This window comes from Camelina sativa, chromosome 3 (assembly GCF_030686135.1).
Source record: "Camelina sativa cultivar CO46 ecotype springtype chromosome 3, ASM3068613v1".
Taxonomy (NCBI): Eukaryota; Viridiplantae; Streptophyta; class Magnoliopsida; order Brassicales; family Brassicaceae; genus Camelina; species Camelina sativa.
In genome coordinates, this window is record NC_141882.1 from 27,208,972 (window position 1) to 27,327,805 (window position 118,834).

The window sequence follows — 118,834 nt, forward strand, 5'->3', positions numbered from 1 at the left end:
GGAAAAGTATGGCCGTGGCCGTGGGAGAAGTGGACGTGGTAGTCCTGGTCGTGGTAGTTACCAAGGACAAGGCTGTGGAAACCGATTCGGCTTCGGCCATGGTCGGGGAAGAGACCGCAGTGTATTTAAACCGCAACATAAGGCCAAGTCCACTTGCCATAGATGTGGTATGGAGAACCACTAGCTCAAAACATGAAGAACTCCTAAGCACCTCGTTGATCTCTATCAAGAAAGTCTAAAGAAAAATCCAGAAGCTAACTTGGTTCATCTTGATGGTGAAGGGGATTTCGACTATGAGAATGATGACCAATTAGATTATGAAACCTCTGATTGTTTGAGAGAGGATAATTAAACTCAAATGTTGCTTTAATTTAATTTTATGGTTTATGTTTTGCATTTTGATTGGTTTGTTATTTTGGATAATTATTTTGGTTTAAATTCAAATTATTTATTTCCTTCAATATATTTGCTTGTTTTATTACTTTAAAGTTTAAAACATAAATTCTTGTCTATATTAGAAATGGTTGAGGACAAGAACATACTTGTGGTGGATAGTGGATCCAGCTACACAATTTTGAAGGATAAAAGATGTTTTATTAATCTCATTATGAAAAGTGCCAATGTTAATACAATTGCGGGTATAGCAAGCCTAATTGAAAGCTACGGCCAGACTAATATTTTGCTACCTAATGAAATAAGTGATGCCTTGTATTCACCCAGCTCAAGGAGAAATTTATTGAGCTTTAAGGACATTCGTTTGAATGGTTTCCATGTTGAGACAAAGGGTGAAGGAAACAAAGAGTTTCTATATATTACAGAAATCACCCAAGGACATAAGAAAGTCCTAGAGACTATACCTGCACTAGTCACTGGTATTTACCATGCTAAGATTGATATGATAGATGCTAACTTGGCAATGAACAAGATGTTCAATGAACAATTCACTTTATGGTATGACCAGCTTGGCCATCCGGGTTCTAACATGATGCGTAAGCTTATAATGAATTCAAATGGGCACACTCTTAAAGAGAGAAAAGTTATCCCTAAACATCTCACGTGTGTAGCATGTGCACAAGGGAAACTTATTATAAGGCCATCACCAGCAAAAGTAAATAAAGAAACTTTGCATTTTCTGGAAAGGATACAAGGAGATATATGTGGACCAATACACCCTCCTTGTGGGACAATTAGATATTTCATAGTCCTTATTGATGCATCGACCAGATGGTCGCATATTTGCTTATTGTTAACTAGAAACCTTGTGTTTGCTAGATTGCTGGCCCAAATTATACGTCTGCGAGCCCACTATCCAGATTTTCCACTTAAGACTATACGTCTAGATAATGCTGGTGAATTTACATCCCAAGCGTTTAATGAATACTGTATGTCCATGGGGGTGAGTGTGGAACATCCTGTGGCACATGTCCATACACAAAATGGATTAGCTGAATCCTTCATTAAACATATTCAATTGATTGCTCGGCCATTGCTTATGAGGTCGAAGCTTCATGTGTCGGCTTGGAGACCCGCAGTATTACATGCAGCTGAATTAATACGCATCAGGCCATCTAGTGAACATAAGTATTCACCATCCCAACTATTAACGGGTCATGAGCCAGACATATCCCATCTCAAAACAATCGGGTGTGCCGTTTATGTGCCGATTGCTCCACCACAGAGAACTAAGATGGGACCTCAAAGGAGGATGGGAATATATGTTGGATATGATTCTCCCACCATTATTAAGTATCTTGAGCCAACTATGGTGATTTATTTAAGGCCAGATACGCGGATTGTCAGTTTGCTGAATCCGAATTTCCTATGTTGGGTGGAGAGAATAACAAGCTGGTCAAAGAAATAACATAGAATCAAACATCCTTGAATTGGCAAGATCCTCGGACTATAGCCTGTGATGCAGAGGTCCAAAAGATTATACATTTGCAAAAGCTAGCTATACAATTGCCAGATTCCTTTGCTGACCCAAAGAGAGTAACTAAATCGTACATACCAGCTTGTAATGCACCAATATGTATTGATGTTCAGAAGATAAGAACCCTCGGAAATCTAAGAAATGTAATGCACCAATAGTAACTAAGACCCGTTTGAAACGAGGTAGACCATTAGGTTCCAAAGATAAGAACCCTCAGATATCTAAGAAATGTGCAAATCAAACCGAGGTTAAGGAAATAACAGACATGGCCGCGACAAATCCTATGGCACTGAATGAGGTTTGGGACGCTGAACCTCAAGGTCCTAAAGGTATTGATAATAATGAGATCTCAATCAATTATATCATGTCTGGAATACAATGGAACCGTAAGGATGTCGACATTGATGAATTATTTGCATATAAGGTAGCACTTGAGATAAATGAGGACCATGAACCCACGTCCATTTTAGAGTGCACTCAAAGTAAAGAATGGTTAAAATAGAAAGAAGCCATTGACGTGGAGTTCAACTCTTTAAAGAAGAGGAATGTGTTTGGTCTGATCTTAAGGACAACATTCGATATAAAGCCAGTAGGACATAAATGGGTCTTTGTAAGAAAGAGAAATGAGAATAATGAAATCGTGAGATATAAGGTACGACTTGTAGCACAAGGATTCTCTCAAAGACCAGAAATTGATTATGAGGAGACATACTCCCCTGTGATGGATGCAACGACATTTAGATATCAAATAAGTCTGGCTATAAGAGAAAAACTGGATTTGCGGTTAATGGATGTTGTAACCGCATACTTATATGGTCCACTGGATAATGAGATTTATATGAGATTACCAGAGGGTATTGAGCTCAAAGATAAGAGCTGTTCTCGAGAACAATACTGCATAAGGCTAATCAATTTTGTATTAATTTTGTACTAATTCGTATCTCATATTGTCAAAAAATTAAAATAATAATTTTCATAGATAATTTTTATTCACAAAATTTAATTAGATTATTAAATAACAACCAATCATACTTTTTTTTTTGACAACATCATACAAGATTGGCTCAAACGAGCCAATACGAAGGTAAATTGTTTACAAAGGTAACTAAATGCGGAAACGTACGAACACGTCGTGCTAAATTATCCGTTTTACCATTCTGAGAGTGAGGAACGTAAATTAAGGAAAATGAAGCAAACTCCTCTTTATCCGCCTGAATATCCTCCAGATAAGGCGTGAAAGCTGGCCACTCATTAGGCGAGTACACCATCTTCACCAAATCAGAGCAGTTGGTAAGAAAGACGACAGTCTGATAACAACCAATCATACTTAATCTAATATAACTAAATAATTTATTTTCATATACTATTTTTCTACAAGCTACTTAAAGACACCATTAATCTATGATCAAAACGTTTAATGTCAGTTGAGTTCTCTTTAAAGAGTTAAAGCTCATATTCCCATCAAATAAAACCAAAGTTTGAAGTAAAGTTCGTAGTTTTGAAACATACCGTCGTTGGACGCCATATCCTTGTGATTGGATTATACAGCACATGCAAATTCTGGCCATCGAGAGATTATGATTTAGAGTTTAGCTTATCATTTTATCATCAAAAAACCAAATTATACGAATTCAATTAATCAGGAACTAAAATATTAACCAGAAATTTTTAATCGATAAGAGAAGTTTATGTACGAGAAAGAGGTTCACCACATACTCTAACTCTTTCAACCTGACTGAACGAAGAACAAAATATGAAGTTTAATTAATCATTAATAATATAAAATTACAAAATTAAAATTAGACAAACATAAAAATTTAATTAGACTATAAACAACAAATCATATTTAATCTAATATAATGAAATAAGCTAATTTCATATTACTTTTCTACAAACTATAGTCAGGCAATTATGCATCACACTTTTATAGTGCTATATTTACTGTCGGATTGGAGTGAAAAAGTTAACTAGAGTCGCCTAGCATCAACAAGATACAAAATGAAATTATCTAAACTAATCCACCTCACGCTTACTGAAAGTAGAGAAACTAGAGGTTGTATTCTCTTCTTTCACAACACGTTATCATCACGACTTGTTTTAAAATCAGCTGAGAAAAATCCTAACCCTAAAACCCTAAAAACCGCCGCCGCTTTCACCCCTTGTTCATCCAAGCTTACAATCGGTCCCTGTTCTTGATCAAGGCGTGTTCGTGGTCAAGCTCTGTTCGTGATCGGTTTGTGTTCTTATCCTGTTCGAGGTTCGTGGTTCGTGGATCAACTTAAGGTACAACCGAGGTCTTTAGCTCCCGGTTCAATTCCGTTCAACCCCAAATCGGTGGAAGGTAAATAAAATCTAACCTTCTTAGAACCTATGAATCTAACCTAATCTTTTAAATCTATTGGAACCCTAAAACTACAAGTAAACAATCAACAAACAAGTTCTTATGCTTTGAAATCCTAAACCCTATAACTTTAAAACTTTAAAAATCAGTTGTTATAGGTTGTTTAGATTGATTGCAATTAAACTGTTTATGCTATGATTAAAATCCGATCATGATTGTTTAATTGTTTTGCTTGATGCATAAGAACCCTAGAACTAAACCATTAAATCCGAAATTCATATAGAAAATATAAAACTGTTTGTTCTAGGATTGTTAGAATCCGATCATGCTTAATTATCTACTAAAAACCAAAACCCTAAAATCCTAATTGAATTCGAAACCCTAGAGAAATTCTAGTTCCCTAAAATTAGAAAAGGAAATTTTAAAGAAAAGGAAATTTTTAGAAAAAGGAAAACTTTGCATACTAGATTATTTTTGTCTAGGATTGTTGTTTCATGCATATTGATCCACGAAAATTATGAGATAAAAACAAGACACAAACCACGAAAATTTGAGTATAAATTGAATGGCATGGTTCGGTCTCAAATACCGCATGACCTTAAGTGATTGGTATGGTTCGGTCTCAAATACCGCATGTCCTAAATTTGTTGCATGGTTCGGTATCAAATACCGCGTGCTAATGAACAGATGCATGTTCTGTTTTGTAGATGGCAAAACTTAACTATCTCTCCTATTCTGCCCTTAATGTTTCTGGAGATAATTACTTGCAATGGGCATTGGACACAAAGATCAATCTGAAATCAAATGATCTTTGTGAGTGCATTAAGGATGATATTGACTGTTCTGAAAAGAACAAGTACAAGGCAATAATGCATATTCGCCTTCACCTTGCTGAGAGTCTCAAAGACCAATAACTCACTATTGAAGATCCTATTGACCTTTGGATAAAGCTGAAAAGCAGATATGGACACCAAAAGACGGTGCTCCTACCAAAGGCTCAATTCGATTGGAAAAACCTAAGGATCCAGGATTTTAAATCCGTGGACGAGTATAATTCAGCACTATTTAAGATAGTGTTGGTTTTAAGGTTGTGTGGTACTGAGGTTACTGAGAAAGATTTGCTAGAGAAGACATTCTCTACCTTTCACTTCAATAACATACTGCTTCAACAACAATATCGTGAAAAGGGGTTTAAGACATATGCGAACCTCATCTCTTGTTTGCTGCTTGCTGAGCAGAACAATGAGCTATTGATGATGAATAATGCATTGAGACCTTCTGGTACTGCTCCACTACCAGAAGCTCACAAGGTTGACTTGGCAAAGAAAAACTCTCAAGAGCCTAAAGAGCCTAAAGAGCCGAAAGATACTAAGGAGTCTAACTATGTCCATAGGGAAAAGTATGGCCGTGGCCGTGGGAGAAGTGGACGTGGTAGTCCTGGTCGTGGTAGTTACCAAGGACAAGGCTGTGGAAACCGATTCGGCTTCGGCCATGGTCGGGGAAGAGACCGCAGTGTATTTAAACCGCAACATAAGGCCAAGTCCACTTGCCATAGATGTGGTATGGAGAACCACTAGCTCAAAACATGAAGAACTCCTAAGCACCTCGTTGATCTCTATCAAGAAAGTCTAAAGAAAAATCCAGAAGCTAACTTGGTTCATCTTGATGGTGAAGGGGATTTCGACTATGAGAATGATGACCAATTAGATTATGAAACCTCTGATTGTTTGAGAGAGGATAATTAAACTCAAATGTTGCTTTAATTTAATTTTATGGTTTATGTTTTGCATTTTGATTGGTTTGTTATTTTGGATAATTATTTTGGTTTAAATTCAAATTATTTATTTCCTTCAATATATTTGCTTGTTTTATTACTTTAAAGTTTAAAACATAAATTCTTGTCTATATTAGAAATGGTTGAGGACAAGAACATACTTGTGGTGGATAGTGGATCCAGCTACACAATTTTGAAGGATAAAAGATGTTTTATTAATCTCATTATGAAAAGTGCCAATGTTAATACAATTGCGGGTATAGCAAGCCTAATTGAAAGCTACGGCCAGACTAATATTTTGCTACCTAATGAAATAAGTGATGCCTTGTATTCACCCAGCTCAAGGAGAAATTTATTGAGCTTTAAGGACATTCGTTTGAATGGTTTCCATGTTGAGACAAAGGGTGAAGGAAACAAAGAGTTTCTATATATTACAGAAATCACCCAAGGACATAAGAAAGTCCTAGAGACTATACCTGCACTAGTCACTGGTATTTACCATGCTAAGATTGATATGATAGATGCTAACTTGGCAATGAACAAGATGTTCAATGAACAATTCACTTTATGGTATGACCAGCTTGGCCATCCGGGTTCTAACATGATGCGTAAGCTTATAATGAATTCAAATGGGCACACTCTTAAAGAGAGAAAAGTTATCCCTAAACATCTCACGTGTGTAGCATGTGCACAAGGGAAACTTATTATAAGGCCATCACCAGCAAAAGTAAATAAAGAAACTTTGCATTTTCTGGAAAGGATACAAGGAGATATATGTGGACCAATACACCCTCCTTGTGGGACAATTAGATATTTCATAGTCCTTATTGATGCATCGACCAGATGGTCGCATATTTGCTTATTGTTAACTAGAAACCTTGTGTTTGCTAGATTGCTGGCCCAAATTATACGTCTGCGAGCCCACTATCCAGATTTTCCACTTAAGACTATACGTCTAGATAATGCTGGTGAATTTACATCCCAAGCGTTTAATGAATACTGTATGTCCATGGGGGTGAGTGTGGAACATCCTGTGGCACATGTCCATACACAAAATGGATTAGCTGAATCCTTCATTAAACATATTCAATTGATTGCTCGGCCATTGCTTATGAGGTCGAAGCTTCATGTGTCGGCTTGGAGACCCGCAGTATTACATGCAGCTGAATTAATACGCATCAGGCCATCTAGTGAACATAAGTATTCACCATCCCAACTATTAACGGGTCATGAGCCAGACATATCCCATCTCAAAACAATCGGGTGTGCCGTTTATGTGCCGATTGCTCCACCACAGAGAACTAAGATGGGACCTCAAAGGAGGATGGGAATATATGTTGGATATGATTCTCCCACCATTATTAAGTATCTTGAGCCAACTATGGTGATTTATTTAAGGCCAGATACGCGGATTGTCAGTTTGCTGAATCCGAATTTCCTATGTTGGGTGGAGAGAATAACAAGCTGGTCAAAGAAATAACATAGAATCAAACATCCTTGAATTGGCAAGATCCTCGGACTATAGCCTGTGATGCAGAGGTCCAAAAGATTATACATTTGCAAAAGCTAGCTATACAATTGCCAGATTCCTTTGCTGACCCAAAGAGAGTAACTAAATCGTACATACCAGCTTGTAATGCACCAATATGTATTGATGTTCAGAAGATAAGAACCCTCGGAAATCTAAGAAATGTAATGCACCAATAGTAACTAAGACCCGTTTGAAACGAGGTAGACCATTAGGTTCCAAAGATAAGAACCCTCAGATATCTAAGAAATGTGCAAATCAAACCGAGGTTAAGGAAATAACAGACATGGCCGCGACAAATCCTATGGCACTGAATGAGGTTTGGGACGCTGAACCTCAAGGTCCTAAAGGTATTGATAATAATGAGATCTCAATCAATTATATCATGTCTGGAATACAATGGAACCGTAAGGATGTCGACATTGATGAATTATTTGCATATAAGGTAGCACTTGAGATAAATGAGGACCATGAACCCACGTCCATTTTAGAGTGCACTCAAAGTAAAGAATGGTTAAAATAGAAAGAAGCCATTGACGTGGAGTTCAACTCTTTAAAGAAGAGGAATGTGTTTGGTCTGATCTTAAGGACAACATTCGATATAAAGCCAGTAGGACATAAATGGGTCTTTGTAAGAAAGAGAAATGAGAATAATGAAATCGTGAGATATAAGGTACGACTTGTAGCACAAGGATTCTCTCAAAGACCAGGAATTGATTATGAGGAGACATACTCCCCTGTGATGGATGCAACGACATTTAGATATCAAATAAGTCTGGCTATAAGAGAAAAACTGGATTTGCGGTTAATGGATGTTGTAACCGCATACTTATATGGTCCACTGGATAATGAGATTTATATGAGATTACCAGAGGGTATTGAGCTCAAAGATAAGAGCTGTTCTCGAGAACAATACTGCATAAGGCTAAACAAATCCCTTTATGGATTGAAACAAAGTGGGCGAATGTGGTACAATAGACTAAGTGAGTACCTAGCCAAAGAGGGCTATAAGAATGATCCAATCAGTCCATGTATATTTATAAAGAAGTTTGCAAACAAAGGGTTCGTAATAATAGCATTATATGTGGATGATTTGAATATCCTATGAACCTCTGGGGAAATCGCCCAAACGGTCGAATATCTAAAGAAAGAATTCGAGATAAAAGACCTAGGCAAGACAAGATTCTGTTTGGGATTGCAGCTTGAGTACATAAATGATGGAATTCTTGTGCATCAAATGGCATATACTGAAAAGGTACTCAAGAGATTTAATATATACCAAGCTCACCCATTGACTAGCCCGATGGTTGTGAGGAGCCTTGATTTGGATAAAGATCCATTTGGGCCGAAGAAGGCCGATGAGGAAGTTCTCGGTCTGGAAGTGCCATACCTCAGTGCTATAGGAGCGTTGTTCTTAGCTAGCCACACTAGACCGGACATATGTTTTGCTGTGAACCTCCTAACAAGATTTTGTTCTTGTCTGACCCAAAGGCACTGGGACGGTATTAAACATGTACTACGTTACCTACAAGGGACGACATATTTGGGTTTATTTTATACTAACCATAACAAAGAAGGTTTAGTTGGTTTTGCTGATGCAGGTTATCTTTCCGATCCACATAATGCTAAGTCTCAAACCGGCTATGTATTTACACAAGGTGGTACAACAATTTCTTGGCGTTCTATGAAGCAAACTATTGCGGCCACATCATCTAACCATGTGCAGATCCTAGCAATGCATGAAGCCAGCCGAGAATGCGTATGGTTGAGGTTGATGACTCAACATATCAGGACGGACTGCAGTATGGTCGATGACAAGGAACCAACCGTGATCTATGAAGACAATACAGCCTGCATCGCACAACTTAAGGAAGGATACATTATGGGAGATCGGACGAAGCACATTTTACCCAAGTTCTTCTTCACACATGAACTACAGAAGGCCGGAGAAGTTCAAGTGGTACAAGTTCAATCCTGCGACAATTCAACCGATCTCTTCACAAAGTCATTACCGACATCAACGTTCAAGAAGCTCGCACACCAGATTGGAATGCGGAGGCTTAGAGATTTTTAATGATGCTTGGAACATGGGGAACAATGCGTGCTGTATTCTTTTACCTTCACCATGGTTTTGTCCCAATGGGTTTTCCTGGTAAGGTTTTAATGAGGCAGCACCTTCAAGCGTATTGTGCTGATCCCTTAGTATTGGCACGGTTATGTCATCTAAGGGGGAGTGTTGTAAAACACTTGGAGTGGACTTCCATAACCGGCATGTTATGTGTCTTGGTGTATACGGCCCATAGCCGAAGGCCCATTACCTATTTACTTTTCCTAGTCGGTTTTGTACTAAGGCTTTGCCTTGACTATATATATGTAACATTCGATCAAGTTATGAATAAGAATAAGAAGAGAATACAACCTCTAGTTTCTCTACTTTCACAACACTTACATATAGGCCTGGGCATTCGGGTACCCGTTTGGGGTTCGGGTCGGGTATTTCGGATTTTCGGGTATTTCGGTAAAGGGGTTCTAGATCCATTCGGGTATTTTTAGTATTCGGATTGGGTTCGGGTAAACACCCATCAGGTTCGGATAGGGTTCGGGTACCCGAATTCAATCCGAAATTAAGTAAACCAAACTCAATTTCATTCAATAATCAGAAATTAGTGGGTTGCTGAAAGTTGTACATATTAATATATAAATACTAGAGGTTTTAGAAATAATCAAAGATATTAAAGTGGCAAAATGATTAGAAAGCACCCTTAAAATGCTTAGGTCATGGGTTCAAATCTTACTAATGACTATTTTTGCACTATATTTATACATATTCGGGTTAATTCGGATACCCATTCGGATATCGGATAATACCCGATCTCAATAAATCCTAGACCCATTCAGGTATTTCAAAATTTCGGATACGGGTTCGGGTCGGATTTTTCTAATCGGGTTCATGTCGGATTTTTGGGTTCGGGTATTTTGCCCATGCCTACTTAAATACTTTTGATTTTGTTGGTATAATATGCGATCATTCTAATAGAAATTACATGCAAATTGTTTAGAAGATAATTTAATTTATAATTTTTAAGCTAAAGTTTAAACATATTTAAAGGTATTTAGTTGGATTTATAAAAACAAAAAAAGAATTATGAAAAACCGAAAAATTTGAACCAAAAAATCGAGATTGACACTTTTTTTAAGAGGAGAAACTATAAAATTATATGCAATGTTTTGAAACCCGAACCGGATTGTGAACCGGACTAGCTCCCGGGTCACCGGGTCATCGGGTCAACCGGATTCAACCACGGGTCAACTGAGTAAAATATGTTTAATGCATTTATATAAAATATAAAAAAAATTTAAAATATTGGAAAAAGAATATCATGTTTAACAAAGTATGAAGTTTAATAATAATAATAAATGATTAAAACTTTTAAATTCAAATAAAAAATTAAAAAACACTAATAAAACATCTCCAAAAACAATCAACTGTTCTTACGCAAAGCATGAGAGATGACAAAGAAGTTGAAAAAAAAATGTGTGTCGTGAGTCATGTGTGTTGCCGTCTAAGTTATAAAAGAATAAAAAGTTTTTAAAATAATTAAAATTGTGAATCCTTATATTTTTTTCAAAAATAAAGTAGATTTTTTGAACCGCTAACCAGCCGGATCAACCGGTTCACTGGATCGTAGGTTAATAGCGGGTTTTTTTTGGGTTTTACCGGATTTATTATTACCAGTTATTAACACTATACTCGAACCGGTAAAGTTTCCAGATTACGGATTAACCGGTCGGACTGGCCGATCTGGGCCGGACGTGAAAACATTGATTATATGCTAGTAGGGATCCTTTTGGAATATTTTAGACAAACTAAAATTTAAAGATATTATTAGAAAGCTGAAAATTGAGGCGTTCAATCGTAATAAAATCAATATTTCGGTTATTCAAATTAATAAAGTACCGGTTCGGGTCGGTTCGGATATGAATTGGGCGGGATTATTCCGATACACCTTCTGAATAAGAATATTCAGCGACCAGACTGTTTCAAGCTTCGTAGAGAAGGAAGAAGACTTATTAGGGAGGAGGAAGATGGATAATGGCGAATCATCATCATCCACCAACAATTCGTCGCGTCCATGGGAATCCTACAACACCGTCTTCACCAACGCCAAAGCCGGTTTGTTTCCCCCTCCCTATAGGGTTCTTCTTCTTCTTTCACTAATCTGTCGTCCTGAGTAGAATCACTCCTAAAAATCTGGAGAATTGATCAATTCGTGGGTCTTAGGGTTATATAATATAACTTTTATTCACTTGTCCTTAGAACATTTTTCTTCTGTTTTTTTTTTTTTTTTTTGGGGGGGGGGGGGGGGGGGTGGGGGTTCAGATGAGAAGATTCAATTGCTTTAATATTTTGCATCTTTAGTTAAATTGGTTGATGTTTTGAATGAAGTTTCTAAAACTCCTCAATGTGGTAGGAATGGAGGGAGTTGATAAGGAGAAAGTACAGAGGATTGTCTATGAAATGAGTAAAGGGTCTAAATATTTTCAGAATGAGGAACGTAAAGATGCTCTTATGAAACAAAAGATTGACCACATGCGTGATCGATGTGCAAAGCTCTCTTCTTCTGATTTATCTAATTATCAAAAGGTATGCAAAACCCATCTTTTTTTTGAGGAATAGTTGGCTATGATAGTGAATTACTGGTTTCTGTGATCTTTCATGTTTTGTGAGCCGTAAACTATATGTAAGGTTTTTACTATTTGAAGGTGGTTGATAGAAGGATCTTAGAGCTAGAAGCTACGCGTGACTTATCCAGGATTTGGCTGCATGTTGATATGGATGCTTTTTATGCTGCTGTTGAAACTTTGAGTGATCCTTCGCTCAAGGGAAAGCCTATGGCTGTTGGAGGCTTGTCCATGATCTCCACCGCTAATTATGAGGTATTTTTCTGTTGTTTTCAACTGGTGGATGATAAGTAGTTTGCTACAACTTATGCGTACGATTTTGTACTCATAGTAAAATTTCTACTATTTCTCTTAGGCTAGGAAGTTTGGTGTCCGTGCAGCAATGCCTGGCTTCATTGCTCGTAAATTGTGTCCAGATTTGATATTTGTTCCTGTTGATTTCACTAAGTATACTCACTACAGTGACTTAACAAGAAAGGGTTAGTTGTTCCTCTTTTGACATTTGTAGCTTTATTCTTGCTGTTCTTCTTTCTCTGCTCTTACTTGCATATATGTTTTTCATTTAGTTTTTGGGAACTATGATCCTAACTTCATTGCTGGAAGCTTGGATGAAGCCTACCTTGACATAACTGATGTTTGTCGAGAAAGAGGTCTTTCAGGTGCAGAAGTAAGTGTGAGCTCATGAGATGCATTCTAGTGTGATGGTGTATCTTTCTTTGAGAGAATGTTTGGCTTACGCTGCATACTTTATTTCTTCATTTGTTCAGATTGCAGAGGAGCTTAGATCTTCTGTTTATTCCGAGACTGGACTGACATGCAGTGCTGGAGTAGCGGCAAACCGCTTGCTAGCCAAGGTTCTCTTCATATGTGCATAACCTCCTATACTTCTTCCAAAATTTATCTTTTTTTCTTATTTTCCATGTTACATCTTCAGTGTGGTCTAAATTACTATTTACAAAAATTGTCTTCTTAATCTAGCGCTACTATATCTCAGGTTTGCTCAGACATTAACAAGCCTAATGGACAGTTTGTTCTACAAAATGACCGATCAACTGTCATGACATTCATATCTTCCCTTCCTGTGAGAAAGGTATTTGTTCCCGTATTGTTGGCTTAGCTGTCAAATCGTTGGAAGCTTTTTTTCTCTTCAAGTCTATAAAGATAAACTTCACTCCACTTATTTCCCAGATCCTTTAGTTTGCTACATAGAAGTCCTTTACGCTGGCGAGATTATATCCAATAGAAACTTTGAGTATTGGTTGTAGTAGAGATGCCATCCAGAACTTAGTTTCTGTTTGGTACAGGATAAAAAAAAACTCGCATTGTTTGTGACGACTGGGGGGGGGGGGGGGGGGGTTGGTTCTTTATGAGGTTCTAATATAATTAGTCTAGGTTTTTGAAAACTAAATTCGGTTAGAGTAGTTGAAATTTTTTGCTTGGAAAAGATACTGTGTTTCTATATCTATTAGTCTGATTAATTCAGTTGGAAATTGGTCAACAGATCGGTGGAATTGGTAAGGTTACTGAACATATTCTGAAGGATGCTTTGGGTATTAAAACATGTGAGGAGATGGTGCAGAAGGGATCTCTTCTCTATGCTCTGTTCTCTCAGTCTTCAGCAGGTTGTAGCATCTCCTGCTTCCTTTTTTTTACTGTTCCTTTCCAGCGAACAATATGTTTGTTTGTAGGCATTACTTATTAAGTCATGTTAACTTATCATTCTTTGTTGATTTGCTCGGCAAAATTTTGTAGACTTTTTTTTGTCGGTTGGACTGGGGCTTGGAGGAACAGACACCCCTCGGGTTAGGTCTCGTAAAAGTATTAGCAGTGAGAGGACATTTTCTGCGACAGGAGATGAAAGATTGGTATACTCAAAGCTGGGTGAGTAGATAGCGTATTCCTGTTTCTTTTTTCCTCTCATAAGACCTACATAACTCAGTAATCAAAGGCAAACCAATTATGAGTAATCTAGAGAAATTTAACAGAATAAAGGATTGCTTAACAAGACTACTTGAAATCAAAAGTATGTTTCTGGGGTAGTGACTAGTGAGCAATCTTACGTTAACCTGTTTGCGTTTACCGAATCTATATTTGGCGTAAAAGATTTGCTTTGACATAATTTCTATTGAATTGTGATCTCTTTTGTACTGGGCAGCTGAAATTGCAGAAATGCTATCTCAGGACATGAAAAAGGAGGGTCTAACAGCAAGGACATTGACACTCAAACTAAAAACTGCCTCCTTTGAGGTAGTCGTCTAAAATTTATATTATTTCTCCTATTTGAAATCTATCTTTGTGCTGAAAGCGTGTCAATTTGCTATCCTCAGATCAGGAGCAGAGCTGTTACCCTGCAGAGGTACACATGTTCAAGCGATGATATACTAAATCATGCTACAAAGCTGTTGAAGGCGGAACTTCCTGTTTCCGTAAGGTTGATAGGTGTGGCTCTATTGTGTGGGTTGTTCTAGAAACATAATATTAAATGTACTAGCCTATATACTAAATTCTAGAATTCGGTCTGCGTATATGCAGGGTTGCGCATGTCTCAGTTCCTTGACGAAATCCGCAATTCTGATCCTTCACAAGGAACTATTACAAAGTTCATCGTTCAAAAGGATTCCTCAAGGCAAGATCTGGATGATAATGAGTCATTTGACATAGATGCTAGTAACAACGAGGGTGGGAGTTTATCCTTTGGTTCCCATGAGACAAGCTATGCCCATCTGAAGGATGTTGTCGAGTATGAAGAACGATCCCATATAGATTCCGAAGAGGTAATTGCAAATCAAGAATGTATGGAAAAAGAAGAAAGGAGGCAGGTATTGGAAGGAGATGCTCTTCTCATAAAACACAAGGAGTGCAAACCAGATACGAGTCGGAGTCACTCAATGAATGCTAATCCTAATGCACAAAACACCGAAGCAGTTTCATTATTTCCCCAAACGGAGCCGTTATATTGGGTTGATGGCTACAAATGCATCTTGTGTGGTATAGAGTTACCACCATCTTTTGTTGAGGAACGACAAGAACACTCTGATTTTCATCTCGCTCAGAGACTTCAAAACGAAGAATCTGGCTCTAGTTCTTCCACAACACCTTCAAAACGAAGGTCAGTTCACAGTAACATTTTGAAGCCGACTCCATTAGTTTTTTGTCCTCACAAGTCTCTTGCTTAATCCCCCACTGAACCTTTCATAACCAAACCCTTATCAGGATTCTCGGAAAGGAAAAGGTAAATTCCAAGCCAAAGAAGCAGAAACCAGATCAAAAGGACAGTAGCAAATACATCCCAATACACACATTCTTCACAAAGAGCAATCAAAACTCGTAAGCCTTGTTCATGTTGTTCATAGTTGAGCTTTCCTTGTTAGTAAAAGTGTTCCCTTTTAGAAATGTTCGACTCTCTGAGTGAACGCCACGTGTCGTCTTTGTTACCTATATTATCCCCATCATTGGTATTTATCATCTGAACCTCATTCAGGAGCAACGAAACACAGAAGAAATGAAGATGGCTCTGAGCCCACCGAAACTTAATCTCTCACCGTACAATTCCCTAGGGGATCCCAAATCCATACCGTCGATGTCAGAGATCCTGACGTCATCAAGAGCTCGAAAGCTAGACTTAAAGATCCAGACTTTAGGACCGTTTTTCAGAGTGACGGGGAAGAACGCAGACACAGGCGGTGAGGTGGGAAGAGCAGAGGGAGTGGTGCGTCCATGGTTCGGACGCGGCTTGGTTCTGCATTTGGACACGATAAGACTGACGAAAGAGACGTTGGCTATGGATAAGTCTGTTCTTGGAGTTGGTTTATATGTCGGAGCTGTAGCTATTCGCCATGGTTACGACTGTGGTTGCAGCACTGCTCAGCTTCTCGCTATCTACGACTCCGATCTCTACCATTCCAAGGTCTCTCTCTCTCTACTCGTTCAATCAAAATTGAAATTGAGAATTTGGTTTGGTTATACCGAACCAAATCTAAGATGGAACCTTTCAATTCGGTTCCATTGTCAATTTGGTTTCTGTGGGTTAAGGGGTTTTACATTAAACTCGGTTCTGGTTGTATATTCCCTAGTGTCAACATACCCGGTTGGTTGTTTGATGGAACTAAACCCGAATTGATTTGGATTTCCATTCGGTTTAACTTATACCTAAATACTGAACCGAGCCGAATATTTCATTGTATCAGCTGGTTAGGTTTTACAGAAGAATTGGGTTCGAAGAGGTGAAAGAAGTGAGCGGGTCAGCGATGGGAGACATGGCTGACATGTTAGTGTGGGGTGGAGTTGGCACTCGCATGGATGCTAATATCCATCGTCTCCTTGTGAAATGGTCAAAAGTTTTCCTCAAATCACATTCTTAAATTATTTGTACATGTTTGTGCCTACACCATACGAATATCACCATATAAATTCTGACCAAAAATTTATATTTATATTCTATAAAGTCCAAGAAATCATATGTAATAAATAAATGTATATATGATGCAAATGCAAAATTAATAGTAATAGACAATGCAAAATTAAGAGCAATGCAAAATTAATACTAGACAATGCGAATAAATGTATATTATCACTCCTTTTGCAGGATATAAATGCAAAATCTATAATGTCTTCAAATCTATAAATGCAAAGAAATTTATATATTTATTTGAAAATATGTAAATAAAGTGAGAAGATATGTTTCATAATTTTTATTTTTTAACGGCTTCTTTATTACTGAAACTTAGTTGTTATTACATCTTAGAGGTTGCATAAGAAAAGAGGGAATACAGGAATAAACATTATACGAAATATTATCTGGTAAAGCTTGTTTTGCTAATAAATCCGCTGGTCGATTGTTTTCCCTTGGTGTCCAAATGAACTCAACTTCTTCAAATCTTGTTTTTCAATAGTTGATTTCCGTTGTCCAGTTGTAGCACTCGAAGTTAAGTGTTTTGCCATTGAAAATCTCTGAAATGCATTTGCAATCTCCGTCAAAAAATACTTTTCGTAAACCTTTACACCAATTGTGTTGCATTCATATGTTTCATAATTGGGTGATTTACTCAGTGTTATCCAAATTAGGTAATATTACCAGAATCCAAAAAATAAGATTTTATTACTAGAATATTTCAGATATTTTCAAAATACCCAGCGTGCCGTTGTTTTATGTTACCGGAAAAAACGTTATTACAAAAATGCCATTGCCACGTCAGACCCTACGTCAGAAATCGCTGACATGTAATCATAACTCAGCCGTAACGCGTTACAGATAAATGTTGCGGATGAGTTATGGAAAAAAACATTTGAGTAAGAGCGGACGGTTGAGTTATAGCATAACTTAACCAAGCGTTACGGTTGACTTATTAAAATCTGGTTGAGTTATGCTATAACTCAACCGTCCTTACGGTTGACTTATTAAAATCTGGTTGGGTTACGCTATAACTCAATCGTCCTTACGGCTGACTTATTAAAATCTGGTTGAGTTATGCTATAACTCAACCGTCCTTACGGCTGAATTTTCACCCAATGGTTGAGTTGTCAAAATTTTGGCTGAGTTATCATTACGACACGGCTGACTTATGAGCAACTGTTACGGTTGAGTTATCGTACAACTCAACCGTAATAGGCTGACTTATCGTACAGCTCAGTCGTGATAGGCTGACTTATCATACAACTCAACCATTTGACGGTTGACTTATTAACAAAAAATTAATTACTAGAATGTTATTCAGTTACGGCTGACTTATTAAACGATACGGCTGAATTTGGCAGCAATTTTTTTGCTTTTTAATTACTGTAATGTTTTTTTAATTACTGTAATATTTTTCATATTGTGGCTGAGTTTTATATAGGCTGAGTTATTAATTGTTTGATGGCTCACTTGCCACGTCAGACGCAACATCCATGTCAGCATTCCATGTCATCTTTTTTTTTTCTCCAGAAATACGAAACGTCGTTCGACTCTTGTTCTTATACTTCTTCTTCACTTTTCTTCTTCACGTAGTTCTTTCTACTTCTTCTTCACATTGTTCTTCACCTTGTTCTTTCTAGTTCTTCTTCACATTGTTCTTCACCTTGTTCTTCTACTTCTTCTTCACCTTGTTCTTCATTTTTCTTTCATGGATCCAGTTCCGGTTCTAGTTGTTTCCAGTAATTGGGTAAAGACACAGAGATATGTATTTAACATCGACGATAGAGGTTGTATATTTGTGCAGATAGATGGAGGCACAACACACGACAAACTTGTGAAGCTTGTTCTTGAAGACTACGGATTGGACGCATTTAGCCATGAGCTAAAGCTGAGCTACATGTTATCGAACAAGGCACTGAAACTAATAGCGCATGATACTCCACCAGATTTTGTCTCCAATGATCGACAATTGCAATATTTTTTGGGGCTATGGAAAACCGATCAGCTACGTCTCTGTGTAGAGTTTTCGGCGAAAGAGTCTACAGAAACTAGTGGAGTCGACGAGACCTTTCGTCTTCCCGTAAATATTATAACTCAGCCATAAAGTCATATATATCAGCCATTTACTTTCATATTGTTTCTCGTGATAACTCAGCCATAAAACACAATAACTCAGCCGTAAAATGAATCGACGAGACATTTTGTTTTCCTGTAAATATTATAACTCAGCCGTCAAGTCATATATATCATTCATTTACTTTCAAATTGTTTCTTGTGATAACTCAGCCATAACTCATTATAACTCAACCATCACATGATCTTTCGTTTTTCCGTAAATATTATAACTCAGCCGTAAAGTCATATATATAATCCATTTACTTTCACATTGTTACTTGTGATAACTCAACCATAACTCACTCTAACTCAGCTTTCAGATTGTTACTTGTGATAACTCAGCCATAACTCACTCTAACTCAGCCGTCACATGACCTTTCGTTTTTCCGTAATGATTATAACTAAGTTGTAAAGCGATATTTTGGCGGGAAACCATCAGTTAACCTAATAATAGACATATTTCCATTCTAAATTTAAATTTTGAGTTATAATAATTTTAATATTCAATTGTTGGAGAAATATTTTTAGAAAAATAAAATTCTAAATTCGAATAATAATTATTTAATTATTTGCAATAATATCTTGTGATAAAAAGCTCACTTTATGAATTTATTATGCGTGTGGATTTGAGCAGGCACATAATTAGTGATTTTTCGCGCTTCCCTAACAACACTTTTTGTGACATCGAGAGACGTTTTAATACTTATTAGGAATCTGACAGAACAAAAGACCCAGGAAAGAAAGAAGAATATGTTTTCATATTATTGAGAAGACCCTAAACGATAACTCAGCCATAACTTTACTATAACTCAGCCAACCCTCAAATTAGAATGACTAAATAACCGACCAAACCGAACCGAACCAGAAACTATTTTTTCCATTATTTTTCGGTTAATTACGGTTATATTCGGCTTGCTATTGGTTATATTAAGTTAATCTACCTAATTTGGATAACATTTGGGTTATCTATGGTTATATATTCATCTAACTGACCCATAACCGGAAATAACCGAAAAGCAATTTCAAAAATTTTTAAATTTTCAAATGGTTATCATATTAGTGTATCCAAATTACCACCTTAAACCAAACACAATATAACCAAAACCAAACTGTTATATTAAAACCCATAATGTTGGAAATATGAACCCTACACCTCAAACCCTAACCCTAACCCCTAAATGTCATGTTTTGAATGTTTTACACATTTTGATTAGACTGTGTAAAAATCATTCTTTTTCTATAATTATTACTTTTTATTGCTTATAATGATTGTAATATTCATTTTTTCATTCTATATTTTATTTTTGAGTTATAATAATTCTAATTTACACATATTTCATAAGTCAGCCGTTTATGTCGATAACTCAGCCATATCAGTCAATTGTTTGAGAAATACTTTTATTAAAATAAAAAAATTTAAAAATTCAAATTCAAATTTTGAATTCTTTTTAAATTAAAAATCGCTAAAATCTCATTTATTACGCGTGTGGTTCTTAACAATAAACATAATTATTGTTTGGTCTCCCCAACAACACTTTTTGTATTCTCGAGGGAGTATATAATAAATTAATATATATGTTGCATAACTCAGCCATAACTTTACCATAACTCAGCCAACCCTCAAATTAGAATTACTAAATAACCGACCAAACCGAACTGAACCGGAAACTATTTTTTTTCATTATTTTCGGTTAATTACGGTTATATTCGGCTTGCTATCGGTTATATTAAGTTAATCTATCTAATTTGGATAACATTTGGGTTATTTATGGTTATATATTCATCTAACCGACCCATAACCGGAAATAACCGAAAAGTAATTTCAAAAATTTTTAAATTTTCAAATGGTTATCATATTAGTGTATCTAAATTACCACCTTAAACCAAACACAATATAACCAAAACCAAACTGTTATATTAAAACCCATAATGTTGGAAATATGAACCCTACACCTCAAACCCTAACCCTAACCCCTAAATGTCATGTTTTGAATGTTTTACACATTTTGATTAGACTATGTAAAAATCATTCTTTTTCTATAATTATTACTTTTTATTGCTTATAATGATTGTAATATTCATTTTTTCATTCTATATTTTATTTTTGAGTTATAATAATTCTAATTTACACATATTTCATAAGTCAGCCGTTTATGTCGATAACTCAGCCATATCAGTCAATTGTTTGAGAAATACTTTTATTAAAATAAAAAATTTTAAAAATTCAAATTTTGAATTCTTTTTAAATTAAAAATCGCTAAAATCTCATTTATTACGCGTGTGGTTCTTAACAATAAACATAATTATTGTTTGCGTCTCCCCAACAACACTTTTTGTATTCTCGAGAGGGTATATAATAAATTAATATATCTGTTGCATAACTCAGCCATAACTTTACCATAACTCAGCCAACCCTCAAATTAGAATTACTAAGTAACCGATCAAACCGAACCGAACCGAAAACTATTTTTTCCATTATTTTCGGTTAATTACGGTTATATTCGGCTTGCTATCGGTTATATTAAGTTAATCTATCTAATTTGGATAACATTTGGGTTATTTATGGTTATATATTCATCTAACCGACCCATAACCGGAAATAACCGAAAAGTAATTTCAAAAATTTTTAAATTTTCAAATGGTTATCATATTAGTGTATCTAAATTACCACCTTAAACCAAATACAATATAACCAAAACCAAACTGTTATATTAAAACCCATAATGTTGGAAATATGAACCCTACACCTCAAACCCTAACCCTAACCCCTAAATGTCATGTTTTGAATGTTTTACACATTTTGATTAGACTGTGTTAAAATCAATCTTTTTCTATAATTATTACTTTTTATTGCTTATAATGATTATAATGATTGTAATATTCATTTTTTCATTCTATATTTTATTTTTGAGTTATAATAATTCTAATTTACACATATTTCATACGTCAGCCGTTTATGTCGATAACTCAGCCATATCAGTCAATTGTTTGAGAAATACTTTTATTAAAAAAAACAAAATTTCAAATTTCAAATTCAAATTTTGAATTCGTTTTAAATAAAAAATCGCTAAAATCTCATTTATTACGCGCGTGGTTCTTAACAATAAACATAATTATTGTTTGCGTCTCCCCAACAACACTTTTTGTATTCTCGAGAGAGTATATAATAAATTAATATATTTGTTGCATAACTCAGCCATAACTTTACCATAACTCAGCCAACCCTCAAATTAGAATTACTAAATAACCGATCAAACCGAACCGAACCGGAAACTATTTTTTTCCATTATTTTCGGTTAATTACGGTTATATTCAGCTTGCTATCGGTTATATTAAGTTAATCTATCTAATTTGGATAACATTTGGGTTATTTATGGTTATATATTCATCTAACCGACCCATAACCGGAAATAACCGAAAAGTAATTTCAAAAAATTTTAAATTTTCAAATGGTTATCATATTAGTGTATCCAAATTACCACCTTAAACCAAACACAATATAACCAAAACCAAACCGTTATATTAAAACCCATAATGTTGGAAATATGAACCCTACACCTCAAACCCTAACCCTAACCCTAACCCCTAAATATCTTGTTTTGAATGTTTTACACAAAATGATCAGAATGTGTAAAAATCAATCTTTGTCTATAATTATTACTTTTTATAGCTTATAATGATTGTAATATTCATTTTTCCATTCTATATTTTAATTTTGAGTTATAATAATTCTAATTTACACATATTTTATGTATATATAGATATAAAATGTTAAAGTTGTGATTGTTTACCGGAGTTGTAGCGAGTCTAGTGGTTTGTGGCTTAATGGAAACATTGTAAACCAGGGTTCGACTCTAGGCAGTGGGTTTTTTTGATTATTTTCTTAGAATTACACTCAACTAAAAATGAAATGTCGCATATACCCCTGTCTTCTTCCCTGGGTCTGCGACCTATAACCCTAATCAGCGCCGTTTTTTGTTTTTTTCTTTTTCTTTGCGGTTTTTGTTTGTTTTCTTGTAGATTTTGTCCCTGCATCATAGATCTATAAAGAAACACATATTTCCAACTTCAAAAACTTGAAAAATTGAATTATTTTAAAATTTCCGATTTTTTTGCCGTATAGAATGAAATCGCGGTGGTTGCCCTCCGCCAAGCTTATAATCGGCGATTAAACGGCCTCGGCGGCCGCGTTTTTGAACAGGATTATGACATAGAAATAGTAGATCCCCACATTTAACATCATATTTTAGTGAAAAATCAATCAAAATCGAGTTTTTTTTTCCCGATTTATCTTTCGATTATCGCGGCGGTGCTCACTGTCTAGCGATTCCACGCTGTATAATCGGTCAAATCGGCCGATTTTTAAAACAGGGGTTAAAACTGTTCACTTTCCTACTCATTGACATAAACAAAGAACTGTCGATTTTGGGTAAAAGACTGACTAGTGACATGAAAAATCGAAAATGATGTGTATTTTAATTTTCTGATGTGTATTTTAATTTGCTGATGTGTATTTTTTTTAATTTTTTTTATTCAAAAACTAAGAACTAAACTCAAAGAGTAAATTGTAATTACACAGAGGACACTAAACATTTGAGTAATTTTTTGGGTTTAATAACATTTGAGTAATAAACAACTTTTGGATAACATTTGAGTAATTGTTTCTTCATAATTTTATTTAAGAAAATAGTATTGTTTAGTGACATTAGTATATCTAATTAAAATGTATAGATAATTATATCTAATTATTGATATATATCTTTAAAACAGCAAAAACAGAAATAAGTAAAAGCCAAATGTGGAATCTGTTTGATTTAAAAGCAGGGCTGGTCCAACAATCTATATATAATAACCTCACTATATATGACTCAAATTAATCCAAGCCATTACTAATTCCATATTTTGTTGTCCATCTTCAGACTTGTACGAGCTTTAGCAAAATCCCAATGGAGACCGAAGTAAGAACAATCCCAGATGCCATATTGGTGGAGATATTCGTGATGTTCCCATTGAGAAGCATAGCGGGATTCAAACTGGTGTGCAAAAGCTGGAATCGTCCTACTTCCACCTCGTCTTCAATTCTTTGCATCGGAACTCCTCTTCGTCATGGTCGATCATGTTACCAAATATTCATCCCATTACAGAAGCCATAAGCTTTCATGGATGCATGAAATGGAATCTTACCAAACCCCTAGCTTCTTATATCACACATCCGAATCTCCCTACCACCACTAAATACTTCTACGTTGCTTCTTCCAACGGGTTGAGTTGGATTGACGTCACTGAGAGCACGACTCGCAGTTATAAATCCTTCGTTGGTAATCCAGTTTTACAAAAATGGGTTGAAATACCTCCGCCTCCATGTCCATGTGCCGCAACGGGTTTGGTAACGAGTGCGGACGAGGCCGGCATCGTTTCAAGCTTCAAAGTCGTTAGGACTTGTCAAAATGTTGAAGCTAGAGACCGGAGGATGTATGTACGGAGAGTGTATGTATATTTGTCCGAGACAGGGTTATGGACTTTGAAGAGACTTTTAAACTCTCGTCCCGTTAACCCCTCTCCCGTGAATCTCAACGGGACGCTTTACATGTGGGAACGAAGAGTTAGTTCTACTAAACATGAGGTCATTGTATCTTTTGACTTCTATGGCCCTGAAGATGATGATCAATGTCAAGTTATACCTCTCCCTGACCCTAGTGAATTTAACCAAAATGGTAAGAGGTGCTTGACTACTTCAGGAGGAGATGTTATCTACAGTGTACTACGATGTCAAAAATTGAAGCTTTGGAGGATGATCAATGACAACTCCGAGAACGGGTGGTGGCAACTTTCACGTGAAATCATCATGCCCTGGTCTTTTTCGTTTTGTATTCCTATTGCGATGAATCCATTTGATACTGATATCGTCTACCTATGGTGTAAAAGAGATCATTGTTTGGTAACGGGTAACTTGCGGACACAAGAGTTTATTGTTCATCAAGGATCAGAGAAGTGGACTAGTAGTGAAGGCTGTTGTTGCATAAACACCTGTGATTGTACTGGGTATATGGAAGCTACTCACGATGTATATCCCAATTTGTGCTTCCACAGTGGATGGACTCGGTGCCCCGTCCACCAAATTGATTGTCCTTTTCTTAGGGAGTTGCTAACTTTTCAAATTTCAATTGCTTATTGCAAAAGCTTGTTCGTTTTTTTTAAAATATGTATTTTGCATTTATAATCATGACATAATCGCTACCTCACTATCAGTATAAGGTCATCTCCAATGCAAATAGACTCTCATGGTCGCTCAACATTAATTTAGATATAAAATTTGGTTGTGTTTTTATTTATTTTTTCAACCATCCACCGCCTAAAGCTTTGAATGGTTCACAAATGATTTTTAGATTTAATTTTTCCAAAAATCTGTTTTAACCATTCAAGATTACTAGTGTGATTCTATGTGATTCAAAATTACTAGTGTCATTTAAAATGGGTGGTTATATAAGAGTCATATAAGACAATATGATTCAAAATTATCTAAAAATATGATTGATTCTAATGTCTCTCATTTGGTTAGAATATGTTTGTTTTGTTTCTTTGTACTTCTTGTGAATTCTGAGTGGTTATATTAAAAAGCCAACAAAAATAAAAAACTCACTATCAATACATTATCGTCTTATGACTCTTATATAGCCACCCATTTTAAACTGTTTGGTCTATTTTTTTTGTTCCCTTCTCGTTCACTAAAAAAAAAAAGAATTGCTTGATTCATGATGAGTTCATCAAGTTGATAAATGAAACAGCTGTTTACGTCAAACCATGTCCAAAAAAGAAAGGAAAAAGACAGAAACAGAGAGAGTGACCAATGATACTTTAATATCTTTCCGACGAGAATGGAAACTGGAAGAAGAACAATCCCTGAGGCGTTACTGGTTGAGATACTTGCAAGATTACCGGTGAGAAGCCTCGCAAGATTCAAATCAGTCTGCAAAAGATGGAAATCTGTTATAGAATCGGACTACTTCCGCCGTCTCTTTGTCTCCCTGCACCGACACTCCTCTTCCTCATGGTCTCTCATGTTCAGAACCGAGTATGGTCGTCACATCACACAACCCATAGGCTTCCACGGATGCAAAACATGGGATCTTCCAAAATCACTTGTTTCTTATATCATGCCTTTCCAACGCTATCCGAATCAACCTACGTCTGAATACTACTTTAAAGCTTCTTCAAACGGATTGATCTGGATCGATGTCTTTCTTTCCCGTAATCAGAACATGGTTTACAGTTATAAATCCTTCGTTGGTAATCCAGTTTTAGAGCAATGGGTTGAGATACCTCCAGCTCCTGATCCATGGGGTAAAAGTAAAATCCCTTGGTATCAGAATCCATTCTCTGCCGTCGGTATGGTGACCCGTGTTGAGCACGGCATCGTTTGCAGCTTCAAAATGGTTAGGACGATCCAAATGGAAATGATTGATCGTAAAGTTGAAGGAATGTATCTATGGAGAGTTTGTGTATAGTCGTCTGAGTCAGGTTTATGGACCATCAACAAACTTTTCTCCACCCGAGCCGTCGGCAACTATGGTTTTGATTCTCTCACCGGGGTTCTTTATATGTGGGATAGGTTTATGTTTTCTAATGGACCTGGTGTCCTTATAGCTCATGACTTTTATGGCCCTGAAGCTGATGATCAATGTCAGATTATACCTCTCCCTGGCGTGGATAACAAAAAAGCTCGGAGATGCTTGACTACTTCAGGAGAAGATGTTATCTTCATCGAAGCTATATATCGGAGATTGAGTGTATGGAGGCTGAATAACGAAGATATCAGTGAAAGGTGGCAGCTGATTTGGGAAATCAACATGCCGTCTGTTGTATCTGACGTCAACTGTTTCCCCCTGGCAATGAATCCGTTTGATTCTGGTATCGTCTATCTGTGGTTACGTCAAGACCGTTGTTTGGCATCTGGTAACTTGCGGACAGAAGAGTATATTGTTCATCAAGAATCAGATGATTGGAATAGTAGTGAAGGTGATTGTTGTCGCATAAACAATTCAGATACTGCGGGGTACCTGGAAGAGTTTTGCAATGGAGTCGTTATGTTATCCCAGTTTGTGCTCCCACATTGGATGGACTCCGTACTCCAACCGCCAACTTGATTATCCTTCTTAGGGGATTGGTAACTTTTCAATTTGACGAAAAAAAAGCTTTTTCTTCGGTGTTTATGTATTCAGCATGCAGTAGCATGAGCTGTGCAACGAACGTATTAGTAATCAATTTTTTTGGCAGTGCTTTAATAATCATAGTGTATGGAAACAAATATATCAGATCTCGAAATCGAACATCTCTTGGCTATAATATTCAACAATCCTTTATGTTTCTATCAATCAAATCCAGTGACATTAACCAACAAAAATCTCAGAACACAAAGCAAGGCAACAAAAACTAAAGCCTAACCAGCTTTTAGACCGTCTCTTGAGAGTCAGACCACATCACTAGAGTTGCAAGAAGAGCAATGGCTGCGGTCTCAACTCGCAACCGGTGTGGCCCTAGTCCAACCGCTGTGCCGCCTGCTTCCAACATCATCTCCACCTCTTTCTTCGTGAAGTCTGCGCCAATTTCATTGTTGACGTTAGATTGTACCAGTCAACCAGACTTGTGTAGCTACCGTTCATTTTGTGTCTAACCAGTAATTTTTTTAAAAAATGATAGCTTCTGCAGAAGACAATCACATCAGAAAATGTATTGATGAAAGGGTTTCTTACCGCCTTCTGGTCCAACGATTAACACTCCACTGGTTTTTTTTGGTGACGAGTTTACTGCATTAAGGAGAGGTGTAGCTTCGGCTGTAGCAACCAAACATAACTTCGACTTGGAAATCTAGAAAACACCAAAAGGTATTATGTCAAGTTTAAAAACCAAGAATCTTAGAGTGTGTGTTTTACAGAGATGTTGAAACATACATGATTCAAGAGGGTATCAAACTTGATTGGAGGGTTCAGTACCATCTGAGGTAGCCTTTGGCCTGTGAGAGTAAAAGATAAGGCAAATAGTTTGTGATCATACCAAGGTAAAACAGGAATAAGATTAATTAATCAAATGTTAGTATGTTACCTGATATTATTGTTACTTACATTGCTTAGCCGCAGCAAAACTAACGCGTTCTAATCTGTCAACCCGGTTTTCGGAGATTATGGAAGATTTTTCTGTTAAAAGTGGGGTGACACTACTCGCTCCAAGTTCCTGATATAAGCATATACACATATTCAGTGGCAGGGTATTCATAGGTGACTTAGAACAGACATACTAGAAGTAAATACTTACTGTACATTTCTCAATTAGCCAATCTGCTCGACCACCCTTCAGAGTGCCTAAAACCCACATATATAAAGATATAATGAGACGAGCTATGCAAAGAATAAATAATCTGGCTATATCGTAACATTACGAGCAGTCCCATCTCATACCAAAAGCTGCAAACACCTGCCACTGCATGCCCTGAGGAAGAATCACCTTCTGATCTTCTTGTGCGATAAAATCAACTCCAGTTTTGTCTAAGCTTTTTATACAAACTTCTACCAAAGCTCCTTTGCCATTAAAGAGCTCTACCCTTGCATAGCAAAAGGGTAAAAGTAATTACTTACATTTACTGAATTCTAATGGTAATTGGTAAGTGATCTTAAAGCAAAGAATATGTTACCCTAATCTTATCTAAGAGTTATTTTGATAATATCATATAAATAACCACTGGATTCATCATGTCAAAGATACATAAAAAGGTTACTAAGACCTTACTAAAAGGATGGCTCTTTGGTTTACCACTGAATTCATCATCATGCATAAAATGAAATGGTCACTAAGATCTTTCTAAAAGGATCACTCTTTGGTTTCCTATCCATATACATACATACACACACAGATTAGACGGAAGCAAACTTCTAGCTACAGCCTACATGGATGCAAGCAAACAAAATATGAACAAAATAAAGAGTTTGAGGCAAGAACTCAATTTTTTTAAAGGGCTTTCATGAATGCAACACTGCGAAATACCAGTAACGTATTTGAATGTAGTTAGTACCTGTCCTCTTGTTTCAGTCTTAGAACTTTAGCCATATGCCAAAACTCAGAGCCTTGAACACGAACACTTCCACCCTATAATACAAAAAAGAGAAGCTTAATATCACCAATTCACGCAAAATAAGTGACAAGAATATATAATAACCAATACGATGGTACCAAAATCATCTCAACTACAAACCATCATCTGATAGAAGTAAGGGAATTAGCAGAAATTTTTCTCAAATGCTCTGTGATTAATTACTCTAGCTATGATTATGATTGAGTTCTCCACAGATTCAAATGGAGCAACAAGAACATGAGAGAGAGTGAGTATACCTTGCAAGACGGAAGATCATCGGAGAAGAACCGAGGAAGGCCACCGCGAGATTGATTCCGGAGGTCCAAATCCGAAGGAGGAGACGAAGATACAGAAGCAAACGTCCTGAAGCTGGAAGGTGGAAGCCATGAACGAACGAGACTCGGCAAAGCGGAAAACAGTGGCCGTGCAGCCGCCAGGGCTCTCATTATTATTCAATCAAAAGATTCCGAAATTTTTGTTCCTCTTTCGAAGATTTTGGTTCAGTCCTTATCATTTCGGTTTAGTTTAGATATCGGTCTGATCTGGTTCAATTCCAATTAAATTTCCGGTTGAATTCCGCGCAATTCAAGGGATTTTGTTATTTCAAAAATACAAAAGAAACGGTCATAAAAGCTAGCAAAATTCAAAATTAGAAAATACGCAGATCACGATGATACCAACAGCTCAATTATATCATTACACGTGTCATATACGTGACGTTACATACAGATGGATACTTTCCGCCTATAAAATGTACACAGCATTCGTAAAACCTAGATCCAGTTTTGTTTTTGTTTTGAAAAGCATCTAAAGAAGAGCGTCTTCATAAACGCCCTTCGTCTTCTTCATCATCTGTAATTCTAGTTTCTAAATCTTTTCTTCCGCGAAACGAAAATGAGAGAGTGCATCTCGATCCACATTGGTCAGGCTGGTATCCAGGTCGGTAACGCTTGCTGGGAGCTTTACTGCCTTGAACATGGCATTCAGGTTCGTCTCTTCTCCTCTTCCTCAACCTTTATTCCGTTTAGGTTCTGAGTTTTCTCGTGGTTTGAATCTCAGATCTGAGATATTTGGTGCTGAGTTTTTCGGATTTATGATTAAAATGGCAGATCTATAGTCCCTAGCTGTTTAGATCTGTATTTGATTTCGATCTCTTTGGAAATTTAGGGTATCATTGATGCGAGGTCCGTTTATTATTTCGAAAATTATTCGATGAACGAGAACCTCTTTAGCTCTGTGTTTGATTTCGACGTATTGCTATATTGCTTTGGTTGAATCGATACCCGGTTCTTTTGTTTTCAATATGTGATTTCGGTTTGATTTTCTCTTTTCATCGTTGCTTCTATTCTCGGATTTTTTTTTTTTCTGTGTATTTGATGTGGTGTTTTTGTATCTGGATTTTACAGCCTGATGGCCAGATGCCGGGTGACAAGACTGTTGGCGGAGGTGACGATGCTTTCAACACCTTCTTCAGTGAAACCGGTGCAGGGAAGCACGTCCCACGTGCTGTCTTTGTTGATCTTGAGCCAACTGTGATCGATGAGGTCAGGACTGGTACTTACCGTCAGCTTTTCCACCCTGAGCAACTCATCAGCGGTAAAGAAGACGCAGCTAACAACTTCGCCCGTGGTCATTACACCAGTAAGATACTCTTCCCTTTTCTAATTTCTCCTTCCATCATCTATATTTTGTTGATTCTATTGTGTATTAAACCAACTGATTTGGTTTTGAAATCTTATTTCAGTTGGGAAAGAGATTGTTGATCTGTGCTTGGACCGTATCAGAAAGCTCGCTGATAACTGTACTGGTCTCCAAGGATTCCTTGTCTTCAACGCTGTTGGTGGTGGGACTGGATCTGGTCTTGGATCTCTCCTCCTTGAGAGACTTTCTGTTGACTATGGCAAAAAGTCCAAGTTGGGTTTCACAGTTTACCCATCTCCTCAGGTCTCTACCTCTGTTGTTGAGCCTTACAACAGTGTCCTCTCCACTCACTCGCTCTTGGAACACACTGATGTCTCTATCCTTCTCGACAATGAAGCTATCTACGACATTTGCAGGCGTTCCTTGAGCATTGAGAGACCAACCTACACCAACCTCAACCGTCTTGTCTCTCAGGTATAGAACCAGGCAGCTTCAAATAACTCTTTTAAACACTAATCTTGCTGTTCTTTTGTTTCTAATTGTGTACTCTCTTTATTTGGTTTCTCAGGTTATCTCTTCCTTGACTGCTTCTCTGAGGTTTGATGGTGCTTTGAACGTTGATGTCACTGAATTCCAAACCAACTTGGTCCCATACCCAAGAATCCACTTCATGCTTTCCTCCTACGCACCAGTCATCTCTGCAGAGAAAGCCTTCCACGAGCAACTCTCAGTTGCTGAGATCACAAACAGTGCTTTTGAGCCGGCTTCCATGATGGCCAAGTGTGACCCACGTCACGGAAAGTACATGGCTTGCTGTTTGATGTACCGTGGTGATGTTGTCCCCAAGGACGTGAACGCAGCGGTTGGCACCATCAAGACCAAGCGCACGATCCAGTTTGTGGATTGGTGTCCTACTGGATTCAAGTGTGGTATCAACTACCAGCCACCAACTGTTGTCCCAGGAGGTGATCTTGCTAAAGTGCAGAGAGCGGTCTGTATGATCTCCAACTCCACGAGTGTTGCAGAGGTGTTCTCCCGTATTGATCACAAGTTTGATCTTATGTACGCAAAACGTGCTTTCGTTCACTGGTATGTGGGTGAGGGTATGGAAGAAGGAGAATTCTCTGAGGCTCGTGAAGATCTTGCTGCGTTGGAGAAGGATTATGAAGAGGTCGGTGCTGAAGGTGGTGACGATGAGGATGATGAAGGAGAGGAGTACTAAGAAGCGTGTTTCCATAAAACTTGGATTTTGTGTTGGTTTTTCTATTATTTCGTGTTGTGGTTTGGGCTCGAAACTCTTACGAGTCCTTAGTTGTGTGTTTCTCGGAAACTTGATGCATTAAAACTACATTTCTGTCTCTTGCTTGTGAAAATAGCCGTTTTATCTCAATTATCTAGTTCCTTTGTGTGTTGTTGACTCGTCTCTCTGCTCTGCTTCTCTATGATCAATTTCAAATCGAAATCTAGGAACTTTTATATATATATATATGCCGGACCTTTTGGTTAGGCTAAAATTATTAAGAAAAATGAATACATTTAGAATATATTTTGGTTTAGCAGTTAATGAAATTAACTTTTATATAAATTTCAATAATCATGGCTGATATAAGTAATTTCAATAATCTAGATTAAAGCAAGGTGTAGAAAGGTAATTTTGAGTTTTCAAAGAAGTGAGAAGAATGGTGAAAGATTGAAACTTTTTGAACCCTTACAGAGAAGCAGCAACAATTCTTTTTACATCCGTAAGAATATCTTATAGATAAAGAGGTAAGACGGTAAATAAAAATATATACGTAGACTAGAGCCCCAATATATACTACTAGATTGTGTAGAGCACAAAGAACAATTTGTTGCTGCTAATTTAGACGAGGATCAATCCCTGATATCCTCTCATCTTCCAACAGAGAATATGGATCAATGTACGGTGGTGGTGAGACCGGAGTTCTACTTCCGTCATGCACGAAATCAGCTCCAAAGTACTTTACATTTTCAACAACAACAACAGAAATTACAGAATCAGTTTGTGGAAATGAGAAACCTTAGAAGCTCATTCTGAAACACTTTCTATAAGCTTAAATCTAAGTAGGAGCCAAAAATACATTTGACTCTTTCATAAGATTCAAGAATTATAATGAAGAAAAGTAGACTTTTGCAAATACTTACGAGGTAAAGGGCAGAGAAGGCACCAAGAGTCAAGACTATCAACGGCCAAAAGCCCAAGAAGAAAGTCCCTCCAATTGTCAGCAAGACTCTAGCCCGCGGAATCAATCCCTGAAACAACAATAAACGATACATCTCAATAGTTAATGATAGAGTTGCAGGTGATCAAATGCTTAACCAGCGACCAAATCAGATGGGGAAACCGAATCTACTTAAATACCAAGATTTAGACCATGCTTTTCTTTTATTTGATTCAAGAAAGAAACAGTGGTGCTCAACATTCTTTACTTGACAAATTCCCTAATGTTCAATTATGTAATTTGCTTCCATGTTTGTAAAAACTTATGGTCCAATTTCTCGTATTTACAGAAAATCAAGTAAGATAAAAGGCAGGCAGCGTTATTTGCCTCAAGAAAAAGCGTGTTTCTTATTGCTCTACATTGGGACCTCTACCAATCAACTCCTAAAATCAAACTCTAGTATAATAACTACACAAGCTGCTACGAACTACGGGGATACAATAGAACATACTGTTATATGTTATATATAAATTTAGCAGGTACAAGTATTAATCTGACCTCAAGCCCTTCGCTGTTTAAAGCCAATGATCTCTCTCTTTGGTTAAGCAAGCTTGGATCAAACGCTGGAGTAGTTGCAGTTGTTTTAGAGCTGTTTCCATTATCTTTACCGGCTTTGATCTCATCTTGATCCACTTCATAGTCTTGAAGCACTGAGGTAGGAGACATACCTCGTCTCTTCAACTCTTTCATAAACAAAGATTCCGGAGGTTCTTCACCTTCCATAACAAAACCAAAAAAAAAAAAAAAACTCAAGCCCCACAAATCAAAATCTTACTCAATCTTAAAACTCCAGATTCAACCAATTCATAGACAAAAACAACCCAAAGCAAAGATATCTGTGTTTGAATTAGAACAATAACGAAACAAGTAGATAGCTTTTAGTGAGTGATTAACAAAAAAAGGATCTAATCACAAACAATCCTGTCTTAAAGAGTGAAAAAATCTGGCTACTCTCCACCTCAATTTAACAAGAGAAGAAGGAAGAGGATACAAAAAAAAAAAAAGAGAAAAGGGCAGACCTTTGGACTTATTATCACCGTCAAGAGCAGATGAACGAACCCTAACACATCTACCGAGACGAACCCAAGTCCTGGAATCAGCTAATCTGAAAACCCTTTTCCTAGATTCCAATTTAACGGGAGACTTATGGCGGGAAATCGAAACAGGAGAAGATACACAGAATTTAACAATCTCCAGAGAAGCAGCCATACTTTTTTCCTTTTAATTGCGATTTTCTTCAGTTCCAAGAAAGATTCATGATCCAGGGAGGAAGAAGAAGAAGAAGAAGCTGCGTATATTAGAGAGAGAAGAGAGTATACAAATAAACTCAAGACGGCAAAATTCTATTTGTTTGGATTTTGTGTTATCGGGGAGAAATATTATGTTTGTTAAGTGTCAAAAATATTATATTGAAGCAAGTGGTTGCGAGACAACGGTGGCAGAGTTATCATCATCACTGTTTTACACTCTTGGTAGCGTCTTTTAGCACGCATAAAAGGTGTTTCGCTAAACTGCGCTGAGGGCTGTCAGGTGTGTGTGTGGTTGCTATAATTTGCCGCAATGAGAATGGTAACGTAACGCGAGACTCCACGTCTCGTTTTTGTCTCCATTCCAGAATTAAATTGGTACAATCAACAAAAATAGATATAAAGAGAACCCAGAAAAAAAAAAAAAAAAATACTAGATGCAAGAACATCATTACTCATGGTAGCTTGACAGTGTAATACCAAATTGTCTCGTTTTGGCAGGTTTAATAAGAGATTAGATTCCAACAACTTAAGTTACTTACCAACCCACAACAGTTGCACTATGTACTTCATAAAAAGATATGTACCATCTTTTTTTTTGTTTTTTGTTTTTTTTTTCTTCTGTCGGAGGAAGATAGATGGTTAAAAAAATGTGCCTTACCCACTTTTTTATTCATCCACGCTACATCATCTTATTAGACACACTAGCAAACTAATAAATTATTTACATTAGAAAGAACATGGTTTATTCTCAATCTTAATCCAAATAAATTCAACTTAATTGAAAATTACAAATGCCTATTTACATTATAAAAAATGTACAGATGACCCATCATCTCACCAGAAAGGGCACCACCTGCAAAACAAGTAAAAATAACTTATGTTTCCAAGCCCTCACAGTTTTACATAACAGATGCATCTGTAAATTCCAGCGTTTATGTTCTCTTTCTCTGTCTATCAATATGAATAATCTTTTGGATTCTTGTACTTACTTATATTAAATATAAATTGACTTAATATAACAAAACTTATGCTAATGAAAAGAAAAGCAAAAAAAGAGGAGCGTACCCAACATAGTTTTGACAGAGATTTTCATGGGAAGTCGCTTGATTGATTAGCTTTTGAACCTGTACTTTCACAGACAAACCATGTTCGACTTCATGTGAATCTCCTCCGAGTAAGTTATTATGATCAGCAATGGGATTGTTCGGAATTGCAGAAGACGAGAAATCACGGCCTGTAAGCTTGTGACTCATACGTGCCATAACAACTACTGCACGCTCGTTTAGAACTTCATTAGCATCTCCAAGCATATTCACAGCCTGAAATAATCCAAAAGAATCCAATTAATAAAAAACAGTCCCCTTTGTAAAAAAAATAAGATAAAGATTTTCAAAAGAAACCTGAAGAATCTCCTTCTCTCGGGTACTTCTTTGTGGCTGAGGAAGTTCCATATCCGCGGGATCTTCATCTTCTTCCTCAGGCTCAACAACAGCAGGAGCATTGGGGTTGTTGTTACCGAGCAATGCTAATTGAGGGACTTCATTGAAATTGAAAAGACGCCAGTTTATTAAAGGATCATGTACAAACGCTTCCATCATTGCCATTACACTATCTTTATTGGTTCTCAGAACTTGCATAACGTTTTCGCAGGTTGAGCGGAAGTTTCCTTCGATGCCACTGACTTCCATCGCTTTGACAAGCATTCTTGTCAACCGGAATGGAACCTACCAATATTTAACCAATCTTCTCATCGGTTCTTTGATATTCACAATTCTCACAAACATGCATACGAGGGAAACATAAAATTAATACCTTTTCAGGAAACTTCTCTCTATTCATAGAAGCCTCAAAACAATCTCCAAAATCAATATGCAAGATTTTCCCACTGCACAATTAAAACCAATGATAAAGAAATAGAACCAAAAGTTGTAAATGTAATGTACACCTTTTTTTTTTTTTTTTTTTTCAGTTTTCTGTACCTGTATCTATGGAGCATAAGGTTACTTGGGTGTCGATCACCTAACCCAAGAATATAACCAACCTGACACAAAAGTTATGCAAGGAGTTCATTTTATTAGCGAGTGAAAACACCTGAAATTTTTAATTTGATGCTACACAAGCGGAGAGAACAAAGGATGAAATCAACTACATACCATACTCATAACTGCTAAACTTCTAGTATAGTTTGTTCTTCTTTCCAGCCATACCTCTGATGAGTGACTTTTTAACCAGAGAACCTACCAAAAAGGAGACTATTAAGCAACTTGGTATTCCAGATTACGTAATTTACCCAAAATAGAGTTACTAGAATAAGGAAATTGAGTACCCTGGATAGATCATTTCCCTCTGTGTTTTCTAGAGCATACTCAAATACTTCAACCTTTGCTATGAGCGGTAGATTGTCATAGTCTGGAGCAAAACTTAACATATGCTTCTGTTCTTGATTAAGAATGATCTGAAAATTTTAGAAAGGCATGTGTAAGAATCACTGTACACTGCAGATAGTTTCAGGAGTAAGAACCTTAGTAATTACAAGACTAACCTTTCGCGCATCTCTGTACTCTCGAATAAGATGGTGAAGGGTATCGCAGTTCGGAACCCATCCGATCAGTCCACTATTGGGAGATAGTGGTATTACAGAATATCGTTGGATGGAAAGATCTTTTTCTGCTGTTTTTCTGGAATTCTCAAGCAAAGTGTTCACCAAACCAAAAAGCTGAAACACAAATAAGAGGAAAGGCATAGATGTCATTTTGTAGCTGAAAACTGAATATATGTGAAGTGCAGAACTGAAAACTTCATTTGCATATTCTTCAAGCTGAATTAACAAAACAATGCACAATTGATTTTTTCGGAGAATTACCTGCATAACACGCTCATCCTGCCTTAGATCTTCATGTCCCTTCAACAAGAAAGCGTAGTCCTCACCATCATTTCCGTGAATAGTCAACTTCCTTGGTCTTTGTTTAGAAGTTATGACAACAAGTTGGCGTGAAAACGATGCAATCGTCACGACGGGGGCATCTAATTAGAAGAAAACCGAAATATGGATGTAAGAAACAAAGCCAGGTTAATAACATAAATCAGCTCAGGCAAACCTTGGCAGTTCAGTCTGTTGTTACCTGCACGATATGTTCCAGGAACTGCTAGCTCCAAGTCACGGCACAACAGCAACTCAGGAGAAACAGACTATCCAACAAGTAACATGCCAGTCAGATTAGAACTCAAAGAAGAAAGGAGAGAGGGAACCAAAGAAAAGAATATCTTATTACTTCCAAATCCAATGTCGTGAGACTGGCTAGCTGTTTGTCAATCCGTTTGAAAACGTGATAGTAAAGATCCCAAGCCTAATAAAGATAAAGAATTGAAAAGAAAGACATGTCAATTCCGTCCCTTTCATAAGAAGACTGCAAACACTAATCAGACAATTTGTTTTAAATTTCTGATTACCTGTGTCAGCTCAGCATCTTTGCCAGTTTTCTTGTAATTGCGACAGCAGTCATGTGCCTCTTGTAGTTCGTGACGGTATGCCTGCATCAACAATATACTAACTTTAGTTGCTGACATTAAAGAACATTGTTAAGTTAACAAATAACATTGACTGAAATAAGTGAGACATGAAACAGTCTACGCAGTAATAATCTGATTCTATCAAGGGCAACATGGTTGATTTTAATTCTTTAAATCCCGAAAGGAAAAAATATGACTACAAGTAAGAAGTAGCATTGCAAAAAAAAAAAAACTAGATACTGCAGTAATGCTGTACACCCGTGCTAGAGAAAGATGAAATTATAAATAATGTGAACACACACCCAAATGCCCAATCAAGGGACTGAAATATCCCTACCTCTATAAATGCTCTTTCCTGTATGGTCGTAGTGTCCTTACTTGCGCCTTCATCGAGCATGTCATGTAAAGGTTCAAGTACTTTCAGCATTCCTTCAATGTTATGTTCACCAAAATACAAGCGACTAGCTTCTTCTAGTGCTTCATGCCACATTTCATGCCAAAGTATGGCAACCCTGATAAGTTCATGTGATACAAGTTGCGCCTGTTTTTTTCGTTGTTGTGAAGGTAAGGGAAGGGGGTCACTAATTAGCTCAGTTAAAAAAAAAAATTTCAATATAATTGACAAACAGAAGAGATGACTATTAACCTGATCCACAAGTGCACCACTGTGCTGGCGAACTTTATCAACTACCTCTTGAGCTGCAGCTCGCCGGAGATTGCTTATTGATTTACATGCAACGAGAAGGGGATACATAAGTGCCTGAAAACATTTGGAGAACAACAGTCAAGGATAAATTATGCATCCAAACCGATTTAGGTAAACATGCGATCAAAATGGCAAGAGTAAAACTTCATGTATATATCTTAATTCCTATCATAGATTTGTAATAATGATGAAGATTTATCAAGTTTCTGTAAAACTGCAAACCTGTGGGTGATTTTCGCCTATGCGGATGAGAAGAGACTGTATCAGTTCCCTGACAGCACGATTATTTGAATGTATCCTAGCAATTATTTGAGGCAGTACAACAAGCCAGGTGTTGATGTTGACATGACTGAATCCTATCTGCAATGCTGTTTGGACGTCAGCTGTAGCTCCATGGTTGAACCACAACGTGAGAAGACGCAGTATGTCCTATGGAAATGAGACAGAAGTGGAAAATAATTAACAGACCAACAGTATGGTAAAACAACTCCTCACGTCAACAAGTATGAGGGAAGAAGCAACATGGAAAGAAAGACATGGGTTTGGTTTGTGTAAGATGGAAAAGCCATGGATGCATACGCTTTACCTGTAAACTATCGTCAACTCCTTTGGCATTTGCTGCACATGCTATAGAATGAAAATATCCAGTGACTGCAGAAACAACAAACTGGGAAGCAATTTGACCTCTTGAAATGTAATGCGACATCACTGCTGTATTAAATAACGCCCATGTGTGCCATGCTTTAGCCCATTTAGGAGCATAGCGGGTAGATTTGTCAAACGCATCAAGAATTTCTGGAAAAGAGCATCACCAAAAAGTTATGGTCAGAAATAGTTTGATAACACTTACACAGTCAAAAGCAACTACAATTCACCTTCAATAGACCCATCATTCAAACCGGAAGAAAGAGCCCACTGCCACGTTCCCAGTTTGAGATTTACTCGTGCCAGAAGTGGCACATTTGTGCCCTTGCTAGATACCATACTGGCCAGTATGTCAGATTGAGATTGTGGCACACTTGAGAGTTCTCTAGTCAGAATCTAGAAACAATTTAAAGTTACATCGACGGAAGACATAACGTGGCCGTCCAAGCAAACTATGGGAAAATGTGAGAAAGAGTAATAAACCCCAGACAATGCTAGTAGCTACTTGGTGTATGACATACCTGCAGTTTGGTAAATGCCTCTTTGCGCTTACGTTCCTCTCCAAGTGACCATTGGTATTTCAAGTATCCAAGCATCACTTGTGGAGGTCCGTGATATTGCATGTTTTCTGGCGATATTTCAGGATCAAACTACAAAATGAGGTCCTAAGTTAGACATAACAGAGTAAAGCTACACTCGATAGAGAAAATTCTAAAACCAAAAGGCAAAAGGTCAAGACCGGTAAGAGCTTGAGTAGAGTAGACTTCGCCTGACTGATCCTCCCACTCTTCCGACATAGCGAGGCAAACTTGAGCCAAGTTTCAACATCTTCTGTAGGAGGTAGCACAAGGGCCCGGACAGCCAAAAGTGCTTGCCACACCTGAGCAGTATTGGGAACGCAAAAAATTAAGAAAGCATATTTATAAAGAACAACTGAGATCACTTCATAAAATGCCAATGACTTTCATTGTTTGGATAGTTTTTTATGCGCCTATGATGATTCAGGCTCTGACTAATAGTCTAGTGAGAAGCTACTTTACTTTATATAAATCAACAGAAGGAAAATTAATACATCAAACCTTAAAAAAAAATTCAATTTGATCGTAGGGAAGATTCATTTACTAAAGTCACCATATCGCAATATTTGATGCTTAGAATACTAAATGACTTGTCATTCACTCAGTGGTTCAACTAACATGGTAACTTAAGAAATAACATACCTCCACATTACGCTTGGATCCCTGAATCCGCTGAGTCCACATATTACGGATTAGAGCTCTCCGTTCTTCAGCAATAGTATTTCCCACAGGCAGCGTATAATATTCAATTACCTATTATCGATACAACAGGAGAAAAAAAACAACAAGAAAAATTCATCATGTAAATGTATACAAAATATGATCAAATAAACATTTAGACTTTTCTCCTGTTTCCCCTTCAAACCTAGGTGGTTAGGGAGGGTATCCAGGAGAAGGGATCATCAATAATTGAGATCTAACCTCCTCTAGTTCTGATAGCTGCTGAACACGAACCATATTGCTGTATGCACGCTCGTAGCTCTCCAAAACCTGTAGAAAGCGCAAATACAGAAAAGCAGAGACATTTACAAGTTTTTCAGTCTAAGTGAGCGACTAACAAGGTAACTGTGGTGATCATATGATGCTTCTATAGCAGGAGCCAACGATAACATGCACAAAATGTTGTTTATATAGAGCCCAACATGTAACTAAGAAGTCAAAAATATATCTTCCTACTTCCAACACCCCATGGCGTACTCAAATAAATTTCAAGGACATAATGGAAAAGGATGAGACTAATTACAAATACTCTTCCTGATATACTTTTGTTCCCTTTATTCACAACAAAACTTAATACGAGAATACTGCCAGAAAGGGAAGAAATCCTACCAGCGCTGCAAGTTCTGTGGCGAGACATTTTCTAGCTCTTTCCACATATTCACGAGCCTCGTCGTACTAAAAAGGAAAGAAAAATATCCACAGGCACAGATATGCAGAAATAAGTGTCTGCAAATAGATTATAAGTAAGCCAGATATGATTTAAAGTACAAGGTTTAAGTGTACCTTTGCCCTTCGAACTAACAGAACAGCCCTGAAGAATGTGCCACTACTGCTCCCATCACCACTAGAAGCAGGGCTTGCTAAACCCCGAAGCTTTGTTTCATCGCCATCATCTAACCGAGACACATATTCCGCCATTTGATCCCACTCTCCCATATTCCACGCAGCATTTGCAGCCTAGTATGATTGCAAACAGATATTTATGTAACTATGTAGCTGTATCACCAAATGTAGCATAAGTAGAAGTTACCAACCATTGGTGCCATTTCCAAACGCGCAGATGGCTCAGCAGGACTCCAGTACTCTTTGCAGAGATTGTTGAGTTCTTCCCATCGTGCAAGGGCAGCAAGACATCTCATTTGTCCTACATCGTGGTCAATAATAAGCTATAGACTCAGGACATTTCATGAAAAGGAAAAACGAAGCATCATATCTATGTTCAACTGAAAATGTTAGATTGGAAAAATGTGCATTGAGTTTTTGTTCTGCTAACTTGTAAAAATGTCGTGAGCCACAATTCTCTTTGAACTACTAACTGAATATCGACCAGAAATGCCCACATAACTACTTAGAAAAAACATTACAGAAGACAAAAAAAAAAACCCAGTAAATCCCGCCAATAATGTGGGTGATCACAGACCTAGTGTGGCTTCTAATACAAGATGAGGATTTGATGTTTGAGATGCTTTCAAAGTGTACGCTTTGAGTGCATCGTCCCACCGCTGCAGCTTCTCATACCTAGAAAAAAACACGTTAGCGCTTTTCAACTGATTAGGATCAAAGAATGCTACCACAATCTTGTTTCCGCGTGCCTATCAAACAGAACCCAAAATAAGCATCATGATTCAGAAATTCATGTTACCATGATTCTTTTAATTGCACATCAAGATGTTGTTGAGCATAGGTTAGTATGCCGACAGCAGCCTATGAAAAAGAATCCCAAACCATCAATAATGACAAATATCAAAGATAGTGAGTGAGATGGGCGAAATAGGATACAAAATACAGTGTACCTCATGCTGGTGTAACTGATTATTTATGTGTATAAGAGCCTCGACAACAGCAACTGGGTTCGCATCCATCCTCCTGGATCGTGGACCTTCAAATTCCATCTCTTTATAATGCAGAGCTTTGGCAAAAACACGACACTACAAAGTAGGAAATTGCACCATTACCAAGAAAATCGGATGAATGCTTGATATGATACTAAAAGAGGTACCAAAGCTAATTTAACTAGGGAATTCATGACGCAAACCTTTTCAGCTAGTGCCCCCAGAAGACGAATATCAATGGGAAGAGGCTTCTCATCATGTTCCATAAACTCTGCCTAAGAAGAGTAATGATATAATCAAGCACAAGTGACAGGAACAAGCAACAGGATCACACATAAAGGTAGGTTGGTTTTATCCTAAATGTATGATTCTTTATCCAACCTACCATAATATAGGTTAAACGACAGAGTATAAGCAGAATTTTGGATTAATAATAGATTAAATAAAAGTTACATATCATGTTTCCATGAACACTCACAGATTGTTCGATTTATGGTTTTAGCAACAAAAAAAACGTGTTTTACATCCTTCCAGTAGAATGGCTAAGAGGTGACCTAAGAGGTGCAATCACTAACGAAATGGTGACCTAAGCACTTTTTGTTCCAGTCTGGGAAGATGTAGTCAACTCATTACTGAACACTATTGCCTAAGCTAAAACACAAGCACTCAATAAGCACATCCATAGTCCATAACTACAGGAAACAAGTTTGCTGTTCATTATAGCCAGTGACTCAATTAACGGCTGTCCTGTTTAAGTTTTCTTTAAATTTAACGAAGAACATACCAAATTGAGTAGTGTTGCTAAAATCTCTGGAGGGATATTTGGAGATGAAAAGGCCATTTCCAAGCTCCTAACTAACTGCTTTTGGCTAGACTCGTTTAGCTGTGCCCAGCAACTGACAAAGCCAGCAGCAAACAATTCTCTCCCGACAAATGGCTGCAAAACACGATCATTAAAATGCATATTCTTTTACGAGAGGAAAAGAAAGAGTATAGATTAAACACCTGCAACTGAGCAAGTTTTGCGCAAGTTCTTAATGCTGGAGAGGGAGACTCTTTAAGTAATTCAATACTAAAATGTCTCATCCATTCCTCCCAGTCTTCCTTGGTGCTTCGTTGAGAAGCTTCTCCAGCTGTACGCAGTCTACCATCATTAACCTGTTCAACAGATCATCAAAGCCATAAGTGACAATTTTAGCTGTTTCAAAACAAACAAAGACTAAAGAAATTTTACTAGAGGATCATGTTAAATCAAGCATACATATATAGTCCATAGAGAAGAGGAAACATAGGGGGCATCTTTACAAACTCGTTGCAATTGATACCAAAATTTTTACAATGTTAAGAGTATAATTACGACCGCAACTTGATATCGATAACAAAATTTTAACACATCAAGAATACAGAAAAGAGTACCTGATGGTTCCTGTCATTTCCTTCTTCGAAAGGATCGATCTCATTCTCAATTACAGGATCCCTGATAACCTCAACTGGTAGTCGCCTACTTAATTGTTGAGTTGCAGTTGAAGCTACAATCAACGGTTCACGTCTCAGCCAGCGAGCATGAATTTCCCCAAATTCTTTATGCTGCAAAAATGTTGTAAAGTGAGATTTTACAGACAGAAATATACAATAATGAAATTTATACACCTACAGGATAAAAGTTTTTTTTACTGCAAGTGCTATTTTATTTAAAAGATAGTTTAATGCAAAACCCGTAATCGATGCTTCAGCAAAATCTTGTGAATTGATTCAATAAATATGGTGAAGTCCTCTCCAAGTGCATGAGCCAAGCAGCATAGTGCGTCAACAGCATCCTTCCGCAACTCATCATTCTTCCTGCGATTTCAGAAAATACCGCACAAGAAAATTTATACAAACTGAAATCATGAGTAAGTTTCGAAAAATATGATATGAAAATACAACAGAAAACAATTGAGTCACGTTAATAATGGCATAAAAGATTCATAACATAAAGAAATTTACTAACATCTGCGAAGTTCTAAAAAACAAATGCTTATAGCCAGACAAATTTGTAACTTAGCAAAACAACTCATGGAAAACAGATTTGTAATAGTAAGAAATGACGAAATGAAAGCTAATGAGTTGAAAATCCTTTATTGATAATGCATTGCCAACTCTAGGATGCAATGGATTTCTCATTGCAAATCCACTATCCTTAATCGAATGAACCAAATCATTTCAGAGAAAATCAGATAGAGACACAATGCCTAAGTTTTAAAGAAGTATTGTCGAAAGACCTTGCGAAAAAGCAAACAATGCACTATTTCCAGGTAGTGAAATCAGCATAACTCACCCATCTAATACCAGCTTCAAGTGATGCACGAGAGCGGAGATATGACCAGTAACCTGAGGATATATATCGATAATTAAAAAGGTGGTGTAAGAAGCTTTTTTTTTTTTTTGGATCAGCATAAGGAAAGAAGATAATAAATAACGCAAAATAAATAAACAAAGCTCCTAACCTGGACACACGGGATTACTCTTGTCAAAGTTTTGATGGCATCGCGTCTTATAGGTACAGGAGCATCTACTTTAAACAATCGAATAAGGGCAGGAAGGAGTAAATGCATGTGCTCATCAAGAGTTCCTGCACATATGGACTAGGGTCAACCATCAGAGTAGAGTTTGGCCATGATGAAAAAATAGAAATTACAGGAGAGAACAACCTGACTATCAAAAGATACTATACTAAAACAAAGTATGCATATCATAATCAAACTACATATATCATCTTACACTACACAATATGATAGTGTGGAACCTCTTTACCTTCCGATAAAAAAATGTATCCATTAATTACTAGAACTCGCATGCCCAAATAATACAAATGACAATGAGGATATGAAACAAGACAAGTATTACTGACCGCCAAACACTTCGAGCGTGTGGAGAATATCAGGAACGTAGATGTAATCATTAAATCGCTCCGCGTCACCTAATACTTGGATGAAACATGGAAGGATGACAGGAAGATAAGTTCTGAATTCATCATTAAGTGCCAAGCAAAGATGTTCCAGTAGATGCAGAACCTGATTATCAATAAGAGAGGCGAAGTACTCTTCATAAGATATATGTCCGTAAATCAATAAGAATAATAGCATACTCTAGGCGCATACAACTTACCGGAAGACCACGAGAGGGGCGGACGGGACCTGGCAAGGTGAAGGATGACCATAGTTCAGAGACTAGTGACAGCAGCTCTGGCAGATACTTGCGTATGTGCTGTAGAAAAATAACATACGCTATGAGTTTTCACAAGTCGATCGTATTTTGACCATAACTGAAAATTTTAAGGTGTATATACCTGGCGCACAATGGAAACTAGAGTCCCAAGACCCCATGTAATAAAGTCCTTCAAGTTCTCATCAGATGTTCGAACAGTGTGAAAAAGCTCAGGTAAAACCTTCAAAAACAGAGGTGGACCCAACCCAACAAATTACCAAAACGTAAAACAGAGATAGCATGGATTGAAAAGCTGCCGGAGATACAATATTCTATACAGCTACCTTTGGCAGGTAAGGCACGCATCCCAATCCCATTGACTGACCTCGCAAAAACAAAGAAGTGATAATGTTTTAACTTGTTCGTTGCAATTCCAACACAAGTTTATTCTAAAAACAGTCAAGATGGTTTGTGTTACCTTGAAAATGATCATCAGAGATCTAACAACCCTTTTATGATAACTAAGAAGTGATGCATCTCTAAGAATTCGCATAAGCGAGTTGATAGCAACCTATGACAACGAGGAAAGTGATATGAGCACAATTCAGACTACAATTGCGATAATTCACACAAATTAAGAACTACCGTTGAGTAATAATCCTCAGATGTAGCAAATGACGGCCGGAGTTCCACAGGTAACTCATCAATTGATGGAATAGGTTGACCTGAATCCCCAGTGCCGCGAGGAACTTCACCATGTGATCCTGATAAACTTTGTTGGTTACGTTTATGCACATGAGGATCCAAAGCGCCCATAATTCCAAGAACCTGTAGATATAACCATGTTTATCACAAAAAAGAACTACTAGAATAGTCTAGAATAAAAATTATTTCTCTAGAAACTACCTTGAGCACTTCTCGTCTGGTAGACCACACTAAGTCACCCTTCAGCAGTTTCAAAAGTAAGCCAAGCAACAATGGGTATTCCTTGTATGGAGTCACAACATACCTACGTTAACAATGAAATGAGAGGCATAAATAACATGCAAGGAGGATTGTAAACTTCTAAACTCCCTTCATTTTGTACATGACAACCATGTCCCAAGCTACTAAATGCAGCATGCAAGTTGATCACCTCACTATTTACGAATGTCTACAACCTCATAAACATGAACTATATATATGATTAGATATCTAGGCAGCATAATGTTCGAGGTACTTGTAAATCAATCCTATTGCATGACAAAGAGAGAATAACAACTCATGACAAGTTCCAACACAGAAAGGTAATATTCTTTCTCTGGGAATACTAAGCCATCTCAGGAAAGACGAACAATAAACCATCACAAAGATCTACTGCGGATGGAAGAACTGGCTTGGGATAATAATTTTATATTTTCTAGATTTCTCACTCCTAGTAATCCAAATGATAAAACATATGACCAATTCTGACATATGATATACATTAACATATAATGATGACAAAGAAAAAAGAAGATATATACATTAACACAGAGCAACAGCTTAAGGATAGCTCAGGTTGCTACCTAGCTAACCAGAAAATATAGAAGCACCGATTATGTCAAAAATTCACTAAATCCAGTATTTCAATCTAGTCAAACCAGGCTTTTGCCAATCAAGATAGTACACAATTTTCTTAATTTACAAGAAAATTAGTATGTTCAAAATAACCTAGTACCATAATCAAATAAAACAAAAAAGGAAGTTTTGAGTCCTAAAAGAAGGAAAATATCTCATACCCTGTACTTTGAACAACTTGACCAAGGGTAGAAACAGCCACCTCACGTTTTGCCACAGCAGCTCCATCCATTAAAGCTTCAACAATCAAAGGCATCAGCTCCGGAATATATTGTCTCATTGCTAAGCCACCCTGAGCAAGCAACGCAAAAAAAAAAAAAGAAAAAAACCAAGAGGGGAATGTCTTAGCCAAACACAATAAATAACAGGACTAAAAAAATATAAAGTACCAACATTCTGTCAACTTAGAGAAAACAAAAAAACAATATTAGATACCGACTACTGACTAGGCCACTGAATTTTGAAATACTCTTAGCCAACACAGATATGAATAGTCAAAATAAGACTGCAACTTTATCGCGCAGCCAAAACACAGTTATGTTTGGATCGGCACTTAATGTAGAAACTATAACTTACCAAAATTATATATCAACTTACCACTCTTGCAAGATCCCCAACAGTTACGAGAACTCCAGTGACAATATTATTGTTAGCATTCACTCCAGTTCCTTCACTAAGTCTTGCAACAAGTGCCTAGAAACAAGAGTTACAACCCCCGTGAACAACAATAATAATCATACTATTTAAGAAGTGAAGAGAAAATAAACCTTTTGGACAGGAGCTACATATGGAAGTATAAGTCGTTCACAATTTCGAACTAAACACCCAAGGAGTTTCGCACTCTCTTCTCTGCACTTGTTATCTGCACTGCTGACATTACAATTGAAGTCAATGCAACAGATACTTATTAATCGGAAACGAATCTTATTATATGAACTAAAGAAAGTTGTTGTTACCTCAGCTCAAGGTAGGTTAACAGCTGTATAAGATGGCGACGAAGTGCTGGAAGTACGTATGCTGGATTTTTTTCAGATAACCTCCCAGCAACTGAGATGGCATATTCTCGGACATCAAGGTCCTGTTGAACAAAGATATTGTAATATATGAGTTGAAATGGCTAATGCAGTAGCCAGGTGGAGTGAAGCATAAGCCAAGTATTCTATCAGGTTGACAGGGGTGTCACAAGGATGCATTTCGTGCATCCACCAACAAAAGGCATTCATTCCATCCACAAATCATCCAATTAAAATATCTCAACTGCACTTTTGCAGTATAACTTAAGTAACACTGTTTTCTGGCACAATAGAAGCCAATTAGTAGACCAAAAATCTAGCTACATCTTCGTAACCAATATTTCTGTAATAGGTACTAATCTCATGAACCCACGAAATCGAATTACAAAAGGCAATATAATTACAAGTCATCCGTCATTCACCCAAGAGAGACAGATTAAAAGATCCGAAAGAGAATAGAATTGCAATATGCCATATGAGGTGCTACTTTATTCAAACAAATAACATGTACATACCTCATCATTTAAGGAAGCAAAAATGGCAGTCAAACTATCAGCCTGTGCTAAATAATCATCAAAACATTGGTTGCCATATAAAGCAACGAAGATAGACTTGCGAACAGTTACATCAGCATCCGCAACAGCTGTCCTGAGAAGCTTTTCCACAATCTGCAGAACCCAAACATCATTTCTCAGGTAAGCAGAAAATTGGAACCGCTACAAGTATTGCAATTACAAATGTCATCACGAAGCAGACTTAACATACTAAAGTTCAGACTTGGAAAAGAATAAAAACAAAATCTGTTGTAATGAGAAAAGGCCAAATTAAAGACAAGCAATAAGAAAAAGTGTAATGGGTTTTCAGTATTCATATAACACCTCTTCCACAAGGCGCCTTCGTCTCCCCCCTGCTCGTGTTGACCTGCTTGAGCCAAATTGTGTGACACCAGATAAAGAATTTGCAATTAGCCTGCAACAGCACAAAGCAGCATCTTTTCTTGTGGCTGCATCCTCATCATCCAAATAAACAAGAACTGACTCCCGAGCAAATTCAAGAAGATCATGCCCCTGCAGAAATCAGAGGCTCAGATACAATATATAAATCATATTCTTTCGAAAATGTTATCAGCAAAGAGCGGCGACCTTGAAATTGAAACGAGCAAGAGTCTGCAGGGCTAGTTGAACTTGCGCTGAACAACTAGGGTCAGAAGACTGTGGTGCCATGCCCACTGTACTACCTCGGACAACAGGAACAGGAGGCTTTGTTTGAGAATAAGGGGATCTTGAAAGAACCAACGAAATGCAATCTAGAAGCCGATCTTGTACCGTTGGCAGCAAAGAAGGAATGCTGAGACCCCAAGAATTTTCAGCATTAAAAGTATACACATTAATGCAGGTAATAACAAACTTCTTTTGCTCAACTTTACCTGATGGTTATCTGATCAAGAGCGTCAACAAGTGTAGAAGAGAGACTAGAGGAAAACATAACATCTAAAAGATCTCGAACATGAGTTTCCACTGTGGATCCCATTGCCTTCGCGATGTTACCAACACAAGCCACAGCTTCAAGCAAAGGTCTACCTTTACGTGGGGCAATCTACAGGGGAAAACATAGTCAACAAATCACTTGTCTAGTTCAATTTTCAAAACTTATTAGACCCAAGATGATACTTAATTCAAAAGTATTAAAGCGTACTTTAAAGGGACAAAAATTTTTTTGACTCACCGCATCCCGCAGATGAGACATAATTGTCGGCAAATAGTGGATAAGCTCACCATCCAAAGCACCAGCCATTTCCCCAAGGGCGATGAACCCACTGGCTCGTTCAGCCGGTATTCTCAACACAGTAAGAATATGATTCATGCATATCTGCAAGAAAGTAATTCATGTCACGTTTCCAGATCAATTTTGGTATTTTGGTTTAGAGAATTTCTCAGTCACTTACCGTTAAATAGTTTGTAACAAAGCGGTCACGAAGAAAGTGAGCAATGCGAGGCAGTAACGAGGTGATGCTAAGGCGAACAAGACGATCACGATGTTCAAGGTATCTGAGGACAATTTCGGCAACTTCTCTATACCTAGACATCATGAACTCACCTGTATTCCTGCAAACCACCTCTAGCATTAAGCCATAAATTCTAACACCAATTCACCAAATATGCCATGAAATCAATCTACTTAACAGAAACCAACACAATTTTCGTCTTCAAGAGCCTTTTGTTCAGATATACCCTTAAAGTAGAGGAATATACATGAATTATCTATCTCTTTAACGATGGAAACTACAGTACAATGACAAACAAACAAAATGAGCATCATGGGGACAAACAAGTTCTTCTACGGAAAATCAAACTTAAGTGTCTGACTAATAGAATGGGATGGTTTTAAAATAGATAATGGCTTCTGCATTTACCTCAACAGCTCGCCAACGGCGAGTAAAGAACCATGAATACTATGAACCGGGGCATTTCTGCCCAACCCATCCTGTGTAGCTTCAAACATTCGATAGTACCTGTAAAAGCCAAATGGAGAGAGGATTAGTTAGCTCAGACATGGAAACTTCTATTGATAGTTTGAAGCATTGCATTGGCAATGCTATATTTAAATCCAGTAGAAAGTCTGCAAGTCAGAGAACACAATTCAAATTGACAAAAGCTTCAAGTCCGTTACAAACCTTGAAAGCAAGATAGGGTTCGTTACATTTCCCATCTACTTGGTATACATTGAGACTACACTGATCATGTTACATATACTCAAAATGTATCATCATGGGAAGAATATATATTCAAACCTCATCCATTTTTGTGGGGACGGCAGCATAAAAAGCTAATATAAATTGCATTTACACAATAAAATATGCAAAGTAGAACTTAAACGAGGGTGGAACCACATAACAGGATTGAAAATGAAAGTACTGCAGCAACACAAAGAAAAGCCTCGCATAAAAATATCATACCAAATATATTACCAACAGAAAACATTTAAAACACTCGACCATTTTAAAGGAAAACAGAATACAAACCATTGCACTCGCCATCGAGTCTCCCTTTTCTCAATAACACGAAGGCAAGCACGCAACGCCTCAACAGCTCGTTCTCGCACTTGCAACTGGGGATCCCTTAGTGCAACCCAGATAGCATCCACAAATTCAGGGACATGAACATTAAAGACAGTAGAAGCATTTTCTGCCATCTCCTGCAATGTTGCAAGAAAATAGCCATATATGTATTAAGCTGCTGGATTGGAAAGTTATCCTCACTATCATTTCAAACATCCATAATCCAATTTATTTGTTCGGAAATTTCTTTCGGAGTAACTAAAAGAAAAAATGACATGTGTTTCTGCAGCTTATCTTAAAGATAGGACAGCTGAAAAATCAGGCTACCTTTAATATTAAAACGGCGGCGAAACGACGATATTCCACCCTGTCTACGCGAAGCCAATCAAAAGCTGTTTTCATCTGTGAAAAAAAGAGAGAAAGAGTTGAGCAACTATGAGCGGAGCCAGTGATAGAAAGGGGAGGAAAACAGCAAATTGAACCTGAAACTCCACTTCATCAGAAGTCATTGCTCCACCTGCCCGAGCAAGGTGGCCCAAAACTTTACTAGCAAGCACCAAGATGTCGGGATCACGCTTCAACTCGAACACGGTCCTCATGTAACCCGCAAACCTAGAAACCTTAGTAGCATTCTCACCAAATCCAATTTCCGTTAACTCATCAATGGCTCTGAGTGCACCCATGTTTTCAGCCACATCCGTGCTCTCAATTAAATTAGAAATCCTATCATATAATTGCTCCATGAACCTGGAGGAAGCTTCACCGCTAAGATCACGAACTGCTTCCTCTACATGTTTCCTAAAGGCTAATGGAGCTCCCTCCTAATACAAAAAACAAAAATCATCGACCAATTCAGAGACCTATCAGAAGTAAAAATTTCGAATTTTGCAAAAACAAGAACAGAGAGAATTAAAAGGAAGAGGATTTATTCTGGGTTTCAACTAAAAGCATCAAAAAGGAGAATACTTTACAATATTCTTGATTACCTTAGGATTACCACGGCTGCAAAGGTCAGCGATGACACGGTTGAGAGTGTCAAAGCTTCCGCCGCCAGAAGCGGTGGCTGCGGGGCCACAAAAGCGGTGCGATTGCGATGGGGAAGCCATGGATGCAGGCCGCCCAGCCACAAAAGATTGCGACGAGGTAGACATCGCTGCAGAGCCGGTCCAGCCGCAAAAATCCTCGAAAAACCCTAAATCTGAGACCTTTTTAATTTGGTTCAACAACTCTTGGGGTAGAGAAGCGTATGTACAGAGGAAGAGAGAGGTATCTTCAACACATCATGCGAAGATCGCAGAAGAAGAAAATTGAAGGATTTTTTTTTTTTTTGTAACAAATCAAACACTTGAGGGCTTTTTTAGGTTTTTTAGGTTTTTGCCTTGTTCTTTCAGAGTTCAGACAATGTCCTTTGGTAAAAATATATACAACAACAACACCGCATCCACTCTATCTATCTTTTACATTTATTATCGGACCAGTAAAAAACTCTTCAAATTCACTCTTGCCAAGAACAAATAATAATATCCTTACTAAACTCAAATATTTTATAAGGATGTCTAATTTGTTTGACAGAAATATATGTAATGATTTGTCATTATAGGTATAGCTAACTAGGAATCTTGATTTATCAGATATTCAAATTTAAAATTTTTATTCGGTTTATTCAGGTTCATTGTTTTAAAGAATTTAAACGTTTATAAATTTTCAATATTATAAATATTTATACTTTGTAAAGTTTAAATATGATATATTTTAATTTCTAAAAAAGTTAAAACTTTATAAAACGTTTATAATATTAATAATATTTAGATTTTTATGATTTTTTTTGCGACGTGTATCGCGAGTAAAAATATCACAGACGTGGTTATATGGTTGGACAGATTTGGGTACATATTAATTTAAATTTAAAATATGATTAATTCTTTGCTACACGAATAAAAAATCACTTCAGTATTTTGATAACAATATCAATATTAGAGAAATTGACATATCTAATTAAGTTGATTAAATTAATATTATGTAAAAATAAATTGTTCTGCACTATATTGTAAGTTAAATCATAATACAATTAGATATAAACATTAAAAAACAAATAAAATTAACAAACAAAAGTTAAATTTTTTACCAAATAATTGACAGATCAAAATCTAGTTGGTATTATTGTTGAATTAAATTAACGATTTACCTATCACACCCGTAGCCACTTCAGTACCAACAATAATGAAAGATTTATACTTTATTTAAACTAAACACACATCAAAATTTTGATGCAAAAGAATAGTCTACTTCGGGTAAGTGTCTTTAGTCCAGTAGTTATAACATCCTACCGAAATTATATTCCAAAAAATTTTGTCGATTCAATAAAAAAAAATTGCCTACTATGTTTCTTTAATTTTATTTTCTTTCAACCTTTTTAAAAAACTCATTAAAAGGTTTCTGGGCTCCATGACCAAGAGACTAGCTCATAGGCAACGAGGATGGTGGTAGTGGGTTTAGGTTCGGGTATGGGTTTCTTGCAAAAGGTTCGCTACCCGCATATTCTTGGATTTGAGATCATAATGCCAATACACTTCCAAATTTGTAGAGAGGTGACAATCTCCCTCACATTAGTAAGATACATTTTACAAGTCCCAGGATGAAATGAACCGAACCATTTTTTGTTTTTAATATATTATTAAACTAGTAATTTAATACTCATTAATATCCTAACTCCAATCAACATACAACAGAATAAACAATAACATTAAACAAGAAACTCCAATAAAATAATAACCAGTAATCAATGAATTCAATATCAATAACCAACAAAATCATAAAGCAATGCAACAACAACCTAAACAACCGTTCTAGACCACGACATTCTATTCTAGCAACCTAAAAGCTCTAGAACATCCACCTCTTCATTGTCTTAATTTCCACAATCATACCTTGCCTTTACCATCACCACAACACATATTATTATAAATACTTTGTGAGGCGATATTCCCATCTATCTATTGGGCAAGGTGTTTAGAACTAGTGAAAATACAATCACAATCAGTACACAAAGAAAAACAAGCAAACCAGACAACTCTGAACACACGCGTCCACTCGCACTTGCGTCGACCGACGCACTCCTTGCGTCGATCGATGCAATCCTTCAAATCTCTAACTGCATTGACTGATGCACTCATTGCATCGACCGATGCAATCCCAAGCATCTCTGTGAAATCTCTAATTGCATTGACCTATGCACTCTTTGCATCGATCGATGAAGTCGCGCAAAATGTCGCCAAAAACGATCTCCCCCGACTTCTCTTGGCTCCGTGATGTCGAATACATTCTCCAAAGGCCACAAAACTCACAACAAACACTCACATACGACCACATAAGCATTCAACACCCAAAAATCACATAAAACACTTATCAATTCGCTTAGATCATTCATGGTCATGTACTCACCTTTGAGAATGACAAAAACTGATTCTAAACTCACTAAAAGACCTTCTAGCAAGCTCCTACCACAATCCTAGCCTCAGATCTCCACTCCACAGGAAAGATTCTTCAAGAATAAGCACCAAAATCTCCAAAAACCCTTAAGAACAGCTTATATCTTTCTTTTCTCTCATTTACCACCAAAAACGACCAATCCCGGCCAATGAGTTCGACAGACACCTTTTATACTCGACTTCTAGGGTTCCCAAACCCAAAACACAACCAAACTAATGTTTGATTTAAGTCGTCCCGCAAAAACCGACCTTGCATCGACCGATGCACAACCTGCATCGATCGATGCACATCCCAAACCGAGATTTTTGTTCACGGGCGTTATAGGAGAGAAGATGAGGGAAGCGTCGGTAATCACCTCTCCTTGGAGAGGAGATCATAATGTCGCTCTTCCTAGATCTTCTTATATCAGGCCAGGTGTGGCAAAGTAGCAATTGAGAAGGCTCAAGAAACAAATGAAACGAATAGGAGAAGTTCAAAAGATTCTGCTAACCACCGCTCTGAGCCGGGGTCATAATGTCGGTTGTCTTTAAACATTGGTGGTCCTGAGATGTGTCCCTAGATGATTCTAAAGGCAGGTTTCACAAATAACTATTGTTCCAAACTACCAACGGTGAGTGATTCCATTCCAATTGCAGCCTTCGGACAATTGGTTCCAAGGATTCAAACCAAGTTATGCTACTGGAAGACAAAGAGAAATTTGGGATAGACCTGGATAATTGAAGTACACTTCTTGTATCATAAAACCTTGTCCAGATCTTACGCAGCTCTAGTGTCAAAATAGAGCTCTCGTCCAGCTGCATCCAAGTAGAACACTTGGTGAGGGGATTTAAGTCTAAGGAGCAAAGAGATGTTGGGTTTGACTTCAAGGGAAGCCGGTAAGCAGAATAGAGGCTAGTGCTAGCAAGGTGGTCAGAGGGCTCAGATTTGGTGGAGAATGGATGTGCTCTCGAGAGAATCAGCTCGTTGAGGAAATTCACCGGGTGAGAAGAGGAGGGGAAGAGAGGATGAAGCTGAAGCATGACCGGAGTAGCAGATTGGTAGTCCGTTGAACCTCTGGTATATTCAGACTGGACCTAGAGCAAGCTTGGAAAATAGAGGAGAAACCAAAGATGACTAGATGGTGACCCAGCGACATCGATTGGATTCGACATCACCGGGAAAAGAATCCTCGGAGGTTGTGCTAGAGAGAGTGGCTAACACAAACTTGAGCAGCTTAATTTATTAGCTACTATTTTCCAATCTTCGGATCCTTTTACTGGGTAAAACTGTTTAAGATAGTCAATTCACTAGGCAATGGAATAATTTTATTATTTCTTAATTGACTCATTTTTATTGCCATTTGATTTTTTATTCTTCCAATTTTACTTTAAATTGATCATTCAAGTGTAAAAAAAAAAAATATATATATATATATATATATAGTTTTAATTTTACTATAATTATCAAAGAACAATAGAAGTGGTACCAATAAATTCAGTTAGATGCATATTTAAGTAATCATATTCCTTTAAAAATAAAAGATAAATAATAAGAGGATTAAAAGATAAAGTTTATCTTGAATAGTAGTCCAAGTGTTCAATAACTTTTTCAAATAATTGGAATATAATCTTGTAGACTTATAGCAATAGATATATAATATATTATTAAAATACATGAAATGTGAATCATATAAATTATAATTTTAGGTAATGTGATGAAGTACTTAATTAAAATTTGTAAAAGAATCCTAAAAAAAAATATATTCTTTGTATGCTAACTGTTGGGTATGTATATAGAGGGATTATTCAAGAACCCAAATAAAGGAATGTTTCTTCCAAAGAGTAGTTTGGTTTCCCGTTGTCTGGACACTGGTTGTAGGCAAAATTATAAGCATTATTACATTCAAAAGCACATCCAACATAATATTTTAGAAGTCTTGTGGGAGGAAATTACATGTTTCCGTGCTGTCGTAGCTAGGCATTGACGATCAGAGTTGATGATGAGCAGAACACTCCCTAAGAGTTTGGTCGATAACGTTGCACAACCCAACAACATAAAATAAAGTTTCAGCGAAAATCTTGGTATTCATTTCTCTCCAAATGACATAGACCACAACTTAAAATATATATTTTAAGAGAATCCAAGAGGCAGAGTTGGTATCTGTTAACATGATGCTGATGCAACAACCATAAATTAATACCGACAGAGTGATCAAATTGTTGTGTTTAATGGCAAGAGCAAAAAAAAAACATTTACAAAGCTTGGCGAACAAAACCGACAATTGTAGAATAAATGATCAAATTATATTTTTCCAATTCGAGATCGTTACAATATATAGAACACAAGTTGTTTGACCTATGACTCCTTTATCGGAAGAGTTTATGAAGTTGAGATTTTAATTGCCAGCCGAACAATAGAGCTGTGTAGCAAAGAATGTCGAATTTGAACCAAAAATACTTAAAAGCTAATTTCAACCAAAAGGATAATGATGCCAACTAAATACATGCGTGCTCCAACTTTGGGGAACAGCTCATCTAATCTATAACTCTCTAAAGTGATAAACAGATAGATAAATTATCCACTTCTCTAACTCATTTCAAATTTCAAACCTAAATCATTACAAAATACTAAAGTTCTAACTAATGCACAGCTTTGGATAGAAGAAGAACAACGAGAACAAAAAGAAGAGAAAAAAACTTTAGCAACAACAAAAAGAAGAGAAACTTTAGCTATTCCAATTGCATTTTACAAAATCTTTCACGTTAAAAACAAAATCTGTACCGGTGCCAAAAAAGATATATTAAGATCTTACAATATACGGCAATCATATTTTTTTTTCACTCGTTTTCGAAGTAAAATACTAAACAAAAGTGTAAAAATGTCATTAAAACAATAAAAATGTACATAAATTAAGAAATTAAAAGAGTTATACCACATTCCTTCTATTATTTTCTAATGTACCACAAGGATAACTTAAAATGACTATACTATCCTATTAAAGTTAAGCGTGAGATACAAAGTTACGAGAGTTGACCTCCATCATTCAAACCATTGCAAAATCCAAAGTAAAAGGAATCTCTCTTCCCACCATCTTCTTCTTTCTGTTCTCTCTCTAGAAAAACACCATCGATTTGATTTTTCAGATCTCGTTCTCCATGTTAACTTTTTTTACAATCTCTTTTCTGTTCTCCATGTAGTCCAGCGGCACTCTTACAGACCCAAGTTCTGTCCACATCTCATATGCTGAAGCTTTTACCCCTCGATCTACTTCAAGTCTTCAGATCTGCATCAATTCAAATTTCTGCGGAAGCTCCCTTAAAGTCTCTTTGCAGCATGTTTACGTTGTCCCCTTCCTCTCTGGTAATGAGTCCCTCAACTCTGATCATTCGCTCATTGTTGTGTAGCCACCACACTATGCCATGAGATTGTTGCAAAAGGAGATTAGGTTTTCTGAAAATAGGCCATGATGTTTTTTTGTCCATCATGTTAATTGTTTCACATTATTTTTTTCGTCTATAACATTTGTTGTCTAATGTAATATTGTTTGTCTACTAGACAAATACTGTAATATTTTTCTACTCTAATATTTTTAATGGACAACTTATAAGTAATGTCTATCGTTTATTAGTTTACGACAAACTAATTTAGTGGTAGTAGACAAACTTATGTCAAATATAATTATTGTTTGCAGGATAAATATTGTCCACAACTAATATTTTTGTCTATTATATATATTGTTAATTATTTGGTAAATTAATTAAAAATCTAAATACATATAAAATAATTCAGGTGTTATTTCCAGTCAATTACATGCATGACAGTTTAGTCAATTTATTTATCACATGTGGTAGATCGAAAAATGTGTTTTTATTTGTGATAGAACTTGAAAGTTTTTAAGCAAATATGGTAGAATTGACAAAATTCCCAAATTAAAAACCACAAAAAAATATAGACATGTTGCTATTTAATTATTTGATATGTTTCTTGTAAAAACAAAATCTACAATATATAACCCGCATAAAACAAATCCAGAAAATTATATCAAAATTTTAAAAGACAGAACATCAATATTCAAATCATTTAACTAAAAATCATGAATAGGAAGAAAATAATTATTATAATCATATAAAGAACACTTGAAAAAGGGTAAGAATCAAAACACACTAAAAACAAATGAACAACAAAAAAAAAGATTCTTATATTTCATTTTCATATCTGGAAATTAACAGGTGGGAATTTTGGGCTTTTGACCCCACAAAATCTGTCATAAAAAAATTGGAAATATGAAAATACAAAAAAGAAAAGTAACAAAAGATCACAGCTATATTCCATCCAGGCTGTTACTTTCTCACCAATCTTCCCAATGTTTATAGCTCTCTCCGAATCTCTTTATATTTCTTCTACTCCAACTCTCTCTTAAACCCTAATTCTGTTAGGGTTTCAGTGTTCGTTCCTTTTGCTTAGCTTCTCACTAATTAACAAATACAATCTTTCAAAATTCACAATGGATCCATGCTCTTTCGTGCGAATCACCGTCGGGAATTTGGCGGCTAGGTTTCCGAGATCACCGTCGTCGTCGTCATCGTCATCGTCTTCTTCCTCATCGGGTCCTTCTGTTTCGGACGTGTCGTCTGGTAATTGCTACTGTAAGATCAAATTCAAGAGATTCCCACGCAAGATTGTTACTGTTCCCGTTCTGCTGCGAACGGAATCGGAATCGGAGTCAGAGTCTCGTTGTTGCTTCTCCGGTAACGTCTCAACCGTCGCTGCTTGCTTTAGTCTAAGCAAGTCTCAGATCGAAGCGTCTCTTAAAAAGCCTAAATGGAGTGTTCTCTCCGTCGAGGTTTACTCCCGCGGCGTTGCTTCGTGTCGATTCGTCGCTGCAGCTTCTGGTGATAAGCTGATTGGTCGGTTCGAGGTTTCGCTTGATTTAAAGGCGGCGGAGACAAAGACGTGTTTGGCACACAACGGCTGGGTTGATTTGGGCACCACCAAGTCAAAGAAGAAGAAGTCCGGGTCGGATCCGGAGCTCCACGTTAGCGTACGGGTTGAACCCGACCCGAGATTTGTGTTTCAGTTTGACGGTGAGCCTGAGTGTAGCCCTCAGGTTTTTCAGGTCCAAGGAAACACGAAACAAGCTGTTTTCACTTGCAAGTTCGGATTCAGAAACTCCGCTGACCGGAGTCTTAGTACCAGGTCAGTAAATTATCAAACTTTCACTTATCTTCTTCTTATTAGAAACAGAGCTTTTTGCTTTATACTTAGGTTTAGAAACAGAGTTTTTATTTTTTGCTATTTAGTTAGGTTTAGTACCATAGAGTCTTGCACTATTGCTTTGGATTTATGCACAGTTTTAAGAATATATCTTATTGTGATGATTCTAATATGGGTTGGTGTTTGAATTCTGCAGTTTATCGTCATTGAGCAGTGGGAAAGAACAGTTTATGAAAGAGAGAAAAGGTTGGTCGATAACAATCCATGATCTGTCTGGCTCACCAGTAGCTATGGCTTCGATGGTCACACCTTTCGTACCATCTCCTGGTTCGAACCGCGTGTCTCGTTCTAGCCCTGGAGCTTGGTTAATCCTCCGACCTGATGGATACACTTGGAAGCCATGGGGTCGCCTTCAAGCATGGCGTGAACCAGGCATCTCCGACGTTCTGGGTTACCGTTTCGAGCTTTTTCAAGACGGAGTCGCTATTCCAGTCTCTGCTTCGTCGTCCATCAACACGAAACTTGGCGGGAGTTTCATCATCGACGGATCCGTAACTTGTACGACTGCTTCTTTGACTGGCTCCTCGGGAGAAAGTTTCGATCTTACGTCCAGGTCAAGCATGGGATCATCAAGAACCGGTTCAGGATCATCCGGGTCGGATTTCGGGTTCTCACTGCCTCAAGCGCAACAGAAGTTGGGGTTTGTGATGTCGACGACGGTGGAAGGAGTGGAGAAACAGAGCAGGCCTAAGGTGGAGGTAGGTGTGAAGCACGTGACTTGTACAGAGGATGCCGCGGCTCACGTGGCACTAGCAGCTGCGGTGGATCTAAGCATGGATGCTTGTAGGCTCTTCTCTCATAAGCTAAGGAAAGTGCTGAGACAGCTAAGTCGTGTTGCTGGCGTTTGACGTTTATTGCATTGTTGAGATAGATAGAAATTGTCTTCCACTCACTAGTTGTTTTTTGTTTCTAGTGTGGGGGATAAATGACTAGTAAGTGGAAATAGTCTTTTTCAATTCTTATTGCTAAATTTTGGAATTAACAGCGAATCATTCACTGTATGAATATACGAAACCAAAGAAAAAAATCGTCAAGATTACATTACATGCCATAGCTTTATAATCTACTGTTCATATCGTGTGGTACTCCAAAAGAAACAAGATGCCTGTGATGAAATGATCTCTATCTCCGCTAGAAACTCTTGTTCGCCTTGTCTGCTTCCAGCTTTAAGCTGTTTAACCAAACCCACCTTGTCCAATGAGGTTGGTGCTTGAGAAGTTACCCAGTTGCTTGAGCGAAGTCTTCGTATGTGAACACGTTGTTGTGTCTTGTGTGCATTGTCTGACAAGCTACTTTGATCCCGTTGCTGAATTTTATTATTTTCTACAAAATCGAAATCAAAAGATTACTAGCTAGTGGTTGAAGATTGTGGACGTACGTAATGTCTAAGTATTAGGACTACATACCTGAAATGGGATGTCGATCGGCTTTCCTTTTCCTCTTGCAGTCTGCAGATAACTATAATGACGGCAGCAATGAGTAAGATTAAAAAGAGTGTTGTTGCAATAGATGCAATAACAATATTTGTCTTCTTCTTGCTTGTGGTGGCGCGTGAAAGAGAGGAACATAGCCCTGGAAATTCGTCCACGCTAGAGTTTTCACAAAAAAAGTTTTAATTAGAAAGTTTGAAGATTTATTGTGAGTTTTTTGGTTTAAACTCTCACAAAGTATATCAAAAACAGAACACCTCTGTTTTGTGTTCTTGAAGACAAGTGAAGTGAGTGAACTGTGCGACGTGAGAGAGAGATAGAGAGAGAGAGAGAGAGAGAGAGAGATTGAAAAACTTAAAGGCTGTGGTTTCCGTGGGATGCTCTGAGAGACATATAGGGTTCCGATTTGAGATATGAACTTGTAAAAAATTTTTGGTGTTTTTTACTTTCTTGCATTATAATTCCATAGCACAAAAGAGCTCAAGCGATGTTAATTGAGAGAGATCACAACATGTACGCATCTTAAACACACATTCAGGTCTCGTCTATATTAGCTAAAGATCTGATACTAATGCACAATCATTACCTTAAGTGTAACCAATGCTTTTTGTGCTCTATAAAGGAGACGTTTAGGTATCGAACCATATTTAGTTCACTGCTTGATAGATTTCTGCACGATTCAGAGTTTTCAACATGTTAGATTCTTTTCTGTGTAAAGAAGAAATTTCAGATTTTTGTGACTTAAGTCTAAACTTACATGATTTTCAACGATTCCATATCAGCCAAAAACTCTGGGACCGAACCAGTCGTTAGAAAAATTACTGCCAGAAAACAAATTCAAACCCATCAGCATATATCTGAATTCAAATCCCAACATCCGAAATCTCCATGGCGTTCAGAAGAGGCGGCAGCGTGGAATTCAAGGACATTCCTTTGGCATTAGGACCGACTTCCTGAATCCTGATCAGTTACAAGGGTGAAAGTGAAAGCGTAAAATCATATCGACCTAAAAGGGTCCGACACTATGCCCTCCGTTGTAAAAGATGTTGAACTCTCTTGTTTCATTAGGTTTGAGGCTCTTGGATCTCAGAAATGTACAGGCAAACGTAGAGTTGTGAAGCCTGATCCACTCTGGTTAGCGAAATGTTCACGGAAGCGTCCGGGTCTGTTAGAACAGAGGCCGTGATCATAGCAGAAGAAGAAGACATCTTTCACAAAACATATGTACATGCGATCAAAGACATCTTCTCTGTACCTGAAAAAAAAGAAGAAGAAGAAGAATAGGGGCATATGTAGTTCTTGTTCGATTCGAAAGTAAAAACCTGAAGGGTTGGTTAGGGTTAGAGATTGAGCCAACGTCTGCTCGCAAGAAAGTCTGCAGGGATCCTGTTGAAGTGTTGTAGGCTTGGCTATTGAGTAACGCAGCTCTAAACCGGTGATGAATGGCGTTGAGTCCCCTGTCTTGACCAGACAGACTTGTAAGCTATCAGTGGTCAAAAGATGAATCATCTCAAAAACAATTTCTTCTGTCTCGTTGGTTGGCGGTTGACACCGTGGTCCATGGGTTAACACCGAGGTGGAGCTCGAACCGCTTAGTGGAGTTGTTGTCAAAACGTCCGTGTAGGAAGGTGTCCTGATCAGAACCTTTCTCCTGAGGCCAAAATCAAATGTATGAAAATTTCTGAAACCTCTTGGGAAACTCCCAAGGTACCTTGCATAACAACTTAAACCTCTCGTTATTTCAAAACTAATTATCTACTTGTCACGCAAGGTACCTTCGGAGTTTCCCAAGAGGTTTCAGAAACTGTTATACATTTGATCTTGGCCTCAGGAGAAAGGTATCTGATCAGGAAAACTTTCCTACACGGAGGTTTTGACAACTACATTATTTTAAATGTAAATTGGTTTTTCTTTGTACCTGAGAACTCGTGCCAGACTAATGAAAAGACAAATGGTAATTAGTACCATTGCTCCCATAAAATTCTTTTTTACAAACAAGAATATATGAATAGAGAAGAAAGTGAGGATTCAGATTTATATTTTATTCGGTTGCAGAGCCTTTTCGCTTTTCTTTTTTTTTGCTTATTTCTTGGTAATATAGTGCAGAGTGTATTCGAAAAGCTAATGAATATAAGATATTAAATGGAAGAAGAAGAAGAAGAAGAAGTATAGGGTTAGATGAAAAGTTTCAAATTAAACAAAAAATTGATCAGGCCATGTGGAAATAAATAGAGTAACGAACTAAATTAAAAGCCGAGCTCTGGGTCAACAAGTTTGTTCGCAACACTCACCCAATTTCCAGAGACTCTTCCCGACAAAGATTAGAATCTCGTCGGATGGGAGAATACGTACGAAGATGTGGTTTGGTCTACCATCACTGTGAATGTGCCTAAAATATTGATGAGCTCGATCTTCTTCTTGTTTTTTCATTTTTCAAACTAGGTTTAGAATTCAACTCTTATCTATATGTGTAGGGTCTACTGCAAAACATGATGGCTTGTTTTAAGTTTACATATATATATATTTTTTTTTTTGTTAAAGATTATTAGTTTACAAATTACAATGTCACTACTTTCAAAATCAAGTAGAACCTTTATTATCTGGCTACCGAAATTATACTAACGAAATTTCAACATACAATTCTTTTATTCGATCAAAGAACACCAATAAACAAAACTAAAAACAACACTAAATTGCATTCACATGAAAAAAAAAAAATTAACAAAAGAACAGAGTACAACTAAAGAATGACTGAACAAAAGAAACGTCACTTCCCAGCTTCAAACAATTTTTATGTAAGACTTGTATCATCTAGCTCCTGGATTAAGCTCTGCTGTGAAAATTCATAGCCAGCTCAACTCAATGACTTGTCATGTTTCAACTTTGCGTTTCTTGGAGCTTAAGACCAATGACTCAGGTCACTCAGCCAACGGCAAGATAGCGAGCTCAATGACCAACCGAGCCCCTAATCAAAGCCAACAGAAAATGATAAACAACGAATTAACATGATGATACTAAAAACAACAACGAGGACATGGAAACACTATGAAAGCGGAAGAGTAACGAAAAGAAACCTTGTAAGAAAATGTAACCAAAGGCGCGTTAACTGGGGACTGGGGTATAGAACCAACCACTGACGGAGATTTGACCACCAACCTGAAGCCCACCTAAGGAAAATGTCAGAGCGAGACAACAAAGGTGAGGAGAATCTGACATTATCTATCACAGACCGCACATCTTAGAGGTGAAAACGTCGTATCACAGACATGGTTCTTTTTGTAATTTACTTCTTCTTTCTAGCTTGATTAAATCACCAATTAAAGACTTTTATTTAGTTTAATGGTATAGGTAACAGAAATATTTGTGTCATTCTAAGATTTACACATATTAGATTAGCAAAAAGATAGAATCAATGGAAAACCATGTTTTTATGACAAAAAATTAAGGAGCTGTATGACATATGATGTACTAAAAATAGACACATGCATATAACTTTCGTTATAAATACTTGTAAACTTTGTTCAATTTTTAACAAGATCATCTATGCGTTATAGCTGGCAAATTTTTCATTCTACAATTAAAACAACCTGACCCTTTTTCCAAGAAATTAATAACCCTATAATTACTAATCAATGTCAGCGATTCCGTAATTTTGTAATTGATGTTAATGGATATGTGAAAAAGAGGAACACTCAAGATGAGTTCGTATTATTTTTTTAAGCCAAGTTGATTAATCCTTTAACCTTTAAACTAATGTACTATGAGCTGTTTTATCTTTTAGTTAACTTACAAATCGAGTTGGCTAGTATAGTAATGAATCCTTAGCGTTTAACCCACGCATGGTTAATTCATGGTTTACTATCTTAATCCACTTGGCATATGCCCCTACTTGATCTACGCGTCCTTATCTCTTCTTTACACTCGATCTATGTTTAAATGGAAATTGTGTAGTGGTTGGAGACTAGTACAAGTGGATAGAATATGTTATCTAAACTAATATCTATATAACACTGAATGTCCCATTAACCGGCGGGGGATAACAGCCATGCACATGCCATTACATGCATGTAAATGAATTATACTGCAGTGATACTAAAATACGCATCTTCAATCCAAATACAAATATACGACCTTTCCATAAGATAAAAGACCATGCAAAACTCTATCAAAATTTCTTCGTCAATGGATAATGCCACTTGTGTAGATATTAAAAAAATGATAGATTCATGACTTTAACCTTTATAAAAAGATTAGTCATCAATCCCTCGATGTCAAAAGTCTCCCTAACCCACTGACCCTAACCATATATTGCCTATATAAACAAGAACAAAGCATTCTTCAAGTTCACAGCATAAATAATAGAACTCAATACTAACTACGACAATGAAGACTTTCAAAATCCCATCACTCCTACTCGTTGCAATTAGCTTTGTGGTTATTGCAACCAACGCTCAAAACAGTCAACAAGACTTCCTTAACACTCACAACTCCGCCCGTGCGCAGGTTGGTGTAGCGAACATCGTCTGGGACACAACCGTCGCGGCCTATGCATTGAACTATGCGAATGCTAGAAAAGCCGACTGCAGCCTCACTCCGTCAGGAGGATCATTTGGAGAAAACCTAGCCAAGGGAAGTGGTGCCTTTTTCACAGGTGTAGCGGCTGTGAATCTTTGGGTCGCCCAGAAAAATGACTATACCTACACTAGCAATTCTTGCACAGGTATAACTTACACAAACAGTCCACATATATCCCTTCTCATAAATTATCATGATATAGTTGAAAACAAACTCAACAATTTCGCATGTAATATAAACGCAAAGGCAATATACAATCGAGTGTAATTAAGTGATTACTAGAAATTTGACTAAGCTTGTTTATTTTTGAAATTACAGTTGGAAAAGTATGCAAGCATTACACGCAAGTGGTGTGGAGTAACTCGGTGAAATTAGGGTGTGCTAGGGTTCTTTGCAACAACAATGTTGACTATTTCGTGAGTTGTAACTATGATGCACCCGGTAATATACTCGGGCAATACCCTTACTGATGCTGATCACTTTAATATAATTAACTTAAAATATGAACTAATTATGAATAACTGCTTATGAAGAAAAATAAAAAATATATCTCGTTTGATTTCAAGATGTAATATTCTTTCATTTTCACATAATCAAATGTTGTAAGGTTTGCTTTCTTTTACAATAAATCAAATGTTGTTGTTTTTCTTGTTTGGCGAGAAATTGTATCCTACTCGTGAAATGACAGTAAATTCAATTTCAGTATTACTTCGAAAAAAATGTCAACTCAAAGTCTACTATATAACCAAACTTACATCGGTCGTCCCATTTTTGGTGACAATTCTTTGAACCGAACGAATCGAAACTCCAACTTTATGACTCAAATCGATCCTATAATACCAAATGTCCAGCTCTAATTAGTTAATCTGGTAAATTTTAGTCTAGCTAGCATATATACATTCAAATACAAAAAGAAATATGTCTGAACGCTGGACACTAGCCATATTCCACGATTTTGTTATTGACTTTTGTGAAACTACAAAAAAATTTGCTTCCCAAAAAGAAAATAATGTAAACTTATATTTTTGTTTTTTGAAATATATAGGTCCATGATAAATTGGATCAGTCATGTATTTTTGGTTTCGAATATATATTTTAACTTCTTTAAAAAACGGGGAGATTCTACAGCGAAATCCAAACTAATTAGTAAAATTTTGTGAAAAAGCGTATAGTTTTTTTATACTTAAAACCGGTTAGCTTGAAACCTTATCATCACAAATCTTTCAAAAACCACTAGATCCCATTTACTAGAAAAATTAATGAGTCTAACATATTCTTTTTTTTTAATGGTACTGTTGATCGGATTTAAAGTGATGCAAGAGTTATAGAATCATTTTAAAAAAAAAAACACACAACGTTATCGCTATTGTAAGTGATGTTATAATTTATTTTTAGCATCTTTTAAAAGAAACAAACACTTATGCCTGAACAAAACCTAATGCCTGAACAAAATCTAATTTTTCTCCTCTTTCTCTAGTTTTTCTTCTCCTCCTTAGTTTCTCTTCCTCTACAGAATATTTTTTCCAACTTAGAAGCTGAGAAAAATATGAAAGACTTAGACTCTAGACTGAAACCACATGAGCATGCCATTGTCGTACCGCCCGTCACCTATAGCTCATAGCGTTGTGAACCGGTTCCTGATTTGTTTATCTATCTATTTGATTAAAAGAGATGCAGAGTTTAATATACTTACCCAATAAAAATAAAAGTTGTTAACCAAGTCGCTTTGGTTCAGTGGTAAATGGAGAAAGATCCTGCCACTTAGGAGTAGTATTGGCCACGAGAGTTCGAAATTTAACATGGTTTCCCCTGGTCCCAAGAGATTAGTCTTTGGGCCTAGGAAGCCTTTAGAATCTGCCTGACATATAAGGAGCTAACAAGAGTGTTCGTCGCGTCGTTCTTCTTCATGGATGTAGTAGGATGAGAAGAATAAAAAGATATATAAATATATTTATATAATAATACAAGATCAAAGTTACTTGATCAAGTAGATAGTGGGAAGAGTTTGTTAGAGCATTATTAGTGGAGAACCGTTCACCATTACTCAAAGAAAAAAAAAATTTAATATGTAATTAATAACACATTGACACGTGTAGAAAAAAAGAGAGAAACGTTCCTACTCCTGGTAACTTGAGAAACGTTCCTTTTCCTTTCTCTCTCTTTTCTGTATTTTCTTATTACTTTTTAATAAAAGAATTTTGGGAAGTAACCCCACTAATTATGGTCTTACACCAGTCCACTCCAGCAATCCTCTCAAGTTGCTCAAATATAAACTAATCATATAATTAATACTAAACTAATTAAAGCAACCCACTTAGAACTTAAACAAAATTATCCTTCCACTAGAGTATCCCAAAGAATGGTTACTCAATCATTTAAATAACAATTTTTAAACAATTATTTATTAATTATCAAATTTTAATAATCTAAAATGACAAAACAATAAAATTTAAATTATTTATATTACGTAAAATAGAAAACAATAAAATTGTACAAAATTTAGAATATTAAACATATTTTACAAAATTGTAAGGAGATAGAGAGTAAAGTTATCCTTACCTTCACCATTACTTGCCTAATTCTAATCGTCTTCACCATCATCGAAGTCTTGATTCTAGAAGCTTATACTTAGCTTGAAGCGCAACTTCACATAATCATATTCTCGTCCTAAACCAGAGAAAGCAAAGAGTTACAGCAACACCATTAAGAAAAGGGAAATCACCAAAATGAATTACATTCTCAGAGTGAAACTACTTACTTTCAACCCGTTCTGTCTTTAACTTGTCCTTCAGAGTCTCCAGTAGGTGCCTTCAGTCTGGATCTTAAAAACAGAGCAATCAACTGCATCAACAATCATCATGTAAAATACAAATCAAATATATAGCAAAACAAAAGAAAGAGCTTCAGCTTCGTTAACGTACCTGAAGATAGACACCACAAAAAAAAAACCTTACTTCTTCATCCTCCTCAAGGACAAGAGACGAAATCTTTCAACAATGTTGCTTAAGATACAAAATCGCTGCAAAAGAAAAAAAACAACTTGATTAATGCTTAAGAATCTATCAAACTTGATTCCTCCTAATAAGATGATTAATGCACTGCAGACATGGATCCGATCATCATTGGCTTATATGTTCAGGATTGCATAATAGCTTTATATTAGCTTAGTGGGCACACAATTCATCTGGATTTCACAATTGCATAAATCAATACATGAAGAAGCTCTCTAGCATCCAAATACACATCAACACAGAAATCATCCATTCACCGTAAAGGAAAAAAGATTAGAGAGAGAAAGAAGTAGACTTACAAGAAAAGAGAAAGGAACAAATTACCTGATCCAACCATCGCTGTTCCCCACCACCGCTGCGACTGCCACTACGACGAGTACCACTGCGACCGGAGGAGAAACCTCCCCCACGACAACCACCTTGAGAATTAGGACCGTAAGGAGTCATGGCCTTCGTAATCACCTTGAATCAAATGATTTCTATGGATTTGTCGAATGATTTTTGAGAGAGAGGGAAGTGTCGCAAGAGAAGAGAAAAAGTTAAAAGAAAATAAAAGGAAAAAATGAGGAAACAAAAATTCGTTTTTTTTTTTTTATATATTTAACAAGACATCCAAGCAGAAGCTGCCACGTAGCATTGCTTCAAGGGTTCTTGCGATGCTCACTCAACGATTCTCAATATTTTGGGCTTTTTTTTTTTTGTTTTTTGATTTATTTTTGGTCCAGAAACTGACTGACCCATTTAGAATTGCCACTGGACTTGCTCTAATCACACACAACACTATGAATGCGCTCCAATAACGTCGTAACCAGCGGAGAATCACGGCCATATGCACATGCAATCATATGTTAAATTTATTACACACTGATATTAAAATATATACATCTTCAAATCAAATACAAATTTACATGACCTATCCTGCAGGAAAAAAGACGACGAATAAGGAGAAGACAAATCTATATTCAAATTTATGTTCACTGGACAATGCTAGATACTAAATGGGTAATGCTTCAATGTATAAACAATAAGCAATCTCTATTTGTTCTGTTTTTGGAGCATCAATATCTTAAAATAACATAATTTCATGAATATTATTTTGATTGTCATATTATACATATAAATTGGTAAACCTCTCCAGTTTTTAGCTTTTGTCATTATTTTTTATTATTTGTGGTCACTTAGATTCCTAGCAGTACGACTTTTTGATTACTAATTACATATTTTTGCTTATTCTAATCTCTCTGTTGTGGTCAGACCATAGATATAGCTTTAGATTACGTAATAGCTAGCGATAACTAAAGGCATGATAACACTTTTGATCATTTTACTTCACTTTAAAAATAAATTTGACTTTTATAAAAAGAAAAGTCAACGTCCCAATGTTAAAATTTTCCCAAAACCACTGAACCTAATAATCACATATTTGCCTATATAAATAAGGGCTAATCACTCCTCAGACTCACAACATAAACCATCATATACATCTCCCTCTTCCTAGAATCATCACTAAAAAAGGAAAATACGATAAATCGATAATGAATACTTTCAAAACTCCATCACTCCTAATCGTGGCGATTAGCTTTCTGGTTATTGCAACCAACGCTCAAAACTCTCAACAAGACTACCTTACGGCTCACAACAATGCCCGTGCGCAAGTTGGAGTAGCGAACCTCGTGTGGGACACAACGGTCGCTACCTACGCATTGAACTATGCAAATACTAGAAAAGCCAACTGCAGCCTTATTCACTCCAACGGACCATATGGAGAGAACCTAGCCAAGGGAAGTGGTAACTTTACAGCCATAGCGGCCGTGAAACTTTGGGTCGACGAGAAACCTTACTACAGCTACACTACCAATGCTTGCACAGGTATATCTCTAATATTATTAAATCTATAATATCCCTTGGTCCATACAACAATTTTACATGTAACATAAACACAGAGGTAAAACACGATGATCGGGTGTAAGTGATTGATAAAGGTTTGACTAAGCTTGTTGGATTCAAAAACTACAGGTGGACAACAATGCTTGCATTACACGCAAGTGGTGTGGAGAGAGTCAGTGAAGATAGGGTGTGCTAGGGTTCAATGCACCAACGGTTGGTGGTTCGTCAGTTGTAACTATGACGCACCCGGTAATTGGATCGGAGAGTACCCTTACTGATCATGATAACTCTAAAATAATAATTACGCGTAATGAATAAAAATCTAATTTGAACTACTGCATATTAAAATATAAATCTTGTTATAATTCTCAAGGATGTAACCATTTATAATTTTCACATAAAGAGTTTTGCCTTCTTTTACAATTAATCAAGTGTTTGTTTTGGTTATTGTGTATATAGTGCGAAAGTCTGTTCTACTTCTACTCGTAAAAAATGTTATTACTTTTTCCTATCTACACATCGTTTACACTGTATTCGTATTTGCAGAAAAATCGAATTTAACTCAACTTTTCAGTATTAAATTATTAATTCTATGTCAAACTTAGATCGGTCCAATTTCGCTAACAAACTTTGTTCTTCTCGTTAAACAAAGTCTGTCCTATGAACGAATCGGAACAGAGCATTATGCGATGACTGTATTAGTTAATTAGTAAAGTTAGCAATGATCATGTACCACTACTGACAGTTTGGCCGAGTGGTCTAAGGCGCCAGATTTAGGCTCTGGTCCGAAAGGGCGTGGGTTCAAATCCCACAGCTGTCAACATTTGTTTTTTTTTTCTTAACCATCAGCATCCGTTTCCACAATAAGGAATCTGTACAAGTTTGAATCAAGAGATCCTCCTCTTCATTCATATAAATCGTAGCTCGAACACGAATGTAGTCAGATAACTTTTTTTTTTGGTTTCTTTTGTTATCAACTACGTACGTACACATGAGGCAAAACACTACTGAATGACGTCGCATGAGCCATGAGCTATTTGTCAAACTGCATTCTATACTCTCTCTCTCTCTCTCATAGCATCTTTAGAGTTCTACATGCTTAAGTTGTTTTTCTTTGGTTCATTTCTTTGGTCTTCTTTATTCTTTGATTTCCATTTTCTTGATTTTTTTTTTCCTTCTATATATATTATCGAGAAACGAATTTACTCAAACACAACCATCGATCTCGACCACCCAACCCTTGTCATCTTCGACAACTCCCTATTGAATATTTGTTAGCATCCTGTGAAGCTTCGTAGACAATGCTTCTTCTCATATCTTGTATGTTACCCTGCGGTAAAAGATTGATATAAATGACCCAATATCAACAACACAAAATAGGAAAAGATTTGATTAAAGCGTTTGTTTTTTATTTTAGAAACTAATCACTTTTTGTCATGGAAAGGAAGGTCACGGTTTCAACAGCTTTAAGGACCATTGCAGTCCCTGTGCAGAATACTTCTTCTGCCTCTAATAGCTCCTCCACTGAAACGTCGCGTTCTTCAACCTGTGAAAAAAACGGTACCTGGCCATAATTGAGAATACCAGCACAAGAGCTTATTGAAATGTCACCATAAGGACCGATCTCTCCTTAAAAGCTCTCACCTTGTTTGCATTTGGCCACATACATATAATCTGTTGGAACCAGAGCAATCCAGTCTCGTCCCATTTCACATTCACATATCTTTCATCTGCATCACTGTTTTAAATGCATGCAGTAAAATAAATAAATAAATAAATAAAATTCATTTTTACAAAATCAAATCAGGATTCTTATAACTAACAAAAAAATTAGTAAAATAAATAAAAAGAATTCGTCTTTACAAAATATGATATATTTATTACCTTGTAAGAAGAGATGATGGAGCCATTTGATAGATGAAGACAAAGAGAGCAAGAAAGTGAGTTTGAGCTTTGAGAACGATTAAAACACTTTGCTTTTATAGAGATATAGGTTTTGATTGGTAACTGTTGTTTTTTTTTGCTGTAAAGACTTTGACTTAAAAATTTAGCTGCAGAGAATTTGGCTGTAGATGCTTTGACTGTAGAAACTTTAACTATTAAAATCTGATTGTTTAATTACCAACAATTTTTAAAGTTGTAAGCTGTCATTTTTATTATTATTATAAATATTAATAATAAATATATATTATGTCAAAAATTAATTCATATACCACTTTAATGATAAAATAAAATTTAGTAATGATAAATTAAAATTTTTAAAAATATAAGTCAATCAAATATGTGATTTCTTGATTGATTATTCTGGCAGATATCAATAGTATTTTTAATTGTTTTGATTTTTTTTATTGAGTAGTTATATCAGCAGTAAAAAAATCTATTAACCTAATCGATGCATTGTTTGAATGTTATTCTATTATTAATCATGAATTTCATAAACTATATTATAGTATTATTAGTGATGATGATGAAAAAATAAAATTTATTATTGAAATGGATCTTAAAAGAAAGAGAAACAAAGAATTATTAATTTATAAAAATAAAATATTTATGTATACTTTTGGAGAGCTTTTAAATATAAAAGGGAGAAAAAAAGAATGATTTTTAAATTGTTTGGTTTTAAAGCATGAGTTTTGAAGCTTTAAAAAAAAAAAAGAAAAGAAAAAAAAAAGTTGCTTTCAATGCTTTAAAAAAATTAAAAGCCAAAAAAGTATGATTAACAAAAAAATGACTTTTAAAGCTTCAAACATTTTTAAAGACTTAAAAGTGGGTTGCCAATCAGGACCATAAACATCTTTTTCTCTAACAATGTGAGCCGCGATTTGGAGAAGTTAATCAGTGATGAGAGTGGAATCAAGTCAACAAGGGATCTGGGTAAATACCTTGGGATGCCAGTTCTTCACAAACGGATCAACAAGGAAACTTTTGGGGAGATACTTGAGAGAGTCTCGTCTAAGCTATCATGATGGAAGGGACGCTTTCTGAGTTTTCAGGGAGATTGACCTTGACTAAAGTGGTTCTTTCTTCGATTCCGGTGCACTCCATGAGCACAATCCTTTTGCCGCGGTCCACATTGGCAAAGTTAGATCAATTATCAAGAACCTTCCTGTGGGGTGATATAGTCGAAAAAAGGAAGCATCATCTTGTCTGTTGGAATAGGGTTTGTAAACCGAATAAAGAAGGGGGGTTGGGGATTCGCTCTTCTCAAGCGATGAACAAAGCGCTCCTCGGTAAGCTGAGATGGCGTCTCCTGCAGGATAAAGAGAGCTTATGGGCGAGGGTTTTAAGATCAAAATACAAAGTTGGTGATGTTCATGATGCATCGTGGCTGGTGGTTAAAGGTACGCTGTCATCCACCTGGCGCAGTGTGGGTGTCGGGTTGAGAGAGGTGATTATACCAGGTTTGGGTTGGGTTCTGGGCGATGGCAAGGAGATTAGGTTTTGGAGTGATAAATGGCTTCCTAATAATGGGATCATTCATACGGAGAATGGAGTTTTACCATCAGGTTTTGAGGAAATTTGGGTCTGTGACTTATGGCGGAATGGTACGGGGTGGCATCTTGGTAATATATTGCCATATGCCTCTGAAACTATACGTCTGAAGCTTGGTGCGATAGTGGTGGATATAGTTACAGGCGCAACCGATAGGTTGTCTTGGGTCGAGACTGCAGATGGAAGATTCACGGTGAAATCCGCATATGCCTTTGTGACACGGGATGACACACCACAGCAGGATATGGATAAGTTGTTTGCGTGTGTCTGGAGGGTGAGGGGGACTGAAAGAGTTCGCTATTTCCTCTGGCTAGTTGTTAATCAAGCAATTATGACTAATGTGGAGCGATTTCGGCGCCACTTGTGTGATACGACACTCTGCTCTGTTTGTGGGAGCGCTTAGGAGACCATCCTTCATAGTTTACGGGATTGTCCTGCGATGGAGGGGGTGTGGAGGAGGTTACTGCCTCAAAGGAAACACTCTGAGTTCTTTATTGCTTCTCTACTTGAATGGCTCTATGGGAATTTATGTCAGAATGTTGAGCGGGACAACTACTCTTGGGCTACGTTATTTGGGGTTGCAGTATGGTGGAGTTGGAAGTGGAGATGCAGAGACATTTTTGGGAGCGAGAGAAGGTTCCGGGATCGGGTACAGTTTCTTAAAACTCTTGCAGGTGAAGTTTATGCAGCATACCAAGGGGAGATGGGTGAAGTACAGAGGGTGGAACGTGAGGTGCGATGGATTCAATGGTTGTCGCCTAGTGTGGGATGGGTGAAATTGAACATAGACGGGGCTTCTCACGGTAATCCAGGACTGGCGACAACAACTGGTGTACTACGAGATGGTAATGGGGATTGGCTTGGTGGTTTCGTTTTGAATATAGGCATGTGTTCGGCTCCGTTAGCAGAACTTTGGGGAGTGTATTATGGCCTTTATACTGCTTGGGAGAAGGGTGTTAGGCGGATTGAGCTAGATGTGGATTCAGAGATGGTGGTGGGCTTTCTTATGACAGGGATTGGAGACTCCCATCCGCTGTCCTTCCTTGTACGTCTGTGCTATGACTTCATATCGAGGGACTGGATAGTCCGTATTAGTCATGTATATAGGGAAACTAATCGTCTTGCTGATGGATTAGCGAACTATGCGTTTACTTTGCCTGTAGGTTTTCACTCTTTTGTTGATTGTCTGGAGTCTGTCCAGTCTATTTTGTTAGAGGATATCAGGGGTTGTCCGCATGGGAGGCCTAGTCTCCCCTTTTCACACCAAAAAAACATCAGGGCCATAAACAAAAAATAAAACCATCGAATTCCATCTGTCATTAATTTTCTTTTGTTTCGTCCAGGATCGATATGGTTCTTATTTAATTATGAATTTAGAATGTCCAACTTAGCTAGTATAGTATGTTTAAAGACATTAAGACCATCTCCACTCAAGTAACCCACTTGGGTTACTCAAATCTTAATTAATTATAAAATTAATACTAAACTAATTAAAACAACTCACTTAGAAACTTAAACAAAATCAATCCTCTACTAGAGAAACTCACTTAGGTTGCTCAATCATTTAAATAATAATTTTTTACATAAAATATAAAACAATAAAATATTACAAATTTAGGAATATTAAAAATAAATTTAAAATAAGAAATATTAAACATATTATACATAATTCAGAAGAAGATTTATTGATGGGTTGCACCAAATTTTTGCCAAATATGCTCAATCAAGTCTTTTTTCAAACGATCATGCATTTGCGGATCATGAACGTCATTTCGAATGTCCATCAAATTATGTAGATTTGTTTGTCTATCTGTAGAATACGATAGATCAACATGAGAAGTTCCGCTTCCTTCGCCGTGATGGAACTCCGTTGGATAGTAGAAATTGTATTCATGTCGTTCGTCTTCCACTATCATGTTATGCAGGATAATACATGCTCTCATTATTTTTCCTATTTTTCCTTTATCCCAGAAAAGTGCGGGATTCTTCACGATTGCAAATCGAGCTTGCAAGACTCCAAATGCACGCTCTACATCTTTACGACATGCTTCTTGACATTGAGCAAAGAGTTTAGCTTTTCGGCCACGTGGTAGTGTAATTGATTGGATGAAAGTTGCCCATTTAGGATAAATACCGTCAGTGAGGTAGTACGCCATTTCGTATTGATGTCCATTGACAACGTATGAAACTCTTGGAGCTCGACCCTCCAAGATATCATCAAACACCAGTGAGCGGTCCAAAAGATTGATATCATTTAACGTACACGGTGGTCCGAAAAATGCGTGCCAAATCCATAAGTCTTGGGATGCCACTGCCTCTAGTACGATTGTCGGTTTTCCAGATCCACATGAATATTGTCCTTTCCATGCAGTTGGACAATTCTTCCAGTCCCAATGCATACAATCTATGCTCCCCATCATTCCGGAGAAACCGCGTTGTTCTCCAATATTCAGTAATTTTTGGAGGTCTTCCGCTGTAGGTCATCTGAGATAAACGTCTCCAAATAGATGGATAACTCCGTCTACAAATTTTTCAAGGCATTTGTGTGCGGTTGTTTCAGCTAGTCGTAAATATTCATCCACCGCATCTGTCGAACATCCGTATGCCATCATATGTATAGATGCAGAACATTTTTGAAGTGCAGAAAGACCGAGCCTTCCAGTAGCATCTCGTCTTTGTCTGAAGTACGAGACTCCATTCTCAATCGTACTGACTATGCGTTCGAACAATGGTTTGTTCATTCTAAAGCGACGACGGAACATAGCGGGAGTGTAAGTCGGATTCTCACCAAAATAATCATTCCATAGCCGAGTGTGGCCTTCTTCTCGGTCTCTATTTATGTGCACTCGTCGGAATATTGGAGCTGGTGGTTCTTCCTCTTGAGTGTAGTTGTACTGAATCCCTTCCACTATACTATCAACTTTCCCCTCAACTATTTGATCAACTTCATGATCAGAACTCCAATTAGACATTATTAGTCAAATTGGTTTAGTTGTGAGGCTTATTGGACGTTGGGTTTGTTTTTTTTAAGGTTTATGGAAACCTGTTATTTTGGTAATGGAAATATTTAACAAGAAGAAATGAGAACAAGAAATGAGAAGATGAAATGAGAACAAGAATTGAGAAGAAGAAATGATAAGATAAATGATCAGGATGATAAGATAAATGTTTGTTTTGTTTTATGGAGAAGAAATGAAAAGAAGAAATGATCAGAAGCGCAAATGAAATTGAACATGAACCTTCAATATATAGACCTTACAAACACAATCAATACCCATTCACGTGTTACAAAAATAAATACAACAACCCAAAACACATTCACGTGTAAACAGTCCGTTTAACAAACAAAAGCCGACCACACTTAAACATAAGAGACACTCGTGAATGCCAATAAAAAACAACCAACACATTCACGGTTCCAAACAGAACACATCAATACAAAAAAAAAAAAGACAGCTTCCATTCGCTTGACTACCAACATGTTTCACTTTAGATGGCAACGAGACAGCTTCATATGTCATCCCAAAACCTGAAACAAAAGAAGAATACAAGTTAAACAATTGTGGAACAATAGTAAAACAATAGTTAAACACAAAACCTGACAACAAAGAATTAAATGGGTGTTAGTTCTTAAACCTAAATGTTTGTCAACATTTGATCAACAAGTTTGTCTCTAAGTAGGACTTCAGCAGGTGTTAGTTCACTCTTGGTAAGCAGGCTGTCTAGCAATCTCATTTTGCCGTGCCTCTCTTTAGCCGCCTGTTCTTGATCCTTCATTGCTATTATCATATCCAACTTACTGACAGAACCATCATCCACATCAATACTAACTGCAGGTTTCTTTCCTTTTTTCTTGGCAGCTTTAACCCCTGGAGGCCTCATCTCGTCTCCACCATTGCTCAGAGTAGCTGAGAAATCTCCTTCAGAAGCAAGCTTAGTACGCTTATTGCTACATTCTTCATGTCGTTCTGTGATCCATTTCTAATCATTCTTCAGTTCTCTCCAAAAATGTCCAAGCATAAACGGCTTGTTCATGTCATTCTTGTAAAACTCATATGCCATGCTTACAACATCATCTTCTGATTGTCCACTCTTCCTTCTTGTACTCGCTTGTGAGTAACACCCAACAAACTTGTTGACTTGGTGGTTTATCTTACTCCACCTTGCCTTACATTGTGAAGGCCCTCTTGCGTTTGAACCGATTCCTCCATCATGAGCTTTGTAATAGTCTGCAACCCTCTTCCAAAAACTTTGTAACCGCTAGTCGTTGCTCACCACTGGATCTTTGCTTGTGTTTAACCAAGCGCTTATGAGATGAACATCCTCCTCTGCACTCCACCGCTTCCTACTTCCTCTGCATCTGTCTTCATCAATCTCATCTGCTGTAACCTCTATACAATCTTCAGATTCAGATGTCGGGGTTATGTTAAGAGGCTGAGAAGAGAACCTAGGGCTAAAGTTTGAAGGCTGAGAAGAGAATTGATTAGTAAAATGAATAGGCTGAGAGGATTGGGTGGAAATAGGAGGAATAAGATTATCAGAACAGTTGGAGTCTTTTTGAGAATTCAAAAGATCAACAAAATTTTGATCCCAAAAACGTTAAGGGTTTCTAGGATCCATTGCTTATGTTAGTGTAAGCTGAGAGTTTAGGTTTGTGAAAACGAAAGGGTTTGGAGAGATAAACGTTAAGAGTTTGGGTTAGTGTTTAACAATGGTCGTTTATATTGACCTCAAGGTTTATGTGAGCTTTAATACTAAAGGTGAGACAAAGAGAATAAAGGTTTATTTAGCTAAAGACTAATGAGTGTTTTGAATTCTCAAAAAGAGATATACTTTTCAGTATATCTCTATGAATAGACCGATTGAAACACTTTTCAGTAAATCTTCTTGGGTAAAAGTTTTCAAAAAGCTGATCTTTAAAGTCAATACTAAATTCAAACTCAATCATATAGGTTTTGGAAAATTTTACACACAAAATCAAACTCAAACTATTGATCAAATAAGACAACATCACATGGGGAAAATATAAAATCGAAAATCAAACTCAACCACTTGATCAAACAACATAACAACACAAGGATTAAATTTAAGACACACACGGTTTTGGAAAATTTTAAACCCTTGAGCAAATTTTTAAACACACACGGTTCATCACTTATCAAATACAAAAACACACGGTTTGATGTTCAATTATTTTTACCGAACATCAAACATTCTCATCATCAAATACAAACATAACACATCAAGACAAAGACAAACATAACACTTCAATCATTCTTATAATCTATAACACTTCAAACATAACACTTAAACAATATAAAAAAGCTACACATTCATCACAAACACAAACTCAAACAAAACCAAACAACAACAATGAAAGCTAGAGTAGCATACCTTTACAAGTAAGAGAATCCAACCGTGTGTCCACTTCACCTTAACCCATCTTCACCATTTATCAGCTACACACAGTTTATGAAGCACCTCACACAAAACATGACAACCGGATCAACATTGATCACACAATTACTTATACAAGACATAAACTAAAACATTGTACTCCTAATATTGAGAACAACACAAGGATTCAATCAACAATCTATAACAAAACAGACAAACATAAGATAACAAGAACATAAAAATGTACTAATTCTTGAAAAAACTATCAAACAATAACTCGATTAAAACATAAACTCAATCACCCTCCAAAAAATTCTCAAAACCAATTGAACATCAAACTAATCTCATAATCTACGCCTAATAAGTCAAATCGAAATAAAATATTTACCAATCTAACAATCAATCAATTAATCCGAAACCCTAACTATTATAGACAACCAAAGATTAATTTCAAATAAATGCAATAAATCAGAAAGGAGAAGACGAACCTTCTATCTCAGATTCGGTAGCCAATGGACCTCACCGTTCCCTGTAGGCCACCAGAAGAATCCTCCGCTGTCGTTGACCCACTAAAAGGAACCGCCGCCGTCGGTTGCCGTGAGAACCGAACCGTCAACTCTTACGATTGAGCCGATCTGGAAGCCATCGCCTCCGGTTGACCAACTATCCTCCAGTATAAGTCGGAAAAACAAAGACTTAAACGAAAATCCATTGATTTTTCCGATTCGAGATGAATCGTCTCTTCAATCGCTTGTCTTCTGCGAGAGAGAAGAGAGAAAGACAGTCGGGAGAAAGAGAAAAAAAATGGGAAAGAAAAAAAAAACATTTTATATTTTCGGTCCAACCTACCACAAGATGCCACATATCGTTCTTACCCTATTACTAAAATTGTTTCCCACAGCAACGATCCTCACCTTCCTGGACCCAGAATTGGGTTGTTTTATATTGTTTTGGGGTCCAAAAACATGAGTACTCATGAGTGCTCTAAGGCCTCCGTTGACTCAGAATAAAAATTAAAAAACTTACCCTTAAGGGCACGACTAGTTCAGACGTAATGAATGCGGTGCGGATGCCTTCTGTGGGATTTGAACACGTTTGCAAGTTATGAATGTTAACTTTTGTACGATAATTAAAGTGAGTAGAGGTGTGGATTCGTTTGTAAGATAATTTATACTTGTCTGAACGGATAGCATTTGGATATAAATTACCAATACAACTGATTTCTGATAAAAAATGAATCGAAATGTGATTAAAAAAGTGTGATTAAATAATAACATAAATAATATATAGAAATAATGGGCATATTATATAGTAAGTACTAACAAATTTCTGATATTTGACCAAAAAACTATATTTAATACAAAAATTGTATTTTTAAAGTTTAATAATCTTTACTCTATTTGGCCAATGTGGGTTAAATGTATTGTTGATCAAGAAACAGTGTGATCAAACTTTTGGTTAATTAAGAGTTGATGTTGAGCCAAAAAAAAGTACTAAAGGTGGGCATCTTTTAAAAAAAAAAAAAACAAAAAAAAGCAGTCCGTCGTCCACCACATGCATAACTTTCACAGACTGAAAATGCATGTGGCCTTGCGTCGAACGTAAGCGGTGTGCAGAGCCAATGTTATGGTCTTTAAATAGATTACAATCAAAACAGCATCAGACAGTTTGGCCGAGTGGTCTAAGGCGCCAGATTTAGGCTCTGGTCCGAAAGGGCGTGGGTTCAAATCCCACAGCTGTCATTTTTTTTTTAAAGGTATTGTATTCTTTGGTCAACAAACTCTTCTTAGCCTTAATTCCCTCAGATAAAACAGTCTAGAAACACATCATCTGCAAATTTCACAATAATATATGCTGTGAAATTGCATCACTCTCTCTCTGCTTGCCTCTTTATAGTGTTCTCTATTACAGGTTTCATTGAGTAATTGAATTTGTACGAGTTGCTCTGAAACCACTATTTTAATATATATTTTAGACTTTATTGATGCTTTGAACTTGTAAAACAAGATATGTTATATATAGAGTAATATATAGTTCTGTAAACAAAAGATAACACAATTTTTGTAGCTTTTCATCATTCTTTAGTGTTTTTTTTTTTTTTTTTGCCTAGTTTCTTTTCTTCCTGATTTCTTTATTCTTTGATATCTTTTTTTATCTGACCAGGAAACGAATTTATTCCAACTCAACTACTGATATCCACCATCCAACCTTTGTGATCTTCAACAACTCCAGTTTGAATATTGGTTAACATCAAGTGAAGCTTCGTAGACAATGCCTCTTCTCCTGTCTTGTATTTTATTCTGCGGTCAAAGATATAGATATAAATGACCCAAAATAAACTTTAGTCTTAATCAAGGTAACCGGCAAAGCGAAAATATCTGATTTGTAAGGGTTTATTTTTTGAGAAAGCTATATATGATTACTTCTTGTCATGGAAGGTCACGGTTTCAACAGCTTTAAGGACCATTGCAGTCCCTGTGCAGAAAACTTCTTCTGCCTCTAGTAGCTCATCAACAGAAACATTCCGTTCTTGAATCTGTGATACGTTGTGAAACATATATATATAGAATCTTGTCAAGATTCATGAAATGTCTGTACATGCGCGAAAGAGTATTGTTAGATGGAGCTGGAACCTGGTAGCCAATATCACGAGCTAGCTCGCTTATGCTTTTCCTTGTGATTCCTGGTAAAATGGTTCCTGAAGTTGGTGGAGTGGACACAATGTTTCCCTATAAAATGAATGATTACTTATTAGTTCATGCAAATGAGTCTAAATGTACGTTGAAACGTTATATCATATCTGTGATATATTTTTTATAATGTTCTTGACCTTGAGAATAAAGATGTTACAAGTAGAAATCTCTTCGATGTTTTTACCAGTCGCCGCGTCCAGGAACAAGACATCAGAGAAACCCGATGATTTTGCTTCAATCAAAGATTTTACAACCTTCAAAATTTACCAGAAATTAGCTAGATATATAATTCACCAACGTATAACGTGTTGCTTGGACATCTATTGATCTCTGGTGTCTCTTTATTACTTACTGGAGAATAGTTGGTGCAACTCTTCACACCCCCTGTTCCACCGGAGTGAGCTCGGCGATGCTTATCATCAACTTTGAGGTTCAAGCCTGAACTTGCCTACAAGACAGACAAATTAAATTAAGAGTCTCGATGTAAAGAATCTTTAGGCATGTGGCCATATATATTTAAGCAAGTGACAGAAGTGAAGTGCTAGTCCATTAATTATTGACAAGTTAGAGCCCAAACGTTATTATTTTATATACAGATTGGATCAATATTTAAAAATATTAAACCGAGTTTACTTGAACAATTGCATTTGAATAACAAACAAACTCACCTTGTGATAATTTCCAACGGGAGATGTGTAAATGAGGAACGTATATTCAGGTGCTGAAGCTACTCCAAGGATAGCACCAGTACCTATGAGTAGAGGCCTAATATACAAAGCTCCTTTACCGGGAGGAGGTACCTAAAACCAAAAAAAAAAAGGTACAAATCTTAGCTACTTAAAGATTAACACGTACGTAGTACTGATCACATGAAACTAGGGAGTCCATACCCATTTGTTGTTGGCAAGCACCGTTTGCTTAACTGCTTCTACGAATTGGTCCGGAGAAGGAGGTGTCATACAAAGCCTATCCGCACCTGTTTGCATACGAAGAGCGTTTTCGTCAGGCCTGAAGAGTGTGATCCGTCCATCTTCTGTCTTGTACGCCTTGAGACCTTCAAATAGTCCCTACAAAGGAGTTTGTTTTTTGTGTCAACTCACACAATTAAGTAGAATCGTTTTGATATCGGTTACTATATATCCTCAAGAAGTAAACCTGGCCATAATTGAGGATGCCAGCACAAGGGCTTATTGAAATATCCCCATAAGGAACAATTTCTCCTTCTGAAAAGCTCTCTCCTTGTTTGTATTTCGCCACATACATATAATCTGTTGGAACCAAAGCGAATTCGAGCTCGTCCCATTTCACATCCGCATATTTTTCTTCTTCTTTACTGTTTTATGCGTGCCACAATAAAAACACACACATACACCCAAATTAGTGAGTGGAAGGGTTTAAAATAAACAGAGAAGGGACGAAGATGCATGGGAAATGAACACGAGAAACCAAAATCAGGAGTCTTATAACTAATGAATGGTTCTTTGAAAATAATTAACGTAAGAAAACATTTATACGAGCTCCAAAAAAAAACATTCATTTTTATTTAAAGATTACATATATATTCACCTTGTAAGAAGAGGTGATGAGGAAGGATCGCAGAAGGAGCCATTGGATAGAGATGAAGACAAAGAGAGCAAGAAAGTGGTTTGAGCTTTTGAGAATAACTAAACGTAACACTTGGCTTTTATAGAGATAAACAGACAAACCCTTCGAATTCCATCAGTCTTTAAAAAAAATGAATTTTAGAATCTTCAACTATATTAGTAATATTTAATTAGACTAAATGCCTTAGTTGACCCAACAAACAAAAAGCTTACGGTTACGGGCGCGTCTAGTTCAGTTGCAATGAATGCGAATGCGGATGCGGGTCTGTTTGTAGCTTTTAGTGTTAAAACGTTTTATATGATTGATGATGGAGCGACTAGAATTGGATGTGTTTGCATGATAATCTTTGATAGAGCGAATGCAATACAGCACGCTTTGAAAGATAAGTTAGAACGCATACATGTACTTTTTCTTACTACACACAAATGCTTGGGATGTTTAGATGCAGAGTTTTAATTTGGAAGTTTAGAATGTTTACAGCAACATGAAACAGTACGAAACAAGTTTTACGATTGATTTTAAACGCGTGTTGTATATACACTATTCAAAACCGTTCACGATAACCATGTTTACTGGTGAGCTCATCATCATAACCAAGAAACTTCTAAAAGTGGCTATCTTTTTGTTTTTAACAAAAAAGCCAGTCTTTATCTTTTATATATATTTGTCCCTCCATATGCAACTTATAGAGATTTAATTTTCTTTAGTGAAGTCAACTATTCTAAACATATGATATACAAATGGGAATATTGCCTAACTTCTTATTAATTTAAACTCAAATTACCAAAGTGGTGGCTAATTAATTTATGTACTAGACTAGATGATTAGTCCATTAAAATAACAGATTTATGAATATAATTTACTTTGAAATTAATAATGTAAGTTTATTATGAATTTTGACTTTCGTGTCCATGGTGTAAATTCGAAATTTACATGAATAAACTTTGAATTTTCAAGAAATTAATAATTGTTATTTCGATCCATTATGATAAAGAGATATACATGTACTTCGGCATTATTACATAACAATTAATTAATGTAATTTAAGATTTAATTGCAACCAAACTTTCGAACTATCATATAAGTATTCTAGTTTCTTTTAGATAAACTATGTTAGTACCCGCGCTACGCAGCGGGGAGGGTTTTTGTATGTTTTTTTTGTGTAATTTTAATTATTTTGTGTGGTTTTTTTTATCATGTGTTGTATTCTGTTTTTTGTATGTTTGTGTTGGATTAGAGATTCATTATATCTTTAGCATATTATTTGTGGATTGTTTTGTTGATGATTTATTGTGTGGTTTTGATTGGCTGTATTTGTTTTTTTTTGATTGATGGAGTTTTTTATTTATGTAAATTAACGTTTGTTATGTACTTAGTTTGGAAGTGCTTTTTGTTTGGTTCTTTTTTTTTTGCAAACAATTACTGTTGTTTTGTGGAACAAAATGTTACCCAACTATGTTACCCAACTTTGGAAGAATCAAGGGCTGTAGGTGGTAAGACAACGCCAACAAAATTGTCCTGAAGTCATTCTAGAGTTGAGTGTGAGGAAATACCGTGATTACGATTTGCTCTTAAGTGAGATTGAAGTTGGGAACACATGTATTGCTAGCGAATTCGATAATGTATGCGATGGATGCTTTATTTACAAGGAAATCTACCGCTTCATGGACTACATGAACTATGTTTAATTTAAATTATATTTTATGTTTTATTTATCTTATTCCGAATTTTCAAATTTAAGACCACATTATGTAGCTACAAGTTCTTTTATTTTATCCTAGAATTCTCGAGGTAAGTCTTCATATTTAGCCCCTGTCATATTTGGCTTGGTGTTTTTTTTTTGTGTTTTTTTCAGGTTAATTTTATATGGTGTTTATTTTGAAATAAATAAAATTAGATTGTACTGGTTAGATTGCATTTACCTTATTAAAATAATTAAAACTTACCTTAGAGTTCAATTTGAAAATTTTCTCAAGCACACAAAGGAGTACCACCCTTACATTCCTCTACCCATTTATAATCAATAAAATTAACTCTTTATATTCCTCTACCGAATTATATATTATCATGTCAAGAAATTGTTGGATATCAAAACTTATGTTTACTTTTGCTAAACAAATAAGCAAAAATCAGAAGTTTATAAAAAGACATAACTCTATACAAAAGATTGAATCTGGAGCACACAATTGAGATTTTCTAACTTAAAGTATCACCGTGAGACAAGATAAATTGAATAGGCACTATATTAGCTGGAATTAATGGTTAGGACATAGAACAAGATGATAATGCGTTACCTGCAGTTGTTGCTTTTTGTGTACAATACAAAAATGATTTCAGACCAAACATGAGTATTGACGTGAAGGCTCTGCAACCATTGTTGGATGGTCGAACCAGACCTGCGAGAGAAGGAGCACATTAGTCTTGACCCTTAACCAGTCACCGTTTACAATCATATGGCTGCAAGCAACATCAATGACATAATCAACATCAATGAGTAGTTACAACATCCAAAGATCACTTAAAGTGTTAAAAAATTCACAATATATTTTATACTTGACTGATGGTTATTATTAATAAAACAAATGATTTGGGTAATGAAACTTAACCGAATACCAAACTGATCCAGGGTATAAAAGAAGAATTTTTACCTTGTGGGCTTTTGCTAAACCTTAGGGAAGAAGGTCAAGAATTATGGCATTCCATATTCGTTGTCCTCTGAAATAAAGCAGTGACGTCTGTCATTCATTTAATCGGTTAAAATCAGTAAGAAAAAAAAAATCATATACCAGAACATTTTCGGTTATTAAAATCGGTTAAAGAAAGAAAATTGGTTAAAAGCGGTTTTACCCCGTTGCCATGTTGTGAATCTCCTGCGAATGAAACTCCGTCGCAATACCTCAGCCTCACTTTGTTCCAATTGTAAAAATCTGAATACATAACTTTTTCTTTTAAGTCCAGCCCAACCAATGTGGTGTATGACGTATAACGTATTGTGTGTGAACGATGTTCTAATAAAGCCAAAGCAAGTTTTTGACTCAAGACAGACCAAAAATGGACTTCACATGTCAAGATGTGCAATGACAGTTAAACCTTTCCTTGAATTAGATACCTAACTCGAGGAAGGTAGGATCGATGTGTAAGTTTTTGCTCTCAATATTTATGTGTTAACATAAGAATTAAGACACATTGATAGCAAAAGGAAGAACAAACCTTGTTGTCTTGGTTGCAGTCAAGCTTAAGAAACACCATATCCTGATACTTCTTAGATAGCTCTTTGTATTTGGGAGCAATCACTTTGCAAGGACCACACCTGCAGAGTAAAATCGAAACAAGACTTACACTGAGTAAAACAGCAGTTTCTTAAGAATAAGAATCCATGAACATCACATAAGCAGTGCAAGCTTGCTCACCCGACCTAGCCAAAACCAATCATTACTCACTATATTAAACTGAAGATTTTTACCAATCCATAGAACAGAAGAAGTGAAGCGCTCTCGGTCTCCAACTTGAACAGGTACACACATATATATCTCTACCCAAATCATTATATTTTTTTTGATCTATAAAAAGACATAACTCTATACAAAAGATTGAATTTGGAGCACACAATTGAGATTTTCTAACTTAAATATCACCCTTAGACAAGATAAATTGAATAGGCACTATATTAGCTGGAATTAATAGTTAGGACATAGAACAAGATGATAATGCGTTACCTGCAGTTGCTGCTATTTGTGTACAATACAAAACTGATTTCAGACCAAACATGAGTATTGTCGCAAGATCACCCATTGCTCCAACCGCTGCTTTTGTCACGCTCTCATCCCTGCTCCTAAAACATAACCCAAATAATAAGTATAAACTGAATAGTGAAACTCCTTGCATGATTTGAATGGCTGGAGCTACATACCTTTCAAAATGAGCACCGATCGCCAGAGCAATAAAAGTTATGTGATGGTATGTATATCGTTTGTTTATCAAGATGAATAAGACAATTGGATGATTGGGATGACAACAATGAGTTAGTCAAAAGTAGCACAATGATACCAATGCACATCCACTTCCTGCTGCTTCTCTGATGATTCTTTGCAGTCTTGAGCTCGTTAGCCCCATCATTAACATAATGGCTAGCATTCATCACATGATGCTCAATCTCATCCATCTGTTCACCTTGTGCTTCAACCATCACAGCCATATCCAGAAACACCTGATGAAGCTCCAAGACACTCTTCTCAGTACGCAGCATCATACCTATCCTGAATCTCAACCACAGTTTCCAAGACCTTTCCTTTACCATGTTCCTGGATCGCACGAGTGAGAAACTCTTCACCTCCAGCGTTATCAGTGATGATCTTCTCAATCATCTCATCATCAGGGTGTTCTCCAGTGACAGTGAAGTACCTTCTCTCAACAACCTCCTCGTACTCACTCATCATCACTTCCTTCAGCATCTTCCTCAGACCATTGGTCACAGCTATCCTGCTCCTGTAGACCAGAGTTCCAGAGAGCCTTTTAATCTCCCTGTTGGCTTTATCCATCTCTTCAAGCTTCGACTTGATCGATTTGGCCTTCCTCAAACCCGAGACAATCTCGTTAGAGATCTTGTGAACACCTTTACTCTCTTCGTTGTACGAATCAAACCAATCTCTGCTTTCACATTCTCTGCTTCTTCTAAGAAAGACGAAAGATTCTGACCGATCTTGTCTGCATTTGCCGAAGCCATCTCAAGATCGTAGTCAGGCCCTGGTTCCATATCCTTCATCGCCGCTTTTTTCAAGTCGATGTAACTCATAAACGATTTCGTCATCAAGTCGTTCATCTTTTTCACCTGAAAGTCAACAAATTTCCCAAGAATCAGAGACAAATCGAGAGAAAGTACAGATCAAAAACTGGAGAAATCAATTGAAGCACAACAAATTTACCCTTGTGTGTTCTATCTAGATCCAAAGATTTGAGAGAGCGAGCGAGAGAGAGCGAGAGAGAGAAGTATGAAATTGAAGAAGCTTTGAGTAGCAAGATATGAGAAAGGAGAAAGCTTTATTTGATATAGGGGAAAAGGAAAAGAGCCATTACAGTGTTTCTTCAACCTATGAGAGAGCAGAGAAATTATAGGAAACCCGATCGCATAATCTAAAAAACCTATGAGAGAGCAGAGAAGAAGAACCCTAAAAAGAATTAGAGAAAATCGAAAAAATCAAAGAGATTGGGAAACAGTAAAGCATAACGAAATCGAAGAAGAGAAATCAAATGGGGAAGCTGACCTGAGAGAAGATGATGATGATGATGAAGATGAAGAAGGAGGTTTGTTTGCTTGTGGGGATAGTGTATCTCTCTCGCAGCAGCTCGGTAGAAGAAAGCAAATCGGCGACGAAGAATGATGTGATGATGTGTATTAATGTGTCAGCTTCTGCTTCATTATTAGAAGTGTTAGAAGCTGGCGAAAAACAAGGGACTTTTATTGTATTGATTAACTTTAATTCTATTATGTAAGTCAATAATACTCTTGTAAATTTATAAAAAATATATATATTAAATTTGATTGATAATTGCTGTGTTTTTTTTTTTTTTTTTTTGCAAAACAATATCATAATATAACTCGTGAATTTATTTAAAAGCCCACATGTAAACAAAACTTAACAGTATTTCTCAAATACCTGAAAGCATATGTAGATTAGGTTTGTCAAAAAGAGGAACAACCCAATATTGGCCAAACTTTTGTTTCCTTGTTTATCCAGAAATTGATTAAAGAGATGATATCTATACTATTAAAGCAAGATTATTCATTTACCAACTTTTGAATCATGAATTTTTTTTCAGTAGTTAAAACTAGGTCGGACCTGCGCTACGCCGCGGGGTTGGGTTTTTATTTTTTTGTATTTTGATTTTTTTCCCGATTTCATAATTTAATATATGTTGTTTAAAATTAAGTTTCATAAATTTATGCTGTTTGAAATCAAATTTCATATATTTTTGATAATTTCAACGATAACTTTGTTCTTTTGTTATTATTAGATACTTGAGTTTTTGATTTCATAAATTTAGTTTTTAAATATATTTTAATTTTATTACCCTAAAAATAAGTTTAGGGATTTCAAACCCTTAGTTCTTGATTTGTTTCTCATTCACAAACCCTCAAAAATAGTAAGATAGATTACTCTTTGATGTCTACATTTTATATGTTCTTGATGGATCTTAGTACTTTAAGTTTAGCCACTTCAACATTTGTCTCCTTAATCTCACATAATTTATTTCTTACAACATATTACATGTTTATACTTGTTCTTGTCACTTAGTTTATTTATTTATCCTGTTAATATTAATTCTGTAAATAAAAATTGCAAACTTAAATAAACAATTACATAAAATTATTCAAAAATTGTAGAGTTACATAAAGAATTACAATTATTTAACAGAAAAGTGAAATAAACATACCCATTTACTACAATAATATTAATGTGCCCGATGAATTTTTTCCTTTAGTGACCAATTCACGTTTCTTCTCCTTTGCATCTTCTTCTTACTCTGCGACCACACCACCCGATTCATCTGGTCATGCTTCTTCTTCGTTTTTCATCATCATAGCATCTTTCACATCCAGTTTATCTTTCTCTTATCCAGGATTAAGTAATGAATCAACTTCCAACACTCCCTCTTGATTCATTTGCTTGATCCCCAAAATCCAATTTAGGGATTTGATCCTAAGGCTTCTCCTCCTCCTCTGTTCACCTCTTCAATGTATGAATCTCTTTCATGACATTGTCGCAGCTCAACGGTGAGTAATCTTGCTCCCTCATGAATCGATTCTCCTTAATTGTGTTTTTTCTTTCTTTGGTCCGTGAACTGTCTCTCACATTTTCTTCTTTGGTTGTCTATGCAACCTTCTTCTGGTCCCTCTGTGGTACACTACAAGAAAACATAGAATTGTCGACTGCAATTTGCGACTTAAAACACAGTCGCTAAATTTAACGATTGAATTGTGATTATTTTGCTACTCAATAGCTACACAAATAAAACAGTCGCCAAATAGACTCTAATAATAGACTAATGTATAATGTCGCATTGTAGTCGCCAATTTGCAACTAGTTTGGTGACCGGTTTTTTAGTCGCCAATCGTTGCGACTAAGCAGCTACTATTTAGCGACTGATTTATGTAATTTGGGCCTTAAACCAAATTTGGTCCGTAAGGAAACGACCCAAACCCAAATCGAACTCATCTTAATCCCGAGAAAACCCTAATCCCTCATTTCTCTTCTTCCCCGAAAAAACCTTAGATCTCAATTGCTCTCAATCGAGAACCCTAAATCTTCATCCTGTTCTTGTTTCTCTTTTGTTGCTGATGGCCGGAGTAAAGAAAAGAGGAGGAGGAAGAAGAAACTCCCTAAATCCCACCTTTTTATGTATTTTCTTCTTCTCCTTCGTCGCGACATCATTTCTCACTCGTCCTCATCCATGGCTAGTGTTTTTTAAGAGAGAGTTGAAACGTTGTTGGCCTTGTCTCTGGATTCTCTGTAACTAGTTTCCTCATCACCACACCCACCCATAGTTGGTAAGTTCTCATATCTACTCGATTTTCATTTTTTGTTTGTTGCTGTTTTCCTATTTTTTTTTTCAGTTTTAGATGTTCTCAGATCTACTAGATTGCATGTTGTTTTGATGATTGTAGGTGATCTCGACAGGTCAGATTTCTTCACCGGGAGATCTTACTATCGAATGCCATCATCACCGTTGCAGGTCCGGCGGCTGTGGAGTCCGTGAACCTTAATTTGTTATGGACTTGTTTTTGTTATCTAATTTGGGCTTGTGTATTCTATAGAGCCCATGATTTATTGGATTGTAATTGTAAATTTTTAAGGTCCATTATCATTATTTTGTTCTAATTCGGTTCGAATAAAATGAAACCGAATAACCCAAAATAACTGAATGCCCAGGTATTACAAAATCAAATAATTCAATTTGACCGGATTTACAAGAAAAAACCTGATAAATCGATAATTAAACCGTCGTAAAACAGTCACGAAAACGTACACGGATCAGTAACCAAAACAGTCGCAAATGAGTAACCAAATCAGTCACTAAAGCGTTGCAACTCAGTCGCCATTTTAGCGACTGTTTCGCGAGGGAACAACGACCAAAACTATCAGTCGCCAATTCGTAGCTATTTGCCGACTCTTTAGCGACTGATTATTTTAGCGACACTCAGTTTAGCGACTACGGTTTTCAGTCGCCAAACAGTCGTTACTAGGTATTTGCGACTGTTTAGTGACTGTTTTTGTAGTCGGCAATTCCATGTTTTCTTGTAGTGGTAAACTTAAAACGCATGCGTAAGAAGGAATATGTAGTTTCATATCATAATATCACCACAATCCAAATAAGAAAACCATAGAAGTATACAACAAAGACGGGTTAAACTACCAACCTTGCAATAGTTTCATTCTTCAACAAAGTCACTTTCTATTAGGTGATAAACAGAGCAATTTTCTACACAAAACTATGAATATATTGATGGGAGTTCAAAAAATAGATTAAAGAAACAACCAGCGAAAAGAGAGGGAGGGATCATATTGCATCACATAAGTAATCATTATAAAAGTAACAAAACCAAATGTCACAAGACACACAAAGAGAGGGAGGAAGAGAGATCCACCAACCTGGAATTCAACAAAGTGATATTTTACAAAATGCAGCACAAGACTTGATTTTCTAGCCCCCAAATCTCCAAGTGATACCTGAAGCACTAAAACCAAATCACCTAGACAAAAACAAAAAAGAACAAATCAGACTTGTCTTCCCCTATACGTGCTAACAAAGAGACCTTAAGAAGAGAACAAATAAATTTACATACATTATACTTACATCGTGAACATTCTGAGTAAAAATAAGAAGAGAACAAATAAATTTACACAAATGTTAGAGTAAAAATAAATTTACGAACACACAAAACAAAGAACACTTAGTTTCTTGAATTGCTCATACTTAGATGAAATAGAAAATCCAATACAAATTAAGTCCTATACACATTACCGAAACACATATGATGCATGCACTATCTCACGTATCCAACTCTACAAATCAAAATTTCTTAAATCAATTATCTCCTTACCCTTGATTGAACAAACTTAGAGTAAAAATAAATTTACAAACCATTTTTACGAAGGGAGCAGTGGCGGAAGAAGATAGATCTGTAAGAGTTGAGACGAGCTGCAACTTAGATCAACTCAATAAAAACATTGGCTCATTGCTGCTTGAGTAATGCTTCTCATGGTAGGCGATATGTGAAGATCCATCCTTCATTGTGCAGGCCGAGAGTCATAATCAGATCAATCAAATCGAATAAACCCTAATTCCACCAAATCACGAAGACCATGGAATAAATGACGAGAAAAAAGAAGAAATCAACCATCGATTGATTAAACCCACAAACACAGTCGGACCATGGTATAAACAACAAAGAAGAAGAAGAAGTAATCCATCGATTGATTAAACGCGCAGTCGGACCATCATATAAATGGCGAGGATAAGAATAAATCGAACATCGTTTCTCTCTTTTGTTTTGTCCACTTAGGAGTAATGATATGCTCAAATTTAACCCTGAGCTACTCTCTCAAATTAAGAGATCAATTGTAGTACTTAGGGATCGAATCCACAAAGATTCTAGATTCACACAATAGATTTAATAATCTTTTAATTATGCTAAATCAAAATATTAATTTAAAAAAAATGCAAAAACAGAATTAAGAAGTGTTGTAAATTCAGGAATGAAAAACGCTAGGTCTAGGGAAATTCTCAGGAAATCATGGAAAATCAGATCAATTAATTAAGCAAGCAAGATTCAACAATTAAGCACCGTTCTTGAATTCTAAACACAATTGTAAAATAAACCAGTTATCACTGCAAATATTATCTAAATTTAAAACCAGAAAATCCAAATCTCTTTGCAAAATTCTAGGTTAAAAATCAGCTTTAAAATCATGTTTAGATAAGTTCACAAAATTACTAAATCAAATCTCTTTGCAAGAAGTAATTTTGCTCACCAAAGGTTTTTGTCAGGAAAATCAATCATATTCTCATATCAATCAATAATCCTAAGATCTAAATCCATATGACTAATCAAAAACCTAGCATTAAGAACAACCTATGGTGAAGAACAAGAAAGATAATGAATCCAAACAATTAATCAATCTAACAATCCAAGAAATCCCTAATGAGAAACCCTAAACCTAACAAGCAGATCTACTCAGACATAATTGTAAGAACACAAATCATGAATAAAATAGATTGCATTAAGAGATTAAAGAAGAAGAAAAAGGAGTTTTGAATCTTCTCTCCAAAAGCTCTCTAAAAATCTCTCAGGGTTCTCTCTCAAAAGTTGCAGGGAAAAATAAAGCTTAGATCTAAACAATGACCATAAAAATCATACTTATATTCCTAAAACACGTCTAGGGACCAATGATGCAAATATGGAAAACTTTAGGGCAGATTTGTAAATCTTCAAAACTTATGAGATAACTTCCAATTCTTCTACTGGATGATGCATCGATCGACACCATCACTAGCATCGGTCGATGCTGACTTCTGAATTCGCCTCTCAACTTCGTAACTCAGCGTCAATGCTTGATTAGGCTCCAAATCTTCCTATTTAGCTCCATTATGCTCCCATACATGCTAAATCCTATAAATACTCAAAAGACTCTAAAAATACTAAAAAGAATCTATAAATAAGACTTATATCATGGCCAAAAACACCTAAAAACCATGATATATCAACTCCCCATATATCAACTCCCCCAAACTTAGCCTTTGCTTGCCTTCAAGCAAAACATAAACTTAGACCTGTGAAAGAGGTTTGAAAATGCAGAAACTCCTTTTCTTTTTAAAGGAATGCCATGATCATCCAAACCATAATCCATATGCTTAGCAGATAAATCCAAATCGAACCACCATGTACTTCTCCGTTGACATTCATAGCATCCCAAATTCAAACCAAATTTCACTACTTCCTCCATTAAGCCTTCATTGATGGGTCTAATCAATTTGATCAATGTCAAGAACCTTCTAGACTCATTCCCGTACTATACCATAACAAGCAAGATATAACTTGTACAACATGTGGTACTCTTTCTCTCCCCCAGACTTATTCTATCCTTATCCTCCTTTGAGCTTTGCTTTGCTGTTTTTTTTTTACTATTCTTTTTTCTCAAAGTTGTAGGCGAATAATGGGGTCATCGGTAATTTATCTACCCCTCGCTTCCAAGCTTTGTGTGATCATTTGACTCAAGAGTAGAATAATGAGGTCACAAGTAATTTACCTACCTCTCTAAACTGATCAAAATCATCTCATCTTTTATTCTCTTTTTTTTTAACAAAGCTCTCAAGAAAAATATTTCAAACTTTAATAAGGGAGAGGAATACCATTTTTTCTCTTTTGAAGATCTTCCTTGTCAGGTATGAACAAGGAGTCAAGCTCAATGAACATCAATCTCCTTGATGAGATAAAAAGAAAAGTACAGAAATTACCTCAGGCTTTTATGGAATCAGTTGGAAATTTAGGTGTCTCTGGTTTACTGGTCAGCCATTGGATTTTCCATTAGTCGGATTAGTGGATTTAATCTGCAGCATTAATCAACCAAGACAGTACACTAAAAAGAAAAATCATAGTTCCCAACAAAATTTTTGACTCACTAAAACAATTTTTTTTTTTCAAAAACAAAAACGTAGTTAGTAACTGCCTCCCCCAGACTTAAACAACACTGTCCACAGTATTATCAAGTAAGAGATTGGCGAAGAAAAATAAACAAAAACGAATAAGTATTGAAATTGTGAACAAAATCGTTTTACCAATCCGGATGTTCAGTGTCGACCGATGTTGATGGTGTGTCGGTCGATGCACTCCACAGATGCAGAGAGTTCGAACATTACTCCTGAGTTAGCTGCGATTAATTTGTGTTTTTCTCACTTCTAAGAATCACTACAAATAGACTCAAGATTCTTATAGGATGTTAGCACTGCTAAGAATCACTCAAACACAAGATTAAACGCAAGATGATAGATAGAAGTTCATAATTCAATACAAATTCAAACTGACTCAAAGCAAGAATAAAAATGACTCAAAGTGGAAAAGAAAAACCTAAGAGTGGGTTGCCTCCCACTAAGCGCTTGTTTTCAGTCATTAGCTTGAGTGTGTTGGATTTCAGGCATCCGGTGGATCGGAACATGGCAATGAATGCTTCCGATAGAATGTCCTCTTCATCCAAGGTGCATGAGATTTAACAAGGATGTGAGGAACATGATTTGGGTGGGATTTAGGGACGGATTTGCTTCTTTTATGTCCTGCAAAATCATCAACAGAAGAAACAAGCGCTCTAAGATAATCTCGTGGCTTGGTTAACTGCAAAACAATTTTTGTACCTTTGAAATTCTTATTGATGATAGGAGAAGGTTTAGGAGAAAGAGATGCATACCTTGGCCTTACCTGTGGGTTCTTGACTGTAGAATTGTGAGATTTCAGCTTTACAACTGGTCTAGGACTTGCAGCTAAGGAATCAGCTCGAGAATCTTCGGTTTTGGACAAGTCCAGGTCGACTCGTGGAGGTGTGTTGATCGATGCAACAGCTGCATCGATCGATGTTGAGCCTGCAACCCGTGTTTCTTCAACAATTCTGCAACTTTCCTCAGCAATCCGTGTTTCCATAACAAAAACATCATCTACCAGCGACTTGTCATGGATCAGAACCTCATCATGGTCTCTAGTACTGATTAGATGATCTCCACTCCAATCTTCAAACTTAACAGCTTGCTTACTCACTCTCTCAACAGTCTCCAACTCTTTGACATACCCAGCAGTAATGTGTCCATGAAACTCTATGATTGGATCATCATCAGAAGCAATTTCCACAGAAAATGTCTGACCATCAATAGTAGGAGCTCTTCTCAGCTTGTCCATCTCAAAGTTCATGACCAAATCATCCACATTCAGAGATATGTGTCCCTTCTTAACATCAATAATAGCACCATCTGTAGCCAAGAAAGAACGTCCTAAAATGAGAGGATCACTAGGCTCTTTGTCATATTCCAACACCATAAAATCAGTGGGAATCATGCAATCTCCAATCTGAATCAAAACATCTTCTAAGACACCTTCAGGAATCCTTCTAGATCGATCATCTAAGATAAGAGAGATCTTAGTTGGCTTGAAATCTGTCATCCCAAGTCTCACAACAACAGAATGTGGCATTAAATTGATACTAGAGCCGAGATCACACAGAGAGTGAGAAAACCTTCCTGTGGAGATAGAGCAATCTAACACAAAAATTCTAGGATCCGATAACTTCTCTGCAATCCTACTCTGAATCATTGCACTCACTTTCTCAGATACAACAACTTTCTCTTTCCTCTCTTTCTTCTTCTGTGGAGGCTGATTCAACAGAATTGAGCTGACATCCTTGGTTAGAAAAACTCCTTCCTCAGGACTCAAACCATTAGTGACCATCCTCTTCACATACCGCTTAATCCCAGGAGAAAACTTGACTGCATCAATCAAAGGCATCTCTATCATCACCTTGTCCATCATAGCCTTGCATCTAGCTTCTTCAATCTCCTGATTAGATCTCCTAGGCTTAGGAAAAGGAACCTTAGCCTTATAAGCTTGCTCTGAAGCAGGTGGTGGAACTGGAACAGAAACTGAAGCTGTTCGTGGGATGTGTCGATCGACAATGGTGGTGCATCGATCGATACTCTCGTTCCGGAGTGAGTTTGCCGCGATGGATGGTGACTGCATCGATCGATGCATTGTGATGGCATCGATCGATGCTGGCTCTGCAACCGTAGTATCATTGTCGTCTCCTTCCTTTACCAAAATTGCATTACAAGCATGGTTGGGGTTCTCAGTTCTTCTAGAAAGAAGTTCTGATGCAATCCTAGAAACATCAACTCATCAAGAATTGGTTCAAGGAAAATCAAGATCAAATTATAAAGAAGTTTCTAGAAGACAATCAATTCATGGCTACATCAAGAAAGTGTCTAGATACAAAGAACCAATCTCCATCAATGATGATTGATAAAATCTCTCAAATTTATTCTTGATTTATTTATGTAACTAATTTGGTTTATTTTGTATTTATGTTATTGATTTGTAAATTGAGCCTATATAAGCTCATGTTTCCCTTCATTGTAAAGATATAGAATATTTTTGGAAAAATAAAAGAGAGAGTTTTCTCACTTTGAAGCTTAGGCTTTTGTTTTACTTGTCTTTTCTATTGTGTGTGATTCCTTTAGAAAACAAGTTAATTCTTTATCTTTGTGTGTGATTCACTTAGATATTTATTTGTGTTCTTATCACAAAGTCATTCCGCAACTTTGTGTGGCGAACTTCGATCCATCATTCATCTCCATCCTATCCGAGTTAGTTAGAGAGGTCCTTTAGACCAGCTATCGACTCACCCCTATTTTGGCTCACATCATTTTGGTATCAGAGCTAAAAGCTCCTATCTATTATTGTTTCATTTTAGCTTTATTTGAAAAAGAAAAAAAAAATCAGTTTTGTTTTATTTAAATCGTTTAAAAAAAATTGTACAAAAAAAAATCTTTTTTATTTGCTGAATTTCAGTTTTATTTTATAAAAAAAATATTTTATTTAATTCGTATAAAAAAATACAAAATAACTTTGTTTTGATTTGTTGAATTTCAGTTTTATTTGGAAAAAGAAAATTTGCTTTGTTTTCATTCTATTTTTCAATATAAAAAAATGCAAACTTTGGTTTTAGTTTTGAGGACAAAACCTTTTCAAGAAGGAGAGAGTGATGCAATCCTAGAAATATCAACTCATCAAGAATTGGTTCAAGGAAAATCAAGTTTTTGGCCTTGTTCGTTGTGCACATGACCCTCTTGATCTCTCAAAACTCCAGCCACATCTGGTCTCAATATGATTGGGTTGACCATCTTTGCTGATTTGGCTGCTTTTGTGTTATCACGCTCTAATTGTCCTAATTCTTGGTTTGTAAGCTTAACAACTGGACCAGTAGGATTTTTCCTGGTATTTGGCTTAGGCATGTACATGAATCACACAAGAGAAAAGAAACAAAAGCGTGTAAGTAAAATAGGAAAATAAAAATCTAGACAAAATCAAAGACTTTAATCTAATGGTGAATCAAAAGAGTCTCCGACAACGGCGCCAAAATTTGATATGCTCAAATTTAACCCTGAAATACTCTCTCAAATTAAGAGATCAATTGTAGTACTTAGGGATCGAATCCACAAAGACTCTAGATTCACACAATAGATTTAATAATCTTTTAATTATGCTAAATCAAAATATTAATTTAAAAAGAATGCGAAAACAGAATTAAGAAGTGTTGTAAATTCAGGAATTAAAAACGCTAGGTCTAGGGAAATTCTCAGGAAATAATGGAAAATCAGATCAATTAATTAAGCAAGCAAGATTCAACAATTAAGCACCGTTCTTGAACTCTAAACACAATTGTAAAATAAACCAGTTATCACTGCAAATATTATCTAAATTTAAAACCAGAAAATCCAAATCTCTTTGCAAAATTCTAGGTTAAAAATCAGCTTTAAAATCATGTTTAGATAAGTTCACAAAATTACTAAATCAAATCTCTTTGCAAGAAGTAATTTTGCTCACCAAAGGTTTTTGTCAGGAAAATCAATCATATTCTCATATCAGTCAATAATCCTAAGATCTAAATCCATATGACTAATCAAAAACCTAGCATTAAGAACAACCTATGGTGAAGAACAAGAAAGATAATGAATCCAAACAATTAATCAATCTAACAATCCAAGAAATCCCTAATGAGAAACCCTAAACCTAACAAGCAGATCTACTCAGACATAATTGTAAGAACACAAATCATGAATAAAATAGATTGCATTAAGAGATTAAAGAAGAAGAAAAAGGAGTTTTGAATCTTCTCTCCAAAAGCTCTCTAAAAATCTCTCAGGGTTCTCTCTCAAAAGTTGCAGGGAAAAATAAAGCTTAGATCTAAACAATGACCATAAAAATCATACTTATATTCCTAAAACACGTCTAGGGACCAATGATGCAAATATGGAAAACTTTAGGGCAGATTTGTAAATCTTCAAAACTTATGAGATAACTTCCAATTCTTCTACTGGATGATGCATCGATCGACACCATCACTAGCATCGGTCGATGCTGACTTCTGAATTCGCCTCTCAACTTCGTAACTCAGCGTCAATGCTTGATTAGGCTCCAAATCTTCCTATTTAGCTCCATTATGCTCCCATACATGCTAAATCCTATAAATACTCAAAAGACTCTAAAAATACTAAAAAGAATCTATAAATAAGACTTATATCATGGCCAAAAACACCTAAAAACCATGATATATCAAGTAAAAAAGCTGATATGTATTAATTGTTATAATTTGATTAGATATTCATTTTAACTGATGTGTTATCCTCTGCTTCAATACAAAAGCTGAGGTGTAATGCTCTGGTGAAAAACATGGAAGTTTTAATGTATTGATTGTTAGAAATTAATAATTATTAATACATTAGTATATCATAGAATTAAAATTCTCTAACCATTCAAATTAAGTCAGATCCTGCGTGGATCATTTAATACCGATTAGTTGAGCCGATTATCTCTTCAAATATTTATCGTTGATTATCAAAATAAAATTAAATCTTGGCGCCACTGATTTTTTCAATGGTTTTCATTTAAACCATATATTTTGATTTTCAAATCTTACAAAATTGCTTGATTGCCGAGATTGTTGTTAACTGCAAATCTAAAACAATCAGTTGGGAGAATTTAGCCTAAATCTTCATCGATTAGAATATTTAATTAAGGAAAACAGATACATCATAATTAAATAAGGAAAACGTTTAAATACATAATAAATCAAATCTAAATTCTGTTTTTTATAAATATTTTAGGAAAAAACGGAAAAAACAATAATAAAAAAATTACATTCAGTATTTGTGTATATTTTTCCTCACAGTTTTAGGAACAAATAAATAAATCCAGTTTAATTTTTTAAAAAATAACTGATTACAATTTAATATAAAAATTAAATTACTTTAAAAGGTATTTTAAAATAGTAAAGTATTCATTATAGCCTCAATAATATAAAATTTATTAATATATAAGATATGTGAAATTAATAAAATCAATTCAAATTTATTTTATTGGATATAAAATATATCAAAAATCAATTTATTTGTAAATATTCTCTAAAACACAAGATATGCGAGAAATATCTTTAAAATCTGCCTAGGTATGCTCTGGTCCGAAAGGGCGTGGGTTCAAATCCCACAGCTGTCAACAATTGTTTTTGCTTTCTTTTTTTTTTAATTTGGAGTTATTCTTTCTTTGGTCAACAAAACTCTAAGCCAATTCCTTCAGATATATCATAAAACCTAGAAACATAATTATATGACAAGAAAAAAAAGCAGCTACAAATGTCCCAATGATTCTATGAATCATTTTGGATTTGTGGTACTTCAGTTCAATAGGCTTTTTATTGTTTTAATATCTTCCTTATCTCCTTTACCAGCAATACAAAGGGATCATCTTTGTGTCGCTTATTAAATGATTGTTCTTATAGGATCTTGAAAAGGTGATCATTGTTGTACCTTAAGGTTTTTCCATTACAAGTCCCACTTATATAGAAAACAGACACTTAAAGGGAGAAAGTACAAGTTGACTAAGAGAATCACCAGCCTTGACAACGATCGATTTCCACCATCCAACCTTTCTTATCTTCAACAATGCCCATCTGAATATTGGTTAACATCGAGCGAAGCTTCCTAGACAGCGCTGCTTCTCCTGTCCTGTATTTTACCCTGCCGTCAAAGATATGACCCAATATCAACATTTGAGATTTGATGAAAGGGTTTTCAATTTTATCAAGTTTCAAAAAAAGTTAATCACTTCTTGTCATGGAAGGCCACAGTTTCAACAGCTGTAACAACCACTGCAGTCCCAGTGCAGAAAACTTCTTCTGCCTCTAGTAGCTCATCCACAGAAACATCGCGCTCTTGAACCTGTGATACATTAACTGTGAATCACAATCTGCGAATCTTGACTACGTAAGAATGTCTATATATGAAATGAAAGAGGAGGTTGAACCTGGTAGCCAATATCACGAGCTAGCTCGCTTATGCTTTTCCTTGTGACTCCAGGTAAAATGGTTCCTGATGTTGGTGGAGTGGACACAATGTTTCCCTAAAATATGAATGGTTCCTAATGAGTTATATGCATAGGAATCTAAAAGGTTGAAACTATTCTATATTCCGTGTGATAAGTGTTGCAACTCTTTACCTTGACAATGAAGATGTTACAAGCACTAAGTTCTTCGATGTTTCTACCAGTTGCTGCATCCAGGAACAGGACATCAGAGAACCCCGATGACTTTGCTTCAAACAACGATTTCACAACCTTTCAAAAATTTACACAAGAAGAAATCAGAGAACTAGAAATTTCATTAACCTGTTTCCATGGAAGATGTGAGGTGTCTCTTTACTTACTGGAGAATAGTTTGTGCAGCTCTTGACACCACCTGTTCCACCTGAATGGGCTCGGTGATGCTTATGATCAACTTTGAGGTTTAAGCCTGAGCTCACCTACAAGACAGACAAAACCAGTTAACTGTTCCAACTTGAAAGACTCTTTAGTCAGAGTTTACTCCACGGAGAAATTTGAAACAAACACATACAAACTCACCTTATGGTAATCTCCTACTGGAGATGCATAGATGAGAAATGTGTTTTCAGGTGCTGGAGCTACTCCAAGGGTATCACCGCTCCCAATTAGCAGAGGCCTTATATACAAAGATCCTTTACCCGGAGGAGGAACCTAAAAAAACGAATGTGAAATTGTGATAAAGAATCACATCAAATGGAGGTAGAGACACATTGGTCCAATAGGCCATACCCATTTCTTGTTGGCAAGCACAGTTTGCTTAACTGCATCAACGAATAGCTCCAGAGAAGGGGACGTCATACAAAGCCTCTCCGCACCAGCTTGCATGCGAAGAGCGTTTTGGTCAGGCCTGAAAATCATAATCCTGTCGTCTTCTGTCCTGTAAGCTTTGAGACCTTCAAATAGTCCCTACAAAGAGCCAAACCAATAATCAAAAGGTATATATAGACGCAAAAGTTAGAAACTTTTGCTGGCTATCACACTCAGTTTGAAGCAACTATACACAATCTATGACTATGCAGATCAATTTCTCCCTCATTTAGAGATTAAAGGCTTCAAATTTCTTAACCCTGTTTTCTAATCAAACCCAAAGTTCCTACCATCAGTGAGATTTAGCCACAAGTGGTAAGAGAAGAAAACGTACCTGGCCATAATTGAGAATCGGAGAACAAGGGCTGATTGAAATATCCCCATAAGGAAGGATCTTTCCTTGTGAAAAGCTCTCACCTCGTCTGCATTTGGCTACATACATGTAATCTGTTGGAGTCAGAGCAAACCCAAGCTCTTCCCATTTCACATTCGCATACTTCTCATCCCCTTCACTGTTTTCATCTCAATGCATTATGCATGCCACCAAAAAGAATGAGAATATTAAAAAATAAACAAACACCATATATATATATACCCAGATCAGGAGAATTCTAATAACCAAAATCATTTTGTGTTTTCATTTTCTCTCGTTTATCATAAAAAACGATTGAGACTTTGTATTATTACCTTGTAGAACGAAGAGGTGATGAAGAAGGAGCCATAGCTGGCGGAGACAAATAGAATAGAGAGCAGTAAGGTGAAAGGCAGAGAGAGGGGCGTGGAGCGGTTCACGTGGTTTTAGGAGCCTTCTTTTATAGTGAGAACAAACAAACCCTTTTGATTCCTTCCATCTTAATTATTTTTTTAGTATTTGTTTGATTTTGTTAAGAATATAAATTAAATTGTGGAATCTTCAACTATTATTATTTCTTTATTAAGGCCAACGACCGCTAAAGAGGCAGCTCTCTGTTGAAGAAAAAAAAGCGTTACATTGTATTCTCTTATATAGTTTTCCTTAATCTGGTTGTATGTACGTTGTATTGATTTTTTTACCTTTTAGTATTTGTTATTTTTTTTTAATTTACACTACATTTTCTTGTATTCGGATAAATTTTATTTGTTAGGTAATTAATCCACGATGAAGCGTTTGTTATTTTTATTTGTTTCAATGGTTTTTCTTTGTTAATTGGATAAATGTAAGTTGTTTTGTATTTCCAAACACAATGGTGATATGTAAACTAACGATTTTAAGGGAAAGCAACTTGTGATGAAACATATCATGTGCATTTTCTCAAGATGGTACAAAATGCATCATTGTGTCAGTCTAACCAACATGCATGTTTTAATAGTGTGTGTTGTACTTGTACGAAGCTGACGAAACTACTCTACATGACAATCAGATCGGTCCCTAAGAATTTGATACCTCCTAGCAAGAATCAAATTAATTTGTTGTTCAGTTACTTGTACAAGGCAAGGCAAAGTACTTTGAAATTAGTAAGTTTCAACTTGTTCCCCATGCCTAATATTTTGTTTTGCATATTTTATTTTTATAAAAAGATTGATTCATACACTTTCATATTTATATAAATTAAAGTTACTCTACAATCAACTTAATAAAAAAGATATGCCAACAAAAAAAATGTCTAATACATTACCAATATATTTCTTAAAGTTGTACAATCTGTTTTTTATAACATAACTATGTCTAACACCCAAAAATCTTATATAATAAAATAGGGAACCATTCTCAAAACTTTCTTTCAGACACTGCTACATAAGCAACATAGATATTGCCACTTGTCCAAATATATGTTTTTTGTGCATTAAAGTATTCTTTTTAAATGTTTCAATTAATAACTATATAAAAAAATAAGTAAATAAGTAAACATTTATAACATTAAAAACAATATTACTTTTTTTAATAATAATAAAAATGATCATTCTTCAAAATTTTGAATGTATTAATTAGTTTTAGAATGAATGTAAAACGAAGATTCCACTTAAAAATAAAAATAAAAACAACTAGAATAACTACTTAAATTTTTACGGTACGATGTTCCAATCTAACCGAATCAGTGAAATAACAATGACAATTATAGAATAATTGTTCAAATAATTTTATTCAAATATCACATAACCAACATATTGGTCATTATAACAACAACGTCACCAAAGTAACAAACGACCAAAACAAAAAAAGATCAGCATCTGTAACAAAATTAAACATTACCAATGAATTTTATTCTCCAAGCATTGTTTTAAAAATCACTGACAAGAAAACAATATCAGCTACACAATCCCATATTCCAACAATCCATATTTCAGAAACATAACCAACTTTTATATTACCTTCCTTGAATAATTTGACAAATTTTATCAACGCAGATATCCTATCATTTGGACCAGCCAACCCGCAACCACTCACGTCTTCTTTGAGAGCAAATACCACAATCCAAATGCAACAAGAACACTTGATGTGGAAGTCATAATATAAAACCTAGAAATAATACAAACGTAAGCCACCCAAGTTGAAGAAGATAATGTTCAATTTGTCTTTAAGAGCTAAAAAGAACTCAAAATATCAACACTCTATTTTGTAATCACAAATTTCATTAGAGTTTTAACTATATAGTTAATGAACAAATAAAACAATTTCAAAACTCTAATGACTTTTAACCAAAAAAAAAAATCTTTCAATACAAATAAACTTTGTTGGTATGCTTTTCACATTGTAAATTCTCTCGAATTTTTTTTTTTTTAAAAATAACTAAACCCTAATGACTTTTAACGAGAAAAACAAACTAATATAACAATCTCTTGCAACCCAGGAGACTCAACCTAGTATATATATATGAGAATCTAAAGACTTTAAAAGGTAGCGAGTCGGTCGCAAAGATAGGCCACTCCGTAAAGGTTGATAATTGTTGAAATCAGATCAGTGCTTTTGGAGGCAAAGCATGTACTCGTCATCCCATTACTATTATGCATGGAATTGAACGGTGATAAGACAATTTTAAGACTAGATCAATCAAATTAGTGACATAAATGTGTGGATCTCTTGTGTCATGAAGGTTCTTGCAGGACGAGGTGAGGTGGAGTAGTGGGATCATGGGGTATATTCAAACACATGTACATAATTAAGCATCCCCGATTATGGTTATTTAGAGACCTAGAACGAACCTGATTTTGATTCCCATGCAACTCCACCATACATACGATGAAAATATTATATTTACCGACCTGTAGGAATCACTAAAACAGAAATCTTAGTACCCTACTCAAAAGAGAGAGTGAAAATTTTATCAAATGCCAAAAAATGTTTTTCCAAAACTTTTTTTTCTAGAATTCAAATAGGAAAATTGGCAAAAATAACTCAAAAAAAAATTAAAATTAACCCACTAACCATACTAACCATATAAACCTTATATACTCTATATTTTATGTATTAATTACATATTATACCACCACCATCTCTACCAACACCTTCGGCCACCATCTCTACCAACACCTTCGGCCACCATCTCCGGCGACCAACTCCGCCAACATTCTCAGGCGAGTTTCCGGCAACATTCTTGGGTGACCAACTCCGGCGAACTTTTCCGGCAACCAACTCTGACGAATTTCTCCGGCGAACAACTCCAGTGGCCACCTCCGCCGGTTACCTCTGCCTGCCGGCTACCATCACCATTATAAACCATCATCTATCAACACTAAATTGGTAATTTTCTCTACCCCTAATCCTAATTTTCTAATTTTTTTAAATAGTTAGTTAATTTCTTCTATAGTTTTTTTGTTTTGGTGAGTAAGCAAATTCACCCATTCAAATATCTATTCCATGCACCATCTAATAAAGAGACGTGGGTACAAAAATTTATCCAAGTTCATCCAATAGATCGTTTAACTCATTTTATTTGTTTTCCACCATGATAGGCCAATTACTCAATTTAGTTTGGATGGCCTAAAAGGATATAGAAAACATAATATTGTAGAAAAGGTTAGCATAACATGTTTAATTAGACCAAAGTGTAAAAATTATACTTAATCCTCTACTGTAAATCTGAAATTTTCACCTACACTACGGAATATTTTACCAACCATACTGTAAGAGATTAACTGAAGTAAATAGGCATGTTACACAACTTACAAGTTACAAGTACGTATTTTGTTTTGTACGTATTTTTTTAACTACACTTTCCCTTTGAGAAACGACGGTATAGTGTATTAAAAAAAAGGTAATTGCATCATATACCCATAAAATCTTATTATATAAAGTTGGGTTTTGAAAGTTAGCGATTAACAAGAAGATTTTGACATGTGTCAAATTATCAATTTGAGATTTTGACATGTGTAATATTTATTAGGAAGAATTTGATTACAACAAAAAGAAAAAAAAAATAGAGAAAAGGATTAAGGAAAATATACTTTTAATTATTAATTCTAAATTTTGTACTCACTTCTATATAATCAAAGATCGCCTCATATTTAAATAATTTGGATTAAGAAAAATATACTTTTAATTATTAATTCTAAATTTTGTACTCACTTTTATATAATCAAAGATCGCCTCATATTTAAATAATTTATTCAAAAACATTGCTTTCAACTTTGTTTAATTGGGAATATATTTTAATGGGAAGGTAAACTTTTCTTATTTTCTTAAATCAAAATTTTCTACCACTTTCTCCTTTTTCAGTTAGGAATATGTAAGATTAATATGTTAACAAAAAAAAGATTAATATATGAGTCTTCTTTTTCTAATACTGTATTTTAAAATTTATTGTAGTATTTTTAGATTGTTTTAATTTATATTTTAATCTTTGAATGATTTGGGATTCATATATTAACATGCTTATAATTTTATATTGTTTATTTAATTATGCCAAATTTTTTTCAATTTCTCAACCTTCATTGGTTAGTCATAAACCCTTCTTTTTTTTTTCAAACATAATTGTTACCATTATTCATTCAATCCCAAAGGGAGACAACGAATAAAAGCTCATCAACCTAATGAATTGATAAAATAGGCTAATCAAACACAAGCGTATAACAAACATAGATAAATAGATTGGAAAAAAAATCGTTGTTGATAGATCGTCACCCTGGTTTGCGGAAATGTTTAAAAGAATTGATTTAGCCACATACGTCACCAAAATGCACTTATTTTTTCAGTCAAGGGTCTTAAGAGAACTTCATGATGGGTGACCTTTCTGGAAGTGATTATCAAAATTATGCGAGTGAGGACAAAACACAAGAAAATATCTTTTGTTGATTTGTAAGGTCGGTAATCAAGTTTTTATGGACTCCCAGACGTAACAAACCGGCCATCGAATATGGGTTGGTCCACAAGCCGGGAATAGATGTAGGGCCAACTTGGGAAGGTGGGCCCATGGACTGAGAGTAGACATGGGCTCACTAAACAATGAGGCGGTTGAAGCGTTATAGAGACAGAGGCTACATCACGGTGTGTCAAAGACACTTCCACGAATACATTGAGAAATTTAGCATTAGTTACTATCAAAAGATTTTGTGATGATTGAAAAAGGTTTTAACGTTTATTGGTCATCGGAGCAAGCTATTTTGAGATAGCAAAAAAACATGAACATTTCTCTCCACATAGGATGAGGACAGAGCCTAGGTTTTCTCTTTGGTGGAGAAGGTTGGACACAAGGTTATCTACCCAACAGAGGAAGGTAGAGGAGGTTGGACGCAAGGTTATCTCTGCAAGGGAGGAAAACGGAGCCAAGGTTCTCTCCATGATGGAGGAAGTTGGACGCAAGGTTCTCTCCATAAGGGATGAGGGCGGAGCTGAGGTTTTTTCCATGGCGGTCATACATTATTGTGATGATACATCATTGATTAGTATATTATGTTATCTATAAACACATTAAGCCAACTATTTTACTTTCACTTTGGCATAATTACTATCACGAATACATTGGGAAATTTAACATTAGTTACTATCAAAAGATTTTTTTGTGAAGTTAGAAAATTGTATTTACTTTCATTGGTTGTCGGATAAGCCATTTTGAGATAGCAAAAAGACGTGAACATATTTTCTCCACATAGGAGGAGGGCAGAGCCGAGGTTCTCCCTATGGTAGAGAAGGTTGGACACAAAGTTATCTCCGCAAGGGAGGAAGGTGGAGGAGATTGGAAGCAAGGTTATCTCTCCAAGGGAGAAAGGCGGAGCCAAAGTTCTCTCCATGGTGGAGGAGGTTGGACGCAAGGTTCTCTCCATAAGGGATGAAGGCGGAACCGATTTTTTCTCCATGGTGGTCATACATTATTGTGATGATACATCATTGATTAGTATATTATATAATATATTTTTTATTCAAAATTTTTTGAGCCAACAATTTTAGTAATTAAAAAACTATGCAGAAGTGAACGTAATATACTTGGCTTAATGTGTTTATATAGACAGTTTCTAGATGGTGATAAAGAATATTTTTGTAACATACAAGAGTACAATTAGGTGTAAAAAAATATACTTTTAATAGTAACATACATAAAAGATTTGTAAATGGATATAAATCAGTGTATTATAACAAAAATAAAATTTATATACAACATACAACAAATTTTAATAAATTTAATTTCATTTATAAAACTTTAAACCCGCACATCGGACGGGTCCTCATCTAGTGAATTATAATTCACCAACTGACTATTGTACCCACTAAAAGTGCATACATACTATATTTTCTATATTATTTACCTCTTTAACCCTGTTGCATGATCAACAGTTGCCTACTCTCTCTTTCATCTATACACTGTTGAAGTTGAAAAGACGTCTGTCTCGCATCCCGCCTGAAGCAAGGGCTGACGTGTTACACCTCTCCGCGGATATTGTTTTACGCCGCTCCGAAAAAAAAAGAAGCTCGACGGAGAGGAAACTACTTGCAGAGTCCGGGAGATATAAACGGAATCGAGGTGTTCGCTGACGATTCTTGGAGAAATCAGCGTCAATTGCCATTAAATAGATTATTGGCGAGGGGGCGTAGTAGTTGTCAGGGTTTCCGATTGGGTGTTTTGTGACTCGTCTCGAAACTAAAACGAGTGTAATATGTGGTTTTATCCAACTCCACAATGACTGTAATATGTGGAGTGTCTGTTTGTCGCAATAGAGTAGTCGAATATTTGATGTCTCATGATTGACCATTCGGTTTAGTTTGAGTACACTTTGATTCCTTCTTCTTTATTATTGATACTTTTTGTTTCGTGGATTTGAAACCTGTATGGCTCAATGAATTTAATGGAATGGTTATTGCTGTCATATTCCATATTAATTGCTATAGTAAACCATACCATTTTCACTTTTCCTATACTATATACAATGTATGTAGTAACAAACCCTGATAGTGTGTTCAGGTTTTTACTGCCCCGTTAAGACGACCACTTAGAGTAGACTTGTTAATTGTTTGGTATGGGTTGGCAAATTATTATCTTGTAGGGTTTAGTGTCTCACATTAATCAATGTTCATGTTTTACATATACTGTTTGATATTAAACTATGTATGTTTCCGATACTAGAATTGGTTCCAGCATGATTTTACAATTGTTTGTATTGAATGATATAGAGCTTGTATCAAACACAGTTTTGATAAACAGAAGGTTGATACCCCTCCCTTTGACAACACTAAACCCTATTGAAAAGTAGTCACTAAACCCCAGTTGATTAGTGTTTAACCGGTTTTGGTTTGTTTACGGTTTGGCAGAAATGTTTGGATCCACAAATGTATCTACATTTGGGTTGTCAATATATGATCTTGTAGGGTTTAGTACCTCACATTAACCAAGTGTAAAAGTATGTCATAGACTGTTTCATATCAAGGACTATAAGGTTCAAGTTTCTGCGACGAAACTATAAAAACATAGGACTGCTGAAGAAACGGTTTACTACCCTATATTTGACAACACGAAACCCTAGTACAGAGCTGATACTAAACCTCATCTGGTATGCGATGGACTGTTGTCGGTTTCGATTCAGTGTAACATACTAGCTTTCGTGAAGCCTAACCTGCTCGGGTTACTAGAAGATGCTGAGACGAAACTAGTGATGGACCTTCCTAGAGAAATAGTTGAATATACTTCCAGTTTTTATTGCCCCGTTAAAGCGACTTGACTACTCTATTTAAAGAAGAAAAAATAGTTTCGTCTTTGCTCTGTAAATTAAAATTTGAACTGTAAATATTAACTCACGGTTATATTAATGATTTGACATAATTCTATTTAAGCTTGGTCACTAGAAAAATAGTCGAGTACCATGCCACGTCCACCCCAAACACCGCCACCTTGCATGCGCGTGTATGCCACTTAGACCTAAAATGGTAATCTCGACAGGAGCTATGGTTACCCACTTAATTTCTCGTGCTATATTCTTAACATGTTATGAGAAATTGGTCACTACGCAAATTCGCCCTTAAAAGAAAAAGAAAAAAAATTCATCAAACGAAATGACACTGTTTCTCCTCTGATGATCCTTGCTTCTCCTTCTGATCCTTGTCCTTCAATTTCTTCTGTTATCTCATCCCCGTTCGTTCTGTCCTTGAGATAAGATGGAGTTATCAGAATGAAATCTCACAAATTGGTTCTGTGATCTGCGCCGATTCGCGTCGTCTCCTCTCTAGATCTGAGTTTCGGTGGAAGTAATTTGATTACCATTCATTCTTGAGCTACCTTCCGCCAATTTAATGAATTTGTGAAATGCTTCAAACTCCATCCATGTGTAAGTAATCTTCTTCTCCTTTTGTAGAACCCCTAATTTCCAGGGATCTCAGTCCGGCTCTCACCTTGGATCAATGTTGTATGATTGTTTTGCATGCTCTCAGTTCTTTATGTGAACTCTAGTTCCATCAATTTTACAGGGTTAATGCGTAATTAAAAAATTTCATCAAGTCCGCTTCCATGGTTTGCTTGTTGGTGCATCCGTCAGAATAAGTTGTATTTGGTTAAGGAGTTTGTAAGCGATGCTATCATCAAGGTTTTCATTTTTGGGGATTGGCAGTTCCAATGAAGTCAATGAATCTGTGGGTGTTTCTGGAAGCAAGCTCAAACCTTCTCTAACTGTGCAAACGGATAAAGATGTCTACAGGCCTGGAGATTCCATTTTTGTTACTATTGAGGTGAGTAATTCTCCTGTAAGGGATCATGACAACGGGGCAAATCCTTCGCTTTTGGTTGAGAAGCTTAGTTTTGAGGTTAAAGGACTAGAGAAATTGGACATTCAGTGGTTTTCTACTCAGAAACCATCAACGGGAAGCAAAGGACGAAGAGGTATTCAGTAAAAAAATTTCACTGCAACCTGTTCTGTTAATGGGTCTTTTTATAGTGTTGATGCGTTTGGTAATATTGATATCACAAACATAGACTCGCTGACGACATGCATACACACTATAGAAGTAGGATTGCATCTACTTAACTTCTGTTGGCTAACTTGTGGGGATGGTATGGGAAATAAAGTATGGTTGAGAAACATTGCCTTTCTTTACTTATGTTTATAAACAAAGAGATATAGAAATTAGCATTCAATTTATTAAATTATTCTTTTTATGTTTCGTATACTTAAGAAAAGATTCTCAGCCTTTCGCTTTTCTTTCTTTAGAGACATTATGTAAATTGCTAGTACAAGTTTGAGGGAACTAAAGGATATTAGGCTCTTTGCCATTTACTTGTAATTTTGTATTGATGTGCTTTAATCATATATATTTTTCTTGGAGATTTTCAGGTGAACACATCTTCCTAGATAGTTCAACACCATCCTTAATTTCAAATCAACTTCTATCCCCTGGTGCTAAGATGACATGTAACCTTGCCTGATTCCTTCTCTAATACTGTATGAATAATATCATATACTATGCTTGATGCTGATGGCACAGGCTTACAGTGTCAACCCTTTAAGCTGACAGATTCTTTGTTTGTAATTTTCATTTACAGTAATGGTTCGAGCTGTACTCCCACAGATTATACCACCTTCTTATAAAGGTGCTACTTTACGTTACCTTTACTACATTAAGAGCACATTATCCGGAAGATGGATGGCATTAGAAAACAGTCAATTTTACAAAGACTCGACAAAAGATTTCATTGAAGTGGTAAGTTTACTTGACTTTCCGTGTTCTCTATAGGTGCTATACGTGCAAGACATTGTGTTTCATTTACGGTTGCTTGAACGCGCTATGTTTTCTATTCTCGTATGTGGAAAACATATAAACTAAATACAAACATTTGTAGCTCTCTTGTGTTGCTACACGTCTCATGGTTCTTACAACAGTGCTAAGTCAGGCGGGATCCTTGGTTTTTAGTTTGCTTGATGCCTAATTAATGATAGAATCACACAACTTTGGATGTGTCGTTTAACATTCTTAGATTATCTAGCTTGTTGTTTCTCTGTGGCGATGCAATGCAGATGCACTAGGGTTTCTGTGCAAAATGTAAAATTGACGCATGAGGTTTAAAGCGTAGCTTAGTCTAGAAGTTGAAGTATGAGTCATTCAAAGTACATAGTACGTAGTTTGTTTTCTTTGGCCCATTTATCACTGTAGGGAGTTTAGTAGTTCAGTCAGTTGATTATCACAACTTTTTAATCAAATATAATTGATTCTTCTGGCATCAAAATAATCTTGCTCTACGATTTAATCATGGTTATATGTCAGAACTGAAAGTCAAATTACATGCCTCCTATGTCCTGATGCTTGATAGAAAATATTAAGTAATTGCATTTGGTGATAGGCCTCTTATTTTTCTGAAGTACAATATATATTCCCCTTTTTCACTTGTGTTTTCTTATTTACTCTTATAATCTTGACTCTTATAATCTTGTTATTACCAACAGGAGACTCGAATACCATTTCAAGTATGGGTAATTAAGAAAAACAATGGGCTGCTATTAGAGGATGATCAAATCGACGGTAAGCTTTTTAAAAGTTTTGACCGGGAATTTTAAATCAGAAGTCAAACTCTGTTAGAAAACAAGCTACAGGATGTCGGAAAGTTTGGTTTCCCCCTTATTTTAACATTAATGGTGCAACCTGATGGGGCTGTTAAATTTTCTCTCAGGGATTGTTCCAACCAGTACCATTCAGACAGAAATATACTGGAAAGAGATGGATGGAGACTCAGAATGGGTATGGCTTGCTCACAACTGTTGAATTCTACTGTTTATCGTTTTTTGTATACTTTTGGCTTTTAGTTGTTTTATACGTATTGGTTTCATTTGTATGTTGGTCAACATGAGAACAATGAAGAATAATGTGCTTAATGCAGACTAGAGCAAATGACGCATATGATAGTGGTGAGGATGGATATGACAGTTCACGTGATGAGATCTCATCTGTTTCATCCTATCCCAACAAAAGCAATTTAAACAGAACGTTTGGCAGTTCATTGTCTTTAAATTCTGGACCGCGATTATCAATGAAAGACACGTCATATGTTGAAGAACGTGTGGGATCATCTCCAAAGATGATGCTTTCTCAGTTATCAGCTGCCGTGGTGTCTTATGATTCCGGAACCGGTTAGTGATTTATTTGCGAGTACATGCCTAAAACAGTATTTTAATGGGGTCACTGAGAACCAGTTCATGTAGCCTCTATGTTGTTTGGTGAAGAGATAAGAAAAGCTGATTTCATTATGATCAGTGTTTGTGTCTTTACAAAAACAAAAAGGCTAATTTCGAAGTAATGCTGAACACAGTACTGTTCTCAAATAAATAGTTGATGGAAATATGCAATTTCGAAAAATACCCACATCATATGTTTTGTTTATCAGATCTATGATATTTGTGAGGAAGGAAGATATTACTGAAGAATACTTCCTCTTTTTTTCCTTTTAGATGCCTCTTCGCCTCATAAATCATCAAATTCTGTGGTTTCGAGCCAACAACCGAAGCAGACAAATGGTGCAGGAGCATCTATGTCACCTGAAGCTGGAGCTAAAGAACCAGTTCCATGTAAACTACTCTTCATTTGTAGTCTTCGCTTGTATGTAGATTCTGCAAGTAGCTACTTATTCAGATGCAATCATTTCTTGCAGCAGAAGGATTTACAAGAGGAAGATCTTACAACATTAGAATGGATGATCAAGTCCTTCTTAGGTTTTCCCCGAAGAATGCCGACTCTACTTATTACTTCAGTGATACTGTAATTGGCTGTTTCATCTCCTCCCACATTCGTTTAAAACATTGCCTGTATCTTACCACTGTTTTCATGAATGAATTTTGTTTTTGCAGATAGGTGGAACTCTTACCTTCTTCCATGAAGAAGGAGCCAGAAGATGCCTTGAGGTAAATCCATACAAGACAAACCTTCTGGTGTATATTCTGCTATATCGAGGTCTATTTGGATCTGATGATCCGTATCTTTTTTTTAGGTCTCGGTTACTCTAGAAACTTTAGAGACAATAAACAGGAGATTTGTTCATCCATCAAGGAGGAATTCTCCAACGCTTACTAAGGTACAAATGCAGCGGAGTATAATTTGGCGAGGGATATTGTTTCTTCTCTTTTTCCGCTGGATGCTATGTCCTTACAATTGCAATCTTACACTACCCCATTTGTTTTTCCTCAAAAGGTACAAAGCGATCACCATGAGGTGGTGGCAGACCTTATTCAAACCAGCTTTCTTTTTTCAATTCCCACGGATGGTCCAATGTCGTTTTCTACACCCCGTGTTTCTGTGCAATGGATTCTTCGGTTTGAGTTCCTAACTACTCCAAAGAATGTGGACTTAAGCAGGTATATTATTCCGAATACCCAAAACGGATTTCTACTAAAAAGATTCATTCTCTGGTTCAGTCTTTTGAAGTGCTCAAGTTGTAAAGTCAGTTTCTGGTTCTGTTTTGTGGTAATTACAGGTACGAACATCCGTTGTTAGTACTGGAACGGGAAAAAAGCGAATGGGTTCTTCCAATTACTGTACATGCACCGCCACCTCGGGCATCAGGTGCTCAAAACCGTGGAGATAAGCTTTTTGGTTTGGAGCCGTCTTGGATTCGTAGCTGAACCACGCTCTTGGTGAGATATTCATTTTGGTAAATCATTTTTCAAATAGTTTTTGGTTTCTATATAGAGATCACCTCATGCAATGATTTGTTTTTGTTTATTTTTGCTCATCTTTAATAGTTTTTCAAGGAGAAATTTACCACAAACCCTATTTTGTTTCTTTTTTTTAATCCCTAGTTTATTGAAAAAAAAAACGATATTTTCTTCTTCGGTTTACTGTACTGTTTATTCAATTTTCTTTTGCTGTCTTTTGATAAAGATCTTTAATCTTGAATCACAAACTGTTTCTTATTTAATGGTTACTTACAGTAAATTTTCATCAGTTTTGGGAACATAAAGTAACTATGAGAAAAAATTGTAAAGTAACATAAAAGTAATGTTAATGTTTGCATTAAGGAATTAAGAGAGCAAATTGTATGAGGAAATTAGCACAATCTTGGTAATTTGTTAAATCGGGAACGTAGACCTATTCGTGATGTTCAAGGCACCGCTCAGTATTTGAATTCCCCTAGTCGAATCCTAGAGTATTTACTTAGGCTGATGCTGGTGATGGCGTTGACGATGCAAATTTGGTATTTGAAGCTGCAAATGCTGCAATTTTGAAGCTGACGAAACAGCTCAAATGGATGGAAGAAGATATTCTGGCTGCTGAATCTTCTTTGAGAACGGGGCCTCCATCTACATATGCTGATAAAGTGTTTGAAAATGACATAAACATTGCTATCAGGTTGACTGAAAAAGCTTACAAAGATTGTTTGTTTAGGGAGGCACTTAAGAATGGGTTTTACGACTTACAAGCTGCTCGAGATGAGTATAGAATTTCCTGTGGCAGTGACGGAAATATGAACCATGACTTGATATTGAACTTCATGGATGTGCAAACACGCCTCATTGAACCAATCTGTCCCCAGTTTGCAGAATATGTATGGAGGAAACTTTTGAAGAAGGAAGGTTGTGTGGTGACAGCTGGCTGGCCTACATCAAATGAGCCAGATTTGGTTCTCAAGAGTGCTAACAAATATTTGCAAGATTCTATAGTCGTAATGAGAAAGCTTCTACAAAAACAGCTCTTGGGTTCCAGGAAGGCTGCTAAGAAAGGTGCTCAAGTAACAGCAGTGCCAGAGAGGAAGTTAAAAGGCCTAGTATATGTCAACGAGCAATTTGATGGATGGAGAGCTCACTGCCTCAATATCATGCAAAGAAAATTTAACCAACAAACCTGTCGTTTTGCCCCTGATGAAGAGATACTTGCTGAACTAAAGGAGATATTACAGAAGGAGCGACCAGCAGAAACATTTGAACATGAACAGTGCATGTCTTTCCTTAAGTTTAAGATGGACAAGGCTAAATCTATTGGCGCTCAGGCCCTAAATTTGAGGTTGCCTTTTGGAGAGATTGAAGTCCCTCAGAGTAACATGGACTTGATCAAGCGGCAACTTGGTCTTGAAGTATATTCTGCAAGTGACCCTGATGATGTTTTAAAATCTGGTCCACATGCTTCACTGGTGGATAAAACTCCTCCATCTGCGGGCAATCCAACCGCCATCTTTGTGACCAGGTAAAGCTTCCTAATAGAAGCAGTATGTATACTCCTCAACTAAACTGAACATTTACTGATGCAGCACAATTGTCTGCCCTCCGATCTAAAATTTCTGTGTCCATATGGAATCATCTCTCTCTGCATATCTTCATGTTGGTTACAACTCTTTCTCTTTGACAGTCGTCACTATTGTTTTCTCTATATAGTTTTTGGGTCTTTTTTTTTTATTTTTTGATGTTATAGCTAAATCTGAATCTTACTTTGCATTTAGTCTTCCTTGATCATTCAAATAACTACTAGAATAACAAGTCGAGCCTCAACCTGTAAAATAGTTATTTATAAGCATAAAAATTGAAGATTTTACTTTGCCAATAGAGGTGGACAAAATTTGACTTGGATGTTTTAATTTGAGTTATTGTGGCTTCGGTAATATAGACATAGAGGAGTTGCAAGTTATGCAATTGAGTTTTCTGGTTGGTGTTTGGTTTGTTTCTAATAAATTAAAAAGGAAGGTTCATTGATCTTAGGATCTTTGCAATATGACTTATGGTTTGGCAATATGTATGTTTGCTTTCTAGACTGATGTTGAGTATTGATCTGATTTTGATCTGATTTTGTTGTCCATTCCAAGTATCAAAAGTTTCATGAGTAATAATGAGCTGATCATTATCTTTTCAATTTTCAGTAAGCGAGAAGAAAAGTTTTGATGGAGATTTTGAAGAAATTTCAAAGTTACGTGATCAATCTGCAGAAGACATAATAACCAAGTTGGCTTTTGGTATCTTTAAAGAGTGTGTTGACATTGACTAGAAAAGTAGAAACTCCGTTCCATTTTAACATTTCTCTACTGTTAAACATTTAACTAATGTTTTGATAGTGGTATGATACTTTTGATACCCTTTTCGACCTGCTTTAGTACGGGTATGATGCTTTTGAAACCCTTTTAGTCTTGGTATGATGCTTGTATGTTTTTTCGTATTAAATAGCACTACGGGGTACAAATGATCAATAGCACTGAGGTTGCAAGGACATTTCTTTTGAACTACACTAGGTTCAATCGTCATCAGCAGATGAAATTGACAATGATGAATTACTTTCGTAAAGAAGCCTGTGTGTCAAAAGTAAATTACCATTCAGATATCAGATATCTTTAAGCTGACCTTATTCAGAAAACCCGTGTTGATGTTTATGTCATGGTGTTGTTGTTTTAGGCTTTAGTCTCTGGAGGTTATATATCGATGTTCTCCTGGTTTTATAATCCTACTTTTGAAAGTTCAATAAAATTTCAGATGACAAAAAGAAAAAAAAAAACTGCTTACTTTGCTTAAATACTCATTCTTCTATAAGGTTTCGTGTTCCATTATAGTTTACATCAAATTTGAAAATGATACAAAAAAGATATAGGCACTGAGCCCATACCTCCCATCATTACACTCGTTTGTGTACAGTTCATTGTGTCCTACAATTATTTTTGTTTTCTAACTATACGTACACTTTCATACTAAAGTCAATTTTCACTGACGTTTAACTATTTAATCTTTTTACAAAAGTTATGTTTTATATATAAATAAAAATGAAACTTGGTTAATTAACTCGCCACTACC

General features: G+C 36.2%; 14 protein-coding genes, 1 long non-coding RNA gene, 2 other non-coding genes and 3 pseudogenes across 39 annotated transcripts; 11 read left to right on the forward strand and 9 right to left on the reverse strand.

Moving 5' to 3' along the window:
- The first annotated feature begins 11,428 nt into the window (after positions 1 to 11,428).
- On the forward strand, positions 11,429 to 16,776 carry LOC104777922 (DNA polymerase kappa). Its single transcript, XM_087506883.1, has 15 exons — positions 11,429 to 11,747; positions 12,046 to 12,218; positions 12,338 to 12,511; positions 12,612 to 12,735; positions 12,823 to 12,923; positions 13,024 to 13,110; positions 13,251 to 13,346; positions 13,758 to 13,878; positions 14,009 to 14,137; positions 14,412 to 14,503; positions 14,584 to 14,695; positions 14,789 to 15,365; positions 15,470 to 15,583; positions 15,738 to 16,163; positions 16,444 to 16,776. Exons 1-14 carry the CDS (start codon positions 11,660 to 11,662, stop codon positions 15,760 to 15,762), a joined length of 2,013 nt encoding a protein of 670 aa, XP_087363009.1. The 5' UTR covers positions 11,429 to 11,659; the 3' UTR covers positions 15,763 to 16,163; positions 16,444 to 16,776.
- A 6,912-nt stretch (positions 16,777 to 23,688) lies between these two features.
- LOC147947755 (F-box protein At1g49990 pseudogene) lies at positions 23,689 to 25,093 on the forward strand (annotated as a pseudogene).
- A 276-nt stretch (positions 25,094 to 25,369) lies between these two features.
- LOC104777923 (uncharacterized) lies at positions 25,370 to 29,389 on the reverse strand. Of its 5 annotated transcripts, none has more exons than XR_015594507.1 (10): positions 29,145 to 29,389; positions 28,828 to 28,901; positions 28,217 to 28,359; positions 28,074 to 28,120; positions 27,884 to 27,992; positions 27,713 to 27,774; positions 27,515 to 27,629; positions 27,207 to 27,358; positions 26,822 to 26,999; positions 25,370 to 26,721 (listed from the first exon to the last, which is right to left on the reverse strand). XR_015594507.1 is itself a non-coding variant. In XM_010502252.3 (8 exons), the coding sequence occupies exons 1-8, from the start codon at positions 29,331 to 29,333 to the stop codon at positions 27,213 to 27,215; spliced, it is 885 nt and encodes a 294-aa protein (XP_010500554.1). In that variant the 5' UTR covers positions 29,334 to 29,389; the 3' UTR covers positions 27,060 to 27,212. The 5 variants fall into 5 exon arrangements, 2 of the variants coding, with proteins under 2 accessions (XP_010500554.1, XP_087363010.1); XR_002037565.2 differs by having other exon boundaries at positions 27,864 to 27,992; XR_015594508.1 differs by having other exon boundaries at positions 28,217 to 28,354; positions 29,145 to 29,370.
- LOC104777924 (F-box protein At1g49990 pseudogene) lies at positions 25,640 to 27,049 on the forward strand (annotated as a pseudogene). Its single transcript, XR_015594506.1, has one exon. The product of XR_015594506.1 is annotated as an F-box protein At1g49990 pseudogene (transcript).
- Positions 29,390 to 29,545: 156 nt separating the features above from the next.
- On the forward strand, positions 29,546 to 31,918 carry LOC104777925 (tubulin alpha-6 chain). Its single transcript, XM_010502253.3, has 4 exons — positions 29,546 to 29,874; positions 30,294 to 30,528; positions 30,632 to 31,002; positions 31,097 to 31,918. The coding sequence occupies exons 1-4, from the start codon at positions 29,782 to 29,784 to the stop codon at positions 31,748 to 31,750; spliced, it is 1,353 nt and encodes a 450-aa protein (XP_010500555.1). The 5' UTR covers positions 29,546 to 29,781; the 3' UTR covers positions 31,751 to 31,918.
- Positions 31,919 to 32,199: 281 nt separating this feature from the next.
- Positions 32,200 to 34,493, reverse strand: LOC104777926 (uncharacterized). The gene is made up of 4 exons (XM_010502255.3): positions 33,788 to 34,493; positions 33,267 to 33,484; positions 32,692 to 32,799; positions 32,200 to 32,507 (listed from the first exon to the last, which is right to left on the reverse strand). Exons 1-4 carry the CDS (start codon positions 33,975 to 33,977, stop codon positions 32,385 to 32,387), a joined length of 639 nt encoding a protein of 212 aa, XP_010500557.2. The 5' UTR covers positions 33,978 to 34,493; the 3' UTR covers positions 32,200 to 32,384.
- Positions 34,494 to 34,657: 164 nt separating this feature from the next.
- Positions 34,658 to 52,299, reverse strand: LOC104777927 (serine/threonine-protein kinase TOR). Its single transcript, XM_087506885.1, has 56 exons — positions 51,852 to 52,299; positions 51,348 to 51,686; positions 51,193 to 51,267; positions 50,830 to 51,002; positions 50,221 to 50,319; positions 49,753 to 49,912; positions 49,533 to 49,676; positions 49,234 to 49,403; positions 48,950 to 49,154; positions 48,686 to 48,874; positions 48,323 to 48,475; positions 47,751 to 47,872; positions 47,562 to 47,661; positions 47,392 to 47,487; positions 46,956 to 47,086; positions 46,102 to 46,204; positions 45,841 to 46,023; positions 45,674 to 45,766; positions 45,540 to 45,575; positions 45,338 to 45,436; positions 45,157 to 45,255; positions 44,900 to 45,062; positions 44,496 to 44,620; positions 44,327 to 44,379; positions 43,725 to 43,848; positions 43,426 to 43,596; positions 43,015 to 43,167; positions 42,794 to 42,946; positions 42,213 to 42,284; positions 41,971 to 42,105; positions 41,820 to 41,881; positions 41,598 to 41,695; positions 41,212 to 41,321; positions 40,961 to 41,134; positions 40,787 to 40,852; positions 40,379 to 40,447; positions 40,100 to 40,210; positions 39,619 to 39,759; positions 39,401 to 39,529; positions 39,110 to 39,275; positions 38,821 to 39,029; positions 38,457 to 38,663; positions 38,175 to 38,288; positions 37,866 to 38,069; positions 37,469 to 37,549; positions 37,291 to 37,365; positions 37,141 to 37,207; positions 36,882 to 37,042; positions 36,561 to 36,734; positions 36,345 to 36,473; positions 36,172 to 36,255; positions 35,998 to 36,059; positions 35,831 to 35,903; positions 35,419 to 35,742; positions 35,084 to 35,337; positions 34,658 to 34,871 (listed from the first exon to the last, which is right to left on the reverse strand). Exons 1-56 carry the CDS (start codon positions 52,014 to 52,016, stop codon positions 34,853 to 34,855), a joined length of 7,446 nt encoding a protein of 2,481 aa, XP_087363011.1. The 5' UTR covers positions 52,017 to 52,299; the 3' UTR covers positions 34,658 to 34,852.
- A 6,373-nt stretch (positions 52,300 to 58,672) lies between these two features.
- LOC104777930 (uncharacterized) lies at positions 58,673 to 60,673 on the forward strand. The gene is made up of 2 exons (XM_010502257.3): positions 58,673 to 59,529; positions 59,744 to 60,673. The coding sequence occupies exons 1-2, from the start codon at positions 58,838 to 58,840 to the stop codon at positions 60,453 to 60,455; spliced, it is 1,404 nt and encodes a 467-aa protein (XP_010500559.2). The 5' UTR covers positions 58,673 to 58,837; the 3' UTR covers positions 60,456 to 60,673.
- A 4,683-nt stretch (positions 60,674 to 65,356) lies between these two features.
- Positions 65,357 to 66,332, forward strand: LOC104777931 (pathogenesis-related protein 1B-like). Its single transcript, XM_010502258.2, has 2 exons — positions 65,357 to 65,757; positions 65,931 to 66,332. The coding sequence occupies exons 1-2, from the start codon at positions 65,421 to 65,423 to the stop codon at positions 66,080 to 66,082; spliced, it is 489 nt and encodes a 162-aa protein (XP_010500560.1). The 5' UTR covers positions 65,357 to 65,420; the 3' UTR covers positions 66,083 to 66,332.
- A 1,712-nt stretch (positions 66,333 to 68,044) lies between these two features.
- LOC104777932 (uncharacterized) lies at positions 68,045 to 69,190 on the reverse strand. Of its 2 annotated transcripts, none has more exons than XR_766360.3 (4): positions 68,948 to 69,190; positions 68,534 to 68,631; positions 68,371 to 68,453; positions 68,045 to 68,279 (listed from the first exon to the last, which is right to left on the reverse strand). It is a non-coding gene; the product is annotated as an uncharacterized LOC104777932 (long non-coding RNA). The 2 variants fall into 2 exon arrangements; XR_015587344.1 differs by having other exon boundaries at positions 68,371 to 68,433; positions 68,948 to 69,146.
- Positions 69,191 to 70,090: 900 nt separating this feature from the next.
- LOC104777933 (pathogenesis-related leaf protein 6-like) lies at positions 70,091 to 70,937 on the forward strand. The gene is made up of 2 exons (XM_010502260.3): positions 70,091 to 70,492; positions 70,640 to 70,937. Exons 1-2 carry the CDS (start codon positions 70,159 to 70,161, stop codon positions 70,786 to 70,788), a joined length of 483 nt encoding a protein of 160 aa, XP_010500562.1. The 5' UTR covers positions 70,091 to 70,158; the 3' UTR covers positions 70,789 to 70,937.
- A 313-nt stretch (positions 70,938 to 71,250) lies between these two features.
- TRNAL-UAG (transfer RNA leucine (anticodon UAG)) lies at positions 71,251 to 71,330 on the forward strand. Its single transcript has one exon. It is a non-coding gene; the product is annotated as a tRNA-Leu (tRNA).
- A 4,354-nt stretch (positions 71,331 to 75,684) lies between these two features.
- Positions 75,685 to 76,419, reverse strand: LOC147947756 (uncharacterized). The gene is made up of 2 exons (XM_087507438.1): positions 76,137 to 76,419; positions 75,685 to 75,911 (listed from the first exon to the last, which is right to left on the reverse strand). Exons 1-2 carry the CDS (start codon positions 76,417 to 76,419, stop codon positions 75,685 to 75,687), a joined length of 510 nt encoding a protein of 169 aa, XP_087363564.1.
- Positions 76,420 to 76,482: 63 nt separating this feature from the next.
- LOC104779260 (uncharacterized) lies at positions 76,483 to 76,974 on the reverse strand. The gene has a single exon (XM_087507439.1). It carries the CDS (start codon positions 76,972 to 76,974, stop codon positions 76,483 to 76,485), a length of 492 nt encoding a protein of 163 aa, XP_087363565.1.
- Positions 76,975 to 81,061: 4,087 nt separating this feature from the next.
- On the forward strand, positions 81,062 to 81,141 carry TRNAL-UAG (transfer RNA leucine (anticodon UAG)). Its single transcript has one exon. It is a non-coding gene; the product is annotated as a tRNA-Leu (tRNA).
- A 253-nt stretch (positions 81,142 to 81,394) lies between these two features.
- On the reverse strand, positions 81,395 to 87,749 carry LOC104777934 (putative branched-chain-amino-acid aminotransferase 7). 16 transcript variants are annotated; one of them, XM_087506891.1, is made up of 14 exons: positions 87,608 to 87,749; positions 87,414 to 87,529; positions 86,908 to 87,007; positions 86,545 to 86,624; positions 86,346 to 86,412; positions 85,992 to 86,093; positions 83,248 to 83,420; positions 82,983 to 83,159; positions 82,761 to 82,892; positions 82,445 to 82,540; positions 82,230 to 82,346; positions 82,033 to 82,128; positions 81,823 to 81,935; positions 81,395 to 81,699 (listed from the first exon to the last, which is right to left on the reverse strand). In XM_087506891.1, the coding sequence occupies exons 6-14, from the start codon at positions 86,041 to 86,043 to the stop codon at positions 81,582 to 81,584; spliced, it is 1,074 nt and encodes a 357-aa protein (XP_087363017.1). In that variant the 5' UTR covers positions 86,044 to 86,093; positions 86,346 to 86,412; positions 86,545 to 86,624; positions 86,908 to 87,007; positions 87,414 to 87,529; positions 87,608 to 87,749; the 3' UTR covers positions 81,395 to 81,581. The 16 variants fall into 16 exon arrangements, with proteins under 16 accessions (XP_087363017.1, XP_087363024.1, XP_087363019.1 ...); XM_087506898.1 differs by having other exon boundaries at positions 83,248 to 83,425; XM_087506893.1 differs by having other exon boundaries at positions 85,992 to 86,154.
- Positions 87,505 to 88,516, reverse strand: LOC104777935 (syntaxin-related protein KNOLLE pseudogene; annotated as a pseudogene).
- A 12,736-nt stretch (positions 88,517 to 101,252) lies between these two features.
- Positions 101,253 to 103,662, reverse strand: LOC104777936 (branched-chain-amino-acid aminotransferase 6). The gene is made up of 9 exons (XM_010502262.3): positions 103,379 to 103,662; positions 103,026 to 103,203; positions 102,614 to 102,790; positions 102,404 to 102,535; positions 102,208 to 102,303; positions 102,002 to 102,118; positions 101,810 to 101,905; positions 101,612 to 101,724; positions 101,253 to 101,523 (listed from the first exon to the last, which is right to left on the reverse strand). The coding sequence occupies exons 1-9, from the start codon at positions 103,411 to 103,413 to the stop codon at positions 101,394 to 101,396; spliced, it is 1,074 nt and encodes a 357-aa protein (XP_010500564.2). The 5' UTR covers positions 103,414 to 103,662; the 3' UTR covers positions 101,253 to 101,393.
- A 7,382-nt stretch (positions 103,663 to 111,044) lies between these two features.
- On the forward strand, positions 111,045 to 115,971 carry LOC104777937 (uncharacterized). 2 transcript variants are annotated; one of them, XR_015594505.1, is made up of 13 exons: positions 111,045 to 111,418; positions 111,558 to 111,966; positions 112,418 to 112,495; positions 112,627 to 112,784; positions 113,525 to 113,600; positions 113,749 to 113,816; positions 113,956 to 114,205; positions 114,524 to 114,640; positions 114,727 to 114,830; positions 114,920 to 114,973; positions 115,060 to 115,143; positions 115,260 to 115,423; positions 115,543 to 115,971. XR_015594505.1 is itself a non-coding variant. In XM_087506882.1 (13 exons), the coding sequence occupies exons 2-13, from the start codon at positions 111,660 to 111,662 to the stop codon at positions 115,688 to 115,690; spliced, it is 1,611 nt and encodes a 536-aa protein (XP_087363008.1). In that variant the 5' UTR covers positions 111,045 to 111,418; positions 111,558 to 111,659; the 3' UTR covers positions 115,691 to 115,971. The 2 variants fall into 2 exon arrangements, 1 of the variants encoding a protein (XP_087363008.1); XM_087506882.1 differs by having other exon boundaries at positions 114,724 to 114,830.
- A 115-nt stretch (positions 115,972 to 116,086) lies between these two features.
- On the forward strand, positions 116,087 to 118,170 carry LOC104779263 (leucine--tRNA ligase, cytoplasmic-like). Its single transcript, XM_010503624.3, has 2 exons — positions 116,087 to 117,248; positions 117,916 to 118,170. The coding sequence occupies exons 1-2, from the start codon at positions 116,317 to 116,319 to the stop codon at positions 117,935 to 117,937; spliced, it is 954 nt and encodes a 317-aa protein (XP_010501926.2). The 5' UTR covers positions 116,087 to 116,316; the 3' UTR covers positions 117,938 to 118,170.
- The last annotated feature ends 664 nt before the right edge of the window (positions 118,171 to 118,834 follow it).

Bases quoted from the DNA above. Each gene is read 5' to 3' on its own strand.
- LOC104777922 (XM_087506883.1), top strand. From the start codon at position 11,660: ATGGATAATGGCGAATCATCATCATCCACCAACAATTCGTCGCGTCCA. The intron at 12,512-12,611 runs GTATTTTTCTGT...TATTTCTCTTAG, and splicing joins TCTCCACCGCTAATTATGAG to GCTAGGAAGTTTGGTGTCCG. The intron at 13,879-14,008 runs GTTGTAGCATCT...AAAATTTTGTAG, and splicing joins GTTCTCTCAGTCTTCAGCAG to ACTTTTTTTTGTCGGTTGGA.
- LOC104777923 (XM_010502252.3), bottom strand. From the start codon at position 29,333: ATGAGAGCCCTGGCGGCTGCACGGCCACTGTTTTCCGCTTTGCCGAGT. The intron at 28,360-28,827 runs GTACTAACTACA...TTGCTATGCAAG, and splicing joins AGACTGAAACAAGAGGACAG to GGTAGAGCTCTTTAATGGCA. The intron at 28,121-28,216 runs GTATGAGATGGG...TGTGGGTTTTAG, and splicing joins GCAGGTGTTTGCAGCTTTTG to GCACTCTGAAGGGTGGTCGA.
- LOC104777925 (XM_010502253.3), top strand. From the start codon at position 29,782: ATGAGAGAGTGCATCTCGATCCACATTGGTCAGGCTGGTATCCAGGTC. The intron at 29,875-30,293 runs GTTCGTCTCTTC...TGGATTTTACAG, and splicing joins GCCTTGAACATGGCATTCAG to CCTGATGGCCAGATGCCGGG. The intron at 30,529-30,631 runs GTAAGATACTCT...ATCTTATTTCAG, and splicing joins CGCCCGTGGTCATTACACCA to TTGGGAAAGAGATTGTTGAT.
- LOC104777926 (XM_010502255.3), bottom strand. From the start codon at position 33,977: ATGGCTGCTTCTCTGGAGATTGTTAAATTCTGTGTATCTTCTCCTGTT. The intron at 33,485-33,787 runs GTCTGCCCTTTT...TTGTTATGGAAG, and splicing joins CGGTGATAATAAGTCCAAAG to GTGAAGAACCTCCGGAATCT. The intron at 32,800-33,266 runs GTCAGATTAATA...TTGTTGTTTCAG, and splicing joins TAAACAGCGAAGGGCTTGAG to GGATTGATTCCGCGGGCTAG.
- LOC104777927 (XM_087506885.1), bottom strand. From the start codon at position 52,016: ATGTCTACCTCGTCGCAATCTTTTGTGGCTGGGCGGCCTGCATCCATG. The intron at 38,289-38,456 runs GTTTGCAGTTTT...AAATGTTTTCAG, and splicing joins TAGGCGAAAATCACCCACAG to GCACTTATGTATCCCCTTCT. The intron at 35,338-35,418 runs GTTTCTTTTGAA...GGATTATTTCAG, and splicing joins GAGAGAAGGAGATTCTTCAG to GCTGTGAATATGCTTGGAGA.
- LOC104777930 (XM_010502257.3), top strand. From the start codon at position 58,838: ATGGATCCATGCTCTTTCGTGCGAATCACCGTCGGGAATTTGGCGGCT. The intron at 59,530-59,743 runs GTCAGTAAATTA...TGAATTCTGCAG, and splicing joins GACCGGAGTCTTAGTACCAG to TTTATCGTCATTGAGCAGTG.
- LOC104777931 (XM_010502258.2), top strand. From the start codon at position 65,421: ATGAAGACTTTCAAAATCCCATCACTCCTACTCGTTGCAATTAGCTTT. The intron at 65,758-65,930 runs GTATAACTTACA...TTGAAATTACAG, and splicing joins CACTAGCAATTCTTGCACAG to TTGGAAAAGTATGCAAGCAT.
- LOC104777933 (XM_010502260.3), top strand. From the start codon at position 70,159: ATGAATACTTTCAAAACTCCATCACTCCTAATCGTGGCGATTAGCTTT. The intron at 70,493-70,639 runs GTATATCTCTAA...CAAAAACTACAG, and splicing joins CACTACCAATGCTTGCACAG to GTGGACAACAATGCTTGCAT.
- LOC147947756 (XM_087507438.1), bottom strand. From the start codon at position 76,419: ATGGGGAGCATAGATTGTATGCATTGGGACTGGAAGAATTGTCCAACT. The intron at 75,912-76,136 runs GTATTTATCCTA...ATAACATGATAG, and splicing joins GGCGTACTACCTCACTGACG to TGGAAGACGAACGACATGAA.
- LOC104779260 (XM_087507439.1), bottom strand. From the start codon at position 76,974: ATGTCTAATTGGAGTTCTGATCATGAAGTTGATCAAATAGTTGAGGGG.
- LOC104777934 (XM_087506887.1), bottom strand. From the start codon at position 86,113: ATGTGCTCCTTCTCTCGCAGGTCTGGTTCGACCATCCAACAATGGTTG. The intron at 82,893-82,982 runs GTATGGACTCCC...TTTTGGTTTTAG, and splicing joins TGCTTGCCAACAACAAATGG to GTACCTCCTCCCGGTAAAGG. The intron at 82,541-82,760 runs GTGAGTTTGTTT...TCTGTCTTGTAG, and splicing joins CCGTTGGAAATTATCACAAG to GCAAGTTCAGGCTTGAACCT.
- LOC104777936 (XM_010502262.3), bottom strand. From the start codon at position 103,413: ATGGCTCCTTCTTCATCACCTCTTCGTTCTACAAG. The intron at 102,536-102,613 runs GTATGGCCTATT...TCGTTTTTTTAG, and splicing joins TGCTTGCCAACAAGAAATGG to GTTCCTCCTCCGGGTAAAGG. The intron at 101,524-101,611 runs GTGATTAACTTT...CTTTGACGGCAG, and splicing joins GTGGCCTTCCATGACAAGAA to GGTAAAATACAGGACAGGAG.
- LOC104777937 (XM_087506882.1), top strand. From the start codon at position 111,660: ATGCTATCATCAAGGTTTTCATTTTTGGGGATTGGCAGTTCCAATGAA. The intron at 112,496-112,626 runs GTAACCTTGCCT...TTTCATTTACAG, and splicing joins CCCTGGTGCTAAGATGACAT to TAATGGTTCGAGCTGTACTC. The intron at 114,831-114,919 runs GTAATTGGCTGT...TTGTTTTTGCAG, and splicing joins CTTATTACTTCAGTGATACT to ATAGGTGGAACTCTTACCTT.
- LOC104779263 (XM_010503624.3), top strand. From the start codon at position 116,317: ATGGAAGAAGATATTCTGGCTGCTGAATCTTCTTTGAGAACGGGGCCT. The intron at 117,249-117,915 runs GTAAAGCTTCCT...TTCAATTTTCAG, and splicing joins ACCGCCATCTTTGTGACCAG to TAAGCGAGAAGAAAAGTTTT.